General features: G+C 40.6%; 2 protein-coding genes and 1 long non-coding RNA gene across 3 annotated transcripts; 1 reads left to right on the top strand and 2 right to left on the bottom strand.

The window, feature by feature from the left end:
• Positions 1-19,442: 19,442 nt before the first annotated feature.
• LOC124285518 (solute carrier family 28 member 3-like) lies at positions 19,443-33,619 on the bottom strand. Its single transcript, XM_046721759.1, has 13 exons — positions 33,590-33,619; positions 29,219-29,652; positions 27,908-28,052; positions 27,331-27,390; positions 26,475-26,666; positions 25,772-25,933; positions 23,845-24,057; positions 23,526-23,653; positions 21,998-22,163; positions 21,031-21,294; positions 20,511-20,691; positions 19,634-19,654; positions 19,443-19,462 (listed from the first exon to the last, which is right to left on the bottom strand). Exons 1-13 carry the CDS (start codon positions 33,617-33,619, stop codon positions 19,443-19,445), a joined length of 2,016 nt encoding a protein of 671 aa, XP_046577715.1.
• An 11,519-nt stretch (positions 33,620-45,138) lies between these two features.
• On the bottom strand, positions 45,139-129,994 carry LOC124285517 (glycine receptor subunit alpha-2-like). Its single transcript, XM_046721758.1, has 9 exons — positions 129,845-129,994; positions 82,352-82,496; positions 66,269-66,333; positions 64,476-64,543; positions 55,570-55,796; positions 48,888-48,970; positions 46,942-47,073; positions 45,985-46,370; positions 45,139-45,321 (listed from the first exon to the last, which is right to left on the bottom strand). The coding sequence occupies exons 2-9, from the start codon at positions 82,471-82,473 to the stop codon at positions 45,139-45,141; spliced, it is 1,266 nt and encodes a 421-aa protein (XP_046577714.1). The 5' UTR covers positions 82,474-82,496; positions 129,845-129,994.
• Positions 49,977-51,306, top strand: LOC124285527. Its single transcript, XR_006900834.1, has 3 exons — positions 49,977-50,201; positions 50,514-50,660; positions 51,058-51,306. It is a non-coding gene; the product is annotated as an uncharacterized LOC124285527 (long non-coding RNA).
• Positions 129,995-144,179: the final 14,185 nt, after the last annotated feature.

The following is a 144,179-nucleotide window of genomic DNA, read 5'->3' as shown; positions in this document are numbered from 1 at the left end:
ACCGGCATACTTCAACCTTACCAGCAAGTACCTTCGGCGGACTCACAAGTAGTGTAAACATCAAGGTTACATGTTAACGGCATACTCACACCTACCAGCAAGTTGCGTTCAGCGGACTCACAAGTATTGTAAACATCAAGGGTTACATGTTACCGGCATACTTCACACCTACCAGCAAGTACCTTCAGCGGACTCACAAGTATTGTAAACATCAAGGTTACATGTTTACCGCACCTTCACACCTACCAGCAAGTGCGTTCAGTGGACTCACAGAGTAGTGTTAACATCATAGGGTTACATGTTACCAGCATACTTCACACCTACCAGCAAGGTACCTTCAGCGGACTCACAAGTATTGTAAACATCAAGGTTACATATTACCGGCACACTTCACACCTACCAGCAAGTACGTTCAGCGGACTCCACAAATTATTGTAAACATCAAGGTTACATGTTACCGGCATACTTCGCACCTACCAGCAAGCATGCGTTCAGGCGGACTCACAAGTATTGTAAACATCAAGGTTACATGTTACCGGCATACTTCACACCTACCAGCAAGTACGTTCAGCGGACTTACAAGTATTGTAAACATCAAGGTTACATGTTGCCGGCATACTTCACACCTACCAGCAGCAAGTACGTTCAGCGGACTCACAAGTAGTGTAAACATCAAGGTTATGTTACTGGCATACTTCACACCTACCAGCAAGTACGTTCAGCGGACTCACAAGTATTGTAAACATCAAGGTTACATGTTACCAGCATTCTTCACACCTACCAGCAAGTACGTTCAGCGGACTCACGAAGTATTGTGTAAACATCAAGGTTACATGTTACGGCACACTTCACACCTACCAGCAAGTACGTTCAGCGGACTCCACAAGTATTGTAAACATCAAGGTTACATGTTACCGGCACACTTCACACCTACCAGCAAGTACGTTCAGCGGACTCACAAGTATTGTAAACATCAAGGTTACATGTTACCGGCATACTTCACACCTACCAGCTAGTATGTTCAGCGGACTCACAAGCATTGTAAACATCAAGGTTACATGTTACCAGCACACTTCACACCTACCAGCAAGTACGTTCAGCGGACTCACAAGTATTGTAAACATCAAGGTTACATGTTACCGGCATACTTCACCCCTACCAGCAAGTACGTTCAGCGGACTCACAAGTATTGTAAACATCAAGGCTACATGTTACCGGCACACTTCACACCTACCAGCAAGTACCTTCAGCGGACTCACAAGTATTGTAAACATCAAGGTTACATGTTACCGGCATACTTCACACCTACCAGCAAGTACGTTCAGCGGACTCACGAGTATTGTAAACATCAAGGTTACATGTTACCGGCACACTTCACACCTACCAGCAAGTACGTTCAGCGGACTCACAAGTATTGTAAACATCAAGGTTACATGTTACCGGCACACTTCACACCTACCAGCAAGTACGTTCAGCGGACTCACAAGTATTGTAAACATCAAGGCTACATGTTACCAGCACACTTCACACCTACCAGCAAGTACCTTCAGCGGACTCACAAGTATTGTAAACATCAAGGTTACATGTTACCGGCATACTTCACACCTACCAGCAAGTACGTTCAGCGGACTCACAAGTAGTGTAAACATCAAGGTTACATGTTACTGGCAAACTTCACACCTACCAGCAAGTACGTTCAGCGGACTCACAAGTATTGTAAACATCAAGGTTACATGTTACCGGCATTCTTCACACCTACCAGCAAGTACGTTCAGCGGACTCACGAGTATTGTAAACATCAAGGTTACATGTTACCGGCACACTTCACACCTACCAGCAAGTAATGCGTTCAGCGGACTCACAAGTATTGTAAACATCAAGGTTACATGTTACCGGCACACTTCACACCTACCAGCAAGTACGTTCAGCGGACTCACAAGTATTGTAAACATCAAGGTTACATGTTACCGGCATACTTCACACCTACCAGCTAGTATGTTCAGCGGACTCACAAGCATTGTAAACATCAAGGTTACATGTTACCAGCACACTTCACACCTACCAGCAAGTACGTTCAGCGGACTCACAAGTATTGTAAACATCAAGGTTACATGTTACCGGCATACTTCACCCCTACCAGCAAGTACGTTCAGCGGACTCACAAGTATTGTAAACATCAAGGCTACATGTTACCGGCACACTTCACACCTACCAGCAAGTACCTTCAGCGGACTCACAAGTATTGTAAACATCAAGGTTACATGTTACCGGCATACTTCACACCTACCAGCAAGTACCTTCAGCGGACTCACAAGTATTGTAAACATCAAGGTTACATGTTACCGCACACTTCACCTACCAGCAAGTACGTTCAGCGGACTCACAAGTATTGTAAACATCAAGGTTACATGTTACCGCACACTTCACACCTACCAGCAAGTGCGTTCAGCGGACTCACAAGTATTGTAAACATCAAGGCTACATGTTACCGCACACTTCACACCTACCAGCAAGGTACCTTCAGCGGACTCACAAGTATTGTGAAACATCAAGATTACATGTTACCGGCATACTTCACACCTACCAGCAAGTACGTTCCAGCGGACTCACAAGTATTGTAAACATCAAGGCTACATGTTACCGGCACACTTCACACCTACCAGCAAGTACCTTCAGCGGACTCACAAGTATTGTAAACATCAAGGTTACATGTTACCGCATACTTCACACCTACCAGCAAGTACCTTCAGCGGACTCACAAGTATTGTAAACATCAAGGTTACATGTTACCGGCACACTTCACACCTACCAGCAAGTACGTTCAGCGGACTCACAAGTATTGTAAACATCAAGGTTACATGTTACCGGCACACTTCACACCTACCAGCAAGTACGTTCAGCGGACTCACAAGTATTGTAAACATCAAGGCTACATGTTACCGGCACACTTCACACCTACCAGCAAGTACCTTCAGCGGACTCACAAGTATTGTAAACATCAAGATTACATGTTACCGGCATACTTCACACCTACCAGCAAGTACGTTCAGCGGACTCACAAGTATTGTAAACATCAAGGTTACATGTTACCGGCATACTTCACACCTACCAGCAAGTACGTTCAGCGGACTCACAAGTATTGTAAACATCAAGGTTACATGTTACCGGCATACTTCACACCTACCAGCAAGTACCTTCAGCGGACTCACAAGTAGTGTAAACATCAAGGTTACATGTTACCGGCATACTTCACACCTACCAGCAAGTACGTTCAGCGGACTCACAAGTATTGTAAACATCAAGGTTACATGTTACCGGCATACTTCACACCTACCAGCAAGTACCTTCAGCGGACTCACAAGTATTGTAAACATCAAGGTTACATGTTACCGGCACACTTCACACCTACCAGCAAGTACGTTCAGTGGACTCACAAGTAGTGTTAACATCAAGGTTACATGTTACCAGCATACTTCACACCTACCAGCAAGTACCTTCAGCGGACTCACAAGTATTGTAAACATCAAGGTTACATATTACCGGCACACTTCACACCTACCAGCAAGTACGTTCAGCGGACTCACAAGTATTGTAAACATCAAGGTTACATGTTCACACCTACCAGCAAGTACGTTCAGCGACCTACCAGCATCAAGGTTACATGTTACCGCATACTTCACACCTCAGCAAGCACGGACTCACAAGTATTGTAAACATCAAGGTTACCGGCTATGTTACCAGCATACTTCAGCGGACCTCACGCTAGTGTGTAAACATCAAGGTTACCAAGGCATACTTCACACCTACCAGCAAGTACGTTCAGCGGACTTACAAGTATTGTAAACATCAAGGTTACATGTTACCGGCATACTTCACACCTACCAGCAAGTACGTTCAGCGGACTCACAAGTAGTGTAAACATCAAGGTTACATGTTAATGGCATACTTCTTACCAGCAAGTACCTACCAGCAAGGTTAAGTACGTTCAGCAAGGACTCACAAGTATTGTAAACATCAAGGTTACATGTTACCGGCATACTTCACACCTACCAGCAAGTACGTTCAGCGGACTCACGAGTATTGTAAACATCAAGGTTACATGTTACCAGCACACTTCACACCTACCAGCAAGTACGTTCAGCGGACTCACAAGTATTGTGTAAACATCAAGGTTACATGTTACCGCACACTTCACACCCCAGGCAGCAAGTACGTTTCGGCGGACTCACAAGTATTGTAGGCATCAAGGTTACATGTTACCGGCACACGCTTCACACCTACCAGCAAGTACCTTCAGCGGACTCCACAAGTATTGTAAACATCAAGGTTACATGTTACCGGCATACTTCACACCTACCAGCAAGTACGTTCAGCGGACTCCACAGGTATTGTAAACATCAGGGTTACATGTTTGCGGCACACTCACACCTACCGGCAGAGGCGGTTCAGGCGGATCACAAGTATTGTAAGCATCAAGTTACATGTTACCGGCATGCTTCACAACCTACCAGCAAGTACGTTCAGCGGACTCACGAGTATTGTAAACATCAAGGTTACATGTTACCGGGCACACTTCACACCTACCAGCAAGTACGTTCAGCGGACTCCACAAGTATTGTGTAAACATCAAGGTTACGTTACGCTACCAGCAAGCATGTTCACCGGACAGCGGACTCACAGGTATTGTAAACATCAAGGTTACATGTTGCTGGCACACTTCACACCTACCAGCAAGTACGTTCCGGCGCGGACTCACAAGTATAGTGTAAACATCAAGGCTACATGTTACCGGCATGGCTTCACGCCTACCAGCAAAGTACCTTCAGCCGGACTCACAGAGTATTGTAAACATCAAGGTTACGGCATGTTACGGCACACTTCACACCTACCAGCAAGTACGTTCAGCGGACTCGCAAGTATTGTAAACATCAAGGTTACATGTTACCGGCATACTTCACACCTACCAGCAAGTACGTTCAGCGGACTCACAAGTATTGTAAACATCAAGGTTACATGTTACCGGCATACTTCACACCTACCAGCAAGTACGTTCAGCGGACTCACACAAGTATTGTAAACATCAAGGTTACATGTTACCGGCACACTTCACCCTACCAGCAAGTACGTTCAGCGGACTCACAAGTATTGTAAACATCAAGGTTACATGTTACCGGCACACTTCACGCACACCTACCAGCAAAGTACGTTCAGCGGACTCACAAGTATTGAAACATCAAGGTATTTGTAGGTACATCAAGGTTACATGTTAGAGTGGCATATTCTCACGCCTACCAGAAAGTATTGTCCAACACTCAAGTAAACATCAAGGTTACATGTTACCGGCATGCTTCACACACCTACCAGCAAAGTGCGTTCAGCGGACTCAATGGAGTATTGTAAAACATCAAGGTTACATGTTACCGGCATTCTTCACACCTACCAGCAAAATACGTTCAGCGGACTCACAAGTATTGTAAACATCAAGGTTACATGTTACCGGCACCACTTCACCTACCAGCAAGTACGTTCAGCGGACTCACAAGTATTTGTAAAACATCAAGGTTACATGTTACCGGCATACTTCACACCTACCAGCAAGTACGTTCAGCGGACTCACAAGTATTGTAAACATCAAGGTTACATGTTACCGGCATTCTTCACACCTACCAGCAAGTACGTTCAGCGGACTCACGAGTATTGTAAACATCAAGGTTACATGTTACCGCACACTTCACACCTACCAGCAAGTAATGCTCAGCGGACTCACAAGTATTGTAAACATCAAGGTTACATGTTACCGGCACACTTCACACCTACCAGCAAGTACGTTCAGCGGACTCACAAGTATTGTAAACATCAAGGTTACATGGTACCCGGCACACTTCACACCTACCAGCAAAATGCGTTCAAAAGCGGACTCACAAGCATTGTAAACATCAAGGTTACATGTTACCAGCACACTTCACACCTACCAGCAAGTACGTTCAGCGGACTCACAAGTATTGTAAACATCAAGGTTACATGTTACCGGCATACTTCACCCCTACCAGCAAGTACGTTCAGCGGACTCACAAGTATTGTAAACATCAAGGCTACATGTTACCGGCACACTTCACACCTACCAGCAAGTACCTTCAGCGGACTCACAAGTATTGTAAACATCAAGGTTACATGTTACCGGCATACTTCACACCTACCAGCAAGTACGTTCAGCGGACTCACAAGTATTGTAAACATCAAGGTTACATCGGCGTTTTCCAACTCGTAATGTGTTTTGTTTATCTCAAACATGAAGTAATGGGGGACAGTTCTTCCATTGATCAAGGTGGACTGTCTCCGACACACAAAACCATTAAGAAAGTGTTCACGTGTAACATATGTTATATTTGGGCTTACACTTTCTCACTGAAGCACAGATTCTAGTTTGTTAGGTTGAGTCCCATCCGTACTTTTGACATTTCACAAGACCTCAGAAAAGTACAGAATGTGCGCCCGTATAAAAACGTAGCATCATAATAAAACATAGAAGTTCTCATCCATACAGTATCTTGTCTTTATTGATATTACACATAATACAGAAACCTAAAACAGGTACATACAAAAGAGCTGTAGAGGAATGTGTTGTGTGCCAAGTTGTGTGTTACATAAATCTAAACTCTAGCTTATTGTACTTCTATCACACCCCGTGTCTCTATTGTACTGTGTATCCAGTGATTACATCCCACCCCGTGTCTCTACTGTACTGTATGTCCAGTGATTACATCTCACCATGTGTCTCTATTGTACTGTGTATCCAGTGATTACATCTCACGCCATGTCTCTATCGCACTGTATGTTCAGTGATTACATCTCACCCCATGACTCTACTATACTGTGTATCCAGTGATTACATCGTACGCCGTGTCTGTGCTGTACTGTATGTCCAGTGATTACATCTCACCCCGTGTCTGTGCTGTACTGTATGTCCAGTGATTACATTGTACGCCGTGTCTGTGCTGTACTGTATATCCAGTGATTACATCGTACGCCGTGTCTGTGCTGTACTGTGTATCAAGTGATTACATCGTACCCCGTGTCTCTACTGTACTGTATGTCCAGTGATTACATCTAACCCCGTGTCTCTACTGTACTGTATGTCCAGTGATTACATTTCACCCCGTGTCTCTACTGTACTGTATGTCCAGTGATTACATCGTACGCCGTGTCTGTGATGTACTGTGTATCCAGTGATTACATCGTACCCCGTGTCTCTACTGTACTGTATGTCCAGTGATTACATCGTATTCCGTGCCTCTACTGCTCAGTGATTACTGTACGTGCATGTACTGCCAGTGATTATCATCTGTACCCCGTGATTACATGTACCCCGTGTCTGTGCTGTACTGCATGTCCAGTGATTACATCGTACTGCCGTGTCGTACGCCGTGTCTGTGATGTACTGTGTATCCAGTGATTACATCGTACCCCGTGTCTCTACTGTACTGTATGTCCAGTGATTACATCGTATTCCGTGCCTCTACTGTACTGCATGTCCAGTGATTACATCGTACCCCGTGTCTCTACTGTATCTGCATGTCCAGTGATTACATCGTACGCCGTGTCTGTGCTGTACTGCATGTCCAGTGATTACATCGTACTGTATGTCCAGTGATTACATCGTATTCCGTGTCTCTAGTGTACTGTATGTCCAGTGATAACATCGTACCCCGTGTCTCTACTGTACTGTATGTCCAGTGATTACATCGTATTCCGTGCCTCTACTGTACTGCATGTCCAGTGATTACATCTCACCCCGTGTCTCTACTGTACTGTATGTTCAGTGATTACATCTCACCCCGTTTCTCTGTTGTACTGTATGTTCAGTGATTACATCTCACCTCCTGTCTCTATTTGCTGTGTGTATCCAGTGATTACATCTCACCCTGTGTCTCTATTGTACTGGGTATCCAGTGATTACATCGCAACCCCGTGTCTCTACTGTACTGTATGTCCAGTGATTACATCTCACCTCCTGTCTCTATTAACTGTGTATCCAGTGATTACATCTCACCCCGTGCCTCTACTGTACTGTATGTCCAGTGATTACATCTCACCCCGTTTCTCTGTTGTAGTGTATGTTCAGTGATTACATCTCACCCCCTGTCTCTATTTACTGTGTATCCAGTGATTACATCTCACCTCCTGTCTCTATTTACTGTGTATCCAGTAATTACATTTCACCCCATGTCTCTACTGTACTGTATGTTCAGTGATAACATCGTACGCCGTGCCTGTGCTGTACTGTATGCCCAGTGATTACATCGTACCCCGTGCCTCTGCTGTACTGTATGTCCAGTGATTACATCATACGCCGTGTCTCTACTGTACTGCATGTCCAGTGATTACATCTCACCCCGTGTCTCTATTGTACTGTGTATCCTGTGATTACATCGTACGCCGTGTCTGTGCTGTACTGTATGTCCAGTGATTACATCGTAACCCGTGCCTCTGCCGTACTGTATGTCCAGTGATTACATCTCAACCCATTCATATGCTGTACTGTATGTCCGGTGATTACATCGTACCCCGTGTCTCTACTGTATGTTCTCTTGTATGTCCAGTGATGACATCTCGGGTCTCTACTGTACTGTGTTCAGTGTCCAGTGATTATATGATGACATCACCCCTGTTCTCTACTGTAACTGTGTGTCCAGTGACGACATAACCCCATCTCTACACTAACCCAGTGATCATCTAACTCGTGCCGTGTCTCTACTGTACTGTATGTCCAGTGATGACATCTAATCCCGTGTCTCTACTGTACTGTGTGTCCAGTGACGACATCTAACCCCGGGTCTCTACTGTACTGTGTGTCCAGTGATGACATCTAACCCTGTGTCTCTACTGTACTTTATGTCCAGTGATGACATTTAACCCCGTGTCTCTACTGTACTGTATGTCCAGTGATGACATCTAACCCCGTGTCTCTACTGAACCGTGTGTCCAGTGATGACATCTAACCCTGTGTCTCTACTGTACTGTATGTCCAGTGATGACATCTAACCCCGTGTGTCTACTGAACTGTGTGTCCAGTGATTATATCTCACCCCGTGTCTCTACTGTACTGTATGTCCAGTGATGACATCTAACCCCGTGTGTCTACTCGAACTGTAAATTGGTGTCCAGTGACGACATCTAACCCGGGTCTCTACTGAAATTTTGTGCCCAGTGACGACATCTAACCCCGTGTCTCTACTGAACTGTGTGTCCAGTGATGACATCTAACCACATGTCTCTACTGTACTGTATGTCCAGTGATGACATCTAACCCCGTGTCTCTATTGAACTGTGTGTCCAGTGACGACATCTAACCCCGGGTCTCTACTGAACTGTGTGTCCAGTGATGACATCTAACCCCATGTCTCTACTGTACTGTATGTCCAGTGATGACATCTAACCCCGTGTCTCTACTGAACTGTGTGTCCAGTGACGACATCTAACCCCGGGTCTCTACTGAACTGTGTGTCCAGTGATGACATCTAACCACATGTCTCTACTGTACTGTATGTCCAGTGATGACATCTAACCCCGTGTCTCTATTGAACTGTGTGTCCAGTGACGACATCTAACCCCGGGTCTCTACTGAACTATGTGTCGAGTGATGACATCTAACCCTGTGTCTCTACTGTACTGTATGTCCAGTGATGACATCTAACCCCGTGTCTCTACTGTACTGTATGTCCAGTGATGACATCTAACCCCGTGTCTCTACTGAACCGTGTGTCCAGTGATGACATCTAACCCCGGGTCTCAACTGAACTGTGTGTCCAGTGATGACATCTAACCCTGTGTCTCTACTGTACTGTATGTCCAGTGATGACATCTAACCCCGTGTCTCTACTGAACTGTGTGTCCAGTGACGACATCTAACCCCGGGTCTCCACTGAACTGTGTGTCCAGTGATGACATCTAACCCTGTGTCTCTACTGTACTGTATGTCCAGTGATGACATCTAACCCCGGGTCTCTACTGTACTGTATGTCCAGTGATGACATCTAACCCCGGGTCTCTACTGTACTGTGTGTCCAGTGATTATATCTCGCCTTGTGTCTCTACTGTACTGTATGTCCAGTGATGACATCCAACCCCGGGTCTCTACTGTACTGTGTGTCCAGTGATTATATCTCACCCCATGTCTCTACTGTACTGTATGTCCAGTGATGACATCTAACCCCGGGTCTCTACTGAACTGTGTGTCCAGTGACGACATCTAACCCCGGGTCTCCACTGAACTGTGTGTTCATTGATGACATCTAACCCCGGGTCTCCACTGAACTGTGTGTCCAGTGACGACATCTAACCCCGGGTCTCTACTGAACTGTGTGTCCAGTGATGACATCTAACCCCTTGTCTCTACTGTACTGTATGTCCAGTGATGACATCTAACCCCGTGTCTCTATTTGTACTGTATGTCCAGTGATGACATCTAACCCTGTGTCTCTACTGTACTGTATGTCCAGTGATGACATCTAACCCCGGGTCTTTACTGAACTGTGTGTCCAGTGATGACATCTAACCCTGTGTCTCTACTGTACTGTATGTCCAGTGATGACATCTAACCCCTTGTCTCTACTGTACTGTATGTTCAGTGATGACATCTAACCCCGTGTCTCTACTGTACTGTATGTCCAGTGATGACATCTAACCCCGTGTCTCTACTGTACTGTGTGTCCAGTGATGACATCTAGCCCTGTGTCTCTACTGTACTGTATGTCCAGTGATTATATCTCACCCCGTGTCTCTACTGTACTGTATGTCCAGTGATGACATCTAACCCCGTGTCTCTACTGAACTGTGTGTCCAGTGACGACATCTAACCCCGGGTCTCTACTGAACTGTGTGTCCAGTGACGACATCTAACCCCGGGTCTCCACTGAACTGTATGTCCAGTGATGACATCTAACCCCGGGTCTCTACTGTACTGTATGTCCAGTGATGACATCTAACCCCGTGTCTCTACTGAACTGTGTGTCCAGTGACGACATCTAACCCCGGGTCTCTACTGAACTGTGTGTCCAGTGATGACATCTAACCCCCATGTCTCTACTGTAAGCTGTATGTCCAGTGATGACATAAACCCGTGGTCTCTACTGAACTGTGTGTGTCCAGTGATGACATCTAACCCTGTGTCTCTACTGTACTGTATGTCCAGTGATGACATCTAACCCCGTGTCTCTACTGTAATGTATGTCCAGTGATGACATCTAACCCCGTGTCTCTACTGAACTGTGTGTCCAGTGATGACATCTAACCCCGTGTCTCCACTGAACTGTGTGTCCAGTGATGACATCTAACCCGGGTCTCTTCTGTACTGTATGTCCAGTGATGACATCTAACCCCGGGTCTCTACTGAACTGTGTGTCCAGTGAAGACATCTAACCCCGGGTCTCCACTGAACTGTGTGTCCAGTGATGACATCTAACCCCGTGTCTCTACTGTACTGTATGTCCAGTGATGACATCTAACCCCGTGTCTCTACTGTACTGTATGTCCAGTGATGACATCTAACCCCGGGTCTCAACTGTACTGTGTGTCCAGTGATGACATCTAGCCCTGTCTCTCTACTGTACTGTATGTCCAGTGATTATATCTCACCCCGTGTCTCTACTGTACTGTATGTCCAGTGATGACATCTAACCCCGTGTCTCTACTGTACTGTGTGTCCAGTGATGACATCTAACCCTATTTGGTCTCTACTGAACTGTGTGTCCAGTGACGACATCTAACCCCGTGTCTCTACTGAACTGTGGTGTCCAGTGATGACATCTAACCCCGTTCCTACTGAACTGTATGTCCAGTGACGACATCTAACCCCGTGTCTCTACTGAACTGGTGTGTCCAGTGATGACATCTAACCCGTGTGTCTCTCTTTGTGCACAGCATCTGGCCGTCTGTTGTGTGTGTGTGGTGACATCTAACCCAATGTCTCTATTTGTGACATCTCTGTATGTCACAGTGTTGACATCCTAACCCTGTGTCTCTACTGTACTGTATGTCCAGTGATGACATCTAACCCTGGTCTCTACTGAACTGTGTGTCCAGTGATGACATCTCCGTGTGGGGCTCTACTGTACTGTATGTCCAGTGATGACAATCTAACCCTGTGTCAGTCTCTACTGTACTGTATGTCCAGTGATGACATCTAACCCGGGTCTCTACTGTACTGTGTGTCCAGTGATGACATCTAGCCCTGTGTCTCTACTGTACTGTATGTCCAGTGATTATATCTCACCCCGTGTCTCTACTGTACTGTATGTCCAGTGATGACATCTAACCCCGTGTCTCTACTGAACTGTGTGTCCAGTGACGACATCTAACCCCGGGTCTCTACTGAACTGTGTGTCCAGTGACGACATCTAACCCCGTGTCTCTACTGAACTGTGTGTCCAGTGATGACATCTAACCCCATGTCTCTACTGTACTGTATGTCCAGTGATGACATCTAACCCCGTGTCTCTACTGAACTGTGTGTCCAGTGATGACATCTAACCCCGTGTCTCTACTGTACTGTATGTCCAGTGATGACATCTAACCCCGTGTCTCTATTTGTACTGTATGTCCAGTGATGACATCTAACCCCGTGTCTCTACTGTACTGTATGTCCAGTGATGACATCTAACCCCGGGTCTCTACTGAACTGTGTGTCCAGTGATGACATCTAACCCTGCGTGTCTCTACGGTGTGCTGGTATGTCCAGTGATGACATCTAACCCCTTGACTCTACCGTGTCTCTGTTGTATGTCCAGTGATGACATCTAACCCCGGTCTTCTTACTGTACTGTGTGTCCAGTGATGACATCTAGCCCTGTGTCTCTACTGTACTGTATGTCCAGTGATTATATCTCACCCCGTGTCTTCTCTACTGTGCTGTATGTCCAGTGATGACATCTAACCCCGTGTCTCTACTGAACTGTGTCCAGTGATCGACATCTAACCCAGGTCTCTACTGAACTGTGTGTCCAGTGATGACATATCTAACCCGTGTCTCTACTGAACTGTGTGTCCAGTGATGACATCTAACCCCATGTCTCTACTGTACTGTATGTCCAGTGATGACATCTAACCCCGTGTCTCTACTGAACTGTGTGTCCAGTGATGACATCTAACCCCGTGTCTCTACTGTACTGTATGTCCAGTGATGACATCTAACCCCGTGTCTCTATTTGTACTGTATGTCCAGTGATGACATCTAACCCCATGTCTCTACTGTACTGTATGTCCAGTGATGACATCTAACCCCGGGTCTCTACTGAACTGTGTGTCCAGTGATGACATCTAACCCCGTGTCTCTACTGTACTGTATGTCCAGTGATGACATCTAACCCCTGGTCTCTACTGTACTGTATGTCCAGTGATGACATCTAACCCCGGGTCTCTACTGTACTGTATGTCCAGTGATGACATCTAGCCCTGTGTCTCTACTGTACTGTATGTCCAGTGATTGATATCCTCACCCCGTGTCTCTGTGTCTGTATGTCCAGTGATGACATCTGTCGTGTCCAGTGAGTGACATCTAACCCCGTGTCTCTACTGAACTGTGTGTCCAGTGTGACATCTAACCCCGTGTCTCTACTGAACTGTGTGTCCAGTGATGACATCTAACCCTATGTCTCTACTGTACTGTATGTCCAGTGGTGACATCTAACCCTGTGTCTCTACTGAACTGTGTGTCCAGTGATGACATCTAACCCGATGTCTCCACTGTACTGTGTGTGTCCAGTGATGACATCTAACCCTGTGTCTCTACTGTACTGTATGTCCGGTGATGACATCTAACCCTATTGTCTCTACTGTGCTGTATGTCCAGTGATGACATCCTAACCCTGGGTCTCTACTGAACTGTGGTGTCCAGTGATGACATCTAACCCTGTGTCTCTCAACCTGTATATGTGTCCAGTGATGACATCTAACCCTGTGTCTCTACTGTACTGTGTGTGTCTCATCTAACCCTCGTGTCTCTGATGACATCTATGGTATGTCCAGTGATGACATCTAACCCGTGTCTCTACTGTGCTGGTCCAGTGATGACATCTAACCCTAATGTCTCTACTGTACTGTGTGTCAGTGATGTTATATCTCAACCCTGTGTCTCTACTGTACTGTATGTCCGGTGATGACATCTAACCTCCGAGTCTCTGACATCTACTGAACTGTATGTGTCGGTGACGACATCTAACTCCGGGTCTCCACTGGACACTGTGTGTCCAGTGTCCGGTGGTGACATCTAACCCCGTGTCTACTACTGTCAGTGACTGTGTGTCAGTGATGACATCTAACCCCATGTCTCTACTGTACTGTATGTCCAGTGATGACATCTAACCCCGTGTCTCTACTGAACTGTGTGTCCAGTGACGACATCTATCCCCGGGTCTCTACTGAACTGTGTGTCCAGTGATGACATCTAACCCCGGGTCTCTACTGTACTGTATGTCCAGTGATGACATCTAACCCCGGGTCTCTACTGAACCGGTGTGTCCAGTGATGACATCTAACCCTTTGTCTCTACTGTACTGTATGTCCAGTGATGACATCTAACCCCGTGTCTCTACTGTAACTGTATGTCCAGTGATGACATCTAACCCTGTGTCTCTACTGAACTGTGTGTCCAGTGATGACATCTAACCCCGGGTCTCTACTGAACTGTGCGTGTCCAGTGATGACATCTAACCCCGTGTCTCCACTGTACTGTAGTGTCCAGTGATGACATCTAACCCCGTGTCTCTACTGTACTGTATGTCCAGTGATGACATCTAACCGATGTCTCTACTGAACTGTGTGTCCAGTGACGACATCTATCACCGGGTCTCTACTGAACTGTGTGTCCAGTGATGACATCTAACCCTTTGTCTCTACTGTACTGTATGTCCAGTGATGACATCTAACCCCGTGTCTCTACTGAACCGTGTGTCCAGTGATGACATCTAACCCCGTGTCTCCACTGTACTGTATGTCCAGTGATGACATCTAACCCCATGTCTCTACTGTACTGTATGTCCAGTGATGACATCTAACCCCGTGTCTCTACTGAACTGTGTGTCCAGTGATGACATCTAACCCCATGTCTCTACTGTACTGTATGTCCAGTGATGACATCTAACCCCGTGTCTCTACTGAACTGTGTGTCCAGTGACGACATCTAACCCCGGGTCTCTACTGTACTGTGTGTCCAGTGATGACATCTAACCCCGTGTCTCTACTGTACTGTATGTCCAGTGATGACATCTAACCCCGTGTCTCTACTGTACTGTATGTCCAGTGATGACATCTAACCCCGTGTCTCTACTGAACTGTGTGTCCAGTGATGACATCTATCCTGTGTCTCTACTGTGCTGTACGGTGGTGTCCAGTGATGACATCTAACCCCGTGTCTCTACTGTAATGTATGTCCAGTGATGACATCTAACCCCGTGTCTCTACTGAACCGTGTGTCCAGTGATGACATCTAACCCCGGGTCTCCACTGAACTGTGTGTCCAGTGACGACATCTAAGCCGGCGTCTTCACTGAACTGTGTGTCCAGTGATGACATCTAACCCTGTGTCTCTACTGTACTGTAGGTCCAGTGATGACATCTGACCCCGTGTCTCTACTGTACTGTATGTCCAGTGATGACATCTAACCCCGGTGTCTCTACTGAACTGTGTGTCAGTGATGACATCTAACCCCGGGTCTCTACTGTACTGTATGTCCAGTGATGACATCTAACCCCGTGTCTCTACTGAACTGTATGTCCAGTGATGACATCTAACCCCGTGTCTCTACTGTACTGTATGTCCTGTGATGACATCTAACCCCGTGTCTCTACTGTACTGTGTGTCCAGTGATGACATCTAACCCTGTGTCTCTACTGTACTGTATGTCCAGTGATGACATCTAACCCCTTGTCTCTACTGTACTGTATGTCCAGTGATGACATCTAACCCCGTGTCTCTACTGTACTGTGTGTCCAGTGACGACATCTAACCCCGGGTCTCTACTGTACTGTATGTCCAGTGACGACATCTAACCCCGTGTCTCTATTGTACTGTATGTCCAGTGGTGACATCTAACCCCTTGTCTCTACTGAACTGTGTGTCCAGTGATGACATCTAACCCTGGTCTCTACTGAACTGTGTGTCCAGTGATGACATCTAACCCCATGTCTCTACTGTACTGTATGTCCAGTGATGACATCTAACCCCGTGTCTCTACTGTACTGTGTGTCCAGTGATGACATCTAGCCCTGTGTCTCTACTGTACTGTATGTCCAGTGATTATATCTCACCCCGTGTCTCTACTGTACTGTATGTCCAGTGATGACATCTAACCCCGGGTCTCTACTGAACTGTGTGTCCAGTGACGACATCTAACCCCGGGTCTCTACTGAACTGTGTGTCCAGTGACGACATCTAACCCCGTGTCTCTACTGAACTGTGTGTCCAGTGATGACATCTAACCCCGTGTCTCTACTGTAATGTATGTCCAGTGATGACATCTAACCCTGTGTCTCTACTGAACTGTGTGTCCAGTGATGACATCTAACCCTGTGTCTCTACTGTACTGTATGTCCAGTGATGACATCTAACCCCGTGTCTCTACTGAACCATGTGTCCAGTGATGACATCTAACCCCGTGTCTCCACTGAACTGTGTGTCCAGTGATGACATCTAACCCCGGGTCTCTTCTGTACTGTATGTCCAGTGATGACATCTAACCCCGGGTCTCTACTGAACTGTGTGTCCAGTGACGACATCTAACCCCGGGTCTCTACTGTACTGTATGTCCAGTGATGACATCTAACCCCGGGTCTCTACTGAACCGTGTGTGTCCAGTGATGACATCTAACCCGTGTCTCCACTGAACTGTGTGTCCAGTGATGACATCTAACCCCGGGTCTCTACTGTACTGTATGTCCAGTGATGACATCTAACCCCGGGTCTCTACTGTACTGTGTGTCCAGTGATGACATCTAACCCTGTGTCTCTACTGTACTGTATGTCCAGTGATGACATCTAACCCCGTGTCTCTACTGTACTGTATGTCCAGTGATGACATCTAACCCCGTGTCTCTACTGTACTGTGTGTCCAGTGACGACATCTAACCCCGGGTCTCTACTGTACTGTATGTCCAGTGACGACATCTAACCCCGTGTCTGTATTGTACTGTATGTCCAGTGATGACATCTAACTTGTCCTACTGAACTGTGTGTCAGTGATGACATCTAACTGTCTCTTCTGTACTGTATGTCCAGTGATGACATCTAACCCTGGTCTCTACTGAACTGTGTGTCCAGTGACGACATCTAACCCCGTGTCTCTACTGAACTGTGTGTCCAGTGATGACATCTAACCCCGTGTCTCTACTGTACTGTAGGTCCAGTGATGACATCTAACCCCGGTGTCTCTACTGTACTGTATGTCCAGTGATGACATCTAACCCGGGTCTCTACTGAACCCAGTGATGATATCTCTAATGTCTCTACTGTACTGTATGTCCAGTGATGACATCTAACCCCGTGTCTCTACTGTACTGTATGTCCAGTGATCTGACTGTCTAACCCCAGTGATGACATCTACTGTCTCTACTGAACTGTGTGTCCAGTGATGACATCTAACCCCGTGTCTCTACTGTACTGTATGTCCAGTGATGACATCTAACCCTGTGTCTCTACTGTACTGTATGTCCAGTGATGACATCTAACCCCGTGTCTCTACTGTACTGTGTGTCCAGTGATGACATCTAGCCCTGTGTCTCTACTGTACTGTATGTCCAGTGATGATATCTAACCCCGTGTCTCTACTGTACTGTATGTCCAGTGATGACATCTAACCCCTTGTCTCTACTGAACTGTGTGTCCAGTGATGACATCTAACCCTGGTCTCTACTGAACTGTGTGTCCAGTGATGACATCTAACCCTGTGTCTCTACTGTACTGTATGTCCAGTGATGACATCTAACCCCGTGTCTCTACTGTACTGTATGTCCAGTGATGACATCGAACCCCGTGTCTCTACTGAACTGTGTGTCCAGTGATGACATCTAACCCCGTGTCTCTACTGAACTGTGTGTCCAGTGATGACATCTAAACCTGTGTCTCTACTGTACTGTATGTCCAGTGATGACATCTAACCCCATGTCTCTACTGTACTGTATGTCCAGTTATGACATCTAACCCCGTGTCTCTACTGAACTGTGTGTCCAATGACGACATCTAACCCCGGGTCTCTACTGTACTGTTTGTCCAGTGATGACATCTAACCAGTCACATTTAGCAGTTTTGATATGAAGATATTGTGATGATATTCTGTTTATTTGCCTTACGGGAACACTCATTCAAATATTTTCCCAAACATGCAATATATCTTGTAGCATTGTGATGAGGGGTATACAGGGTTTTATAGCCGGAGGCGAGGTGGATAACACCTAACGAAGGACGCATAAAACCTTGTATACCCCGAATCATAATGCAACAACGAATTTATGTTACCGAATGGTTAAATCTCTCATTATGTAAATATAACATGAAAACAAACTGAAATTCAATCATATATTCAACTGCTCGATCCGAACCACTGGTTCACGGGTCACTGACTGCCGTGGATGCATGTTTTTTCCATGGGGCGGGGTATAAATGATTTATTCTCCCACGCAAAGATTTTTCCCCCGCTTGGGCGGTGTCCGGCCGTGCACCGGGGATACATGGTAATTTGTTCAAGGTCACCTTGAACCAATCAGCGATGGACATTCTCACATGAGGTAGGATAAACTTATTTGTAATACATGTATTTATTAAAACACAACTGTTACATAAAAAAATACACAACCAAGCAAACACGATTCCGCGGTCATGGCCTATAAGCAAGGCAACACCAAGTGTAGACGTCCCTGCTGCTGGTGGTGGTGGTAGTGGGTGGTGGTGGTGTGGCTGTGGGGGGCTGTGGTTTGTGCAGGGGCATGTATGTGATGCATGTTACCAGGCGGTCTGACAATTCCTCACATCTACGCTTACGTTATTACGTCGAGGCTGGCAGCAGGTAGATTTCATATATAGTTGGATGCACTTGTACAGTGTTGTGTGTGAGTATTCATTTGCACTGGTACTCGTGAAGGTCTGGGTTTGAATGAACCTCCAGTAACCCATGCTTGTCGTAAGAGGCGACTAACGGGATCTGGTGGTCAGGCTCGCTGGTTTGGTTGACACATGTCATCGGTTCCCAATTGCGCAGATCGATGCTCATGCTGTTGATCACTGAATTGTCTGGTCCAGACTCGATTATTTACAGACCACCGCCATATAGCTGGAATATTGTTGAGTGCGGCGTAAAACTAAACTCACTCACTCACTCATTTGCACTGGTGTTTACAGATGGACCGTATCATGCCAAGTGCGACGGGATGTAGATAAGCAATATAAAAGTGTCCTCCTACACCGAGTACAAGAGACCTGCAACATACAGAACATGGTCTTGTACAGAACTACAACATACAGAACATGGTCTTGTCCAGATCTACAACATACAGAACATGGTATTGTACAGATCTACAAAATACAGAACATGGTCTTGAACACAACTACAACATACAGAAAAATGTCTTGTACAAATCTACAACATACAGAACATGGTCTTGAACAGAGCTACAACATACAGAACATGGTCTTTAACACATATACAACATACAGAACATGATCTTGTACAAATCTACAACATAAAGAACATGGTCTTGTACAGAGCTACAACATACAGAACATGGTCTTGTACAGAGCTACAACATACAGAAAATGGTCTTGTACAGAGCTACAACATACAGAACATGGTCTTGTACAGAGCTACAACATACAGAACATGTTTTTGTACAGAACAACAACACCACCTGACTGAAGCTGACAGATCTTACTTTCATCGTCCCTGATGGGTGTCACTCTCTCCACCAAATGACGGATGCTGTTTTCACAAACAATCCATTACGTTTCAAATAGCAAGGGAGATTAGATGCTGTTATCGCTTGAATACATAATATACACATAGAACTTAGTGAAGCACCCCCTGACATATCTCATGATTGAAGGAGCCCTCATCTTAACCCTTATGAGCATATCTGGGAAATGAGTGGTGTGCAACAAAGGGATCCTCCTGTTCTGAACCTGGCCCAATTGGAAGCTGCTTTACACGAGGAATGGCGTAGACTGCCCCTTCAGAGGACCAGGAGGCTGACAGGGGGTATGAGGAGGAGAGTGCTGGCTGTCATACAGTCACATGGAGGTTACACTCGGTATTGACCTTGGATCGTGTTTGACGCGCAAAATGACATTTTTGAATGTTCACATTCACCAATAAATTCAATATTAAACATTCCAGGACCATACTTCCAACATCTCTTCCAACATCTCTTTACCTAGCTGTGTTTTCAAATACCCTGTTTTAACAAAAGTATATAATTATGGTTTTGAGCTATGTTGTTAACGAACTGACGATTATATGGATTTATCTTACCTGCGAAACATGCCGTCATGAAGCAAGCTAGGTTTGCTGAAAACATCGACAACACTATTTTCTTGGTAACGAATTTCTGTTTCCTTGGCACAATGGTGTAGAAAACAGCCAGGCATATCCCGATTGATACAAAGTTGGACAAGCCGCACAAGGCGTATGTTGATATAGCCTCGGATTTCTCCTTAAAAGAAACAGACATCTGCTTAGAAAAGATTTTAATTCTTGCTGCTTTATCAATAACATGTTTTAATATCGGTTGTTAAGAGCATTAACAAAAGGCATTTCCATCAGAAAGTGTATCCACAAACACACTTTATAAAGCAATCTGATATTCTCTGATCTTTTCCCAATTTAAATAGCGCAGAAATAGTGTTTATACCTGGCTCTTCACGAGAAATATTAAGTCTTCTATTGACTACCTGTCTGAATGAAACAAAACAATGGCGATAACCTATAATTTAATAAATGATAACTTCCGGTGCTTTGTTTTCGATGTGTTTCCAATGATTTGTTTACGTACTGTGATGTAACCATACTGCAGGGTTTTGTTCCAGCCATCTAAGTATAGGTCGTCTTGTATGTGTCGATATGTGCCTGTTCCATTTGTACTTTCCATGTAGTCCTGAAACACCTGTCTGTTGCCCGACATTGTGGCGAGCTGGTAGTAGGCCAGTGAAGCAGATCCCATGAGCTTGTACCCAACCAACTTGCCAATATTGCCACAGTCCTGAATGTCAGCACCCATGATGACGGCCAGCGGCCAGAATATGTAAGAACATATAAACTGAAAATACACATTTTACCGTTTGAGAATAGGGATTATATATCACTGACACACAGGATACAAAGAAAAAGTGAAGTTGTCACCATAGGCATAGTTGTAGTTATCGAGGGTCCCCTTAACAAGAAATTCTACCCTGTTAAAGGCGGCCTATCCTCTGTCATATTGGTAGGTCTAACAAACTTGTACCCAATATACTGTGTTTCTCGTCTAGCGGCATGATGTATATCAGTCCGACAATTAGAAACTGAATATGGGTACCATGACATGGCGCGTGGTCTCCTTTAAATTATGTTCTAGACCAGGATCTGTCACTTGGAATGTCTCCTATGAAGCATCACACTTATATCTTGCTCTGTTCAAATACTCTGTCGCCTCATGTCTTGCAGCACGAAACTCTGCCGCATCCTGTGCACACACACACACACACACACACACGCACGCACGCACGCACGCGCACACACACACACCACCACCACCAACAACAACAGCAACACAAGAAAAAAAACAAAAACAAAAACAACACACACAAAACAAGACACAAGCACGCACGAACACAAAACAACACACACACACACACACGCACGCACGCACGCACTGTTTTGGACTTAATCAGGCTCCTCTTGGTTTGTCTTAGGTGCAATGACAAATACTCATAACATAAATACAGGTACTTCGAAAGTGTGCACTTGACATGTTAACAAACCTCAAATGTGAGATCGTTGACGTTCACCCTGTCGCCGAACCAGCCGAGTGTCGAGTTGATGAGGGAGAGAAGGCCATAGAAGACGTACAGGTTGATGACGATGCTGCCAAATACGTGAATAGAGGACGTTGCCCCGATGGATGCCGCCTCGAAGATGCTTGTGTATCTTGCAAACACCAGCATAAAGAACATATACAACCAGCGTATGCGGTAACTTGCACATGTAATCACTTACAGTAATTTTAACGAAAGAAATACTGCCGGAAGCATTGTAAGTATAGATGGTGTCCCCGTATGGAGCAACTGTACCAGGTGTGGCTGTACAACATAGGTGTAAATAGTCATTTAGGAATCATTATCCAGGGGGAAATTAATGAATTAATCCCCCCTAAATATATAGTGTATATAGATATAGTAACCCCTAGAAGTTGTCAACAAAACCGCATCCATCGTTTGGCAGTCTGTAAGTATACCCAGACAAACGAGTGATTGATAGCATGAACAACGAGCCGTGTGATACGTGCCAAACGTGTCACAAATCCAGTTAGGTATCATATTGATGCCACCCGAAATCATATTGTAACTGTTCAGTTGTTTTGACAACTGTGGAGGTACATATAAACTATTCAAGGGACGTGCACCTCTTAAACCTGTATACAGGAGCACCTATACCTAGTGAACGCCCTTAACGACGATTAATATTGTTCCTATTAGAGTAACATGGATCACCAGTTAGGGTTGTTTCAATTACAGTGGGCATATATCAAAAGGTATCTATAGTATTAAATTAGATAGCTTGTTGATACGACTTTCGTAGCTGGTGATTCGATGACGTTCTCTCTATGGCGACCTGGCAGGTTTGTGAAGATAAGAAGTCGATTGTGAACAAATATACTGACAATAGCTGGTGGGGATGTTCACATGGCTATTCATCCTGTGGACCAACATCGTCTAGTGTTGTATACCTCAAGGTCTATATTATACAAGTTCATTTAATATGAGACGTAGTGTTTACAGCCATTCAACAACCAACTGTAACGTGATTGGATTAGTTCATTAAAAGAAGAAGGAAAATGAAAGTGTATATGCGCAACTTGCTCTACGGGAACATATTTTGCACTTGATTAAACAGATAGATTCAAATAATACCACCATTAGATGGTAAAATATTGAGGGTCTAGGGAACTTAGTATGGTTTCACACCGCTTTTAGCAATATTCCAGCAATATCAGGGCGGGGGACACCAGAAATTGGCTTCACATACTGTGCCCATGTTGGGAATAGAACCCGCGTCTTCGGCGTGACGAGAGAACCCTTTAACCACTAGGCTATCCCACCGCCTCAATGAGAGCGCGTCGTAAACATTTCAATAAGTTTCTATAAAATTGCTTTAACACGTGCCCAAAGTGAACCCAAATTCTATCTCCTCCTCCGTCCGCCCGTGATTTTATGAAACGATTTAATAAGCGCGTATTGTCACTGTTGATTTCTTCCAGGAGGTGTACTGAATTTAATAAGAGGTCCTCACTTTTTACTTCCCAGGTCGCATGTGTTTTTGTGGTTAATGGGTCGCGACTCTGGGTACAGCAACTTGGAGATGGCGATGGAGGCGGGTGCCGACATCACACACGCCGGGATCAGGTACGACACAGATATCTGGGAACACATGACATATCTTTCTAAAACTTTGATGACACATGTAAGGAAATGTTTTGATCGGTGATATTTTCAAAAGAGAAATTGCACTAACGACAAAATGCACAGCTGAGAAACACATCAGTGTCTTCATCCCTGAACAGTGCCGGAGGGTGAAGAAGAAATAACAGCAATCACCAACTATAAACTACAATGAAGTCCACCTTTGACTTCTCGCACACATGCATGCACGCTCGCACACGCAGCCGTAGTGACAGACTGTAAGTGTAGTACTCTACCCCGAAAGATGAGACAACCCCGATGAACGTTCCCGACACTGAGGCCTGCCCGGCTACCAGCACTGTGAAGATCTCCGACCTCGACATCAGCTCCATGTACGGCTTCATTGCCAGACCAGTGGACGGCTGAAACACACCATGAGAAATACTGAGACATAACGTCTCTGGGCGACTGACATAAACAGGTACAGTGGGTGAAACCCTGATGACATGTCTCGGTGAAACATACAGGTACAGTGATAACATGTCTCAGTCAAACATTGAGTTACAGTGATGACATGTCCCAGTCAAACATTGAGGTACAGTGATGAAATGTCTCAGTCAAACATTGAGGTACAGTGATGACATGTCTCAGTCAAACATTGAGGTACAGTGATGACATGTCCCAGTCAAACGTTGAGGTACAGTGATGACATGTCTCAAACATTGAGGTACAGTGATGACATGTCCCAGTCAAACATTGAGGTACAGTGATGACATGTCTCAGTCAAACATTGAGGTACAGTGATGGCATGCCTCAGTCAAACATTGAGGTACAGTGATGACATGTCTCAGTCAAACATTGAGGTACAGTGATGACATGTCTCAGTCAAACATTGAGGTACAGTGATGACATGTCTCAGTCAAACATTGAGGTACAGTGATGACATGTCTCAGTCAAACATTGAGGTACAGTGATGATATGTCTCAGTCAAACAATGAGGTACAGTGATGACAATTCTCAGTCAAACATTGAGGTACGGTGATGACATGCCTCAGTCGAACATTGAGGTACAGTGATGACATATCTGGATCAATGGTACATGACATGTCTGGGTCAAACATACAGGTACAGTGATGACATGTCTGGGTCAAACATACAGGTACAGTGATGACATGTCTGGGTCAAACATACATACAGGTACAGTGATGACATGTCTGGGTCAAACATACATACAGGTACAGTGATGACATGTCTGGGTCAAACATGGAGGTACAGTGATGACATGTCTGGTCAAACATACAGGTACAGTGATGACATGTCTGGGTCAAACATACAGGTACAGTGATGACATGTCTGGGTCAAACATACAGGTACAGTGATGACATGTCTGGGTCAAACATACAGGTACAGTGATGACATGTCTGGGTCAAACATACAGGTACAGTGATGACATGTCTGGGTCAAACATACAGGTACAGTGATGACATGTCTGGGTCAAACATACAGGTACAGTGATGACATGTCTGGGTCAAACACAGGTACAGTGTTGACATGTCTGGGTCAAACATACAGGTACAGTGATGACATGTCTGGGTCAAACAAACATACAGTGTTGACATGTACAGTGATGACATATCTGGGTCAAACAAACATACAGTGATGACATGTCTGGGTCAAACATACAGGTACAGTGATGACATGTCTGGGTCAAACATACAGGTACAGTGATGACATGTCTGGGTCAAACATACAGGTACAGTGATGACATGTCTGGGTCAAACATACAGGTACAGTGATGACATGTCTGGGTCAAACATACAGGTACAGTGATGACATGTCTGGGTCAAACATACAGGTACAGTGATGACATGTCTGGGTCAAACATACAGGTACAGTGATGGCATGTCTGGGTCAAACATACAGGTACAGTGATGGCATGTCTGGGTCAAACATACAGGTACAGTGATGGCATGTCTGGGTCAAACATACAGGTACAGTGATGGCATGTCTGGGTCAAACATACAGGTACAGTAATGCTACTGGTACTATTCATAATATAACAGGATTCATGTGTGTACTACGTCCATGCACGTTCTGCTAATACAACTGCCGTGTTTCTCCCTTGGGTTAACTCACGTAATCGATGAGTATGTTAGTGGCCACGCAGATGGACTCCCGGTCAGTGATGTCCAGTGACCATCTCAGGAAACGACCAATGACTTTGACAAACCACTGCATCGCTCCAATGTAGTACATTACGGCCACCAATGCGTTGATGAAGAAAATGCACGGGAATGACTGGAAATAGAAAAAGGATGCGAGGTGACGCAGTGTTACATCGTGTCCAAGATCAATGCACTGACAATTGCGTGCACGTGCGTATGGTATGTGTGTATGCATGTGTGCGTGCGTGCGTGCGTGCGTGCGTGCGTGTTTGCCTGTTTAATGCTGCCAGCCAACGGAGATGTTTTACAGATGACGCATATTCCATTACCCCAGAGCCGACAGTCCTAGTGTTGCCCGTCTAATGCTGAGCGAAAGAGAGAACAACACTCTTCATGATCTATTGGTTTGACACTTCAGAGGATCGAACAACTGATCCGGGCAAACGCACTTTCCACTGGACCACAAATTCGCTTAGAAGAGAAACAACCTTAATTGTCTTTTCTGTAATAGTTACCCTATAACAATAATACATGCTAGTTAAAGGTTGCTGGCTTAATGATTTACTCATACTTGTTCGTTCACATCACACACACGATGGTATAAACAGCAGTAGTTTACACTGTGGGCGATCATAGGTTAAATGATGTAACATCCAAACACATGCAATACCCACGCCAAATATCAGATTATGGTCTCTGTAGCTCTTCCCGAACATGAACTCTGAACCTTTCCTTGAATTCTTCAGCACATTGTTGACTCGCTCTGCCATCCAACTAACAGAACCAGAGCCAACCTCTGTACGCAGGATGAACAGGGCCAACATAAACTGAAGGGCAACCGACCAGAACACCGTGTGCCAGTTGACCTGAAGCACAAGAAGACACCATACACTAAGGTTGACCTGCAACACAAACACAGCTGAGGCACCAAGAACTTGGGTTGACCTGCAACATAAACACAGCTGGGACACCAAGAACTTGGGTTGACCTGCAACATAAACACAGCTGAGACACCAAGAACTTCGGTTGACCTGCAACATAAACACAGCTGAGACACCAAGAACTTGGGTTGACCTGCAACATAAACACAGCTGGGACACCAAGAACTTGGGTTGACCTGCAAAATAAACACAGCTGAGTCACCAAGAACTTCGGTTGACCTGCAAAACAAACACAGCTGAGGCACCAAGAACTTCGGTTGACCTACAACATAAACACAGCTGGGACACCAAGAACTTCGGTTGACCTGCAACATAAACACAGCTGAGACACCAAGAACTTCGGTTGACCTGCAACACAAACACAGCTGAGACACCAAGGACTTCGGTTGACCTGCAACATAAACACAGCTGAGACACCAAGAACTTCGGTCGACCTACAACATAAACACAGCTGAGACACCAAGAACTTCGGTTGACCTGCAACACAAACACAGCTGAGGCACCAAGAACTTCGGTTGACCTGCAACATAAACACAGCTTAGACACCAAGAACTTCGGTTGACCTGCAACATAAACACAGCTGAGTCACGAAGAACTTGGGTTGACCTGCAACACAAACACAGCTGAGACACCAAGAACTTGGGTTGACCTGCAACATAAACACAGCTGAGTCACCAAAAACTTCGGTTGACCTGCAAAACAAACACAGCTGAGACACCAAGAACTTCGGTTGACCTGCAACATAAACACAGCTGAGACACCAAGAACTTCGGTTGACCTGCAACATAAACACAGCTGAGACACCAAGAACTTCGGTTGACCTGCAACATAAACACAGCTGAGGCACCAAGAACTTCGGTTGACCTGCAACATAAACACAGCTGAGACACCAAGAACTTCGGTTGACCTGCAACATAAACACAGCTGAGTCACCAAGAACTTAGGTTGACCTGCAACATAAACACAGCTGAGACACCAAGAACTTAGGTTGACCTGCAACATAAACACAGCTGAGACACCAAGAACTTAGGTTGACCTGCAACATAAACACAGCTGAGACACCAAGAACTTAGGTTGACCTGCAACATAAACGCAACTAGAACACCATGGCACTTCAGCTCACTGCAACAAATGATAATATACTCTTGGGTCTCATGTTAAAGTACCTTAGCAGGCCGATTGGAGAGCAGGAATGCGACCACTATGAAGAAAGCCAGTCCCCCTACAGAGACGAGGTTCCGGGGTTCTTTCATGCCCACCTCCAGCACGAGGAACACAACGATCGACGCGCTGGTAGATACATACAACAGCCTGCAACATAGGAAGGTGTGAGTTGTATAACTGGTATAGGTGAGTTGCAATATGGGAACATGTGAGTAGGAAGGTTGGTACAAGAGCATTGAAACATGCTTACATGTAAGTTGAAACACTGGTACAGGTGGGTTGAAATTCAGAGTAGTTTTAAGTGAGTGAGTGTGTTTAGTTTTATGCCACACTTAGCAATATTCCAGCTTTATGGCTGTGGTTTGTAAATAATCGAGTCTGGACCAGACAATCCAGTGAGCAACAGCATGAGCATCGATCTACGCAATTGGGAACCGATGACATGTGTCAACCAAGTCAGCGAGCCTGACCACCCGATCCCGTTAGTCGCCTCTTACGACAAGCATGGGTAACTGAAGATCAGTATTCTAACCCGGATCTTCACGGGTCGTAAAACTACAGACTATAGTACTTTTAAGGGATTGAGCCCATACGGGATTCGAACCCACACACTCAGAGTCAGGACCCTATTCGCTACAACCCCAAAAAGTGCTAGAATCTGTACTTACTAAGAAAATGTAATCCCTACTAAATCGTATAGTAGGGATGATATGGCATTGTGTATATTCAAAATTAACTGTTTTCACTAGGAAGCTCGAGGTCCACGTCAACAGCTATATACGTTCATGGAAACTAAGACGCAAGTCAACTGTATAGTTATAAGTCTACCCATATGTACATATAGTGCATCTGCGTACATGTAGGGAAACCGAACTACAAATTAACAGCTACGAAAGGAAGCCATGTAAGGACTTGCACACTAGTTAAGTACTTTGAACTCCTGGAAGTCCTGTTAAACCAGCAGCACCGCCGACGGTAATTCTGATACTCTTCAGGGCATTGTGACTGAACGGTTATTTCTTTGAAAGGTTTAGAACAGCTAGTGACGGTTGACAATACTGCGTCCATTATCATTTGAAGGTTTTGATGTGCATGGAAAGATTAATCGTTCCGAGCTCACATGCACAATGCCAGCTGGTAAAACATATTTATTTATATCACAGAGAGGGATATATATGATATTGACACTCCATATAATCGACACAAACCAATCTGTCACTCCATTCGGTACTCTTAGATATGTTACACATTATAAATATACATATCGGTGGGACCACTAACCATCTTGCAATTCTCCTGGCCTTTGCGATCACTTTCTTATCATGGAATGTAAGCTTTCTCTCAGTCCAGTTGTATCTTGGGATGATGTTTTTCTCACAACTTTAGTGATGAGTAACACACCTCCAAACACAGTGAAGGCCAGGAGCCTGATAGAGCCTTCATCGCCAAACGTCAACACCATGGAAAAGACAAAATATATGAGATACAGAACCAGCAGTGAGCACTTGATGATAGTTCCACATCGTCCCTGAATACATGCTGGCACTGAGGACCGGAGGCAGGTCCGCAGAGATGAGGTCTTCCTGGAACAACAGTTGTCTTCCTCTTCGTCCTCGGCGTCACTGAAGTCATCATCGTCAACAACATTCATATTCTCGGTGCCATGTACCACGTCCTCCTCGACAGCCTTACACTCTTGCATTGTCTTCATGCTGATCACCACGGTGCTGTTGTTGTTGATGGCGGCCTACAACACAAGCAGGAGCCTGCTGCATCGACACTAGTGTACGGTACGACTACAAACGTTGTTTGTATAACAACAATGATAACTGTTATAACGCGCATCATATGTTATATCCGTTGTTCACCACCAACCATATCATTCATGTAGTGTGTAGAAAGTTAATTAGTCTACGCAAGCGCAAAATATTTACTCTTTTTCAGATTCCTGTCTTGTGTTACCTCCAATGGTTTTACAACCGAGGTAGTACTGACAATGGGGGTTGCTTTTCTTGAACTTAAAGAAAATCTTTCGAATTCATTGTTGCTTTGGAAACTTCATATATTGTAAATGTCGGTCATTGTTCATGGTTATTGGTTCGAATCCCAGCGCTATATGCATTCATCTCTGAAGACATTCCTCCAGTCCCACACTGCTGCACATACAATACATGTGTTGCCTCTCTGACCAACTGAATCTGTTCGAACTATGCCTCTGTTCAGCCAGCAGTGGGTGGAATCCAGGTAGAATGAGATGGTAATATGACCCTCCAGCACCTCAAACACAGCTTGGGTCGTATACTCGTATGGGGCTGAGAATTGCCGGCGTAATAAAGGGCTTTGAACGTGATATTCTACGTGGAAAAACGCCATACAAATAGACTGTTATCATTATGATATATCAAAACATTAATTCGCTTTGTAAAGTGGCGTAAGGTAGGAGTGCCAGAAACCTGTACTCACTCACTTTCTCGATATCATTTTCAATTAAACGAGGCTAAGGGAGCCTTGGTAAATTAGCAAGATATTTCATCGCAATAATGTGTTGTGGAGTCTGTTTTTCAAGTCCATGTAATTCCTACATATTTAATCCTGGACATGCCATGGTTCACATAACATCGACGCATCGATAAGATACGCGATATACATGTACCTGTATCGATTGGTGTTTTAGTCCCGTCTTGTTTCAAACACAGATCTATTCATTCATTTTCATTTTCAACAAAATAGCCGATAATCAAGTATAACGATATAGGTATCGCATCTGCAGATAGCCGGGTGATCCCATCCCTGCTGAATACATCAAACTTCCAGTAACCAACGCCCCGTAACCTACAGACTTTGCTCCTTCCACGGTATCCTCCCAAAACGCAGACCCGTTAAAACAACACTTGCATCCGTGATTAGTAGGCTGTACCCTTGATTAAGAAAAATGACATTACCCATGTAACGAGTTTTGACAATGTAGCAAGTGATCCTATATTTCATATTTATGTAATCTGGTGCGATTTAAATATCATTTGTGAATGTCAGCCCAGTGGTTTCAGGGTAAACCATTCTACAACGGACCACATGTTTACACTTCAGGCTATCATACAGAAATATTCATGTAAAAACAGAGTAGATTGTGTTGTCTTTTTATCAATTTTTCAAAAGCTTACACTTAAACATGATATACTTATAGATTCTCTTCGTAAGGTTGGATTAGATGGGAAGCTTTTAGATATTATTACCTGTATGTATAGTTCACTTTGTGACTGTGTAAGAACCCCTGAGGGACTTTCTAAACAATGTTCCTGTAATGTGGGTACCCGTCAGGACGGTACCCGTCAGGAATGCATGGCAACATGAATGAAAGTAAATCTTAAGAAAACAAAAGTGGTTGTTTTCAGAAATGGAGGGCCTCTTAGATGTTATGAAAAGTGGTATTTTAATGGGGAGCAAATAGTATCTTTTTATAAATATCTTGGCATTATATTTACACCAAAACTTGTTAGTTCTCGAGTTTTTTGTAAAGCAATGACTATAATCAAGGACTCTGTACATCATGTAAATCTAAAGGTCTAACCTATTTTGAAGATGAATTCCATGTACTGTTCATTTGTGAATCCTATTCACAACTCAGAGATAGGTATATTACAAAATTTGTTAAAAAGCCTAACACTGTATATTCTTTAGCAAATCTTTTCAAGAATACTATTGTAGACACTGTAAAATCTGTTGCCTTGTATCTAATTTACTTTAAAATGATTATTGTAAACACACTTGAAAGATCATTGTGCCCCTGACGACACTGGAATTTCTTTTTGAATGTATTTTGGGCCTACAGCCTTTACTGGAGATAAACTCTGTCTGTCTGCCTGTCTGTCTGTCTGTCTGTCAATACTATTTCAAAGTTGTTACCAATGAAATTTCATTTATACACTTTATCACACTCGGTGTCAATCATGCTTTGTTCATCAGTCACAATCTTCCTAACAACAATATCAATCATTCCTAGTTTATCAGTCATCAAGAGCAGATTAAAGAGAGAAGCTGTATTTTAAGACAATGCCTCAGTGACGCAACATAGCGGGAATCCCTTACAGTAGGGGAGTGGACCAGGCCAGGAAGGTCTGCGTTTTGGGAGGTCTGCGTTTTGGGAGTAAACCCCCTTCTACATGGCCACATGTAACCTCATTAATTAATGTTCGATAATAGAGTTCGATCCCTATGTATCTCTGCCCTTCCCAAACATCGTAAATAATGTATAATGTTTGTTATATTTTTTAAAATACAGCAATAACTAATAAAAGCTGATAATTTTAATGAAATTGTCGCGTTGTCGCATTTTTGTTAAAAAACTAAGCATTCCATACATTATATAATACCGCCTAGGATTCATTTTGAGCCACGTCAAAAATGGATATTCTCTCTCGTTTGCTTGACAGTTTCAGAAAAAAACATCCCACCAATATTTCTCTGGAAACTCCTAACGTTCACTGTTTTGTCGCGTGGTCTGCTTGTGCATTGTATGAACGACCCCAGTATCAACAAGGGAGATTTGTTGCTCCCGTATATTCATGTCAACAATCGTGAGTTGAATTCTGTCAAAAACTGGAGCAAGCATTCCGTAAGATGACAGTTTGTAAAGAGTAATGGAACCATTCTATTAGATTTTAACCTTTCTGTAATACATTCGACCCACGAACGGGGCCCGACAGCAGGGGAGCAATTGGAATGATAAGAAACATGTTTTCAAAGTCGATGGGTGACCACTTGAGTCCGAATACCGTTCAGCTAGGTATTCATGTTCTCCAACCAATAAACAATACGAGTCCAGTCTGGTCTAGTGTATGTAGTTCGCCGTTTCATCTGAGCCTTTCATTAGCTTGTTGGCGTTAAAACTGCTGTAAACAATGGCAGGATAAAAAATAAGATCCTCAGTCGACTGGGCTTTCGTGCGGTAGATATCTGACTTTAGAATACACGTACAGTGCCTTTCAATCATGAGATAATCATATACATCAACACTTACACTCATCATAGTCACAGTGGATGCCCTTCCATTTTCCATGTTTAGGATCTGTTCACTTTAAACAGATGCTAACATTTAATGCTGTTACGAAATCCACCTACCCTTGAACTTGATCTGTTCATATTCAAGACTTGTTAATGTGGAAACATGTAATATGCTGTCCTGCTATATGTAGAATAACTTCCAAGATGTTGGCATATATCTTCACAGGACTCGTTCAGTATTCCCTGTATATGCTTTTACCCAGGTAACACGCCACAAATGTAATATTAGTACTAAATAATGGGAACGAACATCTGAACGTTATTGGTAAAATCTATGATCTATGGGATTTATGAGTCATTGAAGTTATGCTTAAGACATGTCCCATTTGGTATGGTAGTTCTCGGGACTGTTTATTAGTTGTCTTATTCAAGCCCGGATATGCATGGCATTTGCGAGACGGTTGACCGCAATGATGACAGGGAGACTTGTTTCTATGAAGGCAATGGGACTTTCAAATGGACAATTATCAATAACATGTCATATTTGCTCTTAGTGTGTAACGAACACACCGGAATACATTGCTACGACTGGTTTGTTTGTTAGTCTTCAATAGTTTCATTAATATTTGTGTACTTGTGTTATACAGTAGATTAGTCTTCTTGCACAAGAAAGATGAACGTACCTCTGAGCTGTCCTGAGTGGTGAGAGCCATGCTTTCCCATAGTTCCCCGGTATCCGCTCGTTTCATGCTGTCCAAATTTATGCAACTCTCAGAGGTCCCTTCTGTCATCCTGTCACAAACAGACATCATGTTTGACAGGTCGAGATATATTACCTCCTTTGCGCTAGGTTGAACATATATATGTGCATGTGTATGTTTAAGTATATTTTATGTATGTAAATGTCATACACTTATCCGTTCTCTGTAAATTTCGGCCTAATGTGGCACATAACTGATATCTCAAACTCATTAACATGAACTAAATTATATGCTGATGTATTCACAACTGAAGCGATTCTTGCGTACATCACACCTTATCATATATATTTTTCAGATACTTGAGCAATTCAGTAGTAATGATGAATATGTCACGTCCTCCAGTATTGTGCTGTCAGATGCTGATGGCCGTTATCTTGCACCACTCACTGCCGTAACAGCTTGTCTACAGATTCGGTTTGTACATGCAGCGGTCAATAGATGGCCACCCACTGACCACTGTTACTGTATTCACTCAAGTGTAGTTTACGAACCTCTCTTGCTCATTGTGTTTTATAAAGTACCGCCATCATATACACGGGCTACTAGGCAAAGCATCGTAACCTCAACTCACTATTCAAAAGGTAACCCTTATCACTGATTCATGTTCCGCCTCGCCATTCTGCATCAATTACCCGTATATGCATCGGCTACCAGATTACTGGCGATACGATCAAGGCCTCCGACACATCAGTTACACCTAACAAGTTCACCTCACCTCAGAAAGCACAAACTTCAAGTCTCTTCCCTCAGAAGTGACTGAAGTCAACATCAACCATATTTATCATGCAAATTTAGGAAAGATAACAAACAGAGAAGCGTGTTCTGTGTGGCAAAGTCTGTCATGCCTGACACTTCAGTGAGTGAGTTAAGATTTACAGTCACAGCGGCAATATTTCAGCCATATCGTGACTAAAACAAGTTTAAATTCACCATAAATGCATGTAAAAACAGGTTATAGATTGCCAACAACTGAAGGTAGATCACCATACTAGGGACCATGGGGAATTACAGAACATTTGCTAGCTGGATTTACACCATCCCTTCAGCCGTTAGCAATTTAGATAAATCTACCCATACATTAAAAGCACACATATTCTACGACTACAAAGTGGCAAGATTAAATATACTTTGAATGTTTTGGGACTTACGTATCCTCTCAGGAGGACAATAATTTTCAAATACTTTAACCCCCTTTGAGGATACGGTTACTAAAACTGAGTTATTTCCAGGTATAGACATAGATCCGCGATACTTTACACTCTGCCGAATGCCTCATTTTCATCATTTCCTTCCAATACCACACAACCATGTTGGGTGTTTTACCACACAAATATAAATACACCTTTCACACCAACCACCAACCACAATACGACCAACATACTCACCATGGGATCACACTTACCAACACTCTCACAACTAGTGACACAGTTACCACGATACGGGTGTCCCCGTCCATGGGTGACACTTTCATAACACTCTCACAACTAGTGACACAGTTACCACGATACGGGTGTCCCCGTCCATGGGTGACACTTTCATAACACTCTCACAACTAGTGACACAGTTACCACGATACGGGAGTCCCCGTCCATGGGATCACACTTACCAACACTCTCACAACTAGTGACACAGTTACCACGATACGGGAGTCCCCGTCCATGGGTGACACTTTCATAACACTCATGCAAACGTTAGAACTACCCTGACAGTGGTTTAAAAATATCTATTTCCAGAAGTGGAACCGGATTGGTATCTCAATAGCGCCCCGCTATACCAGAGACCATATATTATATGGTCTCTGGTTATACAAATACAGTATAAATATAACAATCGTGAAGAGTAAAACATGTAATTAACAAACAAACACTAGTTTTCTGCTTATAATATTACAACTATTAGTGCCAGAAAGTATTAGTTAGTGCAATTTCATTTTAACTACCAACAACACAAATCTGCCTGACAATACAATGGAAGAATGGTCAGATTCTAATATTTCAAGGTTATCTTTAGTAGATCTATTAAAGTGGCTGTATAGTAATGAATTTATGTCACATCCTTTAGCTTAAAAGTACATGCTATTTCTTATAACAGTGTAATTAACGCTTGAAAAGAAATAGTGAATTGGATCTTTGTGACAATAACCACAAGAACAAGAGGGATTTGAAGATATACATCGTTTATATTTATGTGCGTTTAGATCGGTGCATCCGAGCCTGAGGCGTGAATGGATAATCTGACAAAATCTGGATTGAAGTAGTTGTAGAACATTAATTTGTTTCTTAAAAATACCCACGGTAGTAGATTCTCTGTGGTCGGTAGCCAAAGAATTCCACAAGTTTACATTATCTGGGAGAAATGACTTGGCATAATTTGCACTTTTACAATCGATAGTTTGAAGTTTCGAACGGTCTCGGGAAATTGTAGTTTGAAGTGTCAGATACCTTAGAAGGGACGAGATTACTCAAATATGTTTGAGTTAAATTGATATTCATTTTATATCTTCGCGTGCATAGTGGTTTGAAATTTGTCTCACCATACATTTTCGTCAAGTGGTAGTTCCTGCTGTTTGGTAGAGTCGTCCCAAATGTGACAACAATAATCGAAAATAGGCAAATAAATTGTTTGTATATTGTTTGTAGGGTTTTACGTGAGAGACGATATTTAAAGTCTCTAAGACAGTTTACCACGGGTACAACCTTTTTAGCAATACAGTTAACATGGTCTGTCCAGGAACAATCATGCTGTAAAGTAAGTCCCAAATGTTTATGACTATTAACGTCATTAATATTGCTATCCTTCATTACGAAATTTCGCTTTGGGCTGGACTGTACTTTACGAGAAAATTGTATAGAATCTGTTACACTAGGATTAAATGTTACTTGCCATTTGTCAGCTCAATCAGAAATCAGATAATTATTATGACACAGAGCAGTTCCATCAGGATCGTCTATTATAGAATAAAGTGATGAGTCATCTGCGAAGAGACGATATTGCTGTTAACTCATTCAACGATGTCGTTGCTATAAACTATAAACAACAGGGGTCCTAAGACAGAGCCTTGTCGAACCCCGGCAAAGATTGATCTTTGATCAGACGTGCAACTATTTATAACAACTCGCTGAACTCTATTGTCTAGATAACTCTCAGAACATTTCAACAAGTTACCCCCGATACCATAACGCCTTAGCTTATGTATGATAGATTTATGCCAGACCTTGTCAAAAGCCTTACTTGCGTCACAAAATACAGCCTTAATTTCCTTGCCGCTATCTAATGTACCCACTATAAAGTCATACAGGTACGTTAATTGATTTATTGTTGAATCGCCTGGCTTAAAACCGGATTGTAAGTTTCTAAGTATTTTGTTATCCCTAAATGAATTAAATACATGTTTAAACATGCATTTTTCGAAAATCTACCCTGCCATTGAGATACTTTGACAGCTACAGTCCACTTACCTTCGTTCTTACCACTGATCCAGTTTATGTATAAAAACTGCAGCTGTAACGCCCTATTTGTATCCCCAATACTGCCCCTGCGACTCGCTCATGCAAGCTACAGTTACTCCAAACGTGACCACCATTTGCCCACGGGCAACTCACTGAAGCTCATCCCTTCTGTTTTGAAACAATGGCATTTTCTCCATGTCACCCCGTGCTTTACATGATTAAACAATAGATCCGAGCCAAATAGAACGTAAAAGTACAAATCTTTAGCCATATATATATCATAACCCATCTTGTGAGAATATTATGACGATTATTTTCACATATGTTATTGGGTTGACGCGGGTGTAGATGGGGAGGGATGTTTCGCCTATGTTGCTCTGTCCGCAATCACAATTTAATTTATTAATGATTCATTTCGGGTTGTTGTTCCCACAGTATAGAGGCCGTCTCTGATCACATCAAATCAAACCCCAATCACCAAATAGACTAGTCTGACGTCACCATTCTTGCTAACAATCAAACGGACTTCACCAAACGCAAACTAACCGAATCCATTCACATCAAACGCCAAAAGTCCACCATCAACCGAGATCAAGGATACTTCATTCTACCTGTAGAAACATCTCCTCCTTTTCAAACTACCCCTTGATTTGTACAACTCTGGCTTCCAAGCCTTTACCTTTGTAAACACACTGGCTTTAACATCTTACTGCCTAGCCAATTATGTTAATCATGATGTTTTCTTTGTTACATTCAGTATATATATATATACAAGAAGGTGGTGTATCAAACACCACACAACACGAAACATCTGATATACCACTTGTGTCTTACAAAACAAACCTCAGCACCAAACCAAAACACCAGAACTAACAAACAGCAAAACCTTAAATAATGTAACACTTTGCATGTATTCACAAGCAAACATTCACATAAGCCCAGTATAAATCAGTAAGACTCGACCAAGTCACATATCGTCTCGGTAGAGCCAGCGGAGGTTTGATCATATATGTCAAGGAGGACATAAATCACACAGAGATAGACGCAATTACTCCTAACCTAAAACCAGTGGTATCCAAATAACAAACCAAAATGAAACCAGAAACATTGTTAACATATACCACTGGGAAAATACACCCAATACAATACAACACCCTAAAAACGATCACATGTACACAGCGAGGAACGTCACTAATCTCATTGCAAGCAATAACAGGCGAAATACCATCAGAACTTAGACGAGAACAGTTAACCATAACCTTCTGGGCATTTACCCAAACAAACCCCTCAGCCAAACTCATAAAAACAATTATAGACCCCAAAGTCCACGCGCTTGTCCGCAAAAACCCACTCCTGACCACAATATCGTAACAAACCTCATAACTGAACACACCTAAATAGGCTAAACAAAACAGCAACACTTTCAGTATCTTCACCCCTAAACTAAACATTCTCCGAAATAAATAGACAAACAAACCCTAACAATGCGCAAAACACAACAATACCTTACACAGAATAGAATAGAATAGAATAGAATAGAATAGAATAGAATAGAATAGAATAGAATAGAATAGAATAGAATAATACTTTAATGTCTTTTCAGGAATTTGTGTTACATCAGCAGAGCTACTGACACATTAGAGAGATACCAAACATATTTACATAAATTCTTTGATTTAGGTATCTTCACATTTGTTTAAGAGAGATATGGTACTTGGAATAAAGGATGTACGGGCTCTCTTAGTTTTCACAATTGGAACTTTGTAGCGGCGGCCTGAAGGGAGAAGGTTGTATTCCGAATTTAAGGTTGAGTACGGTCAGGTATATGATTTTGACAGCTTGATACATGGACTCTCGCCAAATTGTTGCCACATAAACACAGACGGATCCATTGACCCGGATACAAACCGCACAGGCTTCGGCACCCACACGTCATAACCCTCTAGGAAACTAAATCGTACAGACTCCCAGAACACCAATCTATTTTCACGACTGAACTCTTGGGGATAGTAACAACGCTCCATAACCCGGTCGTCAAACAAAGATTTTAAAAGTCTAACAAATTCACTCAGCCGGCTCCAAACAATAAAAAAAACAACAACAAACAAACAAAAACACCAAAAACAACCTAAACTAATAAACGAAACGCCAACAACCACTCAGGATCTACACACCTCAGCAGCGGAAACCTCCCAAAAACCCTACAGATCATGGGGGGGCTCCCGTTTTGCCGGACGCTTTTGTTCGAGATAAAAATTCACTGATGCGCGATAATTCCTTAAACAATAGGGGATTAACTTATAGTCTGTTTCGGTCTGACAAAGTACTGACTATAACTTCATCTAGATCGTTTTATTTCAGCAATTCAACATTTTTGGGATATCTCTCAGGGACAAACATTTTACCACTTGGACAGTGTGAAGCAGACACCTCTGAGGGTCATACATTTTATCACTTTAACAGCCTGAAGCAGCAATTTTCTCAGGGGCTTCTCTAAGTGTTTAATCATTGTGTGACAAATATTACTCTTTGTGCAGTGTTCTTTGACATGAGAAAGGGGTAAATTCATGAATCTGGGTTTTTCAAATCCGAACAATAAAATTTGCCAAATCTCATCCCGGGTAATGAACCGATCCCTTACGTCCTTTAAGGTCTCCGACAAAAGAAGGTGATTCCCGACACCTGGTGTATTGATGACTAACTTGCCGAACTGGTTTGACAGTAGAAGCTGTTATACATGAAGGTACCGACACACACCCTAATCCTGGTCCTCAGCAACCTATGGTTGTTGTAGGAGGCCACTATAATGATGGATGTCACCTTCAGTGAGTGCATATAATCGTACCCCGTGAGTGTGTGTGGCTTGATGGTCTTCATGTCAGTCACTGGATTGTTCGAGACTCGATTACCTCCAGACCGCTGTGTGATGTTGTGCCCAGAGTGACAACTAACACAAATTAAAACCACCACCGCCACCACTACTACTACAACCACCACCGCCACCACTACTACTACAACCACCACCGCCACCACTACTACTACTGCCACCACTACCGCCTACTGTGTGGCTTGATGGTCTTCATGTCAGTCACTGGATTGTTCGAGACTCGATTACCACCGTGTGATGTTGTGCCCAGAGTGACAACTAACACAAATTAAAACCACCACCGCCACCACTACTACTACAACCACCACCGCCACCACTACTACTACAACCACCACCGCCACCACTACTACTACAACCACCGCCACCACTACTACTACAACTACAAACACCACTACTACTACTACACCACCACTACTACAACTACTACTACTACAACAACCACTACACTACACCACCACAACTACTACAACCACCACCGCCACTACTACTACTACAACTACACTACTACTACTACTACAACCAAAACCACTCACTACTACTACAACCACTACCACCACTACTACTACAACCACTACACCACTACAACTACAACCACTACCACCACTCCTACTACAACCACAACCACCACTACAACTACAACCACCGCCACTACTACTACTACAACCACAACCACCACTACTAATACAACCACCACCACTACAACTACAACCACCGCCACCACTCCTACTACAACCACAACCACCATTACAATTACAACCACCGCCACGACTACTACTACTAAACCACAACCACCACTACTAATACAACCACCGCCACCACTACTACTACAACCACCACTACAACTACAACCACCGCCACCACTACAACTACAACCACAACCACCACTACAACCACTGCCACCACTGCTACTACAACCACCGCCAGCACTGCTACTACAACCATCACTACTACTACTACTACAACCACCGCAATACTACTACTACAACCACAACCACCATTACTACTACAACCACAACCACCAATACTACTACAACCACCACTACTACTACAACCACCGCCACCACTACAACTACAACTACACTACTACAACCACAACTACTACTACAACACAACCAAAACTACTACTACTACAACCACCACCACCACTACTACACCACCACTACTACTACTACTACTTAACTACACTACACTACTACTACAACTACTGCCACTACTACTACTACTACAACCACTACAACCACTACTACTACAACCACTAATACCACTACTACTACTACAACCACCACTACTACTACAACCACTACCACAACTACTACTACTACCACTACCACTACTACTACTACTACTACAACCACCACTACTACTACTACTACAACCACTAACATCACTACTACTACTACTACACAACCACCACCATTACTACTACAACCACAACCACCACTACTACTACTACAACCACCACTACTACTACAACCACCGCCACCACTACAACTACAACCACCACCACCACTACTACTACAACCACAACCACCACTACAAGTACAACCACCGCCACTACTACTACTACTACAACCACAACTACACTACTACTACTACAACCACAACTAAAACTACTACTACTACCACTACCACTACTACTACTACTAACTACACTACTACTACTACAACTACTACTACTACTACTACTACTACTACAACCATCGCACCACTACTACTACTACTACCACCACTACTACTACAACTACAACCACCACTACTACTACTACTACTACTACTACTACTACTACTACTACTACTACTACTACTACCACTACTACTACTACTACTACTACTACTACTACACCACTACTACTACTACCACTACCACTACTACTACAACCACTACTACTACAACTACCACCACTACTACCACTACTACTACTACAACTACTACTACTACAACACCACTACTACTACAACCACCACTACTACTACCACCACTACTACTACTACTACTACTACAACTACCACTACTACTACAACACACTACTACTACTACTACTACTACTACTACTACCACCACTACTACTACTACTACCACTACTACTACAACCACCACTACTACTACTACAACCACTACTACTACTACACCACTACTACTACTACTACTACTACTACTACTACCACTACTACTACTACAACTACTACTACTACTACTACTACTACTACCACCACTACTACTACTACTACCACCACTACTACAACCACCACTACTACTACTACAACCACTACTACTACTACAACAACTACTACTACAACCACCACTACTACTACTACTACAACTACTACTACTACTACTACCACCACCACTACTACAACCACCACTACTACTACTATTACAACCACTACTACTACAACTACCACTTCTACTACAACCACCACTACTACTACTACAACCACCACTACTACTACTACAAACACCGCTACTACTACAACCACTACTACTACAACTACTACTACTACAACCACTACTACACTACTACTACTACTACTACTACTACTACTACTACACTACCACCACTACTACTACACTACTACTACCACTACTACAACAACCACTACTACTACTACAACCACTACTACTACTACCACCTGCCACTACTACTACTAAACCACCACCTACTACTACTACAACACACCACTACTACTACTACTGCTACTGCTGCTACCACTACTACTACTACCACCACCACTACTACTACAACCACCACTACTACACAACCACTACACTACTACTACTACTGCTGCTACCACTACTACTACTACTACCACTACCACTACTAGTACTACACAACTACTACTACCACTACTACTACTACTGCAACTACCACTCACTCACTCACTCACTCCGTACTATTGCACCTATATGATGGGGCCGGAAATACTCGAACCTGGACTATATAATCCAGTCATTAACATGATGACAAACGATCCATGCCGTTTGGGCAGGTTGGCACCCTGTCACCAAGTTACCGAGCCTTATATCCCCATACATCAAGTGACCTGTTACGACCAGCAAAGGTTGTTGGTGTCCACGTCCACACAGGGCACATGACAGTACTTTATCTACTGTAAAAGGTATAAGTTTAAGAACAAAACTGAAATATGTTCTGAGAACAGATTCTTTTATTATAACGAAGAACTGACTTGAGACCTCTTTCTGTGAAAGAGTAATACTTTAGTTTAATGCATATTTTCTCTGTGTACAGTGAAAACTTTAATGAAAACGGCACATCTTATTTTCTCCTGAAAGCCGATGAACCCTCACATGACGGTTGAGATCTCGAGGTTATGCGGCTCGACAACAGCGCGGTATACATGTATTGTCTGGAGTACATTCTGTACTGTTCTTCACCTGGACTAACTAGTCTCGGAACTAAACATATTTTACAGAAACAAACCCAGTTCATAATAACAAAAATAGAATATAATGAAAAGGAGCCCCGAGACTTACTTCATTTTCAGAATCTGTTGAAATCTAGACTTGCCGCATAATCCAGACTTGCATGGGCTTTCTAGGATATGTTTGTTTCAGGGTCTGTGTGACAGACTACTCATCACCCAACAGCTGGAGAAGAGCCTCTAAGTGTGCCAGGCCGTTGTAAGGAATCGATCGTTGTTCCTTGCTTTTTGTTTTATACAAAAACACTGACCATTCCGTCAATATTTATTACAAAAATACATGAAATATGCAATAAATAATTGTACAAATTTTCGTTTAACAACTACTTGAAGTAACATGAAAGTGAGATTCACGTGTGTAAGGAGGCATGAGGAATAAATGGAGTGAAACCTTAAATAACACGGCTGCATGCTTTACAGTCAGCGACAACAACACCGGAAGCAGTGTCTCCAGCAAAAAAGAACAATGATGTGGAAAAAACAACCTGCTAGATAAGTAGAAGCATGTGTCAGTGAGAATGGGCATTGTATTGGGGAAATACAACAGGACGTCCTGTGAGAATGGGCATTGTATTGGGGGAATACAACAGGACGTCCTGTGAGAATGGGCATTGTATTGGGGGAATACAACAGGACGTCCTGTGAGAATGGGCATTGTATTGGGGGAATACAACAGGACGTCCTGTGAGAATGGGCATTGTATTGGGGAAATACAACAGGACGTCCTGTGAGAATGGGCATTGTATTGGGAAATACAACAGGACGTCCTGTGAGAATGGGCATTGTATTGGGGAAATACAACAGGACGTCCTGTGAGAATGGGCATTGTATTGGGGAAATACAACAGGACGTCCTGTGAGAATGGGCATTGTATTGGGGAAATACAACAGGACGTCCTGTGAGAATGGGCATTGTATTGGGGAAATACAACAGGACGTCCTGTGAGAATGGGCATTGTATTGGGGAAATACAACAGGACGTCCTGTGAGAATGGGCATTGTATTGGGGAAATACAACAGGACGTCCTGTGAGAATGGGCATTGTATTGGGGAAATACAACAGGACGTCCTGTTGAACTTCATATCTTTCAAAATTCATATCTTTCCTTCCCATTGTCTGAGTTCAAGTCACACAATAACGTGATGTGTGACAAAGTGAAGGTGTCATGGCGTGATACACATCTATAAACATCACAAACACGTCTCGTCATGTAGTGTAGTCTCTGTAAGAAATAATTCAACCCAACAAAGATAAACTTCATAAAACGGTAATCTTCATTAACGTGTGATGAAATTCGAAACCCTCCCAAAGAAGACACATCACAGAAATGCATATGGGAATATGTTGCAATACCTCTCAGTATGGATGCATTATGCCACCCCTAACAGTGCGTTGAACACTGAGATCGCCCGGGACTGTTCACAACCTCTGCGAAATCACGCAATGGGAGATAACTCGAGCACACATATATATGTCGATTCATGGGGCACACCACTATCTGCACGCCTCCACATGGCGATTCTCACACATATTGCTTCACAAGGTGGGCAAACCTTGCAATACTATGTTCTAAGGTGAGAAAAGGCTGCCGCTGATCGTCCATGACGATGTGTAATGGTGTATTCCAAGGACTGCCACATTCAGCCGAATCATTCAAAGGGACGTAACCTTGCTATGTGCTGGCGACAATGACACTAGTCTGTATTGGAGTTCTCCCACAGCATGTACACCATCCAGTAGATGATGTTGAAAGCCAGGAACACCCCGGGGAAGAGATACCGAGATATTTTGTCCATTAAGCGTGCCTTTTGTCTCATCATTGAAACCTTTGACAGCCCACGACGCCCTCGCCCTCGTGCGCCGTTCTGTTTTTCTAGCTGAAATGCCAAAACAAGTAAATAATTATATCCTTGGGTGCAACTCAGGACGAATGAATAAATGGAACAAAGTTATCTAAAGCCAACATGTATATTAAAATTTCACCGAAGCCTCGCATAGAAGCAGTATTGGAGACTCGGCATAAAACTACCCCTATAAAACTACACATGACATGTGTTATCTCGAGAGGATAAACACTACTTCTATGTTTTCGAATTATGGCGTAGCGTTCATATTTCACGTATCAAAAGGAGGGCCGGTATATGGCAGGTCTTAACATATAAAGAAATTCCCACATTTGTCAAAATTCTACAAATACCGACACATCTTTGAACAACTGTCAGGCTTTGCGTTGCGTTTTACTTGAAGAAAAACCCACCACGGCCCCAATATCAGTCCAAATGTACGAACACCGTCCAACAACCTTGTCCTGTGTTAAAAAACAGGGGAAATGGGATCCATGTACGTGAGTGAGTTAATTTTCAGAATAAAGTTGTTATTCGGGCCACAGTGCTTGATCTTTAAGAACATTTACAGCATATCGGAATAAGTCTCACAACTACCATTTACACAACGTGGACATCAAACATTGTCAGCACCTGAAACGATTATGACCTGACAATTATGAATATTGCACGCTGAAATCAGCACCATCTGTTTACCTCCAGCGCCAGTTCCTCGCCCGACACTGACGGTCGGCTGTTTCCGCTGATGGTCTGACGACGTCGTTCCACTCTCGCCATGACGTTGACGTAAGCAAACTCCAATAAGGCTGCAAACACGAAAATCAAACACATGGCCATCCATACATCTATGGCCTTGACATAGGACACACGTGGAAGGCTTGCACGTGCACCGGAACTCTGTGTTGTCATGGTGAGAACAGTGAGGAGGCCCAATGAAATGCGAGCAGGCGTTGCGTCAATGTCCAGCCAGAAAGACATCCAGGATAAGATGACTATAAGAATGCTGGGGACATATACCTGTGCAATGTAGTAGCCGAAGTTGCGGGACAGCTGGAAGTCCCCACGAATGCACGTGTAGTTGCCTGTAAATAGATCAGTTGCAAGTGACTTTATGGTATTTGATTGGCTGATACTTGGCTGAACGGGGCGTGGGGTGCGATCCTGCGCTGGGTCACTGACCTTGTACCGTTATTTACATTTATTTTGTGTGATGAATAAATAGGAAGTTATTCCGGTATCATCGTTGACAAATTCAATTACAAAACTTCACCTCCATATGGTTCGACTTTCTTAGTAAAGTACAGATTGTAGTATTTTTGTTTGGTTGAGTCCCATCCGGGATTCGAACCAACACACTCAGAATCAGGCACCTAATCAAGCGAGTTGTCAAGCGAGCTTCGAAGCCTCCAGACAGATGCTAATCAAAGATTAGATTCAAACCTTTAGAAAAACAAATCACTAAACTCATCAACATCACCTGACAACGACATTAGAATCTATGTCGAAACGTCGCCTTTCCCAAATAAAGAAGTATATCCATAAAATTCTCTCAATTTTTCAGCATAGGTCCCGACATATTAAGCCGGTACTATCTAATCATTGTATACATGTATCAGGTATATTCAATCAGTGTATGACTGTAGGTACACCTACCACTGACGTATGTTTTAGTGCAGTCGTCGGTGGTCCAGCCAATCAGGTCAAACTGAGGTAGGGATAGATCACTCCTTTTGACGATCGGGTTGTCGTGCCACGCGAAGATGACGTTCTTGGTTGAGTAGCTATCTGAAACATATTGTAGCTTGTATAACATACCTTGTTCCTAACCTTAACCTTGTATTATTTCCACGTTTTCATTTGAACACGAACACACGGCCAATGTTTGAATGAAAGATAATGTGGTTTAAGGTGGCATCTTGGAGATAAAGAAATTTGATTTCAACTCAATAAATGATTTGTTTCACAACGACTCTTGACAGGTATATTCCATGCCACCACAGTTCAACCATCCTCGATAATCTCCAGGGTATACGTTCCGATAGATCTCGAGTATACCCTGGTGGGATCTACGGCTCGGCCCGATAATTTTTAGTGGAGATTTATCCGAACGTATACCCTGGAGATTATCGAGGATGCAGTTCAACCAGAAACAAGCTTTCCTAATCATACCCCATTATGATAAGAGACCCGTGAAGATCCGGGGTAGAATAGGTCTTCAGCAACCCATGCTTGCCAAAAACGGCGACTATGCTTGTCGTAAGAGGGGATGGCCTAAAAGTCGGGCCGGGCCGGGCCAAGGCGGGTCTTGGCTCATAAACCCATTAGCGAAAACCATGCCTACAATTAATTAATGCAACATATCACTTCACGGAGTCTCAAAGCGTAGTAGTTGAAGCAAACACCTTGCTCAAAGTGAAGCTCTCTTTTCTATATATTCTCAACAAAGACAGTGTATCACAAGCTGTCAGTCCGGCTTGGCCCGGGCTGTCAAACGCACCTTTAACCCTAATATATAATACTAATCTATGGATATAAACACATTTCAAGATACATGTGTGGAGTTTAAGTTGTTTTTGACAGCACGGGCCAAGTCGGGCTGAACAGAGACTAAACACTTTTGATTGAGGAGTTTGTTTTCCGAGGACTTTTTTTCCTAAAATCGTTGGGAATGGAGAGATAAAAAGGCTATTATTTTACTTTACTTTATGAAGTGGTATTTAGGTAGATATAATACCATTTTGTGTTTCACGTGTATTAGTAAATATAAGCATATGCATACGCGCTGGCTATTTGATTTGTGCTGGTATTGTTTACAATGAAAACATATAAGAATTTTTTGTGTTTGTGAATGCATACCTTGTTTGATCCTTTATAACATATTACAAAATGTTGTGATTTAAAAGATTTATTTTAATATACATAATCATGTCATATTTGCCCATTGACACTCGCCAATATCCACTTCTCTTAAGCATAAACATCCTGTGCTGATTCAGCATGAGGCAATAAAGGTTAATTAGGGAACCCCAATATCTTAATTAAGGAAAGAAAAGCAGTCAAAACACTGTTACTTCCTGCCCAAGACCCCAGGATGTCACACGCTAAAAGAAGTAAGCAACCTTCCCACATAGATATACCAAGGAAAACACATAACAACAAGACGGTGTCTTTTCTACGGGAATCTCGGTATGTAGTCATTGTTGTTGTGTGTTTTGTCATCGTTAACCATACATTTTCAATCAAACTATGCATTTGTGAAGGCAGGATGTGTATCTACCCAAATGTGCAGGTTTCGTTTTAATATTCTGCAATCCATTTTTAGTATTACCCGGTGGCCCGGCCCGGCCCGACTTTTCTTGGCCCGACTTTTAGGCCATCCCTCGTAACAGACGACTAACGGGATCGGGTGGTCAGGCTCGCTGACTTGTCATCAGTTCCCACTTGCGCAGATCGATGCTCATGCTGTTGATCACTGGATTGTCTGGTCCAGACTTGATTATTTACAGACCGCCGCCATAAAGCTGGAATATTGCTGAGTGCGGCGTAAAACTAAACTCACTCACTCACTCCATTATAATAAGTGGTATGTAATTACTCACAACTTTCTAGAAGTATCGAACACACTTGATCATCAAACGGGTATTTTTGTAACTGCATGTCGCAGCTCAGCGTCATCGAAATTCTGAAAGTTAAAGTATTTGCATTAAACACGAACCAACATGAAACAAGACAACTACTTATAGCTAATGTGATGTCAATACGTTATGGAACTGAACCTTCTATGATATGCTGCTAGAATTAATATTCATCTTTGTATGTATTTCTTCATGCCATTTCACAGCAGGAAAACATCGATGCACGACGTGAGTGTATTGATTAGTAATAAAGAAGCATATATTTACATAATGATACCCAAACAGAAGCAGCCTCAGCAGGGAAATCAGCAGTCATTAATATCTCCGGGATCATGAAAGTGTCTTAAGTCTGAAAAATGCTTAGCACGAAATTTGTCTTAAGTTTGGTTGTTTTTGCTTAGCTAAGACTCGTGCTAAGACTGGATCATGAAACGGTCTTAGCAAAATCTTAAGTGAGACTAAGCTTAAGTCTGTCACCATGGCAATGCACGCTCTTCTCAGAATGCTATCAGCATTAGTGAAAGAAAACCACAAGGCACCTGCACGCACATGTCCATCCACGTTAAATAACTAAATATCAACAAAAAGAACGTGTGTAATATTTTCGCGTAAGTGCGGTAACAGCGGAACTCTTCAGCAAACGGAGACGCGAATATTCCGTTGTTTGTAAACACGCAGCTCGTGCCGATGACAGCTCGTGCCGATGACAGCTCGTCTGCTTTAGCAAATATGGACGCAACAAGTAAAAGAAAAGTCAACTGGACAAAGGAAGAGGAGGTAATCCTAGTCGAGGAAGTGACTAAGAGGGAGGGTCTTCTCTTCGGTCGTTTGGACGGAAGCCAAATGAGCACACTGAAGAAAACCAAAGCCTGGGAAGAAACCACCTGCCTCATCAACTCGTAAGAATAACCAAAGTAGCTGGACTAATAGCTCTAAAATACTCCTCAACCTAAATGTGATTTCGACATACGTGCACACAAAAACCTTCTAGTGTTTATTTGTCAAAGTATTATTGAAATATCTTATTCTGAATGATCATTTAGGCTAGTATTTGGACCAAAGACGTACAGTGTAAACAGTGACCATGCATGCAGTGACTGTTAATAATCAAACATGGCTTATCAAACATATCTACGTATCTTGTATACATTTTATCATATAACCTGCACATCCCAGAAATAACAGTCTGAGAGACATTTGTTTGTTGCAGAAGGGGTCGATCTGGACTCAGAACTCTGAGTGAAATAAAGAAAAAGTATCAAAATATCAAACAGAAAGGTAAAATTTATTTTCTGATACTTGAAATCAATTTTATTTAATTTCCATCTGACCAAAATCATTATGTAATATGAAACAGTAATTTAATATATTACAATTAACTGATATGGAACTATCTATATTAATATTGCAAGCTTCACATGACACAACTTCATATCAGAATATATAGTTTATTGTTCAAAAATGCAATTAATGCTTTTACTGTTATTGATGACATCATGTTGAAAATTCTCAGTTATGTACAATTATGTGTGTACTTATTCCAACATGTTATGATTTCATAATGTATTTACAAGAATGTATATTTTTTAGCCAAGGCAAAGAGAAGCTGATATATGAGACCCCCAACAGGTGGTGGACCAAGAGCCAATTCCCAATCTGTACCCGAGCAACTAGTGCTGGATAATTTGGAGGGGAGACCAAGTTTGTGTTCGGTGGTTGGCGGGATTGACACAGAAGGTAAATTGATTGATACAAGTTGTTAAAAATATACAGATAAATATGTAAAAGGTTTGAAATGTAACATCATGAAAAGTAAATACCAATGGTTGAAGTTATTGAAAAACAGAAAAAAAATAACTTTCGACATAAAGTTTACTTTGGTTGGCAATTAGTGATTATGCAATGTGCTAATGAATTTCAATTTCACATATACAGAAAGAATATATGTACACATATTTCCAAATGTTCATTTTACATTTCTAATTATGATACACATGGAATTGGTGCTTGGAACATCTTTAACTCAATTACATGTAATGCTTACGTTCTATTTCTGTTCAATAGATTTGACATAACGATAGAGAAGTTCATGTTTGAAAGAATAAATAATGACTTTAGTATCTATTGTTTTCAGACTTCGTGAATATGTCAGAAACTGCTGAAGCCCCACATGATGAAGCAACAACCACTGAAGTTGATCTGAACTCAGCTGATGATATGACCTTCAGCATCACTGACATCACTGATCTGGACCCAACCAGGATTTCAAGTTCTTTTCTGTGAACCAGCTGGACATGTGAAAGTGTCAACTGAAGAAGAAATACTTAAAGAGGAACTAGAGAAAATGAAGGATTCTAGACAACGGATTAGAGAACAAATACGAGTAGCTATACTGCAGCAAAAATTGACAATATTACAAATACGAAATATTGACCCAACTTTCAGCTTCACAGAATAATATTGCAACTTCAACTCTAAGTAATTATATGTTAAATCTAATGTTTTATAGAAATTAACAACTTTCTTCTGATAAAAGACATGTTCAAGCTCAAAATAACACTGAAAGTTTGCAAAATATCATTACAGTTACGAGCACGTGCACTGGACTCAAACATTTAACCATGTACTGGTATTATCAATTACTATGTCACAAATATCTGTTAGGGCAAATTTTAAATTCATTATTGATAATCATGATCGAAACTGATAAAACAAAATATGTCTGTGCAAAGTTCACCATGAAGCCCTACAAAACAACATCTATATATGTCCAAGATATTTTTAATATCTTGGACATCAATGTACAACTTCTAAATGCCACTGAAAGACAACATCTATATAAGTTATTAATCTCACATATTGATGTATTGACAGAAATAAGCATATGTTATATTGACCATATTAGAGGTAATTCCAAAACATGGTTTTAAACAATATTCAAAATTTAAGAAATAGAGATTGTTACAAATACACAATGTCATTTAGAAACTGGTGAGCATGTAACATATGTTATATTTGGGATTACACTTTCTCACCAAAGTACAGATTATAGTTAATGTGTTGGGTTGAGTCCCATCCAGAGATTAGATGCCTCAATCGGAGGGAGTAGGTTCGAATCCTAGACGATACCAACAATAGTACTAGAATCTATACTTAACTGAGAAAGTGTAATCCCATAACATAACATGTGTTACATAGTGATTGGTACAATTAAGTTTAACCATATGAATAACATATGGTCATAGCTGTTGTAAAGTATCAATTGTAATTTGAAATTAACAATCTTGCAAAAAGGCAGCTGGAACCATCATTTACTGAATATTTTAAATGTCATGCCAACACACATACTTAATCCCCACAGCTAAGTCTGATATTTTTTCTCCAGAATTTATTAAAGTAGTATATCAGTTTTGATATTGTGATTACAGATTCTGATATTCTCTTTTGCAATAGCTCCTGTGTCTTATTGACATCACATATTATCTTATAAGCTAAAAAATATATCCATATCACAAGCATCAAACAAAATATGTTGAAAATAGAAGGTTTTAGGAAAACTGTCAAAGATGTTTTTAATGTTGAAGAGATTATTGTAAAGAAGAATAACGCTCTGCCTTCATTCCATGCAAAGTGGAAACATTTGATCACTGTATTGAAGTCTTAATGTTGTTGTCTCATGTCTTAATGTTGTCTTTTATCAGTACTCATAGTACACAGCTTATATCAGTACTCATAGTACACAGCTTTTATCAGTACTCATAGTACACACCTTTAAAAGTACTCATAGTACACAGCTTATATCAGTACTCATAGTACACAACTTATATCAGTACTCATAGTACACAGCTTGTATCAGTACTCATAGTACACAGCTTATATCAGTACTCATAGTACACAGCTTATATCAGTACTCATAGTACACAGCTTATATCAGTACTCATAGTACACAGCTTATATCAGTACTCATAGTACACAGCTTATATCAGTATTCATAGTACACAGCTTATATCAGTACTCATAGTACACAGCTTATATCAGTACTCATAGTACACAGCTTATATCAGTACTCATAGTACACAGCTTATATCAGTACTCATAGTACACAGCTTATATCAGTACTCATAGTACACAGCTTATATCAGTACTCATAGTACACAGCTTATATCAGTACTCATAGTACACAGCTTATATCAGTACTCATAGTACACAGCTTATATCAGTACTCATAGTACACAGCTTATATCAGTACTCATAGTACACAGCTTATATCAGTACTCATAGTACTTATATCAGTACTCATAGTACACAGCTTATATCAGTACTTATATCAGTACTCATACTCATAGTACACAGCTTATATCAGTACTCATAGTACACAGCTTATATCAGTACTCATAGTACACAGCTTATATCAGTACTCATAGTACACAGCTTATATCAGTACTCATAGTACACAGCTTATATCAGTACTCATAGTACACAGCTTATATCAGTACTCATAGTACACAGCTTATATCAGTACTCATAGTACTCATATCGGTACTCATAACTTATATCAGTACTCATAGTACACAGCTTATATCAGTACTCATATCAGTACTCGGCTTATATCAGTACTCATAGTACACAGCTTATATCAGTACTCATGGTACACAGCTTATATCAGTACTCATAGTACACGAAGCTTATATCAGTACTCATGGTACACAGCTTATATCAGTACTCATAGTACACAACTTATATCAGTACTCATAGTACACACCTTTAAAAGTACTCATAGTACACAGCTTATATCAGTACTCATAGTACACAGCTTATATCAATTGCTCATAGTACACGAAGCATATCAGTACTCATAATTACTACAGCTTATATCAGTATTCATGAGTACACAGCTTATATCAGTACTCATGGTACACAGCTTATATCAGTATTCATAGCATATCAGTTGCTCATAGTACGCATATCATATCATAGTGCTCATGGTACACCATAGTACAGCTTATATCAGTATTCATGGTACACAGCTTATATCAGTAATATCATACCAAGGTACAGCTTATATCAGTACTCATAGGTACACAGCTTATATCATCAGTACTCATTATATCATACCTATATACACACAGCTTATATCAGTACTCATGGTACACAGCTTATATCAGTACTCATAGTACACAGCTTATATCAGTACTCATAGTACACGAAACTTATATCATAGTGCACGGCTTATATCCGGTGCTCATGAGTACACGGCTTATATCAGTACTCATAGTGCAGTATCAGTACTCATGGTTATATCGGTGTACTCATAGTACACGAACTTATATCAGTACTCATAGTACACAGCTTATATCAGTACTCATGGTACACGGCTTATATCAGTACTCATGGTACACAGCTTATATCAGTACTCATGGTACAGCTATATCAGTAATGGTACCAACAATGCTAACTTTATATCCAGTGCTCATAGTGCACGGCTTATATCAGTACTCATGGTATCAGAAAAGCATATATATAGTACTGGCTTATATCAAGTACTCATAGTAACAGCTGTTATTCATGGTACTCAATATATCAGTATATATTTGTACACATCCAAGTTGAATGTACACCTACTGAATTGAAATGAATAAAAATATCTGAAAAAAAAAGAAAAGTCTGATTTCTTTCACAGAATGATTAATCGAAATAGCTCTGGGCAATATGGTCTCTGATACTGAAGCCATCATTGCCCTGAAGCTGCTGCTGTTGCTGATCTGGACCCTGTACGGTCAGTTCATCTACATCATTTATTACAATTATTTATCAAGCACGCTGACAGCTAAATGCTCTCCATGTGACCCCGGATTTATCATTGATTTATGGAAAGGTCAAAGCCATTTGTCACTTGATTGATAAAACAATAAAGGCATAGATGTGCCTCGGGCTTAAATATTGATCTCTCTGTAATGACTGTTGCTATATGAATGTAGTTAGTGAATATAGATATCACACTCTCCTTGCTGTATTCAGAGAGCTAAGTCTCGACATTATATGTGTGCACACATTTGTGGCCTATAATGTACAACTCTGTAAAACATAAAGTGTAACATGTCATCATAGGCATTTGCGAAATCTTAATGAATATGTATTAAACACACACACACACACACACACACACACGCACGCACGCACACACACACGCACACGCACACACACACACACACACAAAAGAATAACGAAAAAAATAAATAATAAAAAAACACACCCAAAAACAACTTAATTAAGCACCCTCTGTATATTTGGAATACATTCAAAATGTCACTTTGAGTGTCACAATTCAAGGTCAATACCGAGTGTAACCTCCATGTGACTGCATGACAGCCAGCACTCTCCCCCTGTCAGCCTCCCGATCTCTGAAGGGGCAGTCTACGCAATTCCTCGTGTAAAGCAGCAGCTTCCAACTGGGCCAGGTTCCTTGTATTGCACGCGAAAACCAATCATGTCTAATATATGTTCTAATGGGTTCAGATCGTGGCTCATTCAATCGTGAGATATGTCAGGGGGTGCTTAACTAAGTTCTTTATGTATATATTGTGCATTTTCAAGTGACTATACATACAAGTGGTTATTGTGGACATTGCGTGGTGTTGGTACCCACCTGGCACTGTACAATACTGTTCCGTTAGGGTACACGTGCATGAGTTTATTTGGCACCGTGATAGAATGAAAGTCGGCTCTCTTCTCATTGGTGAAGAAGAGATCTGGAACCCAGACTTGAGACATGATACGTGTGTCCAGCTCGAGAGCGTCTATATTCGGAAGGGAACCGTATCTCAGACGTGTGTCTTGCCATGTTTGACGCAGGAAGATTGTCAGTGAGTAATCCTGAAACAATAATGTCATGCAGTTGCATAATAGCTACATTAAGTTACATTACAATGAAAGTAATATGAAACGAATGTGCTTTTCCCTGTTTTCTGATCTGTATTATTGATAATGGCAATCACGATATGTAAATCATATTGAATGGTTATGCACATACATATGGAACAGCCACGAGAGATTAATTTCAAAAGCATGATTAGAAACGGTTTCCGTTGCATACTGTTCCACAAGGTCGTGTCCAAACTAGCGGCAGATGTACACGAAGTATCAAAACAAGCCAGTTCTAATGTTCTTCGGCGGCAAATACAGGTCTGGACATAAACATATGTAATATTCATATTTGTTATTTCAATGTTGAAGTGAAATTTCGCTGATATATTTCCCGACAGATTCTACCTATACTAGGCTGTGTTCTCTGTGAGATGGCAACTGTGCATACGGACCCCCTCTTGTGAGATATCTACATGTATATTTCAGATCCATACATATTTACACACAACACATTGACAGGGCCTTGTTTTTTCACACATACGGTTATGAATAAATGAATGGCTTCCACGTGCTTCAGTGATTAGTATTATCTGGCAACGACGCCTTTTATCAGTCGTTTTTCTGCTTTCTATCGCTGTTATGTTTTAAGCATGTGTTTTGAGATTGTAAATGATGATGGGATCAGTCAGCAGTAAGGTCTCATAGGCTACACGCTTGCCGGGCCCGCTGGCCCATAAAACGTGTTTTCACATAGTTGTTACATAATGCATTGGATTTCACACTGCAAACACAAGGGTCCCACTTGGATTGAACGGGCAAATGGAGGTAGACATATATAAGAAATCCATATATGACCAAAGATAAGAATAATATGTAGATATCTTTGTGTGATTCTGAACCCACAAATGAACACGATCAGTTAAAACAGTTCCAATATCACACAGAACAAAATAAGATTATCACTATGATAACATTTCACAAACACTTAAAACATAACAAATACTCAAAGATAAAGGCATGTGTAACATCATGTTGCCTCCACCCTGTGTGTTGTCATGAGGCCTGCTGGCCCCACTATATCCAACAAGTGTCACTCAAAGTGAGAGTCGCCACAAATGTGAAATAATGGTTAGATAATAACACTGAGGCCATTTTATCTGTCAGTTTTTACGCTTTCGCTCACTGTTATGGTTTAGCATGTGTTATTCCATTGTAAGTGTGGATACGATATTTGTGTTAGCCGTAAGGCTCACAAGCTAGATGTATGTTGGGACCTACTGGGATATACAAACGTGTTTTAACGTGTGTAATGCATAGTATATATTTTATACTTGGATCACACGGGTCCAGCCTGGATAGAGCAGGCAAATGGGGACAGAAACACACAAGAGATCAATATATCCATAAGTCAGTACAGCTCCGTGGTACAGCTCCGTGGACAGCAATAAACATTCAGTGTTCTTGTTCAGTTCAAGTGTGCGGTATGAGGCAAAGTATTTCGATTTGTTTTATATTACATTTATACTGGAGGAAAGGATTGGGCACAGTTTGTCACCCGTAGAGCGCCCTCGCATGAATATTTATAGCATCAAATTGAAACATGACAAGAGGCAGATAGACCGGATGGAGAAGGTTATTGTAAAAGGTTGGACCCTGGCAAGATATGACAATGTTGTTTCAGTATTATATGTGTACAACATGGCAATGTTGTTTCAGTATTATATGTGTACAACATGGCAATGTTGTTTCAGTATTATATGTGTACAACATGGCAATGTTGTTTCAGTATTATATGTGTACAACATGGCAATGTTGTTTCAGTATTATATGTGTACAACATGGCAGTGTTGTTTCAGTGTTATATGTATACAACATGGCAGTGTTGTTTCAGTATTATATGTCTACAACATGGCAGTGTTGTTTCAGTATTATATGTGTACAACATGGCAATGTTGTTTCAGTATTATATGTGTACAACATGGCAATGTTGTTTCAGTATTATATGTGTACAACATGGCAATGTTGTTTCAGTATTATATGTCTACAACATGGCAGTGTTGTTTCAGTATTATATGTGTACAACATGGCAATGTTGTTTCAGTATTATATGTGTACAACATGGCAATGTTGTTTCAGTATTATATGTGTACAACATGGCAGTGTTGTTTCAGTATTATATATTTGTACAACATGGCAATGTTGTTTCAGTATTATATGTGTACAACATGGCAATGTTGTTTCAGTATTATATGTGTACAACATGGCAGTGTTGTTTCAGTGTTATATGTATGCAACATGGCAGTGTTGTTTCAGTATTATATGTATGCAACATGGCTATGTTGTTTCAGTATTATATGTCTACAACATGGCAGTGTTGTTTCAGTATTATATGTCTACAACATGGCAGTGTTGTTTCAGTATTATATGTCTACAACATGGCAATGTTGTTTCAGTATTATATGTGTACAACATGGCAATGTTGTTTCAGTATTATATGTGTACAACATGGCAGTGTTGTTTCAGTATTATATGTGTACAACATGGCAATGTTGTTTCAGTATTATATGTGTACAACATGGCAATGTTGTTTCAGTATTATATGTATGCAACATGGCAGTGTTGTTTCAGTATTATATGTGTACAACATGGCAGTGTTGTTTCAGTGTTATATGTATGCAACATGGCAGTGTTGTTTCAGTGTTATATGTATGCAACATGGCAGTGTTGTTTCAGTATTATATGTATGCAACATGGCAGTGTTGTTTCAGTATTATATGTCTACAACATGGCAATGTTGTTTCAGTATTATATGTCTACAACATGGCAATGTTGTTTCAGTATTATATGTGTACAACATGGCAGTGTTGTTTCAGTATTATATGTGGCAATGTTGTTTCAACATGGCGCACAACATGGCAATGTTGTTTCAGTATTATATGTGTACAACATGGCAATGTTGTTTCAGTATTATATGTGTACAACATGGCAGTGTTGTTTCAGTATTATATGTATACAACATGGCAGTGTTGTTTCAGTATTATATGTATGCAACATGGCAGTGTTGTTTCAGTATTATATGTCTACAACATGGCAGTGTTGTTTCAGTATTATATGTCTACAACATGGCAGTGTTGTTTCAGTATTATATGTCTACAACATGGCAGTGTTGTTTCAGTATTATATGTCTACAACATGGCAATGTTGTTTCAGTATTATATGTGTACAACATGGCAGTGTTGTTTCAGTATTATATGTGTACAACATGGCAGTGTTGTTTCAGTATTATATGTGTACAACATGGCAATGTTGTTTCAGTATTATATGTACAACATGGCAATGTTGTTTCAGTATTATATGTGTACAACATGGCAGTGTTGTTTCAGTATTATATGTGTACAACATGGCAGTGTTGTTTCATTATATTATATGTACAACATGGCAATGTTGTTTCAGTATTATATGTCTACAACATGGCAGTGTTGTTTCAGTATTATATGTATGCAACATGGCAGTGTTGTTTCAGTATTATATGTATGCAACATGGCAGTGTTGTTTCAGTATTATATGTCTACAACATGGCAATGTTGTTTCAGTATTATATGTCTACAACATGGCAGTGTTGTTTCAGTATTATATGTCTACAACATGGCAGTGTTGTTTCAGTATATATGTCTACAACATGGCAGTGTTGTTTCAGTATTATATGTGTACAACATGGCAATGTTGTTATGTACAACATGGCAGTATTAACAGTATTATATGTATAAGCAACATGGCAGTGTTGTTTTATATGTGTACAACATGGCTATGTTGTTTCAGTGATTATATAATGCGGTAGTGTTGTTTCAGTATTATATGTCTACAATATGGCAGTGTTGTTTCAGTATTATAATACAACTTATATTGTATGTTGGAAGAAAGCAACATGGCAGTAAGAGTTTCAGGCAGTATGTTGTTTCAGTATTATATGTGTACAACATGGCGGTGTTGTTTCAGTATTATATGTCTGGCAAATACGCAGCGTTGTTTCGTGTATTATATGTACAAATATGGCAATGCATTCTTTCAGTATTATTGGCATGGCAATGTTGTTTCAGTATTATGTTATGTACAACATGGCAGTGTTGTTTCAGTATTATATGTCAGCAACATGGCAATGTTGTTTCCAGTGATATATACGTCTACAACATGGCAGTGTTGTTTCAGTATTATATGTCTACAACATGGCAGTGTTGTTTCAGTATTATACGTGTGTACAATAAGAGCCTACATGGCAATGTTGTTTCAGTATTATATGTGTACAACATGGCAATGTTGTTTTCAGTATTATATGTGTACAACACATACGGCAATGTTGTTTACGCAGTGTTATTATTATATGCGCGCAACATGGCAGTGTTGTTTCCGGTATTATATGTGTACAACATGGCATGTTGTTTCAGTATTATATGTCTGCAACATGGCAGTAGTATTATATGTCTACAACATGGCAATGTTGTTTCAGTATTATATGTCTACAACATGGCAATGTTGTTTCAGTATTATATGTGTACAACATGGCAGTCTACAACATGGCGGTGTTGTTTCAGTATTATATGTCTACAACATGGCATGTTGTTTCAGTATTATATGTCTCTACAACATGGCGAATGTTGTTTCAGTATTATATGTCTACACTGGCAATGTTGTTTCAATATATGTGTACAACATGGCAGTGTTGTTTCAGTATTATATGTCTACAACATGGCAGTGTTGTTTCAGTATTATATGTCTACAACATGGCGGTGTTGTTTCAGTATTATATGTGTACAACATGGCAATGTTGTTTCAGTGTTTGATATATATGTGTACAACATGGCAATGTTGTTTCAGTATTATATGTCACAACGTGGCAGGTTGACAGTTGTTTCAGTATTATATGTCTGCCAACATGGCAATGTTACCAACGTTTCAGTATTATATGTGTACAACATGGCAGCATGTTGTTTCAGTATATATCTGCCAGCGTCTTGTTTTCATGGCAATGTTGTTTCAGTATTATATGTCTACAACATGGCAATGTTGTTTCAGTATTATATGTCTACAACATGGCAGTGTTGTTTCAGTATTATATGTCTACAACATGGCAATGTTGTTTCAGTATTATATGTGTACAACATGGCAGCGTTGTTTCAGTATTATATGTGGTACAACATGGCGGTGTTGTTTCAGTATTATATGTGTACAACATGGCAGTGTTGTTTCAGTATTATATGTTTGTACAAATATGGCAATGTTGTTTCAGTGATTATATGTATGTCTACAACATGGCAGGCAAGTTGTTTCAACATGGCAGTGTGTATTATATGTCTACAACATGGCAATGTTGTTTCAGTGATATATGTGTACAACATGGCAATGTTGTTTCAGTATTATATGTAATCGTACAACGTGGCAGTGTTGTTTCAGTATTATATGTCTACAACATGGCAATGTTGTTTCAGTGTATTATATGTCTACAACATGGCAGTGTTGTTTCAGTGATTATAACATGGCGATGTTGTTACAACATGGCAACATGTTGTTTCAGGTGTTATATGTCTACAACATGGCAGTGTTGTTTCAGTGTTGTTTCCATTATATACGTCTACAACATGGCAGTGTTGTTTCAGTATTATAATATTGTCTACAACATGGCAATGTTGTTTCAGTGTTATATGTTGTTTCAGGTATGCGCAACACGGCAGTGTTGTTTCAGTATTATATGTCTACAACGTGGCAGTGTTGTTTCAGTATTATATGTCTACAACAGTGGCAATGTTGTTTCAGTGTTATGTGTTTCGGTATTATATGTCAACATGGCAGTGTTGTTTCAGTGTTATATGTATGCAACATGGCAGGTTGTTGTATTCAGTATTATATGTCTACAACGTGGCAGTGTTGTTTCAGTTTCAGTATGCATATGTCTACAACGTGGCAGTGTTGTTTCAGTAGTATATGTATGCAACATGGCGACAGTGGACGTCTAATATGTCCAGGGACTTAGACTTGTTCATTTTACAAAACTATATCTCAAATGGGGAGTAAGCCCTGAAAGAACGTTTAGAATGATGCTTACACAATAATGTACTGCATTTGTACCGATGCCCACAGTACTACATAACAAGTTAGTTGGTGAAACAAATATGAACCTGAGTTAACCTGGTTTGTAGTCAGATCAGTTGTGGTGCATCATTGTGTACTCTACAACACCGAACAGCTTGTCACTGTAATATTGACTTTCAACAGTGTGGCTTCAGGCACAGTGATAAAACTCGAGTTTATGTGATCTAAGAATCACAATATGTTGCACTGTTTTCTACAGCTGACACGAGGGCGTATTTAATGTTGTTTGTATATTTACCACATCTGTGTTTGCCAAATAAGGTCATTATCCTTTCACAGGACGTTAATGGCCATCCTTCACTTACTATACCAACCTGGGGCTGTGTATTGGACGGTGTATTGGGTTTTGTTTACAACACAAGGAATTCGATTCGATCACCTCAGTGATTACCCTTTCACACAAATGGATTTCTGCCTACTTCGATCCGAGTAACGGGGCATTTATAGCATCAATATTCTCAAGGTCTAATAATGCCACATAGTATCTTGTGTCTAGTTGGGTTATTCTCCCAACTACTTAAGAGTGGCGGCACAGTTGGCAGCTTACATGTCGACAATGAAGACACATACAAGATAGCCATTGCCGCAGTTCGCAAATGGTGTGATTATCAACGTATAAAAAAACAAATAGCTGGCAACAGACTTTCGAAGGAAGAAACCTCAAACAGAACAAGTGTTATTAACGTAGAGTCGGTGGGAGTGACAACAGAACACACATATCGGGGACAATCGCTGACAACAAACGTAGCTGTTGTAATGAGTGCCGATCACGTCTTCACTAGGCACGTTACTGTTGACTGACTTGGCATATCTTAGTGTTATAACACTTGTATCAGTCCGTTTTAATCGTCTGTATTTGGGGCTTGTGCGGGGGACCCCTCTCACCAAATGCTACAACCAAACTCAATGAATTTGGGAGGTAACGTCTTAGTATGTCAATCTAATGCCATAGATGAGCTGTACGATAACATATTTTAATTGTCAGTTGTTGTGTTGATCAATCCAATGTATTTGTGCATGTGTCTGTATCACGTGTGACACAAAGAACGGGGAACCAGTAATACAACAGGAACACTCTTGTCCCCTTACTTAATTTGACGAATTGCATCAACTGACGACTAAGTAAAGCAATGTTATTGCTCATAAGCGGGTTATAGATGCCGCATATATATATATATATATATATATATATATATATATATATATGACCATATAATATATATATATATATATACCGATATATAACAACATATAATATATGTATATATATATATATATATATGTAATATATAATATATATATATATGTAATAAATAAATATATATGTATATATATATATATATATATATATATATATATATATATATATACATATATATATATATATATGTATATATATATGTATATGTGTATATATATATATAATAATAATATATATATGTATGTGTATGCATAATATGTATATATATATGAATATATGTATGTAATATATGTATATGTATAATATATAATATATATGTATATATATATATATGTATATAATATATATGTATGTATAATATGTATGCATGTATGTGTAATATATGTATGTATGCATGTAATATATATATAGTAAATAATAATAATGTGTAATAATATGTATGTAATATGTAATGTGTAATAATATGATATGTATGTATGTATGTGTATATGTGTAATGTAATATATGTGTATAATGTAATAATATGTAAATAATAATATGTATAATGTAATGTATGTATGTAATAATGTAATATAAAATATATATATATGTGTAATGTATATGTATATATATGTATATGTATAATATGTATGTATGTAAATATATATATGTATGTATGTATATGTATAAATATAAAATATGTGTATATATATGTATGTATATGTAAAATATATGTATGTAAATAATATGTATGTATATGTAAATATATATGTATGTATATATGTAATAATATGTATGTATGTATAATATGTATGTATAATATATATGTATGTATGTGTATATGTGTGTATGTATGTATATGTGTGTGTAAATATAATATGTAATATAATGTGTATGTATGTAAAAATATGTGTGTATATATATGTAAAAATAATATGTGTGTATATAATGTATAATAATATGTATATATGTATGTGTAATAATATGTATATGTAAATATGTATATATGTAATATGTAATATATATATATGTATGTATGTAAATAATATGTATATGTATGTAATAAATAATAAAATATGTAATGTGTGTATGTAAAATATATATGTATATGTAATGTAAAAAATAATATATGTAATAATATGTATGTGTATATATATAAAATATGTGTGTGTATGTATATATATATGTAATATATGTATATATATATAATATGTATATATATATGTAAAATATAAAATATATATATATGCATATGTATGTATAATATATATATATGTATATGTATATATATATATGTAATATGTAATATATGTGTATATGTGTAAATATCTCTCTCTCTCTCTCTCAGTTTGCAACTTACTTACCATAGTCGATTCACTAATGGAATCAAAACTGACGATGTATATCTGCACAGTGACCCGGGTAGCGATGTCTGCAAGAACCAAGAATAGTGGTGCCTAAGATGATTGTCAGACAATCACTTTTAGTTCGGTGGTGATGTCGGGGAAAATAATTGCAAAGCTCATTTTTGAATTTTCTGAGGCATTATAAGATATCAGGACATAGGGATGGTACTTGATAGAGCTTTTTAATGATGATTAATGCTTGATAGGTTAGATGTCAAGAACAAAGGAATGATCTGTGACGACCAAGTGATACTGGCTTAAATTCATATGATATAACTTATCATATATGTATGGCTGATAAAGCACATTTCAGTTTATCCAGGAAACAAGAAATAGAGTACCCATTACAGACCACTGCTTGCCCGTACCCATACTTTCACAAAATCTGTCCTAAGAATTCCAGCAGTAATTACAAAAATTTAGTATTTTACTGAGATTGTCCACCCACGACAGATGGATATCATTCGTAGACATTTACTGATGTTCTCACAAAAACTGCTACATTAAATGACCCTTGCAGCTGATCGACGTTAAAGTAACTACACACAGACACGTTGAAACCAAGTTTAACATCTAGTCTTTGAAATAAACACATTTCACAGAAAAAAAGGGTTCTTAAATAATATTAAATATGATAAAACGGACCCCAGCGACTTTCTTCATACTCAGACCTGAACCTGTGGTAATCTAGACACATATTCTAGACTTGCGGTGATACATCTTTACCTTCCAGTTGTAGACCTATATCACTATTACCGTGTGTCAGGAGGGTATTTGAGAGAATCGTCTTCAAAAGACTGTATAATCATCTTATGAGGGGGCGGTGGGTAGCCTCGTTGGCTTCAAAGACCCGGGTGAATCCCCACATGGGTACAATGTGTGAAGCCCATTTCTGGTGTCCCCGCCGTGATGTTGCTGGAATATTGCTAAAAGCGGCGTCAAACCAAACTCAGTCAGTCCTGTCTGTCAGGATCACAATTTCCTGTGTATATACCAATCAGGATATATACCTCAAGCACTTTTCAACTACTTCAAATATATCATCAAATATGTAAGAAACTAAGTTTCAGGTTAACTTATCTGATGTTATTGCCTGTGAATGTGGTGCGCCATGTGGAAATTCATTCCATTTCTGTTGTAAATGCACTTTATATGATGACCTCAGGAAGTCACAAAAACACTCCACACTAATGTATTCGGTGACCCTAATCTACGATTTGTTTCTTGTCTGTACATCAGTTTATAGAAACTACTAATAGATTTCATAGTTCAATCTATATATAAATAGTAAACTGTACAATATTTGCACATGTATGAGATGCTCACCTTTCCTGCACACTGTATATATTCTGTACATCAGCACTGTATATAAAATGTAATCTATATATAGATACACATATATATACTTAATTGGATTGAAAAAGAAAACAAAGAGCCAATTACACTCCTATATGTTTCATTGATTTCTTCAGGGAGTACATGTGGGAGTGAAATTGGCTCTGTGGTTCTGTTCAATCTATTTAAATATATCTAACTATATTCCTCGATGTCAAGTCTCCACTGTATATTGTTCCTCTCCATGATGTAATACCACTTAAAATGTATTTAGGGAGAAGGTGACAATAAGTGGTGCACTTGTGCCCAATCCCTTTGTCTTTTGGACAATACAATATGCAGGAAGACTTGCATGGTCAGTATTGGGTAGATGTATTTCAGGGTCTGTAGGTCCGACTTACTGGACCCATACTCACCTTCCTCAAAGTTTGGTGGAACGTTAGCATCATAGGTAGCCAGGATCTTCCGTATCGCCTCCTCTCTGAAACAAGGCAATAGTCTTTGATTGACATCTAGAGCTGATACACGTACAAGGGAACGCTATGGCCGCCAACCTCTGCATTATAGGGAACACGACGTTTCGGAGCATATTCCTTCATCAACGAAAGCTAGGAAGCCAAGAGCTTATCTATATACATATACATATACATACCCTCTTTCCTCCCTTTATCTATACGACCGCCTCCGTGGTGTAGTGGTTAGAGCGTCCGCCCGGAGAGCGGAAGGTCGCGGGTTCGATCCCCGACGACGTCATACCAAAAGACGTTAAAATATGGTTCTTGTTGGTCCCTACTTAGTATATGGCGGCGGTCTGTAAATAATCGAGTCTGCACCAGACAATCCGGTGAGCAACAGCATGATCATCGATGTGCGCAGCTGGGAACCAAATGACATGTGTCAACCAAGTCAGCGAGCCTGACCACCCGACCCCGTTAGTCGCCTCTTACGACAAGCATGGGTTACTGAAAATCAATTCTAACCCGGATCTTCACGGGTCCTCCCATTAGTACGTGTTTACCTTTCACTTTAGTTTGCTCTCACATGTACATATCTATTCTTAGCCTTCATTCAACTGATGTCGCGTTCATGGTAGCAGATAAATTAACATCCATCACACCCATGTAAGTCTTTACATTGTCCCAAACACTTGCATTGGTATTTCCAGAAGAGCAATTAAGGACTGTTTTAGACCACTTAAATGGTTGAGGAAAATGGTGATGGAAGCTCTTACTACATTTAGAAGTCAACATAATTAAGTGTTAATAACATACATTCCAATATACAATTTCAAACAATTTCTAATTTGCATTTGTAAGAGACCCCTGATCGATGCTAATGACTGTATAATGTTTCTGTTTCCCATGAGATCACGTTAGCTTCACGTCAGCTACTTTCTGCCATGTTGTAAAGTAGAGGCTTGGTTCAGCTCCCATGACAAGCGAGGGCCTCGGGCGATGTCACTGTATGATCATGTATGACCTGTAAACCTATGTGCCTCTATGTATTTAGATGTGCATCTGTTCAGGAGGAAATGCTATACCGCACTTTCAGATGTGGATTAGGATCCATATGAATAACTCCTAGACTCAAATCTAGTCTGTAAAATGAACATGTTTTACAGAAAAATACTGTTGATAAAAAATAATCATAAAATGATATGAAAAGGAGGCCAGAGACTTTCTTCATTTTCAGAAATCTTGACTTACCAAATATTCTAGACTTGCATGGGCTTTCTTGCAATTGGATATATTTGTTTCAGGGTCTGTATGGCAGGCTAGAATAATACCTTGCCGCTATAATCATTTTCGCATCTTTGAACCAAATGACTTGCCGAAAACACCAGATCATTCCTTGTATCAATTACTGTATTTGCACCTCATTACCATGTAATTATCCAACATCCGGGGTTAGTATGCATAACAACATCAGATACTAGATGTGACCCCACAAAGGATCGCAGCTCCACTCTTGGACTGAATGGTAAATCAGTTGGTCACCTACACTGTGTCCTGGTCAATATTGGAATGATCTCTAACATCAAGCCTCCAATATAGTCTGTGACGCCTTTTATCAATAAAGTCATTAATTTAGACCACAATGATCTATCAACATACCCACGGTTAATTATTAAAGCAGTGTTTTACTCATGTACAGACGCTGTACGCCCTGGGATGCATCCCGTCTACACCATAAACACGTTGTGTATTTACACCCCCTTGTATGGACAAAGATATAAACGTTGACTAAGTAATGACTGGTGGCATGTGTCTACTGGGGACTATCTTGTCTGGTAGTCCTAGGGGCGAAGTGTTCTACCACTAACTACAATCACCTCAAATAGGCACCACGGTGACAATGGAACAAGCAAGGATGTAGGTATGTACGCTTATATTGGTGTCTGGCCGAAAACGAGGACATGATGATTAAGTGATACACAATACAACTGAATGAAAAGTATCGATACTGTCCGCTTGAAATATTTAAACAAGAAATCACTGAGAACAAGACTATTTGCGGTACGCTGAAGTGCAGAAAGTGTACATGCATAACACCTGTGCTAGTCGTTATTTATTGAGTTAACGTCCGAAACTAAGTTGACCAAAAGGTTTTGATAAATATTCATGTTAAATCCCCAAAACTGTCAAACGGTATTTATATTTTTTAAAACATATGCCTAGATATAGATGTATATAAATATGAAGTCATAAACCTCCGACAACGGATCCATATGAACTTCAGTAATAATATCACCCACGTCATCAGATATACCAGTTCACTGACCTCTAAACCCACTCCTGATAAAAGTCATTTTCTCATTACGCGAAAGAACTAGTGTCAATATTTCACTAAGTGTTGATGCCAAACGGCTGATTCGTTTATAGGACAGAATGGCATACACAAAATCGACACAGAGAGGTAGGTGCACCATCCATGTTCTGCCGACAGGTGTAGGTCTGAGCCTGGCACTGCGGACATAGCTCCATACACATGGTACCAGGAAGTAGCTCTGGTCACTCATCACTCTCACTCTCACACACTCTCACTCTCACACACACACACACACACACACACACACACACACACACACACACACACACACACACACACTCTCACACACACTCACACACACACACACACACACACACACACACACACACACGAGCGCGCGCCGCTGATGTCCACCAGTATGGATAACAGCAAATGGTAATACTAGAACATTTACAGTTACACAATACATGAGTCATGTTGCCACTGAAGCTCGAATATCGTCTCTTGTTACTTAATAATGTCCTCATATCAGCTGTTCGCTGACAATATATCCACATGTCTGCCCCCAGGTGATGTATCTTTGTATGTAAGGACATCAATAGGCAGGTCTTGTAGTGGCTGTGTAGTCTGGTGTTCCAGGGATGGTATTAGCACAACGGTCAGCACAGCACTACCTCTTCAAATATGCACACAAGGAGTGTGACTGATAGCATGTTTTCGGAGGACGATCAATTAACTTGGCAACAGCGCGGGCAGTTTTGGGGGAGAGGGTTTTCATATGACGCAATGTGAAAATGATAACCAACATGATTGTAATTTGTAAATGAAAATTAATAAGCGAACTGTATAGAAATATGCAACAAACACGATATATTGGATTGTCTGCATGGCAGTAGCTTCATGAAAAGGAGAACATTAAGCAGAACAAGAACAGATGGATGGAAACTGAACACTTAACATATAATGACCAGCTTTCATTTTTTAATTAGAGAGGAGCATGAAAATACATTATCAGATGTAAGGAAAGCTTCATTGAAGAACCCCTTCCGGGACAATAGACAACTGATAACTATAGATGTATATAAAAAAACTACATTAATGAAAGGTGAAGGACTTTATGAACATATTCCCATGCAAGCTGATTACCATGGAATGTCGGCGTGATTGACACATTTCACTGACGGCCAATTACTATTGTCAGTTATATCATTAACTAAGATCGGTAATGCACCGACTGCACTGGGGATAAAGTTAATCTGTCGCTTTTTTTAAACACGCTTTCATGTATATTCGACATGTAAAGTGATAAATCAGGTTTTAGGCTATATATCAATGTATATACATAACTGATAGTAATATAGGTTCCTACCCGCTTCGACCATCAACTACCCCCGGAGGGGCGGGACGGGGGATATGTGTTTGAGACAGAGATGTTCTATTTCAACCCGACAACAGGAAAACTATAAATAATAGCATCCGTACTGTTATACATGAACATGTCACATTGTACGTATTACGTACATACAATGTCAGTCCATGTCTAATAAATGCTGACTTCAAATGTTTTCCTACAGAGTTAGCTGTTTGGCTTGGTTTTCTACAGAATTCTACAGAAACTCTCTATCTGGATTTATTTCCAGCTGAACTGAATGCGGAAGTAATATGTGAACACACGTACATTTAGAAAGAATGTAACCTCAGGAAACAAATATACATACTGTGTCAACTTAGCAACATATGAAAACATGGATTAATCCACAGCATGCAAGAATATTGCTACATAATGCTTACGAAGGATGAACTGGGTTTGCGACAAATTCATCATGGTTGGTTGTAACCCCGAATACACCGCTACAACACAGGGCTAGGATGCTGGTGCCGACGATGAGGATCATTATCAGGGTGTATGTTCCTTTACTAGTTCAGAGTACTTGTGGAGCGACCTGAAGAGGAAGAACGTTCCTTGGTGACTCCACCACTCCAGTTACCGGGCAGCTGTAGCTTATTGTAGGGGTAACGTATCCAGGAACCAAGAAATCAGCCATGAATGAAAGAAGATCCAGGCTTCCAAGGAAGACACAGAACAATGAACGAGTGTTTATGTATCACCTCTTCTCCTTGCCCTAAGTACAAATAGTTCGTCTAAATATAAAAACAAAGCTGTCAGGGTCCTGGCTCGCCGTGTAGTGAATTTCTATCTTCGTCAGCTGTAGCGTAGTGTGATCCATTCACCGCCTGACTGGAACACCTACATCAGCACATCAGTGGCGGGTCTGCCAGAACAGTAGCAGCCGCTGTGCAGCGTACATTCAGGCATCTGTTACAGGAGAGAAGCCCCGTCTACAGACAGCATACCTTCAGCCGTGGTGAAAATACTGCAACTGTTCACTATATCGACTAACTATTACATTTAGAAAGTCCTCAGTCGTACCGCCACCGACATCAATCTAACAGCCTCCAGAGTATTCACCCCAGTCTGATATGGCTGCTAGATTCACCAGAAATAAAAAGATCTTGAACCGACCTTGCACATACAGCATGCTATATAATAATGGCGCAATCTTGATACCACAATTAAAGGGGCAATCATGCCTGTCTGGCTTTCATAATAGCTCCATATGATAATGTTATTAGCCTTGCGTTAACACCAGTTCAGTTATCTACTTATTAATCATCGCCCTTATAGTCAATCACAACTGACAATCTATATCGGTAGGTGATGCAGTGCTCTAATGTTTTATTGTATTCTTTCCGTAAACGGATGTAGGTCACACGAACTACCAGATGGATGGAGAAAGTTATTGATCACAAATATGGATGGCTACCATGTCGGTGTGTCGTTATTATATGTGTGGACTGACGACTGTGAATAGGTGGGGGTTTCCCGACAGGAGGATTTAGAACACATTCAGCTAGAGCTCCAGGCTTATCCATATGAGTTTCAAGTTGTCTTCAAAGCAATCTTCATGCATCATATATGTCCGAAGTACCAAGTATTGCGGATTATAATAGCATCTTTTAACAGAAACCGTCAAGGTCATTAATTGAGAGTGTGGTCTTTCCATTTAATTTGAACTAATCCCTTTATCTCCGTTTCCACCTGGAATACACCCGGAGGGCTAGGTGCACGGCATATTCCATGCTGTTTGTATAAACATGCGTCGACATCTGTATTATGTACTACATGCACACCCAAGCATGCAGCTAGAAGTCTATATGTATTATTTTATCATTATAATGGATTTCTGTGGCGCCTGGTATCCAACTTGAATCTGTTCAACGGCGCCTCACAAAGTCCCCCGGATAACCCAAGCTGCTAGTGAGGCGCTAGAAAGTTACTACATACACACCCTAACATGGAGCTCTATGTATACACATGTTGATATCTGTATACTGTCTCTGTGTACTACATGCACACCCTAACATGGAGCTCTATGTATACACATGTTGATATCTGTATACTGTCTCTGTGTACTACATGCACACCCTAACATGGAGCTCTATGTATACACACGTTGATATCTGTATACAGTCTCTGTGTACTACATGCACACCCTAACATGGAGCTCTATGTATACATACGTTGATATATGTATACTGTCACTGTGTACTACATGCACACCCTAACATGGAGCTCTATGTATACATACGTTGATATCTGTATACTGTCTCTGTGTACTACATGCACACCCTAACATGGAGCTCTATGTATACACATGTTGATATCTGTATACTGTCTCTGTGTACTACATGCACACCCTAACATGCACCTCTATGTATACACATGGTGATATCTGTATACAGTCTCTGTGTAGAACATGCACACCCTAACATGGAGCTCTATGTCTACACGTGTTGATATCTGTATACAGTCTCTGTGTACTACATGCACACCCTAACATGTAGCTCTATGTATACACATGTTGATATCTGTATACTGCCTCTGTGTACAACATGCACACCCTAACATGTAGCTCTACGTATACACATGTTGATATCTGTATACTGCCTCTGTGCACTACATGCACACCCTAACATGTAGCTATATGTATACACATGTTGATATCTGTATACTGTCTCTGTGTACTACATACACACCCTTACATGTAGCTCTATGTATACATACGTTGATATCTGTATACTGTCTCTGTGTACTACATGCACACCCTAACATGTAGCTGAGCTCTATGTATACACACGTTGATATCTGTATACTGCCTCTGTGTACTACATGCACACCCTAACATGGAGCTCTATGTATACACACATGTTGATATCTGTACTACAGGCACACCCTAACTCTGTGTACTGCATACACACCCTAACATGTAGCTGTATGTATACACATGTTGATATCTGTATACTGCCTCTGTGTACTTCATGCACACCCTAACATGGAGCTCTATGTATACATTACGTTGATATCTGCATACTGTCCTCTGTGTACTACATGCACACCCTTACATGTAGCTCTATGTATACACATGTTGATATCTGTATACTGTCTCTGTGTACTACATGCACACCCTAACATGTAGCTGTATGTATACACATGTTGATATCTGTATACTGCCTCTGTGTACTTCATGCACACCCTAACATTGAGCTCTATGTATACACATGTTGATATCTGTATACTGCCTCTGTGTACTACATGCACACCCTAACATGTAGCTCTATGTATACACATGTTGATATCTGCATACTGCCTCTGTGTACTACATGCACACCCTAACATGTAGCTGTATGTATACACATGTTGATATCTGTATACTGCCTCTGTGTACTACATGCACACCCTAACATGGAGCTCTATGTATACACATGTTGATATCTGTATACTGTCTCTGTGTACTACAGGCACACCCTAACACGCAGCTATATGTATCCACAAGTTGATATATGCATATTGTTACGGATTAAATTGATGGTACTGAGAAATTCAATAGTTGCATGACGAAAAACAGAAGGTATTGTACACTATATTGCTTGTAGATCAGGGGTCTAACTTATCGTCAGCAATTATTTAATGAGGCAAATAATGCTTATAAGGTCTAGGATGTATATTTTATAGAAACGGGATATGGAAAATAGATTTTCGCAATTTCGCAAGGTTAAACACGAATACATGTGGTGTAAAGAGATATATCTCTACCTAAGGGTAGACGATAATTCTCCCTGTCCATATTTCCATTACAAAACGGAATACACTGGGGAGACGCCCATCTGCTACAGGTATGGTCGGTGGCAGTAGGTATCAATCACAGTACTGCATCCTCTTACATGAGACATGACAGAACGTTATTAAACGCTGCCAACACAAATCATGTCCAGTAATCACAAACATAAGGTCGATACTACACGGTGACCTCCCACTGGGACCCCCTTAACATCCATACGAGTGAGTGAGTTAATATTTAGCGTCACTTTGGCAAGATTTCAGCCATATCATGACTCATCCATACGCACAACGCTTAAAATTTTCACAGTAAATAATTCAATAACTCAATAAAAACCATCTCATGATTGATTTATATTTGTACACATGGCTTGTTAGACACACAAACACGTAGCTTTCTATTTATATTTACTTAGAGAATAGCTGTATTTTGATGTAATATGTATGCATACACTATTTATATAATAGTCAATATCGATGACGTCACATCCTTCATTTCATTTTGTATTATATGTTGTATGGGAGCGTAGTTCACATAAGCTGTAAAGCTTGTTCTCCAATCCCAAGTCATTCTAATGAATAAAATATGTATACATTACAGAGAAAATTACTCCTGGCATTCATAATATGTTTTGGAAGGAGGTACTCTCCTCATGGTCGACTGCCGTGATAACTGTGAAAACAGAAGTGATAACGAGATAATGTCAACATCTATTTGGTACAACAATGCTCTTAGAATTGGGAGCGAAACAATTCAGCCAACAGGGCTGTTCAGCATTTTATATGAATTTATTAGACCCAACTTTTACAAAGTACAAAACCCTGTTGAAATGGGAAGATCATTTACAAAAAGCGTACACTGACACAGAGTGGAAGAACATTAATCTTATGGCAAAACGATGTACACAAAGTAGTAAATCAATATGGTTTCAATTTAAAATCATTCATAATATACTGAGTACCAATAACTTGTTGTTTAACATGGGCCCCAGCATGTTCTTTACGCAATGACCCACTTCAAACCATATGCACTGAACATGTTGTATATGCCTGTCAGTATGCTAAAGCCATATGGAGACAACTTTCAGAATGGCTTGCAAAATACACTGAAGGAAACATCGAATTCAATGAAGAGAATGTATTATTTGGATTAAAGGGTATGAATACCAACCCTTTGAATGCAATTATTCTTATAACAGAATCTATGCTTCATGGATATACTTAAGAAAATCAAACCAAATTTTAAACCTTTACAACAACAAAAATGTAGATACTACCAAACCAAAACAATTACAGACCACACAGCCATCATGTCATATAATCACAGACCTCACCGTCATCATGTCATATAATCACAGACCTCACAGTGATCACTTCATATAATCACAGACCACACCGCCATCATGTCATATAATCACAGACCACACCGTCATCATGTCATATAATCACAGACCTCACCGTCATCATATCATATAATCACAGACCACACCGTCATCATGTCATATAATCACAGACCACACAGTCATCATGTCATATAATCACAGACCTCACCGTCATCATGTCACATAATCACAGCCCACACCGTCATCATGTGTTATAATCACAGCCCTCACAGTGATCACATCATATAATCACAGACCACACCACCATCATGTCATATCATCACAGACCACACCGCAATCATGTCATATAATCACAGACCTCACCGTCATCATGTCATATAATCACAGACCACACAGTGATCACATCATATAATCACAGACCTCACCGTCATCATGTCATATAATCACAGACCTCACCGTCATCATGTCATATAATCACAGACCACACAGTGATCACGTCATATAATCACAGACCACACAGTGATCACGTCATATAATCACAGACCACACAGTGATCACATCATATAATCACAAACCACACAACCACCATGTCATATAATCACAGACCACACCGCCATCATGTGATATAATCACAGACCACACCGCCATCATGTCATATAATCACAGACCTCACCGTCATCATGTCATATAATCACAGACCTCACCGCCATCATGTCATATAATCACAGACCACACCGTCATCATGTCATATAATCACAGACCACACAGTGATCACGACATATAATCACAGACCACACAACCACCATGTCATATAATCACAGACCTCACCGTCATCATGTCATATAATCACAGACCACACAGTGATCACATCATATAATCACAGATCACACCGCCATCATGTCATATAATCACAGACCATACCGCCATCATGTCACATAATCACAGACCTCACCGTCATCATGTCATATAATCACAGACCACACAGTGATCACATCATATAATCACAAACCACACAACCACCATGTCATATAATCACAGACCACACCGCCATCATGTGATATAGTCACAGACCACACCGCCATCATATCATATAATCACAGACCACACAGTGATCACGTCATATAATCACAGACCACACAACCATCATGTCATATAATCACAGACCTCACCGTCATCATGTCATATAATCACAGACCTCACCGTCATTATATAATATAATCACAGACCTCACCGTCATCATGTCATATAATCACAGACCTCACAGTCATCATGTCATATAATCACAGACCACACAGCCATCATGTCATATAATCACAGACTACACAGTCTTCACATCATATAATCACAGACCACACAGTCATCACATCATATAATCACAGACCTCACCGTCATTATATCATATAATCACAGACTTCCCCGTCATCATGTCATATAATCACAGACCACACCGTCATCATGTCATATAATCACAGACCACACCGTCATCATGTCATATAATCACAGACCTCACCGTCATCATGTCATATAATCACAGACCTCACCGTCATCATGTCATATAATCACAGACCACACCGTCATCATGTCATATAATCACAGACTTCCCCGTCATCATGTCATATAATCACAGACCACACCGTCATCATATAATATAATCACAGACCTCACCGTCATCATGTCATATAATCACAGATCTCACCGTCATCATGTCATATAATCACAGACCACAGAGTGATCACATCATATAATCACAGACCTCACCGTCATCATGTCATATAATCACAGACCACACCGCCATCATGTCATATAATCACAGACCTCACCGTCATCATGTCATATAATCACAGACCTCACCGTCATCATATCATATAATCACAGACCACACAGTCATCATGTCATATAATCACAGACCACACAACCACCATGTCATATAATCACAGACCTCACCGTCATCATGTCATATAATCACAGAGCTCACCGTCATCATATCATATTATCACAGACCTCACCGTCATTATATAATATTATCACAGACCTCACCGTCATCATGTCATATAATCACAGACCTCAACCGTCATCATGTCATATAATCACAGACCACACAGTCATCATATCATATAATCACAGACCACACAGTGATCACGTCATATAATCACAGACCACACAGCCATCATGTCATATAATCAGAGACCACACAGTCATCATGTCATATAATCACAGACCACACAGTCATCATATCATATAATCACAGACCACACAGTGATCACGTCATATAATCACAGACCACACCGCCATCATGTCATATAATCACAGACCTCACCGTCATCATGTCATATAATCACAGACCTCACCGTCATTATATAATATAATCACAGACCTCACCGTCATCACGTCATATAATCACAGACCACACAGTCATCACATCATAAATTTACAGACCACACAGTCATCATATCATATAATTACAGACCACACAGTGATAACGTCATATAATCACAGACCACACCGCAATCATGTCATATAATCACAGACCTCACCGTCATCATGTCATATAATCACAGACCACACAGCCATCATGTCATATAATCACAGACTACACAGTCTTCACATCATATAATCACAGACCACACAGTCATCACATCATATAATCACAGACCTCACCGTCATTATATCATATAATCACAGATTTCCCCGTCATCATGTCATATAATCACAGACCACACCGTCATCATGTCATATAATCACAGACCACACCGTCATCATGTCATATAATCACAGACCTCACCGTCATCATGTCATATAATCACAGACCTCACCGTCATCATGTCATATAATCACAGACCACAGAGTGATCACATCATATAATCACAGACCACACAGTCATCATATCATATAATCACAGACCACACAGTCATCATATCATATAATCACATACCTCACCGCCATCATGTCATATAATCACAGACCACACCGTCATCATGTCATATAATCACAGACCACACCGCCATCATGTCATATAATCACAGACCTCACCGTCATCATGTCATATAATCACAGACCACACAGCCATCATGTCATATAATCACAGACCAAACCGTCATCATGTCATATAATCACAGACCACACAACCATCATGTCATATAATCACAGACCTCACCGCCATCATGTCATATAATCACAGACCACACAACCATCATGTCATATAATCACAGACCACACAACCATCATGTCATATAATCACAGACCACACCGTCATCATGTCATATAATCACAGACCACACAACCATCATGTCATATAATCACAGACCTCACCGTCATCATGTCATATAATCACAGACCACACAACCATCATGTCATATAATCACAGACCACACAACCATCATGTCATATAATCACATACCACACAACCATCATGTTATATACTCATGCCAATAATGGTTGTCACCCTCCCCACCCCGACTCCCACCCACACACCTCACACTCCATTACACCGCACACCCTCTCCAATTCAAAAAATTGAAGGGGGTGACAACCATTATTGGCATGAGTATATAGTCAAATTTAATGCTACATGATCATCTCGTACAAACCCGGCGTTCCAGTCTAAGGGTAGAGAGGGAAATCTGGAAAAAGGTGTGCAAGATGGCAGTCTTTGAGAGAATAGATTATACGAATAATAAATTGTGGAATACGTTCAAAATATTTTGATATCGCCTCGCCCACCTGGAGCCACCTCAGAAAGACCATATGTTCCAGACTTTGTGATGTTGGCATAAAGCGAGTGTGTTTACTGACCACAGTGATATCGTACAATCACAAACAGCTTGATCATGTACATGTGAAAACACGGCCATTAACTGATGTGAGTGTGTTGTGATCTGGAACAATATACACAGAAGTGGAGATGTATACCTAACAAGCTGATGTAACGCGCGTTGAACATGCTTCCACGTTGTCATTATGACGCACCAAAACACGTTCCATTATCTAAACAGCATGTAATATTGCAATGCCTTAGTATTATTTAGCAGGATATCAAATGCAACATATGTCTGTAAAATATACTCTCCCAAAAAAGAAACGCACATAGGAATTTCAACTGTATATTTATGTTTATTTTGAAACATCTTGTAGGCTTTATGCGTCAATGAAATATAGCGAAATTGCACACTGGGAATGCAGACTTACTGTCTTTGGCACCAACTCGAGGAAAGTCAGTTTGAGTGTCACATGGAGACGTGTGTCGGCGCTGAAGTCAATACCTCGTGTGACCACCGTGGGCATCCAGAACAGCACGGCATCGCCTCGGCATCGAACGAATAAGTCTCAGAATCTCGTGTTGCCCAATCGGAGCCCACTCTGCCTGTAGTGCCTGTGCGAGTTGCTGAAGTGTCTGGGACTGAGGGTTACGGCGTCGCACCCGTCTGTCCAGGGCATCCCACAGATGTTCGATCGGGTTTAAGTCCGGTGATCTTGAGGGCCAGGGGAGCACATTGATGTTGTGGTTCTGGAGGGAGGCTCTAGTGTGACGTGCTGTGTGGGGCCTGGCATTGTCCTGTTGAAACAACTCCCACTGGCGATCAATGATTGGAAGGAGGTGTGGGCGTAGGATTTCGTCACAGTACCGTTGAGCTGTCAGGTTGCCCTGGATCATCACCAAATCACTTCTCCTACGGCAGGTGATCCCCACCCCCCCCCCCCCCACACACACACACAAACACACACATCATAACACTGTCCCGGCCGAATCTGTCCACCTGGGGAACGCAAGCGTCGGCGAAACGTGCACGTCGACGTCTGTACACCCGCATTCTTCCATCGCGTCGTTCCAATAGAAATCGTGATTCATTACTGAACCAGATTCTACGCCAATTCGGTAGCTTCCAGGCCTGAACGTTGGTGCACCATTGAACTCGATGTCGACGATGTTGTTGTCGAAGCACAGGGCCAAAATAAGGTCTTCTGGCACGTAAACCAGCATCTCTCAACCTGTTCCTGACGGTCTGTGCAGAAAGCCTCCTCAATCCGGGTATTTGTCGAGCGGTACTGGTCGCCGTAGGTGTTCGATGACGCAGGTGATGTACCCGGATGTAGCGATCCTACGCCGCAGGGGTCGCTAGAGGTCGCCCACTACGAGGGGCATCTGCTACCGAATTCTGCCGGCGATATCTCTCCCAGAGCCGTGAAATAGTGCTTTGGTGAACATTCATGCGTAGGGCAACTGCACGTTGAGACTGGCCAGCTTCAAGCAAACCAATGGCGATATGACGGTTGGCTTCACTTAGACGTGGCATTTTGCGTTCGTCAACAATATTCCAAATACAGTGAATAATCGACAGACAGCGATCAACCTTTTATACCAATCATTGAGACTATCTGATCCCCAACTTTCACGTGCATTGCATGTGAATTGTGTATTCTGTGACGCTACACGCCGAAATTGAAAATCATGCTGTTAAATACGGGTATTTTACGTATGGTGCGTTTTGTTGTGATGTTTCAAAACATAACACCATAGGACTCATAAACAGAGCAAAACCTTTTTGTAAAATGAATCACGTTTTAATTCATTGCTTCATGAAATTGCTATTTTCATGATGCGCTTCTTTTTTGGGAGAGTATATTTAAACATGCTGCTAGTGCAGACAAATTATAACACACGTCATTACATATCGTTACTGACAGTCTTCCCTGGAATGGCGAAAAGATACGGTCAGCTGTATTGAGCCAAGAGTTGTACAATCAGTTATAAGCTGATGACAATATCTTTTCCAATTACAATTTGTAGCTGTACATTAATACCTGTGATTAAGACAGTTTTCTAAATGAAAACTTCAACCCTGATCGGTCCAATCGTTGCTAGCAAATGTTTCTCTACCACCACGCGTTTATGTATTCACCCAGTTAATATGGAAATGGTTACTTGGTATGCTGTACAGCTGTGTCAGATACAAAACAATGGCATTAAATAGTAGGATTAAGTAATAACATATTAAACAAATGCATTAATTCCCTTTTATTCTATAATGTTATGATCACATTTCCGTAAAGTCCCTCACTGCAGTCATCAGTATAGAAGGCCTGCTGCACACATGTCTATTTATTGATGGTGCTTGTACTGGTGCACACACGGATGGCCACAGTGGTGATGTCAGTCACTATCTGCTTATTGAGTGCACTGTTGCGTGCCCGCTGTATTTGTGGTTTACACGTACATTCTAGTGCATAGCATAGCATAGCAATGCTCATGTCTGCGTGCAATAAATAATATATAAGAGAGAAATGTAATCATATTAAAGTTTACAAGAACTGTACATTTAGATGTGTTTTCATCTAAGAGAGAAATGTAATCATATTAAAGTTTACAAGAACTGTACATTTAGATGTGTTTTCATCTAAGAGAGAAATGTAATCATATTAAAGTTTACAAGAACTGTACATTTAGATGTGTTTTCATCTAAGAGAGAAATGTAATCATATTAAAGTTTACAAGAACTGTACATTTAGATGTGTTTTCATCTAAGAGAGAAATGTAATCATATTAAAGTTTACAAGATCAGTACATTTAGATGTGTTTTCATCTAAGAGAGAAATGTAATCATATTAAAGTTTACAAGAACTGTACATTTAGATGTGTTTTCATCTAAGAGAGAAATGTAATCATATTAAAGTTTACAAGAACTGTACATTTAGATGTGTTTTCATCTAAGAGAGAAATGTAATCATATTAAAGTTTACAAGAACTGTACATTTAGATGTGTTTTCATTTTATACCTCAACATTTTCTAGTGTTACGTTCATGAAAATCCTATAAGAAGTAAAAAAAAGCGACAAACCCTAACAACAGAGTAGATTATACAATCCCGACTGTGAAGATGTTATATCATGTACTGTATATCTGTTCATGAATCCGTACCAAATAGGGATGATACCATAAGCATGACTTAGGTTATGTGAGGGTCATGGCGACCCCTGACTTGAATTACGTGAGGCCCATGGCGACCCTTGACTTGAGTTACGTGAGGCCCATGGCGACCCCTGACTTGAGTTATATGAGGCCTATGGCGATCCCTGACTTGTTTCGCTATTCTGTTACACTACCGAATGTATAATCCCGACTATCTAAACTAGTGTATCATATGGATAGTGTTGCTGAAAATGCTCTTCATACATGTCCGCGCCAAGCTATGTTTAAGACATGGAAATCTCACCTTTGAGAAATGGCGGTGTGTTGGTCGAGCGGGGCATCGTACTGAAGACTGTGGGAAAGAACCAGCCAGCACAGGAAGCTGCCAAGGAATATCGGCGGAGGCAACCAAATCTTCCCCATCATCTAGATCACACTCAAGGGCACACCTGAAATTGACAGTTTATGTTATATTTAGCAACATAAAAAATGTAATATAATTGAAAAAAGAATTGAAATTACAAATGAATATTGCTCATATGCACCACACATTGCTCAACATTCTAATATGCAATTATTCTTTGTCAGCGCGTGAACAACATATATATATATATATATGTCCATTCCAGAAAACGTCAGGTCGCCCTGACACACGTTAACATTCATCAGTTGTGTACTGATTTGATTAACTTGTGTAATAGGATGAAAGAAACCTGAAAAAAATTATATTTGAATGATGACATATAAGCTTGGTTGTTTCGTGTATGCCGCATACATGTAAACGGTGCGAGGTATGTTTCAACTGGACAAGTATGCCCTTTAGTATGACAGGAAAATTACCAAAAGCCAAGAAATCCATATTCACGTAACTAGTAGGAATATCATCACGGTAGTTGTAACTCACAGACGTTATGTAGAACTGATAACAGTACCGTGACTGTTTTAATCTTGCAGTTACCAGGCATTACTGTTTACAAATTAACCGTTAAGTATATCAAGGGTAAAAGAATTAACCCATTCAGAAAGGTATACAAAACATGTTACTTTCAATAAGTCAGTTTGTAAATTGCTTCGGTCATTTCGTTAAATTATCGTACAGTCAAACACCATATGTCGAACTTTGAGGAGTCGAAAATAAGGCAGTAAGGTAAAAGGTAAAAGCTGGAGCCCTTTGTATTGCTCATTTAGTCAGTCAATATGTTCTCACCGTATTAATAATGCTTTGAAAATAAATAACACGAATTTATCCCAGATCTTTTATATGCATCACTCATAGCATATGGCAAACATTAATACAATGTATGGTTATTGGTTATAAATACTTTAACTGTGAATTATCGAGGTGGAAATAATCATATAAGTGCTGCATCCACCGAAGCATGTGATACTGAATATATCAACATGTTTTCGTTTATATACTTCGGATAACAGGAACACAAGTGCAAAACCATATCACTAGCATCGAAAGAACTTTAATATAATACAATTATGCAAATCTGACGTATGTTAAATTATCACAACTAGAATAGTAGATGATGGAAAGTATTGTTGACATACGTTCTTTTCCTGACAACATAAATAAAGGACTGTAACACGGACCTTAATTACTGCCTTCTGACAACACAACTACAGAACTGTAACACAGACCTTACTGCTTCCAGACAACACAACTACAGAACTGTAGCACAGACCTTACTGCCTCCAGACAACACAAATACAGAACTGTAACACAGACCTTACTGCCTCCTGACAACACAAGTCAGAACTGTAACACAGACCTTACTGCCTCCTGACAACACAACTACAGAACTGTAACACAGACCTTACTGCCTCTAGACAGCACAAATCAGACCTGTAATACAGACCTTACTGCCTCCAGACAACACAAGACCACCTCCGTGGTGTAGTGATTAGAGTGTCCGCCCGGAGAGCGGAAGGTCGCGGGTTCGATCCCCGACCGCGTCATACCAAAAGACGTTAAAATATGGTACTTGTTGGTCCCTGTCTGGCGCTCGGCATTAATGGGTACAACAAGGACTGGTCGCATCGGAGTCAGTATAATGTGTCTGAGTGGGGTATTCATGCTTCACTGCGGTATGGTATCTCAGTGGGCTAGCACTATAAAACCAGCTTAAGTCTGGGCTAGTACAAGCAGCCGCACATACATATACACACGCATGCACGTCGTCATATGAGCGAAATATTCTCAAGCACGACGTTAAACCCAATTTCACCTCACCTCACCTCACCTGACAACACAAATACTGAACTGTAACAGAGACCTAACTGCCTCCCGACAACACAAATACTGAACTGTAACACAGACCTTGCTGCCTCCAGACAACACAACTACAGAACTGTAGCACAGACCTTACTGCCTCCAGACAACACAACTACAGAACTGTAACACAGACCTTACTGCCTCCTGACAACACAACTACAGAACTGTAACACAGACCTTACTGCCTCCTGACAACACAACTACAGAACTGTAACACAGACCTTACTGCCTCCAGACAACACAAATACAGAACTGTAGCACAGACCTTACTGCCTCCTGACAACACAACTACAGAACTGTAACACAGACCTCACCTCACCTGACAACACAAATATAGAACTGTAACACAGACCTCACTGCCTCTAGACAGCACAAATACAGAACTGTAACACAGACCTTACTGCCTCCAGACAACACAACTACAGAACTGTAGCACAGACCTTACTGCCTCCAGACAACACAACTACAGAACTGTAACACAGACCTTACTGCCTCCTGACAACACAACTACAGAACTGAAACACAGACCTTACTGCCTCCTGACAACACAACTACAGAACTGTAACACAGACCTTACTGCCTCCAGACAACACAACTACAGAACTGTAGCACAGACCTTACTGCCTCCTGAGAACACAAATACAGAACTGTAGCACAGACCTTGCTGCCTCCTGATAACACAAATACAGAACTGTAACACAGACCTTGCTGCCTCCTGACAACACAAATACTGAACTGTAACACAGACCTTACTGCCTCCTGACAACACAAATACAGAACTGTAACACAGACCTTACTGCCTCCTGACAACACAAATACAGAACTGTAATACAGACCTTACTGCCTCCTGACAACACAAATACAGAACTGTAACACAGACCTTACTGCCTCCAGACAACATAGAACTGTAACACAGACCTTACTGCTCTCCTGTCACACACTTACAGAACTGTAACACAGACCTTACTGCCTCCTGTGACAACACAACTACAGAACTGTAACACAGACCTTACTGCCTCCTGACAACACAAATACAGAACTGTAACACAGACCTTACTGCCTCCTGACAACACAAATACAGAACTGTAGCACAGACCTTACTGCCTCCTGACAACACAAAATACAGAACTGTAACACAGACCCTACTGCCTCCTGTCAACACAAATACAGAACTGTAACACAGACCTTACTGCCTCAAGACAACACAAATATAGAACTGTAACACAGACCTTACTGCCTCCAGACAACACAAATACAGAACTGTAACACAGACCTTACTGCCTCCTGACAACACAACTACAGAACTGTAACACAGACCTTACTGCCTCCAGACAACACAACTACAGAACTGTAACACAGACCTTACTGCCTCCTGTCAACACAAACACAGAACTGTAACACAGACCTTACTGCCTCCTGTCAACACAAATACAGAACTGTAACACAGACGTTACCGACAAGAACGGTTCAACCTCCTGACAACATCAATATAGAACTGTAACACAGATCTTACCTTCAATAACGGCTAAGCCTCCTGACAACACAAATACAGGCCCTCAACACAGTACAATTAATAGTGTATCCAAGTGTATACAGCAGATATGTATGATAACATCTGTTACTCCGCTATTTCCCGACATACTTCATTATACTCACTTGTCAACTGAACCACGGTTGATTGGCTGATGTTGAATGTAGACGGGCTTACATAATTATGAACATTTGATTAATTATTACAGGCGACTCTAAGGTAGTGCAAAGTACGTAATAACCTCCCCTTGTTTAAGAAATATCCATTTTGCCTGTAAATTACTGACCATCTGGTGTAGAAATATACACTGTCTGTCATCAGTTGTCGTACACCATACATTCTTCAGTGTCGTGAACTATAAAAAGCGAAACAGTTGGGAGACTATATGTCATCACTTATATCAAGCAGTACAGGTAGGACACCATAACTATTCAAGTACAATTTAACAAGTCAGGACTCCACCTTCAACTATCTCTCTTGGTAGGGGTAACTCTACCAGCAACTATCCAGGTAGGACGTATTCCACAACAACTACCTAGGCAGGACTCCACCTGCCACCAACTATCCAGGCAGCACTCCACCTGCCACCAACTATCCAGGCAGTACAATTTAACAAGTTAGGACTCCACCTTCAACTATCTCTCTAGGTAGGAGTAACTCTACCAGCAACTATCCAGGTAGGACTAACTCCACACCAGCTATCCAAGTAGGACTCCACCTGCCAACAACTATCCAGGTAGGACTCCACCTGCCCCAGCTATCCAAGAAGGACTCCACCTGCCACCAACTATCCAGGTAGGACTCCACCTGCCACCAACTATCCAGGTAGGACTCCACCTGCCACCAGCTATCCAAGAAGGACTCCACCTGCCACCAACTATCCAGGTAGGACTCCACCTGCCCCCAGCTATCCAAGAAGGACTCCACCTGCCAACAACTATCCAGGTAGGACTCCACCTGCCACCAGCTATCCAAGTAGGACTCCACCTGCCAACAACTATCCAGGTAGGACTTCACCTGCCACCAACTATCCAGGTAGGACTCCACCTGCCACCAGCTATCCAAGTAGGACTCCACCCGCCACCAACTATCCAGGTAGGACTCCACCTGTCACCAACTATCCAGGTAGGACTTCACCTGCCACCAGCTATCCAGGTAGGACTCCACCTGCCACCAACTATCCAGGTAGGACTCCACCTGCCACCAACTATCCAGGTAGGACTCCACCCGCCACCAACTATCCAGGTAGGACTCCACCTGCCAACAACTATCCAGGTAGGACTCCACCTGCCAACAACTATCCACGTAGGACTCTACCTGCCACCAACCATCCAGGTAGGACTCACCTGCCACCAACTATCCTGGTAGATTAATTCTTTTTAGAAAAATATATCAATGTCCACAGGGGTCAAATGGACTTGAAAGTTATATGAATTTGTAGCATATGGCACTCCCAGGTATATGAAGTGCGGTATGATAGAACGGTTGAGAGAGAAACCTGCTCCATTTCCATCACAGCAGCTGTTAAAACACAACACCGACAACACAAGGTCCCTAACTGGATCAGATGGAAGCCGCGCACTCTGCCCCATAACCCCGACTTATCTCTTATATGGGCAAATTAACCTAACAATGTCAGTCAAGGGACTGAAGACTTACATAATTGAATCAGGGTGGACGAGCTATGTGTATGTACGTGATGAGATGGTAATCGATGTGAGAGCTGAAGTTTGACAATAGTGATTAAACAAACGACACCAGATGCTGATATGTGGAGGGCAAATCATGAACTGGGGAACACAGGCAAGTAGGCTGTGGGTACAAGCGTATGACACCTTTCACGTAAGTGTGTACGTGTGTCAGATCTACGACTCACTCGCGAGATTTTCTACTAATTTGGGAAAATGAACATTAGGCCGTACACTGTTGGACATCAGCTGTATCTAAATTCAAAGCAACATAAAGGCGACACTCTATGGATATCAACTTCTATATTCGAGGAACACGATGTTTCGAAGTGTATTCTTCTTCATCAGGTGAAGCCACAGTATTCCCTGAAACGCCGTATTCCTCAAATAGAGAAGCTGACATCCATAAATTGTGTATCACTTCTAAATGCCGTTCAAAGACTCCACAAAACAACAGCCAGACGACTCGTATTGGTTAACAGTGTTAACTTTCAAACTTTTGTGAAGGAATGCGCGTTGAAGACAAGTCTGCTTATCTTACCTTCATGTGAAATACTTTAATTTCATTGGTCAATGACATTTGAACAAGTTAAAATATTACCCGCTGCCACGGTAACCGCCAAACTCTCCGCCGAGAAGCTGTGTCACTAACAATCGTATGACGTCATTATATGAGCCCGGATTTCGAAAACCGTTCGATTAACTGTTTTGGAGTTCACTATGTACAGATTTATTTTACCGAATTTCACTGCTTTATTTAAAATATTTTATAAATTAAGTCGTTTGCACACTCAACTTAAACACAATTAACCATTTTTATAGCAGTTTTAAGCTTGTTCACTGATTTAAAAAATCCAGTCGAGAGGCAGATGTCATTTTGTTTACATGACATACACATGTATATATAGTCGGTAGCGATCTGTAAAATAAAATAAAATCATATTTTGTATATTTTACATGGCGGTAAGATAAATACGTTGTATGCTTCTCTCGAGGGTAATACGGTCTGATGTATGCCTATTTGTATCAGTGTCATCCCTCGCCGGTACAACTTATATTGTACTGTGAGAAGGGGTAGAATAGCTCCCGACTATTGGTTGACTAGACTCGGTGACTTGGTTGATTGCTTGTATCCCGAAGGCGTAGGCCGTTGCTCATATATCAATAGCTGGACTAGCAGGTCAACATTCGTCTATTCAGATTCTTCTATAATGTTACTTCGTGTCACGTGAAACAACAAAACGTGTCTTGTCCTCTTTGATAAGGATTCGTGTTGCACACCGAGACGATATTTTACATCCACTTCTTCCATTAATGCACATGCGAGTGTAACATGATACATTATACAGACGTACAAGCCGCATTGTAGGAGGACACGCCACACTTCAAACATTCAACGCACAGTGTAGCAGAACACGACACATCACAGAAGTACAAGTCACAGTGTTCCAGGACACGACACATCACAGAAGTACAAGTCACAGTGTTCCAGGACATGACACATCACAGAAGTACAAGCCACAGTGAAGTAGGACACGACACATCACAGAAGTACAAGCCACAGTATTCCAGGACATGACACACCACAGAAGTACAAGCCACAGTGTTCCAGGACACGACACATCACAGAAGTACAAGCCATAGTGTTCCAGGGAATGACACGTCACAGAAGTACAAGCCACAGTATTCCAGGACATGACACACCACAGAAGTACAAGCCATAGTGTTCCAGGACACGACACATCACAGAAGTACAAGCCATAGTGTTCCAGGGCATGACACGTCACAGAAGTACATGCCATAGTGTTCCAGGACACGACACATCACAGAAGTACAAGCCATAGTGTACCAGGGCATGACACGTCACAGAAGTACAAGCCATAGTGTTCCAGGACACGACACATCACAGAAGTACAAGCCATAGTGTTCCAGGGCATGACACGTCACAGAAGTACAAGCCATAGTGTTCCAGGACATGACACATCACAGAAGTACGAGCCACAGTGTTCCAGGAAATGACACATCACAGAAGTACAAGCCACAGTGTAGTAGGGCATGGCACGTCACAGAAGTATACGCCACAGTGTTCCAGGACATGACACGTCACAGAAGTACAAGCCAAAGTGTAGTAGGACACGACACACTACAGAAGTATAATTCACAATGTCGTCACGTCACTCAAGTACAAGTCACAGAGTAGTAGGGCATGACACATCACAGAAGTACAAACCACAGTGTAGTAGGGCATGGCACGTCACAGAAGTACAAGCCACAGTGTTCCAGGACATGACACATCACAGAAGTACAAGCCACAGTGTTCCAGGACATGACACATCACAGAAGTACAAGCCACAGTGTAGTAGGACACGACGGGTCACAGAAGTATAAGCCACAGTGTTCCAGGATATGACACATCACAGAAGTACAAGCCACAGTGTAGTAGGACACGACACACTACAGAAGTATAATTCACTATGTCGTCACGTCACTCAAGTACAAGTCACAGAGTAGTAGGGCATGACACATCACAGAAGTACAAACCACAGTGTAGTAGGGCAGGGCACGTCACAGAAGTACAAGCCACGGTATTCCAGGACATGACACATCACAGAAGTACAAGCCACGGTATTCCAGGACATGACACGTTATAGAAGTACAAGCCACAGTGAAGTAGGACATGGCACATCATAGAAGTACAAGTCCAAGCCAGAATGTAGGTGTGGCCTGTCGTCAAAGATAGGGCCCAATATGGTGTCTAAGTACAAGCAGAGACCATATAATATTATATGGGAGACCATATAATATTATATGGTCTCTGGTACAAGACGGTGCTACTTCGTAAAATGTGCTCCTTGTAGCTTCCATGAACTACCATTGGGGTTTTGGTTATATTGTACTAAAATCAGTCCAGTCCAGTATCAGCGATAAGAGAAGGCAACGATATTAACAATCACCGTTCCGCCGATGGTGCGTGGAATGAGAGAGCACTTACCTGACACCTGACAACAGCATACCTACATGTACGCCACTGTATCAGTGCACGTAGTCTGCTGCATGTATGTATGTAGTTACTGACCTTCCAGACGGACTCCCTCGGAATCAAATGTCACGTTTAAAGAAACATTCCCGATTTCACTGTTGAACGACCCTGTCTCCCACATTGGTGGGGTAAAACTACATTACGTCCCGACACTCAGCCAGTGGTGGTGTTAGGTTTCATGTTAGATAACTGTTCTGTTCTCAGCTGCCTGTCGCTTCCTGTACCAGCATCCCTGTAGCGCCCACTAACATATCGCATCTAACAGAGCGTAATAAGCATGAGTGGTAGGTTACATCGCTGACCATGACGAGTGAAGACATGTGCCGACAATACACACACACACTCACTTGACATGTTGTTACTTCCCACATCCCAACGACAAATGCACCTCCACTGTGGCCCTAAATCAAGATTGCCACTGACCATCATCAAGTGTGTCCAGGACAGCTTTACTCTCTGAGTATATATATCGGCGTCTGCTGGGAGTGAACAGCACCTACCACTACCTCCATATGTCACACACAGCAAACTCCACAGGGCAGTCCGTGGGGCTGGACAAGGACAGCTTTACTCTGGGACATGACTTTACTCTCTGAGTATATATATCGGCGTCTGCTGGGAGTGAACAGCACCTACCACTACCTCCATATGTCACACACAGCAAACTCCACAGGGCAGTCCGTGGGGCTGGACAAGGACAGCTTTACTCTCTGAGTATATATATCGGCGTCTGCTGGGAGTAAACAGCACCTACCACTACCTCCATATGTCACACACAGCAAACTCCACAGGGCAGTCCGTGGGGCTGGACAAGGACAGCTTTACTCTCTGAGTATATATATCGGCGTCTGCTGGGAGTGAACAGCACCTACCACTACCTCCATATGTCACACACAGCAAACTCCACAGGGCAGTCCGTGGGGCTGGACAAGGACAGCTTTACTCTCTGAGTATATATATCGGCGTCTGCTGGGAGTAGGCGTCTGCTGGGAGTTGAACAGCACCTACCACTACCTCCATATGTCACACACAGCAACACTCCACAGGGCAGTCCGTGGGGCTGGACAAGGACAGCTTTACTCTCTGAGTATATATATCGGCGTCTGCTGGGGAGTAAACAGCACCCTACCACTACCTCCATATGTCACACAGCAGAGTATATATATCAAACACCTACCACTACCTCCATATCCGTGGCCACAAACTCCACAGGGCAGTCCGTGGGGCTGGACAAGGACAGCTTTACTCTCTGAGTATATATATCGGCGTCTGCTGGGAGTAAACAGCACCTACCACTACCTCCATATGTCACACACAGCAAACTCCACAGGGCAGTCCGTGGGGCTGGACAAGGACAGCTTTACTCTCTGAGTATATATATCGGCGTCTGCTGGGAGTGAACAGCACCTACCACTACCTCCATATGTCACACACAGCAAACTCCACAGGGCAGTCCGTGGGGCTGGACACAGTTCGGAGTTACTGTCACAGAAGTTCGGAGTTCGTTCGTTACTAGTGTGACTTGTACTTCTGTCACGTGACTTGTGCTTCTGTCATGTGACTTCTACTTCGGTCATATGACTTGAACTTCTTTAATATCAGTTGTACTTCTGTAATGGGACTTGTACTTCTGTCATGTGACTTGTACTTCTGTCATCTGACGTGTATCTCTGTAATGTGACTAGTATTTCTGTAATGTGACTTGTATTTCTGTCATGTGACTTGTATACGTACTTCTGTCATGTGACTTGTACTTCTGTCATCTGACGTGTATCTCTGTAATGTGACTTGTATTCCTGTCATGTGACTTGTATTTCTGTAATGTGACTTGTATTCCTGCCATGTGACTTGTATTTCTGTTATGTGACTTGTGCTTCTGTCATGTGTGACTTGTACTTCTGTCATCTGACGTGTATTTCTGTAATGTGACTTGTATTTCTGTCATGTGACTTGTACCTCTGTCATATGACTTGAATTTCTTTAATATGAATTGTACTTCTGTAATGGGACTTGTTCTTCTGTCATGTGACGTGTATCTCTGTAATGTGACTTGTCTTTCTGTAATGTGACTTGTACTTCTGTAATGTGACTTGTACTTCTGTCATGTGACTTGTACTTCTGCCATATGACTTGTATTTCTGTATTGTGCCTTGCACATCTGTAACATGGCTCTTACCACTGCAATGTCACGTCTGTTACTATACTGTGACCTATACCTCTGTACAAACACCAACTATCAAACTATATACTAGTATGTATGTACAATTTCTATTTCTAAGAGTGCAGTGAATAAACTGCTATCGGGACAGCCATGATTTCCTGTTTATTCCAACGGTTCCAATCCTATTTCACCTTTGCGGAACATACCCGCTCAAGAAAAAATGTCATCTATTAGTTGCATTCACAAAAATGGATGGAAGACTTAAGCGATTAGACACAGGTGGTATATAGAACACTAGGGAGCTGTAGCGGCTCGTGTGATAGAGACAGACACTGCTAACTTATATGTAAATACTAGAAATTCGTTTGTTTTGCGTTATGCAATGTTCATGGTAGTGTGAAGCCAGTTGGATCGACGTGGAAACAGGTTTGGCATCCATCATCCTTTGCCCACAAAAAGCCGTCTAGCACACAGACTATAAACACAGCAGTGACATGGTATACACAGGTGATACCTCTGTCACATGACGATATAAGGTACCCTGAAATATGGCACCATTAATACGCTCATTAAGATCTTCCTAATTGTTGGATCGCCTTCAATACATCGTATGTATACTAACTCCAATAGAAGAGACCGATACATTGTCAGTAAATTATGTGCGACGAAAAACGTCTCCTCAAGCATAGAAAGTCTTTCTCGCAGTGTCTACTGTACCATTCCGACAACATTATAAGGAGCTGTTTACGGATACACGCTGTTTAATGATAAAGTAGACACTAGCCAGTCAATAGCACGCACTTCTGTGCCAGCCTAGTCTAGTGAGAGCGAGGACATACAATCTTCCCGATTCTGTGTTAGTATGTGTTATCACAAGGAGAACTGTACTAAACTATGATGTCTTTAACAGTAGCACTGGTGGAGTCCTGGGTCATGTGATGCTATATAATTATACTATTCTAACAGTCGGTGGGAGTGTCAATAACTAGACACAGTTGTTACACGTTGTTACAAACAGACTTGCTGACGGTCGGTGGGAGTGTCAGTAACTAGACACACAGTTGTTACACGTTGTTACAAACAGATTTGCTGACGGTCGGTGGGAGTGTCAGTAACTAGACACACAGTTGTTACACGTTGTTACAAACAGACTTGCTGACGGTCGGTGGGAGTGTCAGTAACTAGACACACAGTTATTACACGTTGTTACAAACAGACTTGCTGACGGTCGGTGGGAGTGTCAGTAACTAGACACACAGTTGTTACACGTTGTTACAAACAGTCTTTCTGATGTTCGGTGGGAGTGTCAGTAACTAGACACACAGTTGTTACACGTTGTTACAAACAGACTTGCTGACGGTCGGTGGGAGAGTCAGTAACTAGACACACAGTTATTACACGTTGTTACAAACAGACTTGCTGACGGTCGGTGGGAGCGTCAGTAACTAGACACACAGTTGTTACACGTTGTTACAAACAGACTTGCTGTCGGTCGGTGGGAGTGTCAAACAGACTTGCTGTTACACGGTTACAAACAGACTTGGACGGTCGGTGGGAGTAACTAGACACAGTTGTTACACGTTGTTACAAACAGACTTGCTGACGGTCGGTGGAGTGTCAGACACACAGTTGTTACACGTTGTTACAAACAGACTTGCTGACGGTCGGTGGGAGAGTCAGTAACTAGACACAGTTGTTACACGTTGTTACAAACAGACTTGCTGACGGTCGGTGGGAGAGTCAGTAACTAGACACACAGTTGTTACACGTTGTTACAAACAGACTTGTTGACGGTCGGTGGGAGTGTCAGTAACTAGACACACAGTTGTTACACGTTGTTACAAACAGACTTGCTGACGGTCGGTGGGAGTGTCAGTAACTAGACACACAGTTATTACACGTTGTTACAAACAGACTTGCTGACGGTCGGTGGGAGTGTCAGTAACATACAGTCAGTGATGACATGCAGTCATAACACAAGGTACCGTGTAGTGTGCTGGTGTACGTTATTCCATGGGGTGCCCTCTGTGTGTGGTTTCCAGCAGGCACTGTCAGCTGCTTTAAGTACTATCTACGTGATATATGGTATGTTAAGAACTATGCACCTTGTGCATGAAGCTCTTTGTGTGGTATTCTGTTCTTGTTTAAGTGGTTGTTTGTTATCTAACGCCGCACTCAGCAATATTCAAGTTATATGTAGTAGTAGAAACTACAGTCTGGCCTAGGCAATCATAGACACCATGACCAACAGCATGAACATCTTATTTAAGTGAGTGCAGTACTCAGTTTCTACTTTTTCTGGCAATGGCATTTCACCTAGGTCCTTAGAGCGGACATACCAGCTCCAAATGTCTTAAATATACATGGGTTGAAAACCTGCATGGGTAAATTTACCCTGATCTTCAAATCTTCAATGTTATTCACGTCAACCTAGCCCTATATCTTTATATATCTGCAAGAAAACGGTTTACGTAAGCAAGAACGTTATGCCATAAAACCGAGAAGATTGAAAATGCATGTGTCGGTACCGCTGACATCGCTCAGTTGGATAGCCACGGGAGACTATCAGATGTCTACTCCACAGCCGAGCGGAGTCTACATAACATCTTCTACTGATGATGGATGCAGTCACTTGTTTGCAACTGACAATGCACGGGAGATGTTCTTTTAGGCCTAGTTGTTTGTGTTTTATCAGATTCCCCAGACAGTACAAGCATTACGAATGACATTGTTGTTCCAATTCGTTTGTACAAAACGTGATATTCAAACAAATCATTAACAGAAGGACGTCACAACGTGACTGTAAATGTAGAAATACACCAAGATTCGAATGACACATTTTCCTATTATAACAGAACAAATATGAGCACTGACATAGAATGTTCAGAAACAAAATATTTCAGCTTTCCTAAAGTTGATGTATTGTTCACATTATTGCCACCGACATTTTTATCTTAAGAGTGACAGCCTCTGAAGCAGTAAGAGACAGCAGGACTTGAAAGATTATGTTCTGCTCTTTTTGTATCAGAGGGTACAGTGAATATGTGTTAGTGCCCTTGTGTAAATAACACAACGGCAGACCAAGCACAAGCGTTGATATCAGCAGGGTAGTGCATGAAAACAGTGACAATGATGATACCACAGCTATGGTGACACGGCGCTCCAGGAAAAACACCTGTCTATTACCCAGCATCAAACACACATACTTACACTTCAGTAGCTCGGTCCACACAACATACTCAAAACAATTGTGATTTGTACCTTCTACACCCTCCCTTTCCACATACTACAGACTTATAAATCCTTCAAACACGAGCACCACCTTACCAACTGCCTACTGTGCTTACTAGCCCAGGCCAAAGTCATAAATCGTGCAGCACATTGCGTGTTACATAGAACAGCCTATCGTGTAACCTCGTGCAGTCTGTAGCGTATTACCTAGCACAGCCTACTGTGTAACCTCGTGCAGCCTGTAGCCGATTTCCAAACACAGCCTATTGTGCAACCTCGTGCAGTTTGTAGCCTACAATGCTTGTAGTATAACGTGTTAGCGTCTTCAGCTATTAGCGTGACCAGTGAAGCATTGCTCAGCCGCCTACTCTTTTTACTCTGTTCTACAGACAAAAGTAGGCGGTACTAGTTGAAGGGCAACTGACAATTCCAAGAATGAAATACACTCTTCCACACGCTGATCCATTCCTTTTCAAAGTATAAAGATGACACGTAAATACCACCATGAGTCCACGTGGGTTTGAGGGCTATAGAAACAATGCGCCCTTCACACCACCAGTACGTGGCAGACGCAGGGTCAGGTTGCGCAGCTTACATTTTATCTTATATGATGATACGACTGTTTATTAAACATTACTGAAGTATGTAATTCAGTTATATAAGACAGTAAGATCATAAAATGGATACATTGAGTGCGTGTAGTGATTAAACGTATTTTTTTCATCCTAACACCCACTTAACCGTTTTGACCGGTGGAAAGCACCGGTACATACAACAGAATACTTCCTGGCTTAGCTCACGTGATTTAGGGGGGCAGTTGGGTAGCCTAGTGGTTAAGCCGTTCGCTCGTCAAGCCGAAGACCTGCTTTCGATTCCCCAAATGGGCACAATGTGTGAAGCCCATTTCTGGTGTCCCCCCGTTATATTGCTCGGATATTGCTAAAAAGCGGCGTAAAACCCAACTCACTCACGCGATTTTGGCGCCTGTAGTAAGGGGACTTTTGTATTTTCGTTTCTGCAAACTTTGGCATTGGTATCACACACACTCTGTCATATTTCTGTAAAGACGCTACGCCTGAAAACAGGAACATGAAGTCTCCAATACCTGTCGACAGCATTATGCATTCCTGTAAGCTGCATTGAAGGAACTGAAGCAGCTTTTACACATGCAGCAGATTATCACATATACTGTACGTGTTTCGTTTAAAGCTTCACGGACATGCAAGAAACCATCGTCAGACTAGAGGTGCAGGCCTGTCAGAGGTTTCACGAATGAAACTGACTGTTGAATGGGGGAAAATTTAAATGACATAGTTTACGGTTCCTTATCGTGTACACTTGTAGTGCTGCTTTTCCGATAGGATGTGATGGTGCATGAACAGGGGTTCAGTGTTTCATATCATTACGTATACATGACATAATCTGACCACCTCCATACTACACGCTCCGATATGACGCAGCCCTGTTTTGGGTTATCAGGGGATTGAGGCCGTGTTGCCGTGTATGAATCCAGCTGATGAGTTTGCCTATCTTCTACACCTGTTAAGTGTAGTTTAACGCTTATGATGAGGTCAGCGTGACCCAGTCGTTAAGAGGATGAAAAGGCATCCTCGTGCTGTTGCAACAGTGTACTGATGGTTAGTACGAGTCCAGTCTAATCTGAAGCATTCAATACATCCCCACTACCCAGAATTATCTCCAAGTGTTACACAAGGCTAACTTGTGCCCTTGCTTTACCAGCAGCCCCAGTGTGTCCAAACTACCACTTAGATCGATCTCACGATGTGTGACCAGGATACCACTGCTTTTCCAGCAGCCCTAGTGTGTCCAAACTACCACTTAGATCGATCTCACAATGTGTGACCAGGATACCCTTGCTTTACCAGCAGCCCCAGTGTGTCCAAACTACCACTTAGATCGATCTCACAATGTGTGACCAGGATACCCTTGCTTTTCCAGCAGCCCCAGTGTGTCCAAACTACCACTTAGATCGATCTCACAATGTGTGACCAGGATACCCTTGCTTTACCAGCAGCCCCAGTGTGTCCAAACTACCACTTAGATCGATCTCACAATGTGTGACCAGGATACCCTTGTTTCTTCTCCAGCAGCCCCAGTGTGTCCAAACTACCACTTAGATCGATCTCACAATGTGTGACCAGGGTACCCTTGCTCCTCCAGCAGCCCATGTGTGTCCAAACTACCGCTTAGATCGGTCTCACAATGTGTGAAGAGGGTACCCTTGTTCCTCCAGCAACCCATGTGTGTCCAAACTACCACTTAGATCGATCTTACAATGTGTGACCAGGACACCATTGTTCCTCCAGCAACCCAGTGTGTCCAAACTACCACTTATATCGGTCTCACAATATGTGACCAGGATACCCTTGCTCCGCTCTTAGACGCCATGTTTGCTTCAGAAACTTTGAACTGTCAAAACCATTGCACCCTTCTCATTTATAAATTACAATCTATTTTTCACGATCTAAAAAATGTCTTGAATAAATACGAATTAAACGAAATGGATGTTTGGGTTATATTTACCTGCCAAGACACCTGGTTAACGTCAATCAAACACTCCGAAAATATTTCGAAAGCGGCAGATATATTTTTTAAATTGTTTGTGTTTCGTGTAAACCTTTTTTATCTTTTTTATAAGTTCATGCCTCAGTATTAACTGATAATCTAGACATTCAAACACGCCCCTATAGATATACAGACGCCAATGTTCCGTCAATCAAAGATTCACAAACAATTCTGAAACGAACAATTAATTGTCCTCATTAATATTCATCGTATGAAACATTCAATTAATTTTTTTTCAAATAGTATGGTTATATAGGAATTGAAATATTTGCTGTAATTCCTGTTTGCAATTCCGTATAGAAGATGAAAACAACTATATAAAAGGAAAAAAGAATTCGTACGCGACGGTTGTCAAATTCTGTAGCCAGTCAAACATGTTCTCAAAACGGCTTATCATAGCATCCAGTAGATTACTGTAGTACACATGGTGTAATGCATTCCGAGAACTTATGTTTTATCACATCCTAATTATACAACACCACTGGAACTGTAAACTACAGCATATAATGAGTGTCCGTGTACGTATCCACCTTAACATTAAAGAAAATACCAGATACCACAATGACACTGATTTTCGAAAAAGAACTTTGCTGTTTCAAGGATTGTATTGAATATACCAAAACCAGTGAAGTCCGTAATGAATCTGACAATCTCCGTTAGAGAATCGCTATCATTGTAGCCTATACATAATTACGCCATGATTATGCTTGCAGGTATATTCTAAATATGGATTCTAAATATTCCGTACTTCCGCATTTTCCGCAAGACAATGTCTAGCATTAATATCCACATATCCGAATGAGCATTGGTGTCCCAATAAATAGGGCCATAACCTAAGTCGACTGTGTAATTTGGCAAATTAATTCTACAAGTAACTGTCAAAAATATATGGATGGAGTACATACATCAACATAGTGCAGAAAACGAGTTTTTACAAAATTGTCTGCTGTTTAGCATTGCCTAACATTATGGTATATTATTGCAAGGAAAAGAGAATTTCATCTGATGCATATTAGATATCGAGTTTTATTCAGCTTCAAAGACAAGGTTGAAGAACAGATAAATGTGTGTATTTGCTATCAAAACCAATGACGAAACTGTGGTCAAATCTTGAATTTACCATTTTAGCAGGCCTTGGAAGACATGACCAGGAACTGAAGACATTCCTTGGTGCCATGACGTGATAAGGAACACAAGGCACCACTTGGTTCTATGACGTGATCAGGAACACAAGACATCACTTGGTTCCATGACGTGATCAGGAACACAAGACATCACTTGGTTCCATGACGTGATCAGGAACACAAGACACCACTTGGTGCCATGGCGTGGTCAGGAACACCAGACACCACTTGGTGCCATGACGTGGTCAGGAACACCAGACACCACTTGGTGCCATGACGTGGTCAGGAACACAAGACACCACTTGGTGCATTGACGTGGTCAGGAACACCAGACACCACTTGGTGCCATGACGTGCAGGAACTCAATAGAATCCTCCCAATGAGCAATAACATTGCTGTACTTCAAGAAACAGATCTTGGATGTAGACTTACTGCTAGGTATTATTTCGTGTATGAATGTCCAACTTGGGCAAAGCGTATCTTATAACAATTTGTGGAATATATAGAGATGACTGTTACAGAATTGACGTGATCTGCTTCCCATATATGACTTAGTGTATATCCCGAGGTGACTCAACATTATTTCTTCTTCGTTAACTTGTGTTCTATGTGTTTACTAAATGTCGTTGTGAAGTTATGAGTACTCATAAAATAAACATGGAGAATCCTAGCCTCTCTGGACAAAATTTATCGATAATATATGTGGTGGTTTCCCCCTCCCAGCGTGGACTAGCCTGTGTCTGGAGCCTGGGCATCTCTGGTGTCACGTTAGTTGATGCATCTTTTAAAGAGAGAGTGTAGTCATACGAAGCTAGTGGACAAGACTTTACACGAAGACACTTTTAAACTTGAACTAATGACATGGGTTGAATCATTCATATTTAATGGATCTGTTAATGTACAAGCAGAAAACTTGTAAGGGAAGCAGGCGCAGCTCCCATTTGTAACTGACTAGCTACGCCTTAAGTACCTGCAGGTCAGCTCCTGAACTCTGGGAACTAATGGCCCCGCAACACATGAACAGGGATAACTTCCATACCAGGTAGCATTTGGAAACATGCCCAGATCTAATGTATCACCTCGCGAATTAATTATTTTTCGATAATGCTATGTTTATCCCGATCTCTGGAAACAAAGGCACTCCACAGGATGCGAAACACCCACCAACCCAAAATGTATATGACAACAATTAAAACGGCAAATTCAATACACATATTTTTAACAGCCTTGAGAAATACATGTAGGCTTAACCACATGGGTAGTTTAATAAATACACACTGCGCATTACTAATAATTAGTCAAGGATATATATATTATCAGCGGAGTTTGACATGTTAAAACTCAACTATATTTCCTGTGCTGTGTTTTTCTGGCTGGATCAACTGATTCATAATAAACGAAAATGAACATGTTACACAATGATTTGTTTTCCGGGGACTGCGTCTGCACAGCTCCTCAATCGTCCGTCCCAGCTGAGATGTACATTCTGCAGGGACGTGGAAGTGTGTGAGTCTTAAAGCCGTAATTGGATTAATAGACTACTTTGCAGCAGAACATAGCTATCGATTGCGAATATCTATAATGATCGTTTGATTCCAGGCCATTATATAGTGCCTTTGTAAATAGAACTGAACTTAATCAACCTTTTATCAAAGGCCCTTGATTTCACGTTTCTTACTTCAATAGACGAACCGCTAATTATGCACTCTGGATGCTCGGGTCTACTTTCTACAGCCAATATTTTCATTGAATTCCCCCCTGCAAATCTCTTAGGATTAATTTCGAGGTCGTTAATTAATTTCCCCACTTCATGGTGATTTCAGGATAAATACAGAACGTTTCCTAACATTCTGTTTCTGAGTTCTCCCTTGTAGAAGAACAAGCAATAGATATCAGAATCTCCGCAAGACGTGAATTAGTCCACCGTGAATACTGTGGAATGAGATGCTGACTTAAAGTCACGATAACATCCACAGTTTCACAAAATACACTTACAAAACTAAATTTCTAAGAACAAGTTCGATTTTGCAATGATGCAGCGAGGTTTTATTAAACATTTGGTAACTACAGAATCATTCTAACTAATAGATCTGGCATTGTAAGGTTGAAAATATCCATCCAAACAAAATACAGAGCTTCTGGTAGACAATCCTTATTGTACGTGCAAACAGGAAGCATTCCATTTAAAAGGAAACCTGCGTCAAGATAGGGCAATACATGTCAACTATACCTGCAAACCAATTAGCTAGTACATACATGCAACCAAGATTAACTGATTTACATGCACATAAGTGAGTGAGCGTGGTTTGACGCTGTTCAAGCATTATCATGGCGGGGGACATCCAAAATACCTCCAGCACTGTACCCGGGGCTTCCGCACTGCTGTGCTACCTACCATCCCTACATGCATGTTTAATCATTGTTACACTGATATGAGTGAATGAGTGAGTTTTGTTTTACGCCGCTTTTAGCAATGTTCCAGCAATATCTCGGCGGGGACACCAGAAATGGACTTCACTCATTGTACCCATGTGGGAATCGAACCCGGGTCTTCGGCGTGACGAGCGAACGCTATAACCACTAGGCTACCCCACCGCCCCTACACAGATATGAGGATAAACACTACCACACATTGAGATAACGTTTCTATACTTATAATTATTATAATAACATTCAAATAGCTTATGCGATAAACTATTTATAAGGCTATAACATTGGAAAGTTGGTCCCAGCACCGCTTGTCTGTTTGTTGTAATATTACAATTCCTCTGGGCCAGACAAACCATGCTTTGATTTTACAAGGAACGTCACTGAGAACAGGTGAGAACAGCTGGTCTACAGTGAAACATCATTGTTGATCTTGGGAACAAGAGGTTACCCGAGGTTGAACGCTGAATAATTTAAGACCCTTCTTCGTAAAACAAGTACAGCACATCGTCCGGTATCTGTGTGATGATTTATTGTAACAGTTCTTCGACTAAATCTTTTAGGGCAACACGTGTTTTAGATTGATACTTTCTTAGGGTCTAATGATACAGCCTTATCAAACCTTATGTGCAGCTGAAGTTATGTTCTGTCCACACAACAGACTCACTTTGCTAGCTTCCTCTGACCACGTTCTTAAAACGTGCAATCGTTTCAAGAGACCACTCTCTCTTTGAAGTGACTCGTGCATAACGAGTACATCTGAGGTAAATATATTCAACAGACACGTTGTTTCATAAATGTGAGTAAATACATATATACTTAATGTTACCGAGACCCGTCCCCTAAGAGTGAGTTTACACCTCTTACTACAAGCTGGTGTTGCTGTCAGCCCATGTGTCTCTTGAGACACCCGGAGATGTCAGGACGCCACGGGAGGGAGCGGGGATTGACATCAAGGGCAGGAAGCAATTATTATACTTGTCAAATGTAGCCACACCAACAACTCAGTTATTGGGTATTGAACCCTTCATAATGGCACAAACTGAATTTGTGAAGAAGGGATATCAGGAAATCGGTGCCTTCCAAAGGGACACCAACTGTAGTCGAGTAATTGTATCAACTGGATAGAACCAGCCTTGTGGACACGATTTAATGTGATGCATTGTTTATATCCCGCAAGCGTGTTCTTGTAAGAAAGAAATGTGTCATGATTCAACTATTCATAAGCTACTCATTAGTCATGTTATAAGATCTTCAAAGGGCAATTAAAAATGAAGACCATTTCAGAGATAAGGTGACCAATGTACTTATATATCAAGACATAAATCGCACACATACTAAATGTACGAGGCCTGCACGAAAGTGTAAAGAAGTTTAAAGAACACAATATAACTATCATTATACCCTATCCAGTTAAACGATATACTTATATATACAGGCAGAGTGGAACATGCCATCGATGTCAATAAAACAGTTTGTACTATTACAAATATGATTATATAGTGCAGTAGAAGTACTATTTGAAACACTTCCAACGAGCAACCATTTCACTGAATCTAAGAATGTAACATTACTGGGCTGTTCATCATATTACTATGCAATCATTCCTCATATACTAATATTCCTCATATATTGATGTATGACACTTTCATAGATAGAGACGCGATTAGTTGTTCTTCCATCCTTGACGAGACTATATTACCATCTGTGTCCCCTGAATACTAATTAGATCGACAGAGAAGCCTTAAACGTTTAGCTACACAGCGTGCGACCTTACCATATGTGCAATAGTTTTAAGTACATTTAATTCATAGTTGTGAAATGTGATACGTGCACTCCACGTTATGACGTTAGGGCCAGTATCAGTTAACAACTGGGTATCGTGTGATGCATACATCACTGCATACAGGAGAACCTATTAACATACACGTCATTTAGGGTTTACATGTTTAGAATGCATCTTGCATGAACACATATAGACTTACGTTGTTGAATCACTTGGTTCCTATTCGTTATAAACAACCATCACGGTGGTGAGAGTTCCCGGCAAATGATGCTGTACATATTCAGTTGTGATTTTGAGAAGGAAACCAGCATATATGTTGTAAAGTCCTGAAAAGTGCCATACCCATACAAGCGCAGAATATGAGAACAATGTTATAAAATAATGATACAGCCAGATAGTGATTTACGCTTACACGACCCCAAGACGTGAACAGGCGTCATGCGCCTTCCCATGGGAATACAGCTCACTCAACGCTGTCTGGGTTAAAACGTTTCTATTAAAACATTCATCGAGACACTTTGAAAGACAAGTAACATTGAACATCTAGTAATATTTGATTGTGGCTTTACTTGTAAAGGCCACAGATCAATGACATTTGTAAAGTCCCATACAAAGGAGCTTGTTTGCCACTGACACCGATTGTTAGTTCAGCCGGAAGGATGTCGTGTGGACGACATTTAGCAACTGCATTAAATAATGCTAAAGGTGTAGGCTTCAAACAATTGGAACGAACTGTGAATGATATGACATTTTCTTGGTGTAAAACGTTTAAGTAACACGCCATTACACATTGCTACACGCCGCAAAGAGTGTCGTTATTCCAATATGTTACAAACACGGTGCTTTAAAACTACCACGTCCTCCCGAAAGTGAAATAACTGATCGATATTGTACTGTGTGTACTCGTGAGCTTGGCCTCTTCCGCGTTTCTTAAGAATGAGATTATTTGGCCGTTTGATCAATCAGTAAGGACTATCTACTCATGATGGTTACTTCCTTCTATAAAGTCTACTCTTACCTGAATCCTCCAGCTGTTGATTGTACAGAGATTCACAGACCAGTACCAATCTGATGCTGATTTGCCAGTCACGAGTATCCGCCAGGAGCATCACCATTGAGTCGCGTTACTGAACCGTGTTGTTTGCTGTCAATCACTAACGAGGGTGGAGAGTTAAAAGACCTTGTGGTTGCCAATTCCTCCGTGGTGATTGGATCGGACACGTAGCAAATATATAAGGTGTGTGTTTGAGTGGAGGCATTTGTGTCGTGATGTTAAATGTTTCCAGAGAGAATGCTCGATATGACGAAACATGTAATGCAGCATTGTGTATGATATCTTTTCTGATTTCAGTAGGAATCGTATCACTTCAACACTAAATACACCACGTGTTCGCACAAGTATTCAGAATACTGTTGGATGTAAACTTTCATGCAGGGGTTAATTGAAAGGCCAGGAAACTGCTGAAGTGCATTTAACCAACTCATACAAACGACATGTGTGAATGCTCACCAATTTATTGATTTGAATACAGCCTTTTGGTGTGCTGGCTGTTCTTGAAATCTATAATTTTATCACCATAGTATCTAGTGACACGGGTCAGGTGTGAGGCGTCAGAAGTCGCTGTCCAGAGTATTTATAATTTTATCACCATAGTATCTAGTGACATCGGTCAGGTGTGAGGCGTCAGAAGTCGCTGTCCAGAGTATTTATAATTTTATCACCATAGTATCTAGTGACACCGTTCAGGTGTGAGGCGTCAGAAGTCGCTGTCCAGAGTATTTATAATTTTATCACCATAGCATCTAGTGACACGGGTCAGGTGTGAGGCGTCAGAAGTCGCTGTCCAGAGTATTTATAATTTTATCACCATAGTATCTAGTGACACGGGTCAGGTGTCAGATGTCGCTGTCCAGAGTATTTATAATTTTATCACCATAGTATCTAGTGACACGGGTCAGGTGTGAGGTGTCAGATGTCGCTGTCCAGAGTATTTATAATTTTATCACCATAATATCTAGTGACACGAGTCAGGTGTCAGATGTCGCTGTCCAGAGTATTTATAATTTTATCACCATAATATCTAGTGACACGAGTCAGGTGTCAGATGTCGCTGTCCAGAGTATTTATATTCCATGGTCTGTCACCACCGTACCCACTGGTATCAGCAAGTTAGTTAAGGGACATGAATCTGCAAGCTGAATGCAACACGATATAATAAGAGCTGGACATGATTTGAAGAACCACGTCAGATATAAAATTAATGCATTTAGGTCTCTATATTCAGTGCAGATAGAGATGTAGGCCATCTTAAAGCTACATCCTCAAATTTCTCACTACAAATGCCGCAGTCACAAAACAGTCAATATAAACCAAGGTACGAAAAGAAAGTGCACACCTGGGGTTATTATAAAAAGAAAAACACTAATATTTTGATTTTTTTTTTTGAAAGTGACAAACTATGTGTACATGTTGCCCAAATACCCCATACATCGTACCCAATTGCGACGTTGCCAGCACCTCACATTCCTTGACCAACTGAGACGATTCAGTCGATGTTGACGGGTTCAAAATATTTACGTTGACGGGTTCATGATGTGCTCCGCCCGCATGCAACCGTCTCATCACCGTCTCATCACCGTCTCATCACCGTCTCATCACATGCCCAAACGCAGGTTATGGTCATCTTGCTGGGAGGTCATGACTCTCGGTCTACCAGTTCTGGCTGACGAGTCTGACGATTTAGTCCGATTATAATCGACTCATTAAAATATGTTTTATACTGTTGGTGAAAATAAGCAACGTGGGAATTCAAGAAAATCACGATTATATATGGACACGTGCACAACGATTCACGTTACCAAAGTCGCCGCCGTCTCCCGTCACAGATAATTCTGCACATGACAAAACATGCAGGTGGTGGCGCGATGTTGGAGCCAAGTTCTCAACAGCATGAATAATGCATTTGTTCAACGTTCTGTGAAACAACACATTAGCTTTCTTTGAAGGCTGTGTTCATTCGTTTGGGATTTCCTGGGCTATGTAGCTAATATACAACCCCAACCGTTGATGGGCGACATTGTGAGCCCCAAGAGGACAACAAAATATATCTGTACTTAATAACTGTATGTGGTTGCCGACATCTAATAACTTTCCAATGCGTCGTTTATACAGGGGAAAAGGATTCCTGTACTCGGTATATAACAATATGCGTCCCAAATGAAACAGTTAAGGTGCTTCATGTAAAAAACAATACATTATTTATTCTGAAAGTAAATAACCTTCAAAACATATTCATTAAGACATCTCGACTTAAACGTAGTCACAATTTGAACATGCATTTTAAAGCACGGGCGGACAGTTTGGGTGTTTCCGTGTTTGTTGGGAGAATGACAATCATGTCCGCCATATATAAATGTATTATCTGAAATCATCTGCTCACGAATACACTTTTGTAGAACCGTAAATAAGAGACCCCTTTCTCCGTCTATACGAAATCTCTGCTACAAGCATATTGATTTACAAGTCCAACCATATCATGACCATGTGTTTGTGAATCATTATTAAATAATGATAGTACCAAGTGTTCGCAAAAAGGTGAGCGCATCCTGCCCAACTGACCCAGTCCCACGGGGAGCATCTGACCAGCGTGTGTACGCTGCTAACAGGAATGGCGCAAACTGAAGTTGCCAAATATTGTAATGTTTATCGAATATCATAGTTGTTAAAAGCTGCAGGGAAACACTCTTGACTTGTCATAGACCGGAAGTCCACCTGTGACGTCATATCAAGGGTATCCATACCAAATGCCATATTGACTGTTCGCACAATTCCTAGGGGGCACACCATCTGGTCAAGACGTCCAGGGATACGCCTAGTGTTCTGCAAAGGTCGGCACGCCCAGCGTGGTGTAGACAGCATCTGAGGTTCACAAGACAAGGATGGGAAAATACTTTGGGGTTCCTCTGGTTAGCTCTGATGGTCAGTTTGGGACTGGAAATGGAATAGTATGGGGAGGTATCACAAAGCACAAGATAACACAATTCATAAGTTTCATAAATTATTACGGCATCGTTTTAGATCATGTTCATCCCTTTGACAAAATGTGGAGACGTAACATCTGGTTGCAGCAGGATAATGTCCATGCATGTGCTGCAGGTGTCATCACATACAGGCATCAAAACGTTACTGTGCTGCCCTTGGCCTGATGTGTCTTCTCTCAGGTTACATTCTAATCTTCTTCACATATCGTAATCTGCTTCACACATTGCATTACATTCTAATCTTCTTCACATATCATAATCTGCTTCACATATTGCATATCATTCTGATCTTCTTCACATATTGCAATCTGCTTCACACATTGCATTACATTCTGATCTTCTTCACATATCGTAATCTGCTTCACACATTGCATTACATTCTGATCTTCTTCACATATCGTAATCTGCTTCACACATTGCATTACATTCTGATCTTCTTCACATATCGTAATCTGTTTCACACATTGCATATCATTCTGATCTTCTTCACATATCGTAATCTGCTTCACACAGTGTATTACATTCTGATCTACTTCACATTTCGTAATCTGCTTCACACAGTGCATTACATTCTGATCTACTTCACATATCATAATCTGCTTCACACAGTGTATTACATTCTGATCTACTTCACATTTCGTAATCTGCTTCACACAGTGCATTACATTCTGATCTACTTTACATATCATAATCTGCTTCACATATTGCATATCATTCTGATCTTCTTCACATATTGCAATCTGCTTCACATAGTGCATTACATTCTGATCTACTTCACATATCGTAGTCTGCTTCACACATTGCATATCATTCTGATCTTCTTCACATATTGCAATCTGCTTCACATATTGCATTACATTCTAAGCTTCTTCACATATCATAATCTGCTTCACACATTGCATTACATTCTGATCTACTTCACATTTCGTAATCTGTTTCACATATTGCATATCATTCTGATCTTCTTCACATATTGCAATCTGCTTCACACATTGTATTACATTCTGATCTACTTCACATATCGTAATCTGCTTCACACAGTGCATTACATTCTGATCTACTTCACATATCATAATCTGCTTCACACAGTGTATTACATTCTGATCTACTTCACATTTCGTAATCTGCTTCACACATTGCATTACATTCTGATCTACTTCACATATCATAATCTGCTTCACACATTGTATTACATTCAATTCTGATCTTTCACATATTGTAATCTGCTTCACATAGTGCATTACATTCTGATCTACTTCACATATCGTAGTCTGCTTCACACATTGCATATCATTCTGATCTTCTTCACATATTGCAATCTGCTTCACACATTGCATTACATTCTAAGCTTCTTCACATATCATAATCTGCTTCACACATTGCATTACATTCTGATCTACTTCACATTTCGTAATCTGTTTCACATATTGCATATCATTCTGATCTTCTTCACATATTGCAATCTGGTTCACACAGTGCATTACATTCTGCTCTTTTTCACATATCGTAATCTGGTTCACACATTGCATTACATTCTGCTCTTCTTCACATATCGTATTCACACATTGCATTATTACATTCTAATCTTCTTCACACATTGCATTACATTCTGATCTTCTTCACATATCGTAATCTGCTTCACACATTGCATTACATTCTGATCTTCTTCACATATCGTAATCTGCTTCACACATTGCATTACATTCTAATCTTCTTCACATATCGTAATCTGCTTCACACATTGCATTACATTCTAATCTTCTTCACATTCATTGTCTGCTTCATTCTTCTTCACATGTTGCAATCTGCTTCACACAGTGTATTACATTCTGATCTACTTCACATTTCGTAATCTGCTTCACACAGTGCATTACATTCTGATCCACTTCACATATCGTAATCTGCTTCACATAGTGCATTACATTCTGATCTACTTCACATATCGTAATTTGCTTCACATATTGTATTACATTCAATTCTGATCTTCTTCACATATCGTAGTCTGCTTCACACATTGCATTACATTCTGCTCTTTTTCACATATCGTAATCTGCTTCACACAGTGTATTACATTCTGATCTACTTCACATATCGTAATCTGTTTCACATAGTGCATTACATTCTGATCTACTTCACGTATCGTAATTTGCTTCACATATTGCATTACATTCAATTCTGATCTTCTTCACATATCGTAGTCTGCTTCACACATTGCATAACATTCTGCTCTTTTTCACATATCGTAATCTGCTTCACACATTGCATTACATTCTAATCTTCTTCACATATCGTAATCTGCTTCACACATTGCATTACATTCTGATCTTTTCACATATCGTAATCTGCTTTACACAGTGTATTACATTCTGATCTACTTCACATTTCGTAATCTGCTTCACACAGTGCATTACATTCTGATCCACTTCACATATCGTAATCTGCTTCACATAGTGCGTTACATTCTGGTCTACTTCACATATCGTCATTTGCTTCACAAATTACATTCTAATCTTCTTCACATATCGTAATTTGCTTCACACATTGCATTACATTCTGATCTACTTCACATATCGTAATCTGCTTCACACATTGCATTACATTCTGATCTACTTCACATATCGTAATCTGCTTCACACAACTCGGTCAGTTCTGATTTGCTTCCCGTGTTGTTACCAGCTTCATTGAATTCCATTAAATACCTGCTGCAAATAATTTTTCTCGCTGTACAATGCTTGTTTTAGTTAAACAGGCAAACTGCAGGGTTTGAATTCGGCGTTTATAAAATGCATTTCTCTATTTTTAAAAGAGTTACCCGATTAATTTATCTAATTCTCAGATGTCAATTTTGAATTGACAGCCGACAGACGTGGGCGATACCATGTTTGTGAATACGGTATGTACTAGCTATTTGGCCTTTCCGTATTTATTCGTAAATTACCCAGACGGACACTTTGTATATCCGTAAATTGCCCAGACGGACACTTTGTATATCCGTAAATTACCTAGACGGACACTTTGTATATCCGTAAATTACCCAGACGGACACTTCGTATATCTGTAAATTACCCAGACGGACACTTTGTATATCTGTAAATTACCCAGACGGACACTTTATATCCGTAAATTACCCAGATGGACACTTTGTATATCCGTAAATTACCCAGACGGACACTTTGTATATCCGTAAATTACCCAGACGGACACTTTGTATATCCGTAAATTACCCAGACGGACACTTTGTATATCTGTAAATTACCCAGACACTTTGTACCCGTAAATTACCCAACTTTGTATATCCGTAAATTACCCAGACGGACACTTTGTATATCCGTAAATTACCCAGACGGACACTTTGTCTATCCGTAAATTACCCAGACGGACACTTTGTATATCCGTAAATTACCCAGACGGACACTTTGTTTATCCGTAAATTACCCAGAGAGATACCGCATTGTCCTTCACCGAGTTAAATGATAGTATGTTGGTTAAGACGATATATGTTGACATTGTAGCTGGGCCATTGACCACCATAACAACAATACGATAACTTGGGTCTTTGTGCGTAATCAATATAGAAAACATACGTTGTTAATATACGAATATTAGAAAATGTATATATAAGACAAAGAGTATTGTGCATTTCAAAGGATTTTGCTAAAATTGTAATGTATGTAATGTTGCTCATAATCAGCATAGCATAGAAACCAGACTCATCGATAATTTGCCGTAATTAACAGATTCACGACTCCAGTTTAAGGGCTGTTCGAAATGAGAATATAAAACAACACACTGTAAGACAAAGGATCGTTTAAAGTTCCATGTATATAGTTACTACCTAAGCGAGCGAAACTGACCCTAATCCTACCTTTAACCGATGTGGCCAACGCCTCAGATGTACGGCTGCTTGGTGCGTGTGTTGAGACAGCTGTACACTGCAGTATTGACGACCAGTAGGTGCACTTCTCTGCAACCCCATAACGCTCTGCTATTATCAGCACTTGGAAGATGTGCAGAGACTTGATTAGATAGTATGCAAGCCTAGGAGCGTGTGGGTTCCTTAGAACAGGTAGCAATTACGCATCGAATGAAGAAATCGATTTTACATGACATGAACAATTATTTGTTTTTCTCGCTCACTGCAATTTAAGATTTAAAAGTTGTATCAAAAGGGTTTTGCCATTGTTGCATTGCATAGCACAGTTTTAATAAATATTGTCAATATGTTGTATGAAGTATCTTGCTTGTCTCAAAGTTTACTCTTTGCTCAAATAGTTCACGTAACGGATCTCAGTGCGTCATCGATTTTAAGAGGCATCTTTAAGTTGTTTATCCACTACATGGGGCGGGTTATGAGATCAGGTAGTACTCATCCCTGGTTATATAAAGCAAGGCGCCATAGACGGGCCTAAGTACTCACTACAGCGATGTGTGTCACAACATGCTGGACCTTTCCTTTAATGTTTGTCTGTGCCCTGGCTGACAGACACAGTCGAGTATTCGTCATGGAGAAGGGGCAGTGTGTGTGCAAGTAACGGTTTCTATGGAGCATCCATTGCTGCACACACATTAGGTATCCCAGACGCATCGCATTACAGCCACCATGTCTCAACATTTATGTACGCATAAAACAGCTCTCTGATAAAAAGAAAGCTTGACTGTGAAAAGTAAACAAAACAAATATATCTCACATTATATATGATGGAATCATGACATCTCTCAGCGTGAATGGCAGAAATACTCATCATCATTTTAAAAGCCAGTTTTAAACTCTCTGATTACATGTTTAACGAGAATATACTGGCATACATCATTCCAGTTGGCTAGCCGTAGCAGTTCTTTTCCCAGCTGGATTTATACTTTACGTTTTTCCCTCATACGTGAACATTAATATTTTGTTGTAAGAAGTAACTGGGGAATTAAAATATCTTAGGTAAGAATGGTTTCTATGTCTATAAAAGTTATTTCCGGCAATAGATTAGTTCAACACATGTAGCGTTCATATAGTAACTTCATAATGTTATATTTGAAGAGTATCATACGCAAAGATTTATGTTTGCGAACAAGTGTTGTTTGGGAATACCTCCTGGTGTACCTGCCATGGTGTGACTAGTCTGGATACACTGGCGTGCACCTTCAACCCTCAGTTTACACACTCCTGGAGCAAGCTGGAGGGTGGGACTCCATACAGGCGGGCAGTTTGGCAACTTGAAAGGATTGTAGGTCGAATGTTTACCCGAGCAAGTTGAAGCATCACCAGAATTCTAATGTTTTCTTCTTGGTTGAGAATTCTTCATTACACGTGTAAGTAAATATTTATGATTCCTTAAGGTGGGTTCCTACTGAAATTTAATGGAGTTTCCCTTGCCGTTTTCAAATTGTTTCTCTTGATTTCACATCTGTAAATATATGACGGCATGACATTCTTCAGCAAACCCGTTCAACAGAAATATTTGTGTGTTAATCCCAGGATAGCTATCACTATTAAACCTTACATGCCAGAACATGACACCCGAGATGGCACTCATTAAATCCAATGTCGGTGTGGCATTTAAACGCGGGTCAGTGTGACGAAATCAGTGTATACCAAGATAATGTACGTACATAAAGTACGTGTGTTTCCAAGATAATGTACGTACATAAAGTACGTGTGTTTCCAAGATAATGTACGTACATAAAGTACGTGTGTTTCCAAGATAATGTACGTACATAAAGTACGTGTGTTTCCAAGATAATGTACGTACATAAAGTGCGTGTGTTTCCAAGATAATGTACGTACGTAAAGTACGTGTGTTTCCAAGATAATGTACGTACATAAAGTACGCGTGTTTCCAAGATACCTTCTCAAATGTGACAACGTTGTATTGTCAATGTACTATTTGTCAGGATCCACTCAATCCGGCACGTTGTTTCTAATAATTCTCAGTAGCTAGAAGTACATGAGACATGTGCAATGTTTTATGTGCTTTGCAAGGTTTTAACCTTACAAATGTCAATTATCCTTTCATCTCGTGCACAGAACCAATGGATGCGTATTTGTTTTTAATCACGTCAATATTTACCGGGCTTCCAGCGTTGAGCGCTGATAAGTGGTTCCGGACCGCCGTACATTTACAATAACGTTAATCTAAATCTGGTGCTGATGTATGCCCACACATGATCTGATTATTGACACCACCAACTGCTGTGGCCATCTCGTAGTATTTATCCGGAACATCACTCATGCTTCCTATCCCTATCTCCGCCTGTCAAGGGATAACTGCCACTCAATATTGAATAGTTTATCTCATTATTGGATGATATTAGATTGGGCTGTCAGAATCCTCACACTATTTGTGATTGTTTTTCACACATGATCACTAATTGTGACTTCAGTCTAAATACAAACAGCGTGTTGATGGTCCAGGGGGTCCAGCTATAGACAGTATAGACGATTAGCATAATAGGAAAAACTTTGATCTTTGATCTTATAGATAGGAATATGTCGCTACTACATGAAAGTTACATCTGCTCAAATAAATAGTTTGACCTATACTACGACTGACTGACTGACTGAGTTTAGTTTTACGCCGCTTTTAGCAATATTCCAGCAATATCACGGCGGGGGGACACCAGAAATGGGCTTAACACATTGTGCCCATGTGGGGAATCGAACCCGGGTCTTCGGCGTGACGAGCCAACGCTTTAACCACTAGGCTACCCCACCGCCCTTGACCTATACTACGAGAAACGAGTTATATATTTAAATATTAATTGCGACGTCGTTATGCTTGCTGACTTCTATCCCAGTTGTTGTCTATATTCTGTGCTAATTTGACATTTTAACAATGGGATCAATACACATAAATAATGAGTAATAAATCAACGTCAATTATAGGTGAAATAAGATGATAATGAACTCTCTGTGTCGAGCTCTGGTGAAGACACATACTAGATCTATAATGATATAATCAATAAATAAAAACATTATGGAGACAAGTACAAAATAATCGTTGACGTTAAGTTGTATGATTCCTCGCGGGCGTGACCACTGAAGAGTTCTTCATATCGCTTTCACAGAATGAACATACACAGTGTTTGCTTTATAGATCAATGACTCATCTAAACAATCCTCTCGTGTGACCAGATCGTGTTTGTGAAACCTGTTACCATTCACGTCGCTCAGAGCATCAAGGCCATGGCAGCGGGTCACCTACGATCACACTTCTTCATTCATCCAGTCTACGGGAGAGACCTCTTCTTCGAAAACAACAAAATAGTCCTACTAGTTTTCATCCGATGGCCCTTCTCTACTCTTCCGAAAGGCTGCCTCTTAACAAGATGTTTTCATTCCTCCCCACAGTTTTTTCTGTTGTTTCAGTGAAGCATTGAGTGAGCAGGGTGTGCAGCTTACCAGATAGAAGAGCACATTACATCTCACAGGTTTATCACTCAGTTAATAGTTAATTACTCAGTAAGATAACATTATTAGGTACACCCCATACATTTCGTACAGATCGTTATCTGAAATATTTGTATTTTGACAGTTTGGTTTGTAGAAAACAATTACTGACATTCGTAGATGTAAAAAAACCGGTTTTATGGATCTTAGATAGCATATACATGTAAACCTCGTTATTGATATGAACCATAATCAATAACGAGCAGCATGACATGTGTGTTCACTGGAGGAGCTGTGATGAGCCTTGTGTTATTTGGAAGGATTTTGGAAAATCCACGAAATACTTGAATAAGCAATTATTTATTATTTGTAATGGCATGAGTGGCGCATTCCATGTATGTTCCTTAGTTGGGAACAATTACCCATGTATGTTCCCTAGTTTGGAACAATTACCCATGTATGAAGGTTAATATGACACAATTCCCATCTAAGCAGCTGTTTCTATAGTCCTTCTTTATCTTTATATGTTGCATACAAAGAATCATATGGTATTTCAGAATAAATGGTATTTCCACAGCATAAATGCCATTACATATGTGCATTTGTATTGTCGTGGATAATGTTATCTAAATAAAGATTTTTAGTACACAAAGTAAGACGATCTCTAAAGATAAATCGTTTGATTATGTTCTGGTTTTTGTACTGTATCATCCAGCCCTGTCCCATAACGGCAACCAACTAAGAGTGATTGGGGCTGGTTACTGATGGTGGTAGGAGACCTTGTATTTAGCTGTACGTACTTCCTCAAGTCTGCTGTTTGTTGCATTATATATGTTGAAGACTCTTTTGTATTTTCGATTCTTCCTACACAAATTCCTGGCAAGATACAAAGGAGCCAAGGGGTCCTTTTCACAAAATTCTCGTATCTTTGAAAAATAAAGAACAGGAAAGAAAAACGGCACAGCGACAGTAACAGCGATTGACGACCTTGGTGATTCACATACACGTCACCATTCTTAGCGCTGAGTTAGACTGACACTACATGGAGAGATAAAGTGTCAGAATCACAAACCACGTGGTGGTGATGATGACGACGACGACGATGATGATGATGATGTCTTAATGGTGGATACTATGTGTGTCACGTTGGTTTCATGCCACCCTCTAGTTGATGTGCTGATCACGAACCTGTAAAAGGCTAAATCTAAGTTGGTGGATTGTGAAATGGTCGGCGTATATAGCATCCGAACTTATTTAGGGCACAAAACCCAGGGAGTCAAAGTCAAAGTCTATTATTGGATGGAATGAGATTGTGCGGCTACATATTAGGCAGATCCATGACCGATAGCTAGTTGTCCTGTAGGCGATAGAATAGAATAGAATAATATTTTTCAGGAATTTGTGTTACATCAGCAGAGCTACTGACACATCAGAGAGATACAAAACATATTTACATAAATTCATCGATTTAGGTATCTTCACATTTGTTTAAAAGAGATATGGTACTTGGAATAAAGGATGTACAGGCTCTCAAAAAAGCGGCGGCCTGAAGGGAGGAGGTTGTATTCCGAATTTAAGTAGTGAGTTGGGTCAGATATAATTTTGACAGCTTGATTCACGATTTGCCGCTGATATATTGACGATAAACATTCAAATCTGACTCCAGCGATTTTACTTGCAGTGTTAACAATTTTGTCTATTTTAGATTTAAGATGAACTGAGAGAAACCCGTACCAACAATGGAAGGAAAATGTTAAAACTCTGAATAAATGGTGCGTAAAATGATGACATCACAGATGGGTTAACATTAAAAGGTCTGAGTTTACGCATGAAGGCCGCACGGAGGTATCACAACACCATTGTCATTAACGCAGAGATATCCCCCAGTATTGCAGGAACTTCTGATGTGGCATGACACCAACAAAATAATAATTCAGTCCATGTCCACATCTCGTTGTGGAGACAAGATGGCAGCAAGTTCTCGTAGCCACGTACGTTATTCTGCTGGGAAGGCTATTATCAGGGCTGGAAAGAGACAACCCGTGGTCATTTTATAGATCACAGCCAATCTCCGATCTCTTACCGACCACGGAAACTGCCGATAAGTCTCACGCACGCTACTTGTCCTCTGTAATTGTGTTTATTGTCTCTTGATATCCCCACGCGATTCATACTTAGACTTTTAAGCCTGAGACTGACAGTCAAGGCACAGCACTTGGTGTCACTGAACATTCAGGAAATATATTTGTATTACTAACTAAACGTTTAACACTTGTACAGTTACCATATACCTTCACTAAACATTCAGGAAATATATTTGTATTACTAACTAAACGTTTAACACTGGTACAGTTATCATATACCTTCACTGAACATTCAGGAAATATATTTGTATTACTAACTAAACGTTTAACACTTATCATATACCTTCACTGTTATTCAGGATATATTTGTATTACTAACAAACGTTTAACACTACAACATTCAGGAAATATATTTGTATTACTAACTAAACGTTTAACACTTGTACAGTTATCATATACCTTCACTAAACATTCAGGAAATATATTTGTATTACTAACTAAACGTTTAACACTTGTACAGTTATCATATACCTTCACTAAACATTCAGGAAATATATTTGTATTACTAACTAAACGTTTAACACTTGTACTAACTAAACGTTATCATATACCTTCACTAAACATTCAGGAAATATATTTGTATTACTAACTAAACGTTTAACACTTGTACAGTTATCATATACCTTCACTAAACATTCAGGAAATATATTTGTATTACTAACTAAACGTTTAACACTTGTACAGTTATCATATACCTTCACTAAACATTCAGGAAATATATTTGTATTACTAACTAAACGTTTAACACTTGTACAGTTACAGGAAATTATTTGTATTACATAAACGTTTAACACTTCACTTCACTAAACATTCAGGAAATATATTTGTATTACTAACTAAACGTTTAACACTTGTACAGTTATCATATACCTTCACTTCAGGAACAACTAAACGTTTAACACTTGTACAGTTATCATATACCTTCACTAAACATTCAGGAAATATATTTGTATTACTAACTAAACGTTTAACACTGGTACAGTTATCATATACCTTCACCGAACATTCAGGAAATATATTTGTATTACTAAATAAACGTTTAACATTTGTACAGTTATCATATACCTTCACTGAAAATTCAGGAAATATATTTGTAACACGCATGAGGAATATACAGTATGACGTGCAAGCAATGCTACATTGCCTGAATGTTTGGGATCCATCAGCTGATTGCCACCACACAACACTTTCTGCAATAATTTGTGTTATCCCTGATTCAGATGTTCACAACATTGTCAATCATCAATCAGGGCTTCTTCAGTTGTAAACTAGAGCATATAGGTGGTACATTATACAGTTACTATATGACGAGTGCTACGTTAGTAACGATAATCTATTGAACGACGTCTCGTTGGACATTATACGGAAATCAAACACAAGGATCAATGTACGCCTGGGGTCGTAATGTCCTATTTACAACACTGTTTTATTCAGAGTAAGATAGGTCCCCCTCCCGTTATAAAAAGACGTGTGAAACATCAGGGTTTCGTTTATTGATTTGTGCAACAAGAAACGGTTTTTGTACAACCAGTTTACATAATTGTAATCGATCTTTGGTTTCTTTCCCATATATTGAGCAACACAGACTAAACACACAGAACGGAGTAAGTGAGAGTCGTTTAGAAATAAGATTCCAGTCATGTAGCGGCCGTCAGTCTAGTTTCAACTAGTTGCATGCTATGACGCGTAGCTCCTTCTGTACAATACCCCACGTGTAGCCTCAACTTGTTGGTTAGTGGTAGCTTAGGAAAAGTTGTTTAATAGTAATTTTCTTTTCATTTTCAGCTGAAACGGCGAACGTATACCACAGAGAATCAAATAAACACTTGGGTTGAATTATAAGAGTAAGCATAACCAACCAAACAAAAATAACACAATGATTGTCCTGAATATTAGTTATTCCAAGTTACTTAGCCATCATTTACGCGCCATAACATCTGGCACACAAATATACCTGACATGTAACATTATGCTCCTGGAATCTGGTATTCATTTGTTGGTAGTCATACTGTAACGCTCGTCAGGTAACCTAGGGCGCAGTGTATGTAACTCTGCAAGGAGGCTATAACGAGGGATGATAGAGGGGATCAACAAGAGGAGAATTAATGCACTTAGTTGGTCCTGGTGATTAGCGCTTCATGCTCGTCTGATAAGAGATATGCAATCAGCTATCAGCTATGTAGTTGTACCCAGTAAGACCTCATTATGCAAAGACCTGGATTGACGTACGTCAGCTGTTCTACGGCTCACATCTTCTAGTTCATGGATGTTAGAGAGAACAAACCAGCAATGCATGTATCCACAATTAACATAATAGCCTTGTGTGAACTGTAATTATAATTTTTTTAGTACGAACAAATTATGGATTTTCCAACAAGAGCGATGTTTTACGAACCCGTGTCTCTGAGATTAACCTCATGATACACGTGTCAATGGTCCACATACTACAGTTGTCAAAACCTCGTCTCTCTCTGTTCATGTGCATTCCTAATGCTTGTCCCACTTTATCCAAGTACGCTTACAAACCTTTTTACTCCCTAGTCTCTTTATAACGATGTATATTCCGCATACAAACTTTGTGCACCTAAATGAGACAATGAGTGTCAGTTATCCCCGTCAATGTACATGAAGGTAAATGTACGCAAGGGGTAAATATGACAACTCTGCACCGTAATGAGACAATGAGTGTCAGTTATCCCCGTCAATGTACATGAAGGTAAATGTACGCAAGAGGTAAATATGACAACTCTGCACCGTAATGAGACAATGAGTGTCAGTTATCCCCGTCAATGTACATGAAGGTAAATGTACGCAAGGGGTAAATATGACAGCACTGCACCGTAATGAGACAATGAGTGTCAGTTATCCCCGTCAATGTACATGAAGGTAAATGTACGCAAAATGAGGAGTAAATATGACATGACAAATGTACGCAAGGGTCTGCAGCACCACCTAAATGAGACAATGAGTGTCAGTTACAATGTACATGAAGGTAAATGTACGCAAGGGGTAAATATGACAACTCTGCACCTAAATGAGACAATGAGTGTCAGTTATCCCCGTCAATGTACATGAAGGTAAATGTACGCAAGGGGTAAATATGACAACACTGCACCGTAATGAGACAATGAGTGTCAGTTATCCCCGTCAATGTACATGAAGGTAAATGTACGCAAGGGGTAAATATGACAGCACTGCACCGTAATGAGACAATGAGTGTCAGTTATCCCCGTCAATGTACATGAAGGTAAATGTACGCAAGGGTAAATATGACAACTCTGCACCTAAATGAGACAATGAGTGTCAGTTATCCCCGTCAATGTACATGAAGGTAAATGTACGCAAGGGGTAAATATGACAACTCTGCACCTAAATGAGACAATGAGTGTCAGTTATCCCCGTCAATGTACATGAAGGTAAATGTACGCAAGGGGTACGCAAGGGGTAAATATGACAACTCTGCACCGTAATGAGACAATGAGTGTCAGTTATCCCCGTCAATGTACATGAAGGTAAATGTACGCAAGGGGTAAATATGACAGCACCGCACCGTAATGAGACAATGAGTGTCAGTTATCCCCGTCAATGTACATGAAGGTAAATGTACGCAAGGGGTAAATATGGCCCAGTGGATTGCATTTAGGACTACAGATTTACACTATCAAAACCTGTTTGAGGCTACATACAAATCATGCACGTTATATAGCACATCATGTAAACGCGATCTGTTAATGACAATCAACTCTTCACTGTCTGGATTGTCTCATAAAGGCTCCATAATACACAGATCACCGTCATACAGCAGAAATATTTCTGAGAGGACTGTCAAACAAAACAACTACGACATAGACATGGGTATGGTGTTGACAAATCTGAAACCACTAACATGCGATTCGAACCGCGATAGGTTTACGGAAGCCCAAGAAGCGACATCTGGAAACCTCTTCGTAGCATATATAACCAATCTATCACCGTGAAGCGGCCACATCGGCTATTGTTGACACCGCCTATTGTTGACACCGGCTATTGTTGACACCAAGAGGCAATGACTGTCTATCGGCCTCAAACAACAATGCAAAATTCAATGAAATGACAGCTCTTGAGACCACTGAATCACGCAGGGTTGGCATAATATCATAGTAACTAAACAAACGAGGCAATGACACAGCTTTGACCAAGTGTCACATTCATGATTCACAATGACAGGATGGTGAACTGTACGGACTGTCTCGGAAGGGTGAGTATATATTGTGTTGTGGATATATGTTTGAGTAGACAACATACCACAGACAATGTGAATAATTGAACACATAAGACTCCGATACAGTATGACATACGTTAGTCACTCAATTCACTTACAGATCGGGATTATACAGTTATAAGATTTGAAATCATGTGTGATAACATGGATTCTATAGTTGACAATATTTTATTCCAATAACACACTGTTAATAATGAGCAAGTCAGGGATATTGATGAAATGTACATGTTCATAGGACTAACAATCAAATATCGCCTATAATGTAAAACGCTTGAAGTTGGATTTAGTTTTGTTCGCAGTAAATCATTAGTTTATGACACTCTAAAGCACATCCAGTAGCTATATGTCGGTTTCATAAGTCCATACGCAAATTTGAGGGAAACTGACATATCTCTTAAAAACATGCCCCACAATCAATATATACATATTTGTCCGTGATAGTTTCAACATTCTTAATTTGACTACTATCTCCTGGCAGTCTTAGCCATGCAATCTTAAATAATATAATAGTGTTCTGCTTATATTTGGACATGTGTACCAGCAGCCATTCACCTTGTATTGACACAACAACATGCATGGTCGGACCATCTCATCCTTCATCAAGCCGATAGCCAAAACTGTCACAATCATAAGGAACTTTATCATAATTCGGTAGGTTGATTGCTCCTTAGATAGCTATCTCCATTGCCTGATACTGAGTTGATTATATACAGGTCACATTTATTGTATCAACTTTGGCTAAAACTATTATCTCTATTAGTTTTGGACGTTACATGTTAAAACCCTGAAAGTATGTTTAAAGTTATTCCGCATTCTTGACATTTGCAACATGTCCAGTACTACTGTGTATGGTACTTACAGATGTTATAATTAGTCATTCGAAAAGAAAGTTCAGAGTAGGTAGGTAGGTAGGTAGGTAGGTTGGTAGGTAGGTAGGTAGGTAGGTAGGTAGGTAGGTAGGTAGGTAGGTAGGTAGGTTGGTAGGTAGGCAGGTAGGTAGGTAGGTAGGTAGGTAGGTATTTTATTAACGTGTCACGAGGTATACAAACATATGATCATACAGACAGGACCGATTAAAATATACACCACCCGGTCAGTAGGCCTATGAGACACGAGGTATCAATAGGTTCATAGAATTATTAAGAATTTCTTCGAAAAGAAACTTCAGATACAAGATTCGTGAGATATGGAGACCTCCCTAGTTCTGCATTATGTTGGTAAAGTGAAGTAAAGCGAAATCAACTATGTAACAAATTGGTTCAGCTTGAAGGCGAACATGTTATAAAGCAAATTCCAAGCAATTCTCACTGAACTTCCATTCATGAAGTTTACACATACTGACACTGCCAAGTGTGCAGACACACAATCTGTACAAAAAACCAATCTCCTGCAAGTTGAAGCTAATTGGTTTTCGACAGATGCCTTACGGCTGCGGTTCTTTGTTCCTGTCCAGATCGTCAGCAACTGAAGTGTTGAAACAGTTCTATCTCTGAAACGTTGAGTGTGGGTAACTACATGACATGAATTGGATGAAATAGTTCAAATCGATGAACGACTTCTGCATTAGACGACATCTGGGCTACAGTGGCCTTGAGGTCAGATCACTTTCTTTCATATATGACTTCGTTATGCTGTGCTCACATACCGGTACACCGTTTCAACGTCTTACAGTCGATGTCCAATAAGATTCTGCGTTTTTATCAACAGCATTTGACCACTGATTCTTCAGGTATTCCGATATGAGATGAGACCATTGCTAACAGCTACCCGGTAGCTGTACAACAAGGGAAAGATAAATGTATCAGCTGTCAAAATGTGAATCCCGTGCCTGTACCAGTAAGACTGGAGCCTTGGAGAATCAGGATTGAATCTTGATAAATGAGACCAGTATCATCATTAAGGATGACAGCAGATTCTTGATTAGTGTGACGAGGACGTTGCCCGTTGAGATCAGTGCGTCTCTTACTGACACTTGTGCCTTGATTAGTGAAACTAATGTCGCAATTACCGATTTCAGATCATTAATTAATGAGAGTTATACGGTGATTAAAGAGACTCGTTCTTTGGTAAATGAGAGAAGTACCTTGATTATTGAGACTAGTTCATCAATGAAGGACCTCCTGGAAAGAGATCTAGCCAAGTCAAGGACAATTTGATCAGCTTTCGTTTATCGTATACTGACTGGAAAATAATTTGAAGGTTTCGAAGGCAAGCTGTTTGTGGTTTTCACGGATAAGAACAGTTGATGTGAAAGATAAAACCGATAAGGATCAACAGACCTCCTTCAATAGCAACAAGTCCAAATTAGTGGAAATCAATAGTAATACTTCCTCATTAGTGGCCGCACATTAGCAGTACGTACACTGACTGCATGCATACACTGACTGCATGGATGTTGGCATGGTTAGAAGAGAGACTATGTACAACGTTCATCACTGTATAGCCGCGTTTTCTGTATGAAACACAACCCGAGAGATCTGAATGAGGGTGATCAGAGTAACGATAGATGTACATGTGGGTAGCAGTCCCATGTTTCGCAGGGTGTTTTTATGAACAGTTAGTGTATAGTCTTAGAAGTAAATAAATCTCAAGTGTCTCTCGCCAAACCTGACCCTTCGACATACTGCGGACTGCTACATGCATACCTCGATATGCTTTACACACTTATATTTCTTTCAGTGTGTGATATTCCCCAATATTGTTTTACTTATTGGCTGAAATCCGTTATCCTGCCGTGGTTACCCATTACACTGTAGCTCAAGGCTACTACCAAGTGCTCTATAATCAATACAGGCTTGTTTATGACCCAAAGAAATATGCCATGGAAAGTATATCGATACCCACACTAAAAGTGGCAACCCGACTTCCATTTAATCACACTGTATTGCAGAAGGGGATACCCACACTAAAAGTGGCAACCCGACTTCCAGTTAATCACACTGTATTGCAGAAGGGGATACCCACACTAAAAGTGGCAACCCGACTTCCAGTTAATCACACTGTATTGCAGAAGGGGATACCATACTAAAAGTGGCAACCCGAATTCCATTTAATCACACTGTATTGCAGAAAGGGATACCCATACTAAAAGTGGCAACCCGACTTCCAGTTAATCACACTGTATTGCAGAAGGGATACCCACACTAAAAGTGGCAACCCGACTTCCAGTTAATCACACTGTATTGCAGAAGGGGATACCATACTAAAAGTGGCAACCCGAATTCCATTTAATCACACTGTATTGCAGAAAGGGATACCCATACTAAAAGTGGCAACCCGACTTCCATTTAATCACACTGTATTGCAGAAGGGGATACCCACACTAAAAGTGGCAACCCGACTTCCAGTTAATCACACTGTATTGCAGAAGGGGATACCCATACTAAAAGTGGCAACCCGACTTCCATTTAATCACACTGTATTGCAGAAGGGGATACCCACACTAAAAGTGGCAACCCGACTTCCAGTTAATCACACTGTATTGCAGAAGGGGATACCATACTAAAAGTGGCAACCCGAATTCCATTTAATCACACTGTATTGCAGAAAGGGATACCCATACTAAAAGTGGCAACCCGACTTCCATTTAATCACACTGTATTGCAGAAAGGGATACCCATACTAAAAGTGGCAACCCGACTTCCATTTAATCATCCTGTATTGCAGAAAGGGATACCCATACTAAAAGTGGCAACCCGACTTCCATTTAATCACACTGTATTGCAGAAAAGGGATACCCATACTAAAAGTGGCAACCCGACTTCCAGTTAATCACACTGTATTGCAGAAAGGGATACCCATACTAAAAGTGGCAACCCGACTTCCATTTAATCACTCTGTATTGCAGAAGGGGATACCCATACTAAAAGTGGCAACCCGACTTCCATTTAATCACTCTGTATTGCAGAAGGGGATACCAATACTAAAAGTGGCAATCTGACTTCCATTTAATCACACTGTATTGCAGAAGGGGATACCCATACTAAAAGTGGCAACCCGACTTCCATTTAATCACACTGTATTGCAGAAGGGGATACCCATACTAAAAGCGGCAACCCGACTTCCATTTAATCACACTGTATTGCAGAAGGGGATATCATACTAAAAGTGACAACCCGACTTCCATTTAATCACACTGTATTGCAGAAGGGGATACCCATACTAAAAGTGGCAACCCGACTTCCATTTAATCATCCTGTATTGCAGAAAGGGATACCCACACAAATACCCATGCTGTAATGTCACATCTCTCTCAGTTACAAATAAGCGAATAATGACATTCATCATATATTGGATGTGTTATAGTAAAGCCAACGGATGAAAACGACATCCATTTCGGTCATAACTGCAGATACCAAGTGGGTAATACTTTCAATATTTAAAATCATGTCCATTGTCTATGGGTGATGGAGCCTGAATCAACCATTAAGAAACAGGTTTCATTTGGAAGGATATTGACTGTTGTCACTGCCTGACTGGCACGTCACTGACCGCATGACGTAATGCATATAGATGGGTACGTTTTACGAAACATTCAATGTTTAGTGAATGTTCGTGAGAGATGAGAACAGTTTTTTCTGAATTTAAGTATGAAGCAATACTATGTTAAATTTCATTACAGGATATTTGCCATCCCAAAACACAAAATCACGATATTTATTTATGATAAATCATGTATTTCTCTCTCAGTCTTATTGTACGTCGGTAACAGTTACGTTGTGACACTGAAACAAATCACCTGCTTCTATATCACTTACTGATAAAAAAACGTTCATAAAGTATAAAGTCACATCCCCCTTCTAACCCAGTCACAGACGAAGCACGTTAAATCAAAACTACCCGCTCACATAATGATAAGCATTGGTGCAAATAAAAACCAGTCACATACACATTTAAAGTATTTATGAATGTTAGCTTTTTCTTTGAAACTAATTGTACAACCATACGTGCTATTCCATTTAAGTGCTACAACGCCTGCACGGCGAGTAGCCAGGAGATTAAAGCGTTCGCTCGTCGACCCGAAGGTCCTGGTTCGATTCTCCACGTGGGTACCTGTAAATCCTCATTTATGGTGTCCCCCGCCGTGCTATTGCTGGCTAAAATGCTAAAACTAAGTGACTTACTCACTCTTTGGCAATGTGGTATTTTGGACACATTGTTATCCCATTTGCTTGTTTCGTGGGAATTGGCATATACTTTCAAAAATGGCATCTGAACTTTTGTTTTCCCACGACAATCGATTACTTTATGAAGTATAACATTACTAACGAGCAATATTGAAAGTTGTATTTACATGTATGTATGTGTCCGAAACATACCTCCTACAACATGTAACATGTTAGAACGCAGGCAAATGGCCACCTAAGGATAACATCTGACATTTGGCGTTTACGATATATCGTTACGACATGCATCTTGAATGTATCATTTTATTATTGTCTTTAGTTCATTTTATGACACAAATATGATCAAAACAGCAGTGACATAAAACATGGATTGGTGTGTTCATCAGACACAGCAAGAAGCTTAACGGAAATGTAAAAAACTATGTAGATCATAACTCTGCAATAACTAGAGTTGAAATATATAGTGTAGGTGACAAGCGAACTGGGTTTACACACTAGTGTAGGTGACAAGCGAACTGGGTTTACACACTAGTGTAGGTGACAAGCGAACTGGGTTTACACACTAGTGTAGGTGACAAGCGAACTGGGTTTACACACTAGTGTAGGTGACAAGCGAACTGGGTTTACACACTAGTGTAGGTGACAAGCGAACTGGGTTTACACGCTAGTGTAGGTGACAAGCGAACTGGGTTTACACACTAGTGTAGGTGACAAGCTCACTGGGTTTACACACTAGTGTAGGTGACAAGCGAACTGGGTTTACACACTAGTGTAGGTGACAAGCGAACTGGGTTTACACACTAGTGTAGGTGACAAGCGAACTGGGTTTACACACTAGTGTAGGTGACAGGCGAACTGGGTTTACACACTAGTGTGGGTGACAAGCGAACTGGGTTTACACACTAGTGTAGGTGACAAGCGAACTGGGTTTACACACTAGTGTAGGTGACAAGCGAACTGGGTTTACACACCAGTGTAGGTGACAAACGAACTGGGTTTACACACTAGTGTAGGTGACAAGCGAACTGGGTTTACACACTAGTGTAGGTGACAAGCGAACTGGGTTTACACGCTAGTGTAGGTGACAGGCGAACTGGGTTTACACACTAGTGTAGGTGACAAGCGAACTGGGTTTACACACTAGTGTAGGTGACAAGCGAACTGGGCTTACACACTAGTGTAGGTGACAAGCGAACTGGGTTTACAAACCAGTGTAGGTGACAAGCGAACTGGGTTTACACACCAGTGTAGGTGACAAGCGAACTGGGTTTACACACTGAGTGTAGGTGACAAGCGAACTGGGTTTACACACCAGTGTAGGTGACAAGCGAACTGGGTTTACACACCAGTGTAGGTGACAAGCGAACTGGGTTTACACACTAGTGTATGTGACAGGCGAACTGGGTTTACACACTAGTGTAGGGGACAAGCGAACTGGGTTTACACACTAGTGTAGGTGACAAGCGAACTGGGTTTACACACTAGTGTAGGTGACAAGCGAACTGGGTTTACAAACTAGTGTAGGTGACAAGCGAACTGGGTTTACACACTAGTGTAGGTGACAAGCGAACTGGGTTTACACGCTAGTGTAGGTGACAAGCGAACTGGGTTTACACACTAGGGTAGGTGACAAGCGAACTGGGTTTACACACTAGTGTAGGTGACAAGTGAACTGGGTTTACACACTAGTGTAGGTGACAAGCGAACTGGGTTTACACACTAGTGTAGGTGACAAGCGAACTGGGTTTACACGCTAGTGTAGGTGACAAGCGAACTGGGTTTACACACTAGTGTAGGTGACAAGCGAACTGGGTTTACACACTAGTGTAGGTGACAAGCGAACTGGGTTTACACACTAGTGTAGGTGACAAGCGAACTGGGTTTACACACTAGTGTAGGTGGCAAGCGAACTGGGTTTATACACTAGTGTAGGTGTCAAGCGAACTGGGTTTACACACTAGTGTGGGTGACAAGCGAACTGGGTTTACACACTAGTGTATGTGACAAGCGAACTGGGTTTACACACTAGTGTAGGGGACAAGCGAACTGGGTTTACACACTAGTGTAGGTGACAAGCGAACTGGGTTTACACACTAGTGTATGTGACAAGCTCACTGGGTTTACACACTAGTGTAGGTGACAAACGAACTGGGTTTACACACTACTCCTCATCCGCGACACACTACATTATCCCTCAGTGTCTGGTTAACATCATACAATGTGTAGGATGCATTAGCACATGCTATATATCATATATTGCCAGAGGAGTGCTCACTGTTTACATAGAGTGGCTATTCCAGCTGGTCGCATTGCAAACAGGTAACCTTTAACGCGAGCCTCATCGTTAAATCATTTCCTGAGTGACTGGTCAGTTTCTTTACTCGCGTGTCTAAATCGGGATTGTCTGTAAACTTGCAGACGTTTATATTTAAATTGGACCACAGCATGCATCACAGTGACAGAGACCAACGGCAAGAAAGGCAAATACAAGTGTGCATATGACTACGCTTAGTTTTCATTGTACACCTGAAGAGTCGTTGAACGGCGAAAGATCTGTGCAGATATAGGAGTTTGTACACGAAGAAGTATATATATTTCAACGGCTCTTCAGGTGTACAATGAAAACTAAACGCAGTCATATGCACACTTGACTACACTTAGTTTTCATTGTACACCTGAAGAACCGTTATTCGGATCCGTTATAATATAACCAACATGTTTTGGGTTAACAAACAGAGTCTATCTCCGTAAAGCACATGTCGCAGTGTTGCAATTGTTGCATGTTGTTATTGTATATACAAAACAGCGGGACTACTAACCGCTTGAGTCTATCTACACTGAGCGAGGTGTGGAGATTCATGTGTAAGCTTCAACGCCTTGGCGCCTATATATAGATACCAGCAAAAATGAAGCTACACATGGTTCCATCGCACGAGGTACCATACACTGATGAACAAACACAGCTTATTACAACAATGAAGTATTCACCTACCTCACATAGCGTCTGTCAACTGGCCAGACCCCGCGCAGGACTCGTGGATATCCCAGGAAGAACACACGTGTAAGCTAGCACAAGCACATCTGGCGTCAAGATTCACCTCGGGAAATACGTTGGGTGAGCAATACTGTTGATTGCCTTTCGGCACCAAAGGCCCAGTACTGCTGATGGCTTTACCTCTGTTGTTCAATGATTGTTCATCTGAGAGAGCCTGGGTGTTGATAGCCATCACTTATGTGCTCAATCTCCTTTCACGATCTGTTGTAATGTTCTATTTATTGCAATTGTTCAATTCATTTTTCTCGTTTGTGAAAAGAAAACATCGACGTTGTCAATCTGAGGAAATTAATACCTACTTTATGTTGAGAACAGCTTTCCATTCCCAATACAGGGAGGTAATTTGTTGCTGATGTTCCTCTCTGAAGGATTTATTTACAAAAGCAGTGGATTATAACGTCCCATTTGTAGGTTTGCTGAAAAGCTTTGAGCCTCACTGCAAAAGATGTTTAGTCGGCCCGAACAGTTTCCCTGTATAACGTACATAGGCTCTATATCAAAACATACATCGAAGTGATCAGGTTTTTTCTGGTGATGAAAATGGAAACTTTGGCTACCCAGGTACCGTCAAGCATCTTGAGCACCATTAACCATCCATGCTGACGTACTGTCAACATTACGGGATAATATTCCTTTCTTCTCAAGGAGCCTTTCAACTACTGTTAAAGGGTAAGAGAGCCTTGAAATGACCTAAGGTCATCAAGATGTTACGCTGCCACTAAGTACAATGTTGATTATGGATAAACAACGACTCATCTCCCGTGTCGTGGCCAATGTAGTACGTGACTCTCATGATAGAGTTGGGGACATTCTGAGGAGTGAACTAGGCATGATCAATGTTTCCGAATGTTAGGTTTCCATCAAGACTCATAATCACAGACACTTCTGGTCCTGGAGTGATTTGTATCGATGTATGAGTGCTGGCTCTATCAGCCAGAGACTAAACGCACCGTAAAAGCAATGGAAACGCATGTCTCCCCTTTCGAAGAGGCCAAGTGTTATTCCATCAGCTGGAAAGGTGATGGCCTGGGTGCTCTGAGATTTCAAAGGAATCTTGCTCGCGGACTATCTCGCAAAAGGTCAGATCATTAATTGTCAGCATATTGATAACCGGTTCAGACCGCCGCTTAAAAATATCACGGTTTAACATCGTGGAGTGAGTGAGTGGGTGGGCGAGTTTCATTTCACACATCAACAACATTTCAGCAATATGATTTAAACAATATTTTATTTCCATTAGTGTTCACATTTTACATGTTACATATCAATGCTTCTCTGCATATAGTACATAATAGTCAGTTCTATAAAGAAGACATTAATGAGTGACTCAAATCAAAATAAAATGAAAATAAAAAGCAAGACACCAAATGCATTTTATATTCTTAAGTTGTTACTTAAATTCCGTAAAGCTGTTAGCTTCAATTACGTAAGTTTGAACTGATTTTATGATGATTTCATTGTCTGAAGGAGATGAATCGCCATTGCCGTGGAGTATAGTAGGTATGCTAAGGTGGTTAACAACAAAGCATTGTTTCAATTCTGAACTGGGGCATAGCGGGGACAAGACAGAAAGAAGTGGAAAACAAATTCTCTGTTATTACCACATGAACAAGTGGGATCATCAATCAAAAATCTGTCAAATAAATGTGATTATATATCACTACAACCTAGCCTAATTCTAGATAGAATCACTTGGCATTGGAGGTGCTTATAATTAGCAATGAATGTAAATTTGAGGAAAGCTAATTTCTCTCGAGATCAATTGCTTAAACCTAGATAAGGAATCAACATTTCTAATGTTAATATCAAGTGCATTCCAAGCTTGAACAACAGTTGGCATAAAAGATCAATCATACTGGGAGAAACGCCCTGCATAGGTCTGAAAGTCGTTAGAGTTACGAAGGTTATATCCTGTTATGTTGGAGATATTAGGTGGGACCCATAATGATAGGTATTTAGGAGTCAGCCGATTTACCATTTTTTTAAAATATATATAATTTATGGTAATGCCGTCTGTCAGCAAAAACCCGTTTCCCTGTAAAGTTTTTCATAACTGGTTCCTCGTATTGCTCCACATATTGTTCAGATATAACTACCAGTAATCAAATAGTGGTAATATAAAATATTTATTCTATTGTTTTCCTTGAAAACTTCATTTAAAACTCCACAGACCCTTAATCATGGATGTGACCCTTTCTGGAATGTTATTTCTCTCCAATTTGCATCTGTTTGAAATATTAAACCCAATGTTTTTCAACTTTTTGCTTCAACAGTTGGGATTTCTGACTAAGGTTTTCAACGGGTTTTTTTCTGGATTAAACATTTCCTGACACTGATTGTTCAAAATTGAAATAGTTTCTAAATCATCGCTTACATGTGTTACTGTATTGCCTGGATCATAGCTTATTGCGTATTGTCTGCAAAGAGTTGCACATCAATATGGTTTTAAAATATTTATTTCTGATACATTGTTCAGAAACTGGATCGGCAAACAAGCCAAACGCTTATATTAATGCCTCTCCAGACAAAACAACATTTATGCGACTTACATTTCATAACAATATTACAATAGTACATGATATCATAAATGACAATAAGCATACAATATGCATGAATATGAACATCCATACAGCCAAAACACTTTTAGTTCTGCAAAGGGACAGATGAAAACGTAAGATTGATTAAATCTTCTTGAACTGGTAATAAAGGTATGTACAGATTTAATAATATCATGTAATTCTAAGTTACCACACAGAGCGTCATTTATGTTATATCAATGTTTGAAATAAAATAAATTGTTTCTTATGGCATCATACTTGGGACATATAAAAAGATAATGAAGGGTGTCCTCAAAGGCGGCACCACAAATACATGATGGGTTATCGGATATAAATCTACTTACCTTATGGGCATTTAAATCGCTGCATTCTAATCGGAGTCTACAGTGGATTATTTGACAGAACCTGTTTCCAATGTTGATATCAAATCCGAATGAAGTATTACAATATAGTGTAATCTTGTTTTTGAATTCACTTGGTGACTGTATAAGTCTGAGTCCTTCAGGTAAAGAATTCCAAAGTTCAATAGTACTGGGTAAAAATGATTTAGCATATGAAGTCGTTCTTGTACGGATTTTTTTTGCAAATTTGAAGGGTTTCTATGGGTTATGGGTTTGCAACAGAGACAGATTCTGGCACGAGACTGTTTAAGTAATCTTGTGTTTTGTTATGCATCATTTTATGGAATAGAGTCAATGTCTGAGTGCGCCTTCTTTCTACTAGAGGTTAAAGATCAGTTTCTGAATATAATTTATTACGACTTGTTCCCCTTGTAGCCCTACATATTGCTCTTAGTGCAATAAGCTGCAATTTTTCCAGCATCGATGCCTGGCTAACTGTACAGTTATCCCATATACAACTACAATGTTTAAATAATAGCAGAATAAAGGATTTATACATAACAAATAGTCTTTTTTCTTGATAATCGATTTTTGTAAACAATTTATCACTGGAGAAACTTTATCAAATAGAGAATTTATCTGTGCAGTCCAATTTGCGTCTTTTTGAAACCAGAAGCCTTAATGTTTGTTCTCGGAAACTTCATTTATAGGAATATTGTGCATAGATAATCTCGGACTAGTCTGTATGGAACGCGTCTTTTACTAAACTGTATAGTTTCAGTCTTAGAAGGGTTGTATTTAACTTGCCACCGTACCGCCCATTGAGAAATCATTTCTAAATCTTTATTGAGGCGCACAGCATATCATCATCGGTAGGATCTTCTATTATAAAATAAAGTGAAGTGTCATCAGCAAAGAGTCTTATATGGCAATCTATATTTTCAACAAGATCATATATATAGACAAGAAAGAATAATGGGGGACACTAGCTAATACAGATCTATACTCGGAATTGTAACTGTTTATAACAACATTCTGAACTCTTTCATGAAGATAACTATCAAACCAATCTAGTAATTTATCACATATTCCATATGACTGTAATTTGTATAGAAGTCCCTTATGCCACACTTTATCAAAGGCCTTGCATATATCACAAAATACAGCTCTTACTTCTTTACCTTTATCCATGGCACTGGAAATAAAGTTATACAAATCTAATAATTGATAAGTTGTTGAATCACAAGGAATAAAACCAGACTGTAATCTCTTTATAAGACCATTCTCTTTAAAAATAATTAAAGACGTATTTGTGAACACATTTTTCAAAGACTTCAGATAAACAACATGTGAGAGACACTGGTCTATAATTGCTACATTCATTAACACATTCTTTCTTATGAATGGGTATTACGGAACCACGTTTCCATGCTCTGGGGAAATTTGTTAAGTCTAAAGACTTATTTAATATTAAAGTGAGAGGGTAAGACAGCACTTTGTCAGTAAGCCTAAGGAATTTATTACCAATACCATCAGGGCCCGTCGCTTTGCGAAAGTCTAGAGAAAGAAGTATGTCTTCAACATATCTCTGGGTTAGTTCAATGTATGCTAAACAGTTCAATGATTTACTACATAGGGGTGGGAGGGAACGTTCTGGATCTTCACCTGTAGATTGGGCAACGAAAAAATCGTTAAAGATATTAGCTATAGATGTAGTATCATCATAAATTACATTTTCATGGGAAATAGAAAGAAAGGATGTTGATGTCTCTATTTTCTTCAGATCAATATTACCAACAAGATGGTTTAAACATATTTTTATTCCGTCAATGCAGAAACCTGGATAGGCGAACAAGCCTAGTGGCTTATATAAACGCCGCTCCAGTACACGGTTCCAATATAGCTGGATACATATTTGAAATAGACGGACAAAAAAGAATAATATTGAGACAAAATTACACTCAGAAAAATGATTGAATAATAAATATTTGGTTATGGTGTTGGTTGTGCCTAGTAACGAAAAGAGTTGTGGCAGAAAATCAAGTTATATAAATCTTGACTTGCATTGAATATACATGTATATGTAGAGATGATAATCACTGGAAGCGCTTACTTTTAGAAATGAACTGGTGTAATGAGTTGAGAATGTCACAATTTGTTGAGTTATCCAATGCGCCGTTACCGTATAAGGTAGTTTTCACATCGTATCCTTGAATATAAAAATACACCGTTGTTCTTAAATTTTGATAGTTCCGACATGTAAAAAGGTAGTGAATGACGTCTTCGTTATAATGGCCACATGAACACTTAGCTGTTTCTGATTATATCCGTCTGCGTTCAGATCACTACAGCCGAGCTTGAGGCGACAATGGATGATTTGACAAAATCTAGTCCCAAAATTTAAATCAAAGTAGTTGTCAGTTTCTGTTGGATTTATCATGGTTTTAAACTGCCTCACGGAAATAGCGTTAACAGCTCCATCGGGCAATGAATTCCACGACATAATCGCGCTCGGTAAGAATGATTGAGAATATCTTTGTGTTCTACAGTTAATAGTTTGAATGGAAGTACTATCTCTAAGATTATAGTTGCTTTGTTGAAATACTCTACCTGGTACAAGATCATTCAGATAATCAGGAGTCAGACGATGATACATTTTATAAAAAGTTATAAGTTTAGAGCGATATCGTCTTTGATTCAGTGTGCTGTAATTGGTTTCCTTGTATATTTTATCATGACTAGTGCCACGAACCGCACCGCATATAGTTCTTAATGCGTCTAAGTGTAAGTTTTCCAGTAAAATCGCCTGTTCAATCGTATAATTATCCCATATATGACAGCAATAATCAAAAACTTCTCAGACAATTGATCATTGGACTAATTTTCTTTACCATGTCACCTATATGAACTTTCCAAGAACAATCGCTTTGAAGTGTTATACCTAAGTGTTTATGGTTATCAACTTCTTTAATAGTTTCGCCATTCATTAGTAAGTTCGGCCTGGCATTATTTTTCGTTTTACGAGTGAATGTTATACTCTCAGTCTTACTAGGATTAAAACTTACCTGCCACTTTCTGGCCCAGTCTGAAATTTTTGCCAAATCATTGTTTATAATTGCGGCTGCTGTAATATGATCATCTATTATAGCATATATTGATGTATCATCAGCAAAAAGGCGAATGTTACTGTCTATACCATCTACAATGTCATTAATATAATTGAGGAACAGAAGTGGTCCTAATACGGAACCCTGGGGTACACCAGCTTCCACAGATTTGATACCTGAACTATATCCATTTATTACCACTTTCTGCATTCTACTATCTAAAGAACTTTCAAACCACTCCAAAAGTTCTCCCTGTATACCATAAGCATAAAGTTTATGAATAATACCTTTGTGCGAAACTTTGTCAAAGGCTTTACTTACATCACAGAATACCGCTCTGATTTCCGTTCCTTGGTCTACGGCACTTGCGATAAAATTATAAAGATAAGTTAGTTGATTTACTGTAGAATCACCAGGCATAAATCCAGATTGTAAGTTTGATAAAATATTGTTATCCCTGAGGAAGTTGAAGACGTATTTAAAAATGCATTTTTCAAAAACTTTAGCGACACAGCTTGTTAACGCTACAGGTCTATAGTTTGAGCAATCGTGTTCATCACCTTTCTTATGAAGCGGAATCACCGAAGCTAGTTTCCAAGAAGTAGGATACGTTTTATTACGAAGAGAGATGTTGAACAACTTAGCTAACAACGGGGTTAAAGAGGTTGCAGTTAGTTTCAGTATGATGTTTCCAATGCCATCAGGCCCCGTGGCTTTCGATGTATCTAGACTCAGAAGAATATCGCGAACATCTCCATTACTTATTGTGATAGATGACACCAACAAGATCATCTGTATGTAAAATAAATGAGAACATGTGGGTATCCATGGGAAGATTCTCTCCATTACTTCTTTCCTTGCCCTTGTTATGACTTCAGATAAGATCAGATAAATATTTCTATACTAATGGTTTTGACTTAAATTCAATTCTTCAAGGTAATCAAACTTCCAGCAACAGAATTAATCAGCATATTCTTGACTCTTTTCATAAACACATACTACTTCCAAATACATGCAAAATATTCTAAACTCTTATGTATGCATTTACTATGAACCATTTAATGTAATTTTGTATACTTTTTCCTATTATTATGCCTTTCATGTCCTTGTGAAATAATTGCTTCTGTACATTGTGTGAAATTAATTATTGATTGCATTGTGTTATATTTGATAGAGAGGCACTTACATAAGCCGTTGGCTTGTATGTGCCAATCCATATTCATGCTATGTTTATATTTCATGAATACAATATGTTTGTAATAAATGTGATAACGGTCCCAATACCGACCCTTGAGGGTCTAAATTTCAAGTTGTATCATTTCGCGAACACCTGGTATCATCACTATTTCATAGTGATTCATAAACACAATGCCGTAACCTCTTTACGTTTATCTAAAATGATATAAATCCATCAAATGGTACTAAGTCGGGATACACCCTGATTGCATCTCACTTATTTTACTGCCGTCTTTGGAAAGTCTATACATATTTATGGACATATTTTTCAAAGATTTCCGATAAACAACCCGTAAAGGCAACATGCCTAGTATACTTAATACATAATGATTACATTCTCTCACACTGACCTTTTATGTATAGGAAGAACTGATAGCTTTTTCCACATCAATGGCATGAAGTCACTGGTTGAAAATCTCTGAGAAGGGACACTATATATCTTCGCTATTAATTTAAGAACAGCGCATTTCCAATTCTACATCGACCAGTGACTTCCTTTACGTCAACCGAGAGTACTATATCTTGGACATCAAAACGAGTTTTTGTAATACTGTCACTGTGGTTTTAAAACATACTTTGTTTCAAACCTTAACAATCCTGTTTGGAATAAATATATCATAAATATCGATAAAAGTCAGTAAATCTAATTACTACTAAGTCAATATAGCTTATTCTAATTAATCTCTGTGACGGCTTGTTGTGGGTGCGAATGGGGGCGGTGGGGTAGTCTAGTGGTTAAAGCGTTGGCTCGTCACGCCAAAGACCCGGGTTCGAATCCCCACGTGGGTACAATGTGTGAAGCCCATTTCTGGTGTCCCCCGTCGTGATGTAGCTGGAATATTGCTAAAAGCGGCGTAAAACAACCTCAGTCAGTCAGTCAGTGGGTGCGAGTGAGATATGTGACCTTGAACTTATTGACATATTAGCGTATGTTGATTTTAATACAAGTATTTCCGAATGGACATTTGAAACGAAGGTGTTATGACGTTTGCGTGAATGAGCTGTTCACCAACATATGAGACTTTTATGGGTGCTTTGTTAGATTTGTAAGTGAAAGTTTTGACTTATAACGGTTACAGAATTTGAGGGGCATAATACAAATATGAGGTAGTGTTTATACAGTTAGGTGGATTGTGGATACAATGGCGTAGAGAAGGCTGTTAAGTACACAAAGCGGTTGATGTTGGAATAAAGGAATAAAAACGGCTTAATGGAAACAAGCAGTAGTATATACACATTGGTAAACAAAGGGATTTTAAATCTTTGACAGATACATTACATTACAGAAATAACATATCGCAAGAGTTAAAAAAGATGTTATTCTACGAATTGCTAATTAGCGTGGCTTCCTCATTTAAACTAATCCCCAAAGCAAACCAGACTTGCAAATCTTTTGGCAACAAACATTGCCCGACAAAAGCCTGTTTGTTCGCGTGCGTTGGTCTCATTCAACCGTTCACTTTTAATCACTTTGATAACGTGCGTCTTCTGTTAGCATAAGTGCAGTTAATTTGATTGACTGAACTCAATCAACACCCGTCACCTCCAATAAGGTATAAAAGACGTGAGTATATCTCACCTCCCATCACCCATGAATCAGCAACCCTTGCCCCTTGACTCGTTTTCAAAGATGGCAAAATCATACTCCGACCACTCGATCAGCACAATCCTTGGCTTGCACAAAGGTTATCATTCACGCATTGTAAATTAAGGATTAAATCGTCAAATTGAGTTCAGTGGGATTTCAAATCATGACAGCATCTGATATTAAGACAGATGTAGTTCACTGAACGTGTGGGAACAATACCCTGATGTTACTTGATCCCCGTGAATTTCTATTATGTACTTTTTTCATTCAGAGTTCCCACGAACATCCAGTTCAACAAGATGCCGGACGGTCCCAGAAAGACGACGTACCATGTACAGTCAACATGCGCTTGATAAGATGGAGGCGATCTTTGAAAAGAATCCCTACCCAGATCTTGAAATCAGAGAGAATCTTTCACAAGAGTTCGAGGTCCCCGAGTCGAAAATACAGGTGCGTAGTTATGACGTAATTAATAATTGTGTAAATCAACTTAGAAATTGAATTCAATTGCACTGAAGAAGATGCTTTACTGAGTGATGCTCACCAAATTCTTTTTTTATATTTCCAGGTGTGGTTTCAGAATCGTCGTACTCGCCGAGGACGTACCAAAACCCGACGTGGACCCTGTAGCACCAAACAGACGATCAGTAAACCGCCATACTCTCATCCCATACAGCCTCTCCCCTACTGCAACCCCCTATCATGCTTCCACGCTCCATCACCCTTGCTGCCAGATCTTCTACCCCGTTGTTCCCCAACAGCTGACCACTTTATCACGTCTCACTCCGGAGCCCAACACTTGAAATCACAGCAACAAGACCATCTGAGAGAACTGTTGATTGGAGAGTTGAGGGCCTACGAGGTCAAAGCTTCCAGCTCCACGGTATCTGATGGTGATTCCAACTTAACATCAGATATTTGCTGACCTCACAAGTGAAGTATCATTATAGTGCTGTCCGTCGCCGAGAGAACTACCTATGTGCTATCTATGTTAGTGCTACAAACAATGAAAACCCAGTCAATGTCCAGTTCAAAAAGACGTTTATGGTGCTACTCCTTTGAAAAATGTCTATGATCGAACTGCCTTCTTGAAATCTGTAATAAAGAGTCTCCATCCATAAATATTCATGTCGTTTGTTTGTGGCATGTCTCTCAGTTGTTGATGATATATATTGATCACTAGGCGATCACCATGTAATAAAGACAAGGGTGAGTGAGTGAAAATTTAACGTCACCTCGGCAATATTTCAGCCATATAGTGACGAGAAATGTTGGGCATACACATTAAATACAAGTAGGTAAATAATCAGTCATCGACGGACTGTAAAATAACTAGAGTAGCACAGATATGGATACAAAACTAGCATGGAAAACTAAAGCATTTTAATGAAAGCAGACAATACAATATAAAACACGGGCTAAAGACAAGGGCGCCATGCTGGGACTATATTTGGATGGGGTATTGGTACTGTTCAGCGCTTTCAAGACATGATAGGTCCTTGCGATACACACCAAGCAAATACAAAATAAAGTCGTATCTCAAAACTGCCTGACTTAGGAATATATACTAAGTCAAAAAAGAAACTTCACATTCTTTCTTCAGGGCACTATAACAAAACAAGAGATGGTAAGATGGTTAAATTGTTATTATTTCATTGCTGAGATCTGTGTGATGTACTCGATACACTGACAGTGCCATAATCAGTTCCATTAGGCTACACCGCCGTTCCGAAACATGGGTATACAGAATGTCAAGTCACAAGAATAAAAATGCGAAATTTCTCAGTTCAATATCGTGTATGGTCGCCCCGCGCATTCACCACTGCCAAACACCGTCTCCTCATCGTCTGCCTGATGCTTGTGAACACGTGGTTGGGGATTCTGCGCCATTGCTCTTGCAAGGCAGCGCCAAGTTCCTGCAAATCCTGAGGTTGGTTCCTAAGACCACGAAGCCTTCTCCCAAGTGCATCCCAAACGTGCTCTATTGGATTAAGGTCAGGGGACCTCGATGGCCAGTCCATGACGTTGATTCCAGCGTTTTGAAGGAAATTTCGTGTCAACATCGCGGTATGCGGCCGAGCATTATCATGCTGGAACTGTAGACCTCGGCCATGAGCCGCCATGAAAGGAACGAGTTCAGGGGTGAGCACCTGGACGCGGTAAGCAGCAGCTGTGAGGTTTCAACGGATGACCAGAAGTCGGGAACGGTTGTTCCCACAGAAAGCACCCCACTACATGCAACTTCCGCCCCCGAATCTGTCGACTTCCTGTACACAACATTGGGCATACCGTTCACGACGTCGTCTCCAGACTCTATGCCTGCCGTCCGCGAATCTGAAGGTAAACCTGGATTCATCGCTAAAGACGACTCGATTCCAGTCTCTCTGGGTCCGTCGGAGGTAACGTTGGGCCCACAGCAGACGTTGACGTTGATGAAACGGCGTCAATATTGGCCCACGATATGGACGTCGAGAATGGAGATTGGCAGCCCGCAACCGATTTCGAATGGTCTGTGAGGACAGTCGACCTCTAAACATCTCAGCCCTGGTTCGTTAAGCCGGCAGAAATCTGTCACGTAGGTGACGTAGGACGAGTTGACGGTCTTCTGCTCGTGACGTCACACGTCGACGACCCGACCTTGGGCGATCAGAAGTGGTGCCAGTTTGTTGTAGACGACCTCGCAAGTCATACACAGTACGACGGCTGCATCCCATTGCTCTTGCGACGTCAATAACTGATCTTCCCGCTTGCAACATGCCAACGGCACGTTCACGTTGCACATTTGACAATCGTGGCATTTCAAGTACCGTTAGAACTGTGGTTTTAAAGTGTTTTTTTCAATTCTTGAAGTCAATGCAAACACGTGCATATGAAGAAAACTTCGATGCGAAGATCACGTGATCGACTGCACGTGCAAAACCTGATTTGGCACTAACGTCATTTGCACGACGAATGGATGGGTTTGAGTGGGTTTTGCTAACGTTTTTCTAGAGTCGAAAGATAGGGATCCCATTTCGGATACATAGATGTATCATCAGAGAAAAATTATTCATTATTTTTCAAATTACATTTTGTGAAGTTTCTTTTTTTGACTCAGTATATTTTACACGCGAAAGTGAGGATGCACTTAACAGAATACAAATGTAAAATTGTAATGCATGACAGCATAGATTTAGAGTGCGCCATGACAAAGTAGATGTATTGTGCAAGATCATAGCAGGCTCTATTACCAGCACTCACTGGCAAAATATTCATTTGACCTACAATTTCTATGGTGTCATAGGATAGATTTTGCCAGAACTATTTGCGCCGATAAGGGTATATCTAGAATAATTTAAAGTAGAGATGTGAGACGGATAACTTCTACAATGCACATTCATGTACAATGTATAGATAAAAAATATTTAACGATTGTATATAGTCACCTACTTAATCGAGCAGGTATTTTCAAAAGCAGATGTGAGCATAATTTACTATATTTTGATGCTCTTGCAGTGTAGCTTGGAATATAGAGCAAATATCGATTGATCCCGCATGTTATGAAACTTTCGAGAATATACAATATGTTTATTTTTTAATAGGCCAACGGCCAACATAACAAATACACCATACACACTTTCAAAAGCGCATTGCCAACATTTGCCCCCCCCCCCACCCAACCCAACCCACTTGCAAAGACCTTTCGTGACAGAAGATAGCACATCAAAGGAAATAAACATTCATGGATAATTCAGATTATAGTTTTGCTTTACCTGAAATATATGATAAACAAATTTGGCTAAGTTAAAGGTTAATACTTCAACTTTAGTTTGTAGAAGACTTATAAACTTCATCATGTTTGGAGACTTGTATGCGTCCAGAGGTAGGTAGCGACGTCTAAATGTCAAGTACTTAGGACAAACTATGATAACATGATATTCATGCTCTATGTCATTTTTGCAAAAAGGACATAATCGGTTTTCTAAAGCTAGTTTTGGTCGAGCCCATCTTCCTTTCTCAATCATAAGTGAATGAAGATAATCGTAGTCGTGTCAAGGCTACCCTATAGTTTATAATATGATTTAAACATATTTTTATTCATGAAGATGAATTGGGATTGGTGAACAAGCATTACTGCTTATATTAACACCGCTCCCATGCAACATATAATACAACATGAAAATGGAGGATTTGACGTCATCGATACTGACCATTGCATAAATATAATATATTTAAAATATATAAATATATATTGATTACATGAAATACAACTATTCTCTAAGTAGTCATAAGTTAGAGAGTTACAGTTTATATTGATAGTTTATAATATCAATTTGAGATCAATACTTTTCCATGGTAAGTGATGATTTGATAAGCAAATGTATTCTTGTTTTACTAAGTGAACTTAGATTATATTTCCACATTTGAGAATGTATATGTACAATAACCCTTTGTCTAAAAGCACTGATAAATGCTGTACAATTTAGAGTCAATTTCTGTTGAAGTCAGATAATACCATATCCATAATGAAACAACAAGTCTCTAATGAGAGTAACCCATGTCGTATATGTTGGATTCTGCCGAGCATTGTCGACTAGAGCCCTATATATATAATGCTTATATATCAGTTTCCGTCACAGGTGATAATCTTAATCCAATATTTCACAATGCGTACCAATCTAATAATAATCAATGGCAGTACGCCCATTTCACCATAGACAAAAGCTGATGCATGGTGTTGAACTTTTAACACGCAGAACCTGCTTGATAAACTTTAAGTGGACTCTTTCGATAGCTGGCGCTTCCATAAATCCCCAAACTGCACAGCCATAGCATAAAATTGGCAATACTAAGCTTTTACATAATTGTATAGTTAGACTATGTAAATGGGCAAGCGCACGCCTCCATCATCTCATATCATCTCAAAACCAGGCTTTTGTGGAGAGGTCACTGTTGCTGCTAGTTGAGTATAATCATCACATTGCTATTGCCACTGCTACTGCCATCGAATGTTGTACTGTCACTCTGTTGTGTAGTTTGTTTGCAGAAAATCGTATTGAATTTTGAATGTAATTAATTGTATAATAGAACTGTCATTTGCATGAGTGGGTGACTTACAATTTAACGTCACATCGTCAATATTTCAGCCATAACGTGACGAGACTATTGTATTCATAAAGACAATTTTCCAAGAAATTATTGTGTTTCCTATTACTGATATAGAATTTTAAAATAGGTGTTACATTATGTAGTAAGATACTCAATATGGGAGGCAACTCTTGTAGACTTAGGAATGAACATCTAATCTCCCCTGATGTAGCAGACGCTTCCTTCGTCGACATGGCAGATTTGACAACAGAAGAGACAAAAGTTGGTTTAGATGATTTTGAAAGGGTGTCCCTAATGCAAAAGTGTTAGCTGGTAGACATGACATTCCTCTGTCTACAGTATACACAACTTTGA

The sequence above is a fragment of the Haliotis rubra genome, unplaced genomic scaffold (assembly GCF_003918875.1).
Source record: "Haliotis rubra isolate DU_JTF1 unplaced genomic scaffold, ASM391887v1 Scf361, whole genome shotgun sequence".
Lineage (NCBI taxonomy): Eukaryota > Metazoa > Mollusca > Gastropoda > Lepetellida > Haliotidae > Haliotis > Haliotis rubra.
This window is presented reverse-complemented; position numbering and strand designations above follow the sequence as displayed.

Excerpts from the sequence above, each read along its gene's own strand:
- LOC124285518 (XM_046721759.1), bottom strand. The coding sequence starts at position 33,619 with ATGGCTCTCACCACTCAGGACAGCTCAGAG. Across the intron at positions 28,053-29,218 it reads TTACATTCCATGATAAGAAA|GCTGTTGTATGTATCTACCA; the intron begins GTGATCGCAAAG and ends CCTATGTTGCAG. Across the intron at positions 19,463-19,633 it reads TCTGTTCAAGACCATGTTCT|GTCTCTTGTACTCGGTGTAG; the intron begins GTATGTTGTAGA and ends TGTATGTTGCAG.
- LOC124285517 (XM_046721758.1), bottom strand. The coding sequence starts at position 82,473 with ATGATGGGGAAGATTTGGTTGCCTCCGCCGATATTCCTTGGCAGCTTC. Across the intron at positions 46,371-46,941 it reads CACTAAAACATACGTCAGTG|GCAACTACACGTGCATTCGT; the intron begins GTAGGTGTACCT and ends ATCTATTTACAG. Across the intron at positions 45,322-45,984 it reads GCGAGGAACTGGCGCTGGAG|CTAGAAAAACAGAACGGCGC; the intron begins GTAAACAGATGG and ends TTGGCATTTCAG.